Source organism: Panicum virgatum, chromosome 4K (assembly GCF_016808335.1).
Source record: "Panicum virgatum strain AP13 chromosome 4K, P.virgatum_v5, whole genome shotgun sequence".
In the NCBI taxonomy this organism is placed as follows: Eukaryota; Viridiplantae; Streptophyta; class Magnoliopsida; order Poales; family Poaceae; genus Panicum; species Panicum virgatum.
Window position 1 is genome coordinate 5,864,572 of NC_053139.1, and position 132,820 is coordinate 5,997,391.

Consider the following 132,820-nt stretch of genomic DNA (forward strand, 5'->3'; position numbering starts at 1 on the left):
TTAGCCTGACGGTCGCAGGGATGGTTTACGGGTATAGACCATTGGGGTCAGGGCCCGAGGGTTTGTGTGGCCGGGCTGGGGCGTGTCAGCTATGTGGGTACAGTGTACGACCTCTGCAGAGTGTATAATCCATTCGAATGGTCCGTGTCCACGGTATGGACAGGCTACGGTGTAGTCCTGACAACTAGTGAGCTACCTATTGTGGGTTGTGTCGGGAAGAGGTTACATACCATTAGTTGCATTGCTAATGCATTGTGCTCAATGTGCGTCGTGCATGTCATTTCCCGTCTCGTAGGATGAGGTGGAGCTTGCTGAGTACTTTTGTACTCACCCCTGTTGATTTTTCTCCAGAGGATCCTGACTTTGTGCCAGAAGACTACGAGTAGATCGTGTCCGCACCCAAGCTGATCGAGTGGAGCCGTGATGGATGAAGAGCTAGTCCTCCATGCCGTCATGCTAGTCGTTATCCTATGGTTGTTCTGTGTAGCGTTGTGTTGTCACTTCACCCCTCGTGTACGTGTTGAATAAAGTTCTGTATGACTCTGGACTCCACTTGATGTAACATGTATTATGCCGGAGACCTTATTCGGTAATTAATACATGGTTTAGCATTGATCTTCGGGTCGGGGCGCTTCACCTGGGTTGAGGGCCAACTGGCCCAGACGAGGCCCGATAGCTATCCAACGGCCCCCTTATCCACTCGCCTCCCTAACTCCAGTCTCCTCCCCCTCCCTCTCCTATCCCAGATCTCGTCTCCTCCTCTCACGGCCACAGGCAAGCGGGATAGTGGGCCGGCACGCATTGGCGCGGAGGCTGGCGCGGTGCGATGCGCGTGGCGGCAGCAGGCGGCCGGCGCAGCAGCTCCGCCATTGATGGGCTTGGCGGGCTCATGGACGGGATCGTCGAGCTTGCCCATAGATTTTTTTGTTTTGATTTACCGAGACAGACACCAAACCACCTCAAAAAATATGTCATTTATTGTGACTTTAGGTCCGAGGTGGTTGTGGTTGTCTGCCTCGGAAATCCTTTTCTAAGTTTATTGTAGTAGTGTCAAGCGGGTGCATGCAACTATGCAAGCAATGGCAAAGTGCGCATGCAATAAGGGTAACCGATGAAAGGGAAATTGATATCGGTAAAGAGCAGGAGAGACAAAGCTGCATAAGGCCAGTGTCAATGGGAGTTTTATGGAGAGTTTCATGACATTAAATACCATCACTTTTGCTGACATGACAATGAGAGAGAAAGATGGATTTTCATGGGATGTGAGGAGAGTTTCATCACTATGAAATTTATCTGGCACAGTTATCTAGTTCTCAGTCTAGGTAACTGTGGCCATAAAACTTCCATTGAGACTGGTCTAACTCTTTCAGAAAAAATTGCAGATACACGAAGAAACATATAATTTACAAAGCCGCCAGCTGTTCAGATTGGCTAGATAATTGGACATCTTTTTTGACCGTGTGCTACTTAAGTTGATCTTTATTAAACAAAAATGAGAAGAATCGGAAATGAGTGTCTTCCCCTTGCGGTTTCTTGCTTGGTTTCTTCATTCTTATCAGGGCAAGATAGATTTTTCTACCTGAAAAAAAAACATGTGGCACAATCCGGTGTTTGAGCAACTATCTTAGAGTTCATTTGGTCTAGCTTCACCGGCTTGAGTTCCTCCTGACATACTCCCTCCCGTACGTGAAAAGAATGCCATTTTGGATAAAGTTTGAATCAAACATTGAGAATATAAATCATAAATAACCTTTGAGTTATTGAGTTTGAAAAAATGAAAGTCATATGAATATATTTATTTTAAAAAGTACTTTCATAAAAATATACATATATCATTTTTTTATAAAAATAAGAAGTCAAAATTATGCTTTGAAGAATGTGTCACTGTCCTAAACATATTTTATTTTCTATATAGAGAAAATATGCACACTGTAGCAGTACTATGCAACACTGTAGCAAGAAGCAAAGAAGCTCCTTTTCTCTCTCTCGAGCCCATAATGAACTAGAAAGAGAATAATTAAGCTGGTGAATCCAGAAATTGTGGCTCCACCGGCTCAATAGAGAAGCCAGAGCGGCACCAAACGGGACCTAGGTTTATGGCGTCTCAATTAGTACTAGTGATGCTTTGGTTCTCGAATAATTGGCTGGAGTTAGCGATAAGCCAATAGCGACACAGCACTGATGGGTGATTGGCATCATGCTCACCTTAGCAACCACTTCCCCTGTCCCTTAATATCTGTCATTTTCGTTTTCCGAGAAATAATTTTAATTAAATATATATATAAATAATAATATTTATGGTACATAATTAATATCATTAGATAGATGCCAACCTCTGTCTTCATTTGACAATTTTAACCACGGCACAAATCACAAGGCAGTCCTATTTTACACATGTACTAGTGATGAAAATGCCTCTGATTAAAAATTGGGATACGTAGGTGAAGCAGAAAGAATCTGCTTTCTCTATAAGCAGGATTGTTCTCGTTCAAAAAAAGAAAAGCAGAAAGAATCTGCCCATCCATTTGCCTTTCTTAAGGGCAAAGTTGGAAATAATTTTTCAAAAACTGTGTAGTGCCAGGTATTTGTAAAAAGATAAAGTCGTCAAAAATTTTAAGTGCAGTATTTGTGAATGGAGATTGGTATTTGAATCTAATTTTTTTAATAAATTTATTTAGAGATACAAATATTGCACATATTTTCTATAAATCAAGTTAAATTTTTAAGGAAACGATAATTGTAAATTGGGGATAGAGGGTAAAGCGCGGGATATAGGGAGTAGCAAGTGGTAGCAGATCTCTGATTGCGACGTGTCGCCGCTTGTCTCTTCGCGGCGTCCATGGCTGCACGCACCTGCACGAGAGGACAATCTGAATGGCTGCTGTTCCAGGTGGACCTGCACGCCGCCTGCTATGGCGGTTTCCTGAGTGCTCCATGGTGATTGGCGACGCGGCTAGGTCAGCTCGATCGTGACGGGCGGCGGCGCGGCTGGACGAGCGGCGAGTTGTTTATGGTGGATCAGATCGGATACTCCGCAATGGCGGCTGCGGCAGATGGCGGGTGGGTAGATCGAGAGTCGCCATGCGTGAAATGATATCTGAAGATAAAATGGCCATGCAGTTGATTTTTAAAGCCCCTTTTTACTCTCTAGGTTATTAGACATACTTTTAAATCAGTCTCAGTGGGTGTGTCATCGATACTATCAAAACTGAAAATTTGAGAACTGTGTCAGTGTAGTGTCATGGTCTATGACATTTCTCTCACATTTCATAACATTTCATTCTCCTATTTCCTCATACTATTAGTACATGCTAATAAATTTAATGTCTATAATAATTCTATAACACTCCCACTAAAACTGGTCTTAGTATAATAAACCGAGATCTGGATGTCACAGCAGAGTGTGATTAAAATGTACTAGCAAGCTGATCCATTACTGCCTGTTGGTATCACCGACCAAAGGGAAATTGAGATCGGTGAAGAGCAGGAGAAGCAAAATCTGTTCTAGTAGAAAATACTGAAGGTTCAGAAACTGACAAATAACTCTGTCAGTGAATATGCAGGTACACGAAGAAACATGTTTCAGAAGTTGATGTTTAAGAGAGAAATGCGAAGAATCAGAAATGAGTTTCTTCCCTCTTGCGGTTTCTTGCTTGGTTTCTGATCAGGGCAAGATAAATTTTTCTGCCGGGAAAGAACAGAGCAGATGGAACTATCTTATTTAGTTCGCGCTGCATATGAGTGAACTATCTTAGGTTTCTGGCATTATTTTTTCCAGTGATGCTTTGTTTCTGATTATAGCATTGATAATCGAATGATTGGCTGGAGTTAGCGGTAAGTCCATAGCGACACTGCACGGATGGGTGGTTGCCTCATGTCATCACTGACACTGACCCATTTAGAGCAAGACTTAGGCCCCGTTTGGTTGCAGTCTGTAAAAATTTTGAAAAGACATCTTTCTACATTTGAAGTACTAAATATTGACTAATCATAAAAATAATTACAGAACTGGTCTGTAAATCGCGAGACGAATCTAATGAGACTAATTAATCTGTCGTTAGAGGTTATTTACAGTAGCATTACTGTAGCAATTTAGCATCTAATTATAGCCTAATTAGGTTCGTTAGATTCGTCTCGGCATTTACAGATAGCAGTCGCAATGTGTTTTTTATTTCGTTTAGATTTAAGTCTCCATGCAGGTGCCGGAAAAAAATTTTGGAATTTAGAATTACGCAACCAAACACGGGCTTATAATAACGACCGCCCGCCGGCGTTTTGGGCTCCAGCTCACCGAGCTTGACGAGATGGAAGTGGTGGGTCGTTTATTTAATGATCTGCGCCGCTCAGCAGCAACGAGCAACCAATCGGACTCAAGAAATCAGTGGCGGCGGCCCCGCAACTGCCGTATGCCCGCGTTTCGTCGGCGGTCCGCGAGACGCTCGCTGACAGAATCTTTCTCTCCCTCACCTCAGCCTCTACGCTGACGAGGCAGACGAAACGGCGACCATAATATTTGCTCTTACTAAACTCGGATCCTTATAGCAACTAGCAAGTGGAAACAGATCCACTGTGCTGTGGCCGGTGTTTGGTATTGATTAGATGTGATAGAAAAATTCTGCTGGCTGATTGATGACTCCTGTCGATATAGCCCGTGTTCAGTTGCAAAATTCTAAATTTCAAAAACAATTTCCGGCACCTACATGGAGATTTAAATCTAGACGAAATAAAAAATGCATTGCGACTGCTATCTGTAAATGGCGAGACGAATCTAATGAACCTAATTAGGCTGTAATCAGACGCTAAATTGCTACAGTAAACAACCTCTAATGACGGATTAATTAGGCTCATTAGATTCGTCTCGCGATTTACAGACGAGTTCTGTAATTATTTTTGTGATTAGTCTATGTTTAGTACTTCAGATGTAGAAAGATGTCTTTTCAAAATTTTTACATCGCACAACCAAACGGAGCCATAAGAAAAAAAACATTTGACTGGATGCAGCGAAAAAGTGTGTCTGTCACCCGTCACCGTGACTGTGACGGCGCATTTGGCGAGCAGGATGATTCCGCTCGCCGGCCGTCTCCTATGCTGCTGCGCCCCGTATATATAAGCGCCCTTCCGCCCTCCTCTCCTGGCATCCTTGCCAAGCATCTCGCAATCCTAGATAGGCGAAGAGGAGATGACGATCACATCATCCGTCAAGCTCGCCGGCGGCACTCTGTCGGTCTGCGGGAGGACGGTGCTGTCCGGCGTGCCAGCCGCCGTGGCGGCGTCCTCTGCGGCAGCGGCCGGAGCGGTCGACGGGGTCTTCATTGGCGCCGACCTCGCCGAGCCGGCGTCCCGCCACGTCATTTCCCTCGGCACCTTAAGGTTCGGTGCTGTGCTGACACTGGGAACACGAGATTTTTTTTTTGGCCATTTTTTCGATCCATTCCATACTCATCGACTCTGATTTTGGGTTGGGGATGATAATGGCGCAGGGGCGTGCGTTTCATGGCGTGCTTCCGGAGCAAGCTGTGGTGGATGTCGCAGCGGATGGGGGACAAGGGCGGCGATGTCCCGCACGAGACGCAGTTCCTGCTCGTGGAGTCCACGGGCGCCGGTGGCGAGGACGCGGCGGCGGCGGCGTACGTCGTGTTCCTCCCGCTCGTGGAGGGCGCGTTCCGGGCCAGCCTCCAGGGCGGCGCCGGCGAGGCGCTGGAGCTCTGCGTCGAGAGCGGGGACGACGACACGCGCGCGGCGTCCATCGAGCGCGCGCTCTTCGTGGGCGCTGCGGAGTCGGACCCCTTCGCGGCCGTCGCCGGCGCCGTCGCCGCCGCCAGGTCCGCGCTCAAGACGTTCCGGGTCCGCGCCGAGAAGAAGCTCCCGGGCATCGTGGACTACTTTGGGTGGTGCACCTGGGACGCCTTCTACCAGGACGTCACGCAGGAGGGCGTCGAGGCCGGGCTCCGCAGCCTCGTCGCCGGCGGCGCGCCGCCCAAGTTCGTCATCATCGACGACGGCTGGCAGTCCGTCGGCACGGACCAGCCCAGCCCCAGCCCCGACGAACACGCCGGAGAGGCCACGCAGCCGCGCCTGCCCCGGCTCACCGGTATCAGGGAGAACAGCAAGTTCCAGAACGCCGACGACCCGGCCGCCGGCATCAAGGCGGTGGTGCGCGCAGCGAAGGAGGAGTACGGGCTCAAGTACGTCTTCGTCTGGCACGCCATCACCGGCTACTGGGGCGGCGTCCGTCCGGGCGCCGCCGGGATGGAGCGCTACCGCTCCAGCATGCAGTTCCCCAAGATCTCGCCGGGCGTCGCCGAGAACGACCCCGGCATGAGGACCGACTGGATCACCGCCCAGGGGGTCGGCCTGGTGCCCCCCCGCGCCGTGTACCGGTTCTACGACGAGCAGCACGCGTACCTCGCCGCCGCCGGCGTTGACGGCGTCAAGGTGGACGAGCAGTGCATCCTGGAGACGCTCGGCGCCGGCCACGGCGGCCGCGCGCAGCTCACCAGGCAGTACCACCAGGCGCTCGACGCGTCCGTCGCCAAGAACTTCCCCGAGAACGGCATCATCGCGTGCATGAGCCACAACACCGACGCCCTATACTGGTACTGCGTCCGCCAGAACAAATCCCATCCGCGAATTTCGCAGTATTTTTTTCACGGATTTTCTTGACCAATTTGATCGTGGCGTGCTGTGTGTGGAATTGGCAGCTCGAAGCAGACGGCGGTGGTGAGGGCGTCTGATGATTTCTTCCCGAGGGACCCCGTCTCGCACACGATCCACATCGCCGCGGTGGCGTACAACAGCGTGTTCCTCGGCGAGTTCATGCTCCCGGACTGGGACATGTTCCACTCCCTCCACCTGGCCGGCGAGTACCACGGCTCGGCCCGGGCGATCAGCGGCGGCCCCGTCTATGTCAGGTCGCGATCAATTCATCAATCTTCAGAATTGTTCATGCTTATTTTTGCCGAAATTGGGAGCTGAATTCTGCTCTTGGTGACGGATTTGATTGCAGTGATGCCCCCGGGAAGCACGACTTCGAGCTGCTGAAGAAGATCGTCTTGCCGGACGGCTCGGTGCTCCGCGCGCGCCTGCCTGGCCGGCCGACCAAGGACTGCCTGTTCACCGACCCGGCACGCGACGGCGTCAGGTTGCGACGACGATCTGTTCACGTGTGCCAATTGTGCTCTGCTTTGTTTAATTTGTGGTCTCTGAGATTGCTCTTGCCGTGCAGCTTGCTCAAGATATGGAACATGAACAAGTTCACCGGCGTGCTGGGCGTGTACAACTGCCAGGGCGCGGTGTGGAGCTTCGTGGAGAAGAAGACCACGTTCCACCGCACCGGCGCCGGCGCCCTGACCTGCGGCGTCAAAGGCAGCGACGTCCACCTCATCTCCGACGCCGCGACGGACCCGGATCAGTGGAGCGGCGACTGCGCCGTGTACCGCCACGGCAGCGGTGACCTCGCCGTCCTCCCCGACGGCGCGGCGCTGCCCGTCTCCCTCAAGGTCCTCGAGCAAGACATCCTCACCGTGTCGCCGATCAAGGTCAGCACCCAACGCCAAACGTCTCGAGGAATCACCCGTGACCCCCTCCCATTCTGATCGATCTCCATGTCTGATACAAACTGATGGAGCCATGGATCGCGCCATTGCAGGACCTGGCACCCGGGTTCAGGTTCGCCCCGGTCGGGCTGGTCGACATGTTCAACGGCGGCGCGGCGGTGGAAGGCCTGACCTACCACCTCCTCGACGGGGGCAAGCTTGTCGGCGACGGCGGCTCTGCTGCTTGCAGGTCAGAGGAGGCCGTCGGATTGGTGTGCATGGAAGTGCGGGGGCGTGGCAGGTTCGGCTCCTACTCTTCTGTCAGGCCGAGGAGGTGCATGCTGGGCTCGGCTGAGATCGAGTTCTCCTACGACCCTTCGTCCGGGCTGCTGACTCTGCTGCTGGAGGAGATGCCCGGGGAGAGGGTTCACAAGATTGTCGTCGAGTTGTAGACTTGCGGTGCGGTAGCATCACAAATCCAGAGCACCCGCCTTTTTTGTTTTTTTTTGGCCCATCGCGGGAAAGAATTTCACAAATATACTCCTGGGGAAATGTTTTCTGTTTCTATACCCAAGGGGTCGGCGCCACAGCCCACGGCGCCAAGATTTAACGTCTCGGCGCCGTGGCCCATGGCGCCGAGCTGAGCACACCAAATCCACCCAGCACCGCGCTGGCAGCCGACGTGGCCGACCTCGGCGCCGTTCCTTCCTCAGCCGCGCCACTCCATCTCTCTCTCGCGTCGCTCCCCTGCCGCGCCGCCTCAGCCGCCGCCCGCCCTCGGCGTCCACAAGCGCGGCCGGGTCCGGTGGCGTCCCCCCCACTCGCGGGACGCCCTCCTGCGCGGCCCTGCGCGCCCGCCGCCGCGTGGGGGCCGGCCATGGCGGAGGCCCGCCTCTGCTCGCCGGTGTGGTGGCCATCCGCGGGGCGGTGTACGACCGCCTCTGCTCGGCGGTGTGGGGGCCGGCCATCCACGGCCGCCTTCGCCGTCGCCTTCCGCGGCCGCCGTCGCCGTCCGCGGCCGGCGGCGCCGTCCGCAAGGCCCCAGGCGCGTCGCCCCCGCCCACGACCGGTGGGCATAGCGGCCAGCCCGGCTCGGCGCGGCCGGGCACGTAGCCCCCGCCCGCGAGGCCGGGTCCGCCCCCTGCGCGGCGGCCAAGGCCGGCCCGAGCGGGGCGCCTAAGGCCCTGCCCTGCTCGCCGGCTTGGGGGCCGGCCGTGGCGGCGCCGGCCTACTCCCCACTGCCCTGCCCTGCCCCGCGATCCGCAGATCGTCAAGGTTAGACGACAACGGCAATTTAAATATGCATCTTTAGTTCAGGTGTTACAAACTCACAAGTAATTATTTAGCGAATATGCTAGTTTAGTTTAGATGTTACAAATTCGCAAGTAATTAATTAGCTTCAAGTAGAGTAAATTCGGTAGTAAAGTAAATTTGGTAGAGTAATTTCGCTAGTTTAGATGCTAGTTTCTGCTTTGATGTTGGGTTCAGGGACTATAACATTTAGGATCTTAAATAGTACTGCTATTGATGATATACTTTTGTTTGAATTCGGCAATGAATTTTGTTTGAATTGAATTCATCAACTATTTAGGTGGGAATGCGTTGTTGGTACTTTTGAATTGAATTCACCAATGAATTTTGTTTGACATAAATTTCAAATTTATTTGCTAGCTTCTGTAAATTGAGATAATTAGCAAGTCTCCATAACTTTAACAATTTCATTTTTTACATTGCACACGTAATTATTGTCGTCTTGTGCATACAACTAGATGGATAATATAGTAACTGTTTATCATGGGGGAAGTGTCGAGGAAGATGATTTTGGAAATATTAGATTTGTTGGAATGCAAAGGGCCCCTATGTTGTTTGTTGGGAGACCATTGTTTGCAGAGGTGCTTGCAAGGGCTAGTGATCTGATTCATTGCAATTCAAATGACGGTGAAATTAAAGTTGAGGGTACTTCACCATGGTAAATCGGGCTTAACTTATCATAGACGGCTGCTCCCAATAGCATGCCAGGATGATTGGGAGAATTACGTAAATGGTGTCATGAAGAATGAAATTCCATTAATTGATTTGCTTGTGAGCAAGTTGTCACATGATTCAAGCCCTCATATGCATTCTCCTTCCGGGAATAATTGCCATTCACCTCCTCGCGAGTTATCACCTGAAAAAGAGTTTCCTGCACCTCCCGATCCTCCAATAGCAAACCGTTCTGGAAATGTGCAACATATGGTTGTGGTCCCTGATGCAGAATCCGACCCTAATTTCGATGGCATATCTCATGATCCTGCCGCACAATGTCATAATCATGACGATGTAACGCCCGCTCAGGAGATTCCTTTGAGCCAGAATCATCCAAGTAAGTGCAGTGCTCTTTGGCAATGTTCATTCCAATTGATGCTTCCACTATGATCCGAATGTTTTTAACTCACTTAGCCAATACCCTACTTCTTTCTGGCATCAATGCAGGAGACATTGCATATAATATTGCTATTCCTTCTGTTCCTCCAGCAACCAGTACCGGCCGGGCTTCTAACAGTGTGGAAGTTCAAATTGAGGATGATGAGGAGCCTTATGAAACGGCAAGAGCTGTTGATTCTGATGATGACCGCTATGTTGGTACAGCACCATTGACTGAAGAAGAAAGCGAGCTCCTCAGACGATTATGTCCTGACCGTGATCCACTAGTGCCTGAATTCAGCGATCTCAGACATTGCCAAGGTGCATTTGCTAAAGGAAGAGAGGACGAGTTGCTAGAGCCTCATGAGACAGGGGACCGTTCGGAACTTGCAAAGGGTCTTCTATTCAAGGACTTGGCTTCTGTTTGTAAATGGTTACAAGAGTACTCTATGAAACGTAAAAGGCCATTTAGAGTTGTGCATTCTTATGTGAACCGATGTTACACAGTTGTGCATTTTTATGTGAACCGACGTTACACAGTTGATTGTGAGAAGGCTGGTTGCAATTGGCGGGCATGTGCTCGGAAACAGAAACTCACAGGAAAGTTCAAGATCACCAAAGTTGTTGGTCCACACACATGTGCGGAAAATGAATTGCAGCTTAAGCATCGACAGCTGACCTCGACCCTCATAGCCAACAAGTTGTGCCACACATTGAAGTATCAGCCGAATTTGTCGGTTCGGATGATTATAAACTATGTTCAGGATATGTTTGGATACATGATAAAATATGGGAAGGCATGGCGGGCAAAGCAAAGGGCATGGAAGATGATATATGGTGATTGGGAGGAGGGATTTAAGAAATTGTCTGCCTTGTTGAATGCAATGAAAGCCGGAAATCCAGGCATGCATTATGAGTACATCCCAAAACCAAATGCATGGTCGCAGGACAGACGCCAATTTTTCTGGCGTGCATTCTGGTGCTTCCCCCAGACATGGTGAGGACTGCTTAGTACAGATGTGCACCGACGGGATGGATGGCGGTCGGCGTTTCTTCAAATGTCCACGCGCATGGGTAATACTCGGATGTTTTATTTCTTTATCTTCATTGAGACACCTTACATGAAATTCGTTTTGCAGTCTTCCGATGCTCCAGAAAACTGTGGTTTTACTAGGTGGGTCGATCCTGCACCAATTGATTCAGTTCAGGAGTTCATCGAGTACCTCCAGATAAAGATCTTTGATTTAGAATGCATGGTGAACAATTACGAGGAAGTGAGCGAGGCTAACAAAGACGACGAAAATGATGATAGCAGCAATGCGGCCGCTTCACAAGTTGACTCATGCACTATTTCTTACTGCAATTGCCCTTGTCACAGGAAAAAGGGCCCTACGCCTCCGCCACCACCGCCTGCACCACCTGCAATGGGTGGATACTGCGGAGAAAGCTCAACGTAGTTTGCTGTGTGGGGGTACGGCTACTAGAACTACCCTACTGCTAGTGACATGCTGTATCATCGTATTTGTTGTGTTTTCTTAAATTAGCTAAGGCATATTAGGTTAGTTCAGAATCTCTTTACTGTAGTTTGCAACTGGTTCTGCTATGCCATTGCATGTGTGATATGTGTTTAATTACCATTGTATTATGATGTAAACTTGATGGTTCACATTATGTAATGCATTTCTTAGTTCTTATTTCTTACCGTTATATTAATTAAATGTGTGCTTTTTAGTATTCTACTGACATGAAAAACTCCGAAAATATTAAGAACAAGTTCAAAGGTTTCATAGATTCCCGGCTAGAACTGCAAATTAATGGTAAAAGTTACAACACACAGAGTCAAGCTCTCAACTGAAAACATAACCAACTAATTGCAGTGGCATGTGCACGCGACAAGGTAATTTCTTGTTGCATCTAAACCTACCATGCCTTATGGAATGTAAAATGCCGGGATTACATGGTACTACTCTACTGAGTGCACCGAGGATATTTGCCCTTCCTAATTGCTTCGGGCCCGGCTTCCTTCGCACGGCGTGCCCTCTCTCGCTTTCTCTCCCTGCCAGCTTCACGTTCCGCCGCCGCCTTACGATCCACCTTCTCCATCCTCTTGCGGATCTCTTCTTGCTCTTTCTTGCGCTTCTCCTCTTGCTTTTCCTCGTGCTTCATTCGGCGCCAACATTCTGCAGCCCACCTTACTTGTTGTTCCACAAAGTCCTTTGCCTACTGCGACTGCACGGTGTCGAACCACTGCATAAAATCACAAAGAGGCGGAGGAGACTTTGTCCAACAAAAGTTAGAATCATAACTCAATTTTATGTCACAAAGAAAAATATCGTATGTTGTCCTGCTACCTTGGCCCCAGTCTTTGCCGTATCGCTTAGGTGGATCATATTCGTAGTTCTCACACATAAATAATCTCATGCCGTAGTCATCTCCTAAAACCTTAGATTGCATGAACTTGCATAACGAACAGCAGAAGCACATTGGCACATCAATTTCTTCGGGTACGGTGGCTTCACACTTGCTCCACGGAATGTAGGTTGATCCTGACGAAGACATTGGCGCTATAGTGTGGTGCGCCAAATTACGAACAATGATTTCAATAATGCACCTATCATATACCAAATCGATGCGTGAAAATATTGGAGGGGATAGAGGATACCTTGCTCTTGCAAATACGCGGTTCTAATCGGAGTTTCCAAGGCCCAATTTCTCGATTCGGATGGTTTGGTGAGTGGGAGTTGAGAAACTAACCGAGAAGATGGTGAAAGAATGGATGGAACGTCGGAGAAGAAAGGGAGGGGTGTATAAATATTTACACTCGGCGCCAAGATCTATGGCGCCGAGCTCGGCGCCACGGATCTTGGAGCCGAGGTCTAGGTCCACGTCATAAGCCACGTCGACGCTGACGACACGCTGGCAAATAGCTCGGCGCCACAAGACATGGCGCCGAGACGTTAGAGCTCAGTGCCATAGCCCGTGGCGCCGACCCTAGGGTCCGTTGCCAGAAAACGTTTCGCCAGGGGTCTATTTGTGAATTTCTTTCGCAGGAAGGGCCAAAAAGCAAAAAATACGGTCCAGAGCACCCTGTATACTGTGGTAGTGTACTACTCTTCCCGTCATTTTAGAATACAACTGCCGCTTGCTTGACGAAGAGTCAAATAATTTCAAGTTTTACTAAATTTATATAAAATAATATTTATATTTATATTACAAAATAAATATCATTATGTTAATTATGCAATATATTTTTCATATTAAATCTATTTAAAGATACAAATATTAGTAATTGTTTTATGTAAATTTGATCAAATTTAAAATTGTAGGTAATCCAATGCCTGCCATGCCTCCGCACGGCCTTCTGCTTGTTCTCGTTCTCTGCTTGTCTGCCGTCTCACAAAGGGAACTGAATAAATCACACAAACAAGGGGACAGGACAAGCAAGAGCAACGAACTGACTTCGCTTGAGAATTGAGATACAAAGTCCACACTCGCAACCATAAAAAAAATGTCCACACATGCACGCTTATATTATTATTTTTAGATAAAGGAAACATCTTCGGGCTCTGCAACTGATAAAATAGAGTTAAGAGTGCACACACGCTTACATTACTTACATTCCAGGTAGGAAGGAGCTCATGAACCAATCGTGAATTAAAGCAAATGAAATAAAAAAAGAGAGATAACAACAAGCAAGCCGACAACACCACAAGATAATGATGAACAATGCAAGCTAGAGCAGCACAAGAAGGCATCGCATCACTAGCACTTGTCCACCAGCACCTTTTTCTTGAGGCACCAAATGTCGGGCTCCTTGCCTTCCTCCTTGAGCTTCTTCTTCAGCATGCAGAGGCACGGGTCGTCTAGGTCGCAGCAGTCCTTGGTCACCGTCTGGCTCACGGCAACACGAGGAGTCTCGATAGTGCCCTGCCAGAATTCCGGACTCTTTTCGGTCGGTTCGTTACCTGCCAGAATTTACTAAAAATATAATATCGTATCACTATTCTTCGATAGCTTCTCATGCTACCTCCATAGTAACATGTCATATTTAGTACAACCACCGCTCTCTTATAAAAAAATGCGCTACTAATTGCAATATAATTTCGCAAATACATTAAGTACACGACTAATTGTGCTCCAATCTCCTTAATAAATTATCTAACCCTTCTTCCACCACAATTATTTCCATAATCCATTCAACATAGAATATTATTTTGTTAAAAAAATATTGTACTACCATTTTTACGGTTCCTCATGCGATCTCCACAATAACGTGATATATGTTAATATATCTACAACTTTCTTAAAAACATCACATCTATTAATTATCACATGATTTCACAAACTACATTAAGTATCCGACTAATTGTGCTCCGTGCCACCACCCTCCGTAATAAATTATTTTATCTTTTCTTTCACCATAATAAATACAGCAACTAATATCATACATACTATAGTACTTAAATATTAACGTCATGACAATTGAATGCTCAAATCATACCAATTGCAACAGCGGGCTGCAGACCATGACATCTATGCGAAAATAATAGAACAATGGATTCAACTTAACTACGTTGCTTTAAAAAAAATTATACATTTGTCTGTACACAACAACTACATGCATGAACTAAAATCCGCATCAACTACTGTACTAAATGCGGGATACATGTCCACGCGGTAAGGCCGCGTCATTACTACTACAATAGCAACACTATACGTACAATTCGATCATCATTCTTTTATGGCTTCTCATGCTACCTCCACAATAACGCATCATATTTAAATGTAACCACTACTTCCTAAAAAAATGACACCTCTACTAATCGCAACATATTTTCGCAAATACATTAAGTATCGGACTAATTGTGCTCCGCCCTCCCTAATAAACTATCTTATCCCTTCTTTCACAAAAAAAAACATTTCGATACCCAAAATAATATTCAAAGTTTCATACAATACAAATAAAAGTTAAAAATCAGGTGGTTCCTAGATAGTTCCCAATAGTTACATAGTCTTTTAAATTTGCAAAACATAGCTTGCGCTAATACTATCACATGGCATCCACTGGACTAGCTCAAACTGGCGCACCAGCAGTGTGCCCTAGTTTCTAGTGGAATCTATTCTATTCGAGCACGCTGCAGCTCTCTTTTGTATTCAGGGGGAAAAGGAAATGCTCCGCATCCTAGCGAGTGTTGTACTTGTGTTCCATTCCATTTTCAGATAAGGGAATATATTAATCATATTCAGCCTCTATATCGATTGATACATATAACTGTTCGAAAACACAACCACACCACACAACGCGTCCAAAAAACAAAACCAAGTAGAAAAAGAGAGAGACTAAAACGTGCTTAAACACAAGCAATCCGATTACTAAATGGGCATCCATTCGATGCGAAGACTTTCATGGCAAGGCACTCAAGTGCGCGACACCCCTCTAACACCGGTGGCCTTTCCTCTACTTTTTGCAGCAACGCCCAAAGCCGGATCCAATATGTTCCTCTGAACAGCATTTGGAGAGCCGAAGAAACTCGTGCACAGTTAAAAGTACTGTTGTTTCGAGTTAGCCAAATCGCTCATAAGATGGCACATGCTAACACTAAGGCCTGATGCTTGCGTTGTTTCTTCAGCCCATTTAACCAGTGAGTGAACATATGGTTCACATTTAACGGCATAGACAAATTAAAAACAACACTTATCAGTTTCCACACAAATTTAGTGTTTTGGCAATAAAAAAATGTGTTGTATTGTTTTATTAAAATTAAACTCCCTTTCCATCGCCGTCTAGCTAAATTGTCCTCAGTGAGAGTAACTCCCTTTCCATGGGAGTAAGAGAGCAGTAATGGAACAGGACATGCCTTCGAAATTGGACTAACATTTCACAGGTAAGAAAATAAACGCCATCTGAATTTCATCCATTTATAATGTTATTAATCATTGTGTTGATATTCTTCAGTTGTTGGCACCTTACTAACTCGCGTTGTTTCAATTCCTTGTGTTTTGTCCTTCTGAAAATCCATTCTAGCTCCTCTTCAAAAAAAATCCTCTTAAAAAATCCATTCTAGCTATAATTCCGTGCATTCTTGTCGTTATCCTGCAGTGCAGGTGCAAATGGCCCAATCATGACCAGGGTTTTTTTCCCTACTGGTTGGATGAAACCGCCGTCGTCCGGTTCCGGTAAACCGGACCGGTTTGATCGGTAACAAAAAAACCGGCCAAATTCAAATTTCAAACAAAAATGGCAGTTCAATCGGTTTTATTGGTTAGCCGGCCGGTTTGGTCGGTAAACCGCTCCAGTTTGAGGTGTAACCGGTGCGGGGAACAAAAAAACCAATAGTTTTAAAGTGGTTCCCCGGTGTGAAATAAATGAAAATTTTGGCGGAGGGGGTATATTGCCGCCGACGCATCGGGACATTTGGGCCTTAAAGGGCCAGCCTATTTTTTCTTTTTTGGTTTATCTTCAAATGCCCGCAAAATATACTAAATGAACGAATATTTGAAAAAATTTGACACCATCATATTCGTCGCAACTTGAAGTATTTTTAGGATTTTTTTTATTTTTTTGAATTCAAATTTGAAGTTTGAATTTGGGCGGTTTCGAACCGGCCGGTATCGGAACTGGTCCGGACCAGGGTTTTTTTTTCTCCGACCGGTTGGATGAAACCGCCGCCGTCCGGTTTCGGTAAACCGGACCGGTTTGACCGGTAATCGGAAAAAACCGTTCAAATTCAAATTTCAAATAAAAATGGCAGTTCAATCGGTTTCCATTAGTTAGCCGGCCGGTTTGGTCGGTAAACCGCTCCGGTTTGAGGTGTAACCGGTCCGGGGAAAAAAACTGACGGTTTTAAAGTGGTTCCCCGGTGTGAAATAAATTAAAATTTTGGTGGAGGGGGTATATTGCCGCCGGCGCATCAGGCCATTTGGGCGTTAATGGGCCAGGCCATTTTTTCCTTTTTGGTTTAACTTCAAATGCCCGCAAAGTATACTAAATGAACGAATATTTGAAAAAATTTGACACCATCAGATTCGTCGCAACTTGAAGTATTTTTAGAATCTTTTTTGGGAATTTTTTATTTTTTTGAATTCAAATTTGAAGTTTGAATTTGGGCGGTTTTGAACCGACCGGTACCGGAACCAGTTACACCGGTAACCGCGGTTTCCGGACTGATTCCGGTCGAAAAAAAAACCTTGATCATGACTACTTGGATGATGCCATGCATATTGCCACCAAGGATGAATGATCTTGCTGAGCATTTTTCTTTTCAAATGCTACCAAGATCAGTATATAATTTTTTCCGTCTACAATGACCAGATGGCAATACCTAGCTGGGAATGTATCTGGTGAAAACCACAATCTTTGTGAAAACTCATGCAAACTATAACAAAAAAGTCATCTAAATTCATGAAAAAAATCACACATGTAGATGATATGATAATACACAATCTCATAAAATATTCTGTCCAAACTCTACTTCATTTGTGAGATATTAAAATAACAAATTCCTTACAAATTTCAAGAAATTTGTTATTTTTATATCTCACAAATGAAGTTGAGTTTGGACAAGATATTTTACAAGATTGTGTATCATCATATCATCTATATGTGTGATTTTTTTTCTTAAATTTAGATGAATTTTTTTGTCATAATTTGCACGAATTTTCACAAAGATTTAGTTTCCACCAGATATGTTCCCTTCATAGCTAGCCCAGAATGCAACAAATAAAATCTATACACTGCATGGAAAATATACCCCCAAAGAAACATCCTCATCCGTCATCATGCACACTGGCTGGATCATAAAAGTAAAGGAAAATGATCGACGTGCGCATATTATTGAGTCGATCACCATCTTGCCTTAGAACAATTCATTAATTAACTGCAAACAATAATCGTCTGGAGAGGAACACGCACCCCGCACAAATCCATTATTTAAGAGCCCTGAAGAAAACACAGTTGAATGCCTAACACTACTCCATCATGCGTGCACAAACGAAATGGGTGAAACTTTCTACTATCATGTAGTACTTCAATTATTACGCCTTACACTGAATAAATCACACGCACGCGGGAAACATGGCAATGCAAGCAAGGGTAACGAACTGACTTCACTCCATCACTTGAGATACAAAAGTCCATGCTCGCACGCTTACATACATTATATTACATTCCGTGTGCGAAGGAATTAACTCATCAAAGCAAATGAAAAAGGAGAGAACAACAAGCTGCCACCGCACACCAAGATCATGAATCATGATCAACAATGCAAGATCATGATCATGACCACGCGCTATAATAAGGTAGTAGATAGATATTGACAGTTATAGTGTAGCGTTGGAGAGTGCACGGGACCGGACGTTCCGAATAATATTTTTGCAAACAAAGGAGTAATAGCTTGGATCTCTGGAATTTGTCTCCGAATCTCCATGTCTTTTTTTAAGAAAAACCTAAAGTGTACCGTATTTCTATAACTGAATTTATGCCATCTCTACGCCATTTGATATGTATACAGGCCGAAACAAAACCAATTCGAAAATGGCAAAGCGTGCAATCATATGTGTAGCGGTGCCAAATACATGTATAATCCGTTTCCGCCTTGGGATGGCGTAATCCTTGTCGTCCTTTTCGCATTTCCGCGTCGCCTCAGTACAGACGACTTCCCCCACCCCAACTGTCGGGCTGTCGCGCCACTCTTCTCCGCGCGCCCAAAACCGCCGCCCTCCACCCTTCGCGCCAAAAACCAAACCCTAGACCTCCGCGACAATGCCGCCGCCGCCGCCGCCGCCGGTGGCGCGTGAGGTGGCGGAGATCGCCGCGGAACCGGACCACGCTGCGGCGTACGCGTGGCTCCTCCACCTGCAGCGCGGCTGCGCCGACGACCCCTCCGCCGCCGCGGACCTCGCCGCCGAGCTCCCCTCTCCGCTCCTCCCGCTCCTACTCCGCGACGCGGCCGACCCTGACGAGGCCGTCGCGGCCTCCGCGCTCAAGTGCCTCGGCTTCGCGCTCTACCACCCCGTCCTCGTCTCTACCATCTCAGGTGCTAGCACTTCCCTGGGCCCGCATCTCTTCAGTTAAATGCTCAGTGATGGTTGAACACATTTGAATCGGTGAACAGATCGACGGTAAACAAATTCGATCCAGCAAAGTTCACACCGAAATTTGTGCTAGTTGCTCGGTGGGAGGAAGCCTATGATGTGAACATGGAGACAGTGCTTTTCATTGAGAAGTATATTGGCCTTTAGCAGTGTGGTTTAACATAAAAACTCACCCCTTTGCGGCATTGGGTACATGTATCTAGAATAATAGGTCACGCATCTGAACCCACCTGAATGTTTTAGGACCCTATGGGTCTAAACTTTTGCTTTCGATTAGTGCTCTGCAACTAACTGAGCTTCTTTCGTTCTAGAATATTATCGTACGATTTTCTTCGAGATAGCATCATCATTTTGCAATCCAATATCATTGTTTTGATTTTTTATCTGTCAGTGAATCAACCTGACAGATGCTACCGCTATATATCTATGGGGCAAACCCATTTTCTTCTCATACATGTGAGCTGTAGGCACTGCATTTTTGATTTAGTGAGCATAGCGAATAATAGATTTATCTTTTCCTTCAGCGCAGATGGCCCAGGCTGTATTGGATACCTTGGTGCAGCTAATCATGAATACTCGGGTGAAGGTAGATCTGGCCAACCATTTTTCTTTGTCAAGTGCTTAAAGCGCTCAATTTTGATGTGAACAATATGTGTTTGATTTTTTAGTATATGTTTCCCATTCTCTCCTCTTGATTTTGTTATTGCAGTCTGTTTGTAATTTGGGAATCTGGTGCATCTCTGTTCAGCAGTTGGAACCATTGATTATAGAGGATAGAGCAGACCAAGTGGTTACTGCTATTGTTCATGCACTCGACAATCCATTTGGTTCCTTGTCAACAACATTTGAGGGAGCTCAGGTAATTATGCGCATGTAAATTATGTTCTATGTCATTGCATTTTGTGACTAGGATGTTGAACTAGCAATCAAATATCTGCTGTAAAATAACTGCTTTGCAGCATCCATTGTTGAACAACCGTCTTCCTTCACGATGCTTCTAGTTTCATCAGTATTTTCCTCAAATGATGTAAAATCATATTATATGAGTCATATCTGTATGAACTTTCCTCATGTAACATAGACTGCAAGATAACTACTTAATATATACCTTGATCTTTGTTTCTCTTGCTTTCTCGTGGAATATTTTAATATAAATTGGAGTGCTGCCTTTTTGGTGAAGGCTATCATGAAGCTTTCTTGTCAAAGTCGCAAAAGGATGAGGGACCTATCAAGCTTATGGGTTCCACCAATATACCGGAGACTCTTAAGTGCTGATAAACCACAAAGGGACATGGCAGAAAGATGCCTCATTAAAGTGTCATGCATTATCCTACCACCTCAACCGCTTCTTTCCAAGGTAACTGAAAGATTGCTATTACCACAGTTGTATTTAATTCACAATTTGATCTATCTGGTAAGTAATTACTTGTCTGTTGTATGCAAAGTTATTGGATATATGCACACTGTGGCGGAGTTTTGTTTTTCTCTAAACAGAATAATTTTTTGTTAGTGTGTAAGCAACCCAAGTACCTGACCACCTGAGTGCAACTACTTTAATAGTCACTCGAAGGTATAAAGAAATTAGGTAACACTTTGTGATAATCTCGATCAGCTTCATATGGATAAGTCCTAATTCGTACATATTTTCTTGATGTGGCTAGAGTGCTAAGGAAATTCAGCTGAATTGGTTTGACCAATTAGTGACATTAATGTCCTAATATAGTAACCACAGTATAGCTTTGGTAGAGATGAGTAAAATGACACTGAACTAATTTGCCATCAACAACATATCAGTGTTAAGAAGGCTTAACATCATACTCATAGGGCTTGGAGGCTACACAACTATTTCCTCCTTTAGTTTGTAGTATTGAAATTCATGTAATTTATTACTTATAGTCTAAATTGATTATAGAAGGCATGTCCCAACACAAGCTGGAAATTATTATTATTTGATTAATTTAGAAAACGTATACATTGCATAATGTTTGGTTTTATACTAGTGTTTGTATGGCATTTGATATGTGTGAATTGTTTTTCCCATCATGGGCAACGCCCTGATTTCATCAGCAACAAATTACAGATGGGTCCAAGTTTTTTTTGGGGGGGGGGGGGGGGGGTACCTCTTTTGTTTCCTGGATTTGGCTTATTGAATGATTCAGTGCTGTGACCCTGCAACTTTGTATATTCCATCTGTTTTACTTGCTGTAATAATTCAGTTTCGTATGAGCTCATCTGGTGATTATTTTCTCAGTTTAGCTTCTTTTTTATGCTTTCTGTATAGGCTGTAGCTATAGACCTTGAGCGAAAGGTTCTCTGCCGCATGATGAATATGCTTGATGATCCTTCAAAGAAAGTTCAAGCAGTGAGGTCATGGGGATGGATCATATCTTTACTTGGTACATATGCAGTGAATAATAGACCTCTACTTAATAAACTCCTAAAGGTTCCTGAACAGATGTTCATCGATGTAGACACACAAGTCCAGATTGCTACAATGGTAGGTTACACTATTTCTTCCTTTTTCTGATGCACAGTAACTTTTCTAGTAACATGAAGTTCTCTATTGCATTATGATAGTCATTTCGGATCCACAGGTTTCCTGGAGAAATTTGGTAGATGCATTTTTTCCATCTCAGGCTACAGAATCTGTGGGTCAAGAAACTGTGATTGCCCCATCAGAACCCAGAGAACATGCAACTGCTCAGGTGAAAAGGACAAGGTTAATTATGGTGCCTTTATGTCAAGTTCTTTCGAGAAGTCGTAATATTGTTCTGAGCTCTTCTTGTTTGAGTACATGGAATTACCTTCTGCATAGACTCGGTAATTTGATCAACCATTTACCCATACTGGAGGCTGCTTTTGGGCCAATACTCAAAATAATTTTCTCATTTGGAATCAATGATCAGAACAAGCCACTGTGGTCATTTTGCATGAATCTTTTTCATGATTTTAGTTCATCAAAAAGCAGGCACAGAGAGGATTTATGTACTGCAGTGAATCAGAACTTGGTTGCCCAATCTTGTATGCATCTCAAGTCTTTGCTGAGTGCTCAAAATATCAAATGGCTACCATGGGACATTGGTTGCTTTCATTTTCAACTCGACATTCTTGGCACAATTCTGAATCCAGAACTGTTACAGGACATGATTCCTGAAAAGATGCTGATTGTTATGGATTCTGCAACAGAGATATTCAAGTTTCTTGTAGTAGGACTTCGAATTGAACTTAAAGAAAAGCGTTCTTATGAACAAGTCAGGCTTTGCATTACAGATCTCTGCAAGTTTGTAAAGACGAAGTTGTTTCAGGATCATGTAGGAAAGCATAGTGGTAACAAGTGTGCAATGCTACTGGATTTTGGTCTTCAATTTGTGAAAGTTATTGTGGGGGAGTTGGATCATTCTCTTTTAAATTCTGAAAAGATTGAGATATGCTTAGACATCGAATACATGAAGGAGAACCGGTCTGCAGAATGCAGTCCAAAGGTCTCTTTTCCAAGAATCAAACCACTTTCTTACATGGAGATGGTTTCTCCAGCAGTTTATGTGACTGCACTGTCTCTGTCCATGGTAGCTCAGTATACTGGAGAGCTGTCGCATGGAGATACTGAGAAGTTGGCTTTTATTCTCTCTTCATCAGATATCCTGAAGAGTCTTCATGCTGTCGTTTCTTTTATGTATATGCAGATCATGTGTCCGATGTTTAATAGGCAAAGATTAAAATGGTTGATGGTGTGGACCATAGTTGCAAAACACTTGAATGAGAGAATTATCTCTACTTTTGGATCAAGTTCCTACGCTGTGCTCCGTCATTTCTTCTGCTATCCGTTTTTTACTTTTTTATACCCTGGGGGCTTGTCTACTATTTGGAATGCTGAAAATAGCTCATGTGCTCCTGTTGCGCAAGACCTGGAGGTGGAATTAGCCATTGAAGTTTATAAATCCCTCTGTACAAGCTCCTGTAAATCAAAGGCTACATCAAAGGTTTTCTTTGAGGGTTTTTATGACTATTTGGTTGACATTATTGATGAACACATGGCATTGTTCCAAGCCAACGTTCAGCATTGTCCAGAGAAGTTAGAAAATACTGCTATCCTTTCTGCTCTCTGTGAAGTAGTCCTTGGACTCTTAGAGAATGATCAAATCTTAGCATATGCTAACCAAGAGTTGCATGAAACAAATGAAGACTTCATTGGTTGCAGGCAGCCTAGCCTTTTTTTGAGCTGCTTGAACCTTGTTAACAGGTTTGTTGACTTCACTTCTAAACAAATCAGATCTAATATATCATATCTAAAATAACAACAGCCTCAATCTGTTTCAATAATCTCCAAGCATTTCATGATATTGCAGGTTTATGAGGTTTTCAATATTTGGTTTCAAAGCAAATCCAGCTGGACAGCACCAAGTCACAAGCAGGTCATTCAACAGATTTACAAAATTGCAGTCTTGTTTGTTGGTTTTAATAGCAATAAGCTGCTATCAGCTGAGCACTTGAGTTTATATCTCAGTCTATATCTCATTCCTTCTCTTAACGTGGTTTTGCTTCAGGTTTTTTCAATCTTTATCCAATTTTGTTGGGCATGTCAAATTAAATGAAGATATTCTTCTTCTTTTCGAGGTTTGCACATATTTCTAGAATAAAGTACTTATATAGCTCCAAATGTTTCTAGGAGAGTCAGCTTCATTTGACAAGCACATATTCTTTATGCCTAACTGCATGAATACTCCATTTTGTCCTTGCAGATTATTGGAGATCAACTTATTGAGTGGCTCTCTTTATCTTCCACATTGTACTGTGAAATGCAACAAGGAAAAATCATTTACCAGTTTGAGAAACTTTGGCTCAAGATACTCGAGTGTCTGAAGATGAGCCAGCTCATCAGTGATGGCCCCTTTAGTCAGAAGCAGCGACTTCTTCAAGTGGCACTCAATCACCCGCATCATGTCATTTCAGCCGCAACAGCATCAGCATGCAGAGCAGAGGCAAATATCAAGATAAGCCTGCACTCTGGTTGCTTAGGTCCTAAGTTGGATGGATTGTTAATGGATAGAAGAAAGGGTCATAATAGCTCCATCGGTGATGGCAAAGCCATTGCACGTGAAGAAATTGACATCTCGAGCAGGGTTGTATTGCCAACATCGAAGAAAAGAACCAAGCACACAGATAGGGGTGCTGGATCTCTGAAGATCTCTGCGGGTCTGGGGCGGAAAAGGCTGAAGATCATGAAATATCCAACTAAGCCAAAGGAACTCAACAAAAATACAGCTCATATTGGCTGCATTAGCTCTAGGATAGATAACGTCTTCTCACCATGTTGCGTGGAAAGCAAAGAATGTAGGAAACCGGAATTGATACTGGAAATGCTCAAGAGAAAGAAATAACATTTTTAAACTGATTGCTGTCGAAGAAATGTGTTGATAACCGCCATACATTATGATAGTGGTGCACCAAATACGTCGGGAACTTGTTCAGATATAGCTCCACATCGCTAGCTCCTTTTGTTCCCAGTTCATACCGTGTAAATAGTTTTGTGGCGTATTGTATTAAACAAATCCTCAGGTCAATTGGATAACCTGCATTGTTAATAATAACCGTCCGCCAGTAAACGTGCAGACCACTGCCTCACTGCCTCAGATCCGATAGTTGATCGTAGAAAATATGCACAGAACACATGAAGTTTATATATTGTAGCATGATCAACCCCCCTTCCCCCCCCCCCACACACACACACTTATTGCTTTTCCATCCACTGTTGGCAAAGATATCCAAAATGATGACCTCTAATGCTTGGTTTGCCAAACAGACGGTCTCCCTTGATTCCTTGGGCTACAGTAGGGACCAAAATCACACCCAGTATGCTCCCCCCTAAAAATAGCCTTCGTAAAAGAGGTCCCTACTGTTGTACACCAAATAGCCCACATAAGAGTAGTAGCCCCTATCTTTCTGGTTTATGCCAGTTAACCAGTGTCCAAGCATATGAGATATTGACTCACTGCGGTTAACCTAGTAGCTATATGAACAATACGCCAAATAATTTTAGCATGTTGACAATAAAAAAAAGAGGTTCTTAATTGTTTCATTGCAATCACAGAAGCAACATTTTTTACTCCCCTTTTTGCTAAATTATCCTTGGTTAAAATAACGCCTTGGTGGAGGTACCAAATGAAAATCTTGATACTGTAACCAGAACCAAGAATGTAAAAAAGAAAAGAAAAATTAACATGTAAAGCAAAGAAAGCCAGGCAAACAAAATGACCGCGACTGATCAAGATTGTCAAGGCTGCTCAAGATTCAAATAACATTAGGTTGGGAATCCAGCAAATCCTAGTACAATATCACAGAGAAAACAAACTTTGGATAACCAAACAAACTGAACTGAAAATCCACCTCATTTGAAGATGATGGGATTTGTTTAGACACAAGCACCTCAAATAGAGCTGCTGCTCGCGCCACCAGACCTTCAACTCGACACCACAAACTGTTGCGGTCATGCCTCACACTGCCAAGGAGTTGGAAACAACATGTTGTAATCATGTAGTGCAACTTCTGTTAACTCATGCTTTCGCTTGGTTGGGACAAGCTGTGACTACTGTTGATGATGCAGTGCAAGCTCATCGTATTCTTCATCAACATCTATTACAGACAAGCTGTAGATATCCAACTCTTCATCTGTAAGCTGCAACTGTAACTTCTTCTTCAATTGTACCACCAGAGTTGAGAAAGGAATCATGACTTCACCATCAATATTCTATTGTCAAAAGCTTGGAATAGGAGATATCATCACAATAGATATCCACCGCGCCAGATATTACCAATCCATCATCCATCACTGTACTGAATTTATCAGAAATGAAAGTTGATGTCAAAACTTTCTTCAGACTTTGTAAAAACACCAACACAGAGCTCAGTATACACCCTGATTCATCCATGGAGCGACCTCTTGTCGGTCGAAAACCTCAAGAAACCTTGATGATGTTGATGCTCATAGCGGTATTGTCCTCGAGATGGGACAAAAATACTGATAATCACCATCCTCCAATTTTTGGAGCATGTCTTGAGGCCATTTTTCCTTGATGTACTTGCACAAAACTTACTTCTTGTTGTTCATTGATAGATTGAACATGGGCAACAACCTAGGCTGCACCCCACCATTCTTTCCCAATATAGCATCCCATCGAGGTGGGTACACCGGCCCTATCTTAAAAGCTGCCACCGCCTCCCCTTTCTCCCATCCTCATTCTTTCACTGGCATATCTTCCTCCTCTCCTCTCCTCCTCTTGCTTGTGCATCAACCCCTCCTCTTGCAGCCTCCTCTCTCTCTCCTCTTGCAGCCTCCTCTCCCTCTCTTCCTTTGTCTCAATTCGGTGCCTATCCATCTCATGGTCCTCCTGCTTACGCATGTTGTACAGCGTTGCTGCAAGGCTCTCCAATGGTGCGGCGATGTCCACAAGTGTAAACCATCCTCAATCCACCTTGTGGGAAGGCAGAACTCGGATGTCCATGGTTGCAGCGGGAGCCGCAGAAGGCAAGACGAGGTGCTTGACATGGGACGTCACGGTGGTCCCCTGTTCCCCGGGCATCCCCAGATCATGACCACCTCCTTCTGCGCAGAAATTTGAGAATTTGGAACTCAATCTGCACGCCTCACTAAAATTGGCACTCAATTCATAAGCCTTTCAAAATTTAGCTAATGAACTTTAATTTGTCATTTATTTATGACTAGAGTTTGTTAAAATTTGAGGATGTTCATCCAGTGAGTAAAAATTGATTTAGTAATACTATCTGCTGAATGGACTATATCGTAGTAGTGTTGTGAGTTTCAGCTACCAATTATTCTGAGCAACTCGTTGATGCAACGGAAAAATTTAAATTGCAATTTTTTATTTTATAGCTAATACTATTTTTGCTAGAGCGTAGATGAACAAGTCGCATTTAACATGTTCTCGAGCCTCTACACTCTTTATTCACTATAATTTATTATAATACAATATTCATACACTTTTTATGTAGCTACCCTACATGATACAACTACACTACATAACTATAATATCATCATCTCTTAGTTGAGACCTCTTATACCATGGTATGATAAGAGGGGAGGGAAGCATATCTATTTATAGGTGCTTGTGGTGATGTGGTGTTGGTAATGTGGCAGTTTTCAGACTCTTCTTTACAAAATATCTAGTTCTAGAATCTTTTCCATACTTATAAAACTATGTAAAATATTTAATTATAAAGAATTCTTATCTTACTATGAAACATGGCAACTTCTATCTATTGCTATTTCCAAATTCTTTCTCAAGAATGCATTGTTATTTTCAACAGTTTTCCCACCAATACTCCCTTACAGTATAAGGATCTCATATCGAGGACAAACTTGACAACCTCTGACAACCGTGCTTTCGAGCTAGTAACTGTAGCAGAACCGTCCAAATTAAACCGGCTTAAGTACACTAACTATCATCTTAATGGTTAATCAAGTTACCACACACTTAAAACGGTATAATCCGGACGTCTGTCGGGTTAAGGATCGAAAAACACTGGAAGTCTCGCACGAAGACGAACACAGATGATTACAAGCAGATAAAGTTCTCAACTTTAATTTGCAATGCAGAGTTTTACAAACAAGTTTGAATAAAAGTTATTAGAGTTCAACCTGCAGCGGAATCTAAATAAAAGTTTGATTCAAAAACCACGATACTACGAAGCCGTGAGAATGTCACATCGAGCCCACCGGTGTGAATCCTGGTTAGCTCCAACCAGCAACAAATACCTGAAAATAGAATAACAACAAACCCTGAGTATACTCTTACTCAGCAAGACTTACCCGACATGGGTATACTTAGCCCACTATCTAGACATGCAAGCTTTTTGGCTCTGGAGTTTATTTTGCTAGAAAACAACTAATAGTGGATCATTACTTTCAATATTTTAGCTCAAGTTTAATGTACAAATATCAACTAGGTTTGCATAAACATCTAGAGCAAACATGGTATATCACATTATATTTTTCAAGAGTACCATAAACATATCTCATCACATTGCCATTCTCATTCCACTTCTTTACTACGATGTGACAAAGAGATCAAGGCTCTCATAACCGCGAGTCACGGCGAATCGATCTGATTTAACCTTGCAAGGTGGACCTAACTCACACGACACATGCAAACCACACCGAGCCACACGTGTCAGCTGTTCCCATCATTACCACGACATCTGAACTACGCCTGCTAAAACCCAAGTGAAGGGCCCCTCACAGTGAACTCCCGGAGAACCCCGGAGGCAACATCCAATCCAACACCCGCCATCATCCCACGCCCAGCGTAGCAGGACAGAATTCAAAGTATCGTCGTAAAGTGGTACACAGTTTACCGGTTTCGACTACCTCCTATTTCTGGTATGTGGTTAGTACTGTTCAATCCTCGATCAACACTGCCAACAACGGTACGGTCCTCAATCGACATAGGCGGATGCTTACTTTCCATCCATTTCATATCCAAAACCAAAATCATCTTTGCCTGGTGTAACAACTCCGGTGTTTAGCACTGTTTAAACATGCAATTAATGGGAAATGACAAGTTAAATCCCCACCCCCAAATTTTCAATTACTTGAAAACCAGAAATCCGTTAATAGACCGAAAAGTCAACTCTCACACCTTAGCTCAAATGAACTTTTGCCCAAAACAAAAGTTGTAGAGTTTTACAAGATAAACAACTCCCGTATTCAAAGTTTTTCAAGTTACAACATGAAATTTGGAGAAAACCCCGAAAAACAGTGGGTTTAGGGGGTTTTCATTTAAACTTGAATTCGAATTTTTAACTTGCAAACCATTGCACAAATGAATTTTGGCCTGAAAGGAAAGTTGTAGGAAATTGAATTTTGAACAACTTTTGTGTTCAAACTTTTTCGAGTTTCAATTGAAAATTTTGAGTTTGAAACGAGTCAAACCGTTGACCTCTCTCTTTCTCTCTCCCCTCTCTCTCTCCCCCCCTTTCCTCCTCCCTGCGCGCGCGGCAGGGCACTCGAGCACCCGAGCTCGCTGCGTCGCTGCACCGCCATGCTCGCTGCCCGGCCATGAGTGCCTCTCCTGCACGCCCGCCCGCTGACTTTCCCCCTCCCCCGTCCCGTCGAGCCTGCCGCGCTCTGCTCTGTCGACGAGCATGCCGCAAACGATGAGCGCTCGACGACGCGCAGCGACGCTGCCGTGGCGCCCAACGAGCCCAGCCATGCACCTGCCTGAGCTGCTGACCGCGGCCGGCCTTCAATGCCGCGCCACCGACGCCCCAACCCTCCTCGCTGCTGCCCCTGAACCGGCCATTACTTACGCGCGGCGAGCACGCCATCGCGACGCGCACGCGACGAGCTCGCTCTACTACTACGCCCCCTCCTGCCGAGCTCTTCCCCTCCCCATTTGCTTCGCCAAGAGGCGCTCCACCCTCCTCTCCACTCTTCTTCCCTCACAAAGCCGAGCCGTGCCGCCCCAGTGCCAGAACGGCGCCGCCGCCCCACCATTGCCGCCGCTGTTCGAGCTCCACCGTGGAGCCCTAGTCTCCGCCCTTCCTCGGTCCCAACTGAACCCCGAAACGGGCCATCCTAGCCGCCCTGAAGCTCCTCGACCCGGCCGGTCATCCCCGTCGCCGCCGGCGCGCCGCCGTCGCGGACAGAGCCACCAACGGCCGCCGCCCGCCTTGGAACTCCCTGCTCCTCCCCTCCTCGACTCAAATTAACCCCCAAACTTGCTTCCTCGTGGTCCGCTGAACCTCCACGGCAAGCTCCCCGCCGCCCAGAGCCGCTGGAGCGACGCCGCCGCCGTTCGCCACCGCCGGCGAGCCGTTGCTCCACCGCCTACCCCGCTCCCGGCCGCCCCCGACCTCGACAAGGCCACCTCCGAGTAGCTCTCGCCTCCCTCTTGCCTTTCCCCCACTTCCCCTCACCGCCGGCGAGCTCCCTCGCCGGGAAACGCCGCCGCCGCCTCGTCCTCTGTTCCTGGCTCCGGCCAGGGGCTTATGTGCGAGCCCCCAAATCTTTCTAGGGGCCTAGATGCAAGATCTCGTTTTCTTTTCTTTTTGTTTTCAAAAATAGCGAACTTGTAAATTTGTTTAAAAATCGTAGAAAAATGAAAGGTTCTGGAATACTTGAAAATAGATCTACAACTTTTGTTACAAGCACTTTTCCATTTTCTCAATATTTTTTGCTTTATTTAAAACACAAGGAAAATATAGCTTTTTATTAGATCTCAAGTTACATGCATGATCTGTTGGACATTTTTGGTCAGTGTGTTACATGTTAGAATCATAGCCTTGTGTATAAGTTGCATAGTCAGTTATCATGCCTAGCTATAGATTTACTTAGGTCTTGCTTTATGCCTAGGTTAAATAGTTTTATTTATCCAAGTTGTTATGTTATGTTTTATGAGCTTAAACTTTTACAGTTTCTCTATTCAGGTGCATATATTCTTGATAAAAAGTTTGGCAATTTTTAGTTAAGTAAAACTGGTCCAAATAAGTTATGGTGTGAAGAAATGTACTAAATCATGAAAAATAGTTCCTTTGCCTGAAAAAATCTAATATTTTTACTACAGTCTTTAATTAAGCTGGGAACCATTTTTATAAATTTTAAGGCTCAGAATCTTGGTATAACAGTCTGTGGAATTTAGTTTTGATCCATGCAGCTATACATTGTGCTATTTTTCATGCCTTGTGTAATACTTAGTTAAATCTGAAATTTTTACAGAAGACTTAGAATAAGTTTAGGAGCACTCAATAAAAATTGTAGCATCATTACTTGTAGGGTTTGTTCTGTATAAATGAATCTTAATCCTAGCAGTAGCTGTTTAATGTATTTTTAATAATTAATATGCTCAGTGAAAATAGCTAAAAACTTCATGGCAGGTTTTTACTTAAGTAATTGACTCTCCATAAAAATTTCATCTTCAGAAGCTATACCCATCAGCTGTTTGGAATATTCCATGCTTGCACTTGAAAATAACCTTTCTAAAAATAACAAAACCCTCACTTACTTAATAAGAAATAGTTAATCTAGATAATACTCTATAAATGATTGCCCAAGGAGATGTAAAGAAAATATTTTACAACTCTATAGTGAATTAAATTAAGTTTGTGACCATCACCACAACTCACGCATATGCATTCATGTAGATTTGACTACTCTCGCTGACGGTACGTACGAGCTGGTGCCGGAGTCCGAGAGTGAGCAGCGTGAAGCTCAAGTTAATCTAACTGAAATTACTGAAGACCTGAACCAAAGTTTAGAAGAGCCCAAGGCTAGCTCCGCTCAGGAAGGCAAGCCCCGGAGCATGTTCCGTCTATTTTTGAATTTATGCAACTTATTGTTATTCCTATCTACTTGTGCACTTAAGTTTATAGGAATTACTTGGAACCCTAGTTGCATAACCTTAAGTACCTATGTTTGAATACTAGCATGTATAGGTCGCTAGTTGGCTATGCTAATGGTTCGGTAGAAGTCGAGTGATTTCCTGTCACTCGCGAGAATTATAGGAGTTGGATGTTTACTACACACTGCAATATAAGGTTTACGGGCGGGGTTGTTGTACTAGTGAAACCCCGTCTGTTTAGTGAAAATAGATAAGGCCGCGGTGTGTGGTAGTGGTGGTTAAGTGTTTGAACGTACTAACCACATGCCGAGAAATATGGTAATCGGTAAGCTTAAGTACCTGATCGGCCCGGGGAGTGGACTTTTCCCTCACCCTCTTTGAACGTTGTTTCTCATGCGGCCACATGCGGGTGCAAGCGTGGTCACGACCCGGCGTCGACCGTGGCGTGGGGCTCTTGTAGTCGAAGGGGGTGACCCTGATCCACGAGCCGGAAAGAAAGGGGAAATGTTGCGTGGGGACTGGGTTCCCATGCGTGTGCTTAGGTCTGCCTGGCCAGGTTAACAAATTCGATTCGAATCATCCGCCTCTCACGGATATTGGGATTGCTTAACCCTTTTGCCACATAGAGTAAGAAGTGAAACATTGATTATGAGGAAGATGATTGAATGATGAAAAATAATTGTTTTTAACCATGTATGCTATTGGATAGATGCTAGTGTAGAATGGTTAATCGAACTAGAACTTGAAAGCTAAAATCCGAAAATAAGGATTTACTCTTTATTGCTTTTCGGCAAAAACAAACCCCAAGCCAAAAGCCTTGCATGTCTAGTTAGAGGGCTAAGTATATCCTAGTCGGGTAAGCCTTGCTGAGTATTAGTATACTCAGCCTTGCTTGTGGCTCAACTTTGTTTCAGGTGATATGTTTGAAGATCAGATAGCTAGCTTGACTTGGCCGTATACCCTACCCCCTGGTTGGTCGGTGGAGTGGGATTCGACTCCGGCCAACGATGACAACGCCGAGTGATGTCATGTACAGGCTTCATCATGACATCTTGTATCGTCGTTTAGAACTCGCTTTATTTCCGCTGCAGTTGAACTCTGAACTACTTTCGATTTGAACTTCAAGTACCTTTCTGAGATTTCGAACTTGGTTTGTAATAATTAAGTTAAGACTCAGTAATATAATATATTTGTGAAATATTGTACTTCTGGACTCACCTTCGTGTGGGTTGTATGTAAGCTTTGGGTTCGATCGACGCTCAGGTGGATTCTTCGGGACTTTACCCGACAGCCCTGCCGGATTACTCCGTTTGAAGTGCGTGTTAGCCGGGATTATCTTTAGGGTGATGGTTAGCGCACTTGAGCTAGATTAATTTGGGCGGTGCTGCCACAGCTGGCATCAGAGCCGAACAAAGCGCACACCCGAGAGTGCGACTAGATTTCAAAGGTTTTCCTTAAAACTTAGCCACACAATCGCGTTTGGAAAATACGTTGGTTCGCTAAGGATCATGCATAGTACGTAAAGTCCTAGGGAAAATTATGGGAGTTACTAGGTGGCTATCTAACTTATGGGTTATTTATAACTGACTTCCAGCACATTTCTTTCTGTACTTTAAATTCAGTATTTTACATTATGTAACGACGCACCTACGCTAAGGTAAGACGGTAAGGATCCTCAGTCAACTGAGAGAGTTTGACCTTCCCGTCGGTGATGCGAGCCGAACGCTGCCCTCAAGCAGTGGCTTACTTGAGGTGCTGCCAATATACCAACTATTAGTCGGCTATATTGGGAGTAAAGTATACTCAGTCAGCTGAGGGAGTTTGACCTTCCCGTCGGTGATGCGAACCGAACGCTGCGCTCAAGCAGTGGCCTACTTGAGCTGCTGTCAATATACCGATCATTGGTCGATTATATTGGGAGTAAAAGAAACTGTGAATACGCCACCTCGGTAGCGTATGAGCGCTGTCCATGCAGTGTTGGACACATGGAAGCCGCTTCTATAGTGAGCGGTAATGTATGGGGACGCTTTCATGTGTGCTGGCATGAAAGGTTCAATGAATATATATCTGTCAATTTTTTGTAGGTACACTAACCACGATTACGTAAGTTAAGAACGGTTAGAACTCGGCTAAAAATATATATATAGGGAGAGACGTAAATTGTGCCATGCCACCGGTGCTAACCCCGTAAGTCCAAATCTATTTGGCAATTGTTTTCCTTGTGAGGGCGAATAGGTCGTGCATGCATCGTGATCATAAACTGAAAGCCAATTAAAATAGATGTGGGTTAGTTGGGGATATTAAGGTTTGCACATGAGCACGGTTCATTTTCTCTCGATTAAGGTTTATCTAGAAATATGTCATTTCCTGCTATATTCTGGGAGATGAATTTATTTGACATAGTAGATGACTTTATTTGTAGAAGTGCCCGTGGATAATTTTGCTCCAAAACTTGTCTACTAGCTGCTGTTTAAATTTGGGATTTTTTCGACTAGTATACAGTGGGGTACACTAGAAACTTTGACACCCTATTTTCTGTCAGTTTTGAGCACTTCGGTTGCACGAATTTTTAGGACTTACTAGAGATGTTTTCTGCAGATGTGTTCAACACAAAACTTGTGCCAAATTTACTCACCGAGCTTCTGTAAAAATTTGGTAATTTTAGGCTTAGTAGTTTATCCTCAGCACTCATTTTACTAGCTCTCTGGTCACTGAAAATTCTGGGCAGACAGCAAAGGAAAACTCTAAGGATAATACCTTCTTAGGCTCTGACCTAGCTCTTGGGTTGACTAGTAAAGTTGTGCCTGAGAACCTTAGGAATGTTCCAATAAATTTTGAGAATTTTTAGAGCTATGTGCTTTCAGTTATACTCGTTTTCGTGCACTACCCAAAATCTGTTTTAACCATCACTCACTTGTGCACATCTTTTGTACAGATGGCTGCCCCTGCTCTCCTGGTGTTTGATGAGGATGGGCGTGCACACTCCGAGTGCACACACCGGAAGGGTTTTCCCTCCATTCTTTGGGAAGTGATGCGCGATGCCGGATATCCCAGTCCCCCGCGCTATGTGGGCGAGGAGTTCCACGAGATGGGAGTCGCACGCTGTCGCGTGCGCATAACTCATGCTCCCCACCCTTTTCCAGCTCACTGGGCTTCCTTGGAGCTGGAGGTAGTTGGACACCGTCTGGTTGACACTTGGGAAATTGCAGCCATGACAGCACTCAACAAGTTTTGCAAAAAGAATTATACAGCTGTCGCATTAACCCCTATTGGCCTCTTCCCAGCAGAGCAGCCCAATGACCCTAACTGGCTTAGTCGGGTCGGACACACTGGGTACCTTCAGCAGAATAGAGCTGCAGAGACTATCTCCATGTCGGTGAAGTGCATGAATGCACTTTACCACTTGCAGACCTTACAAGCCAAAGCCATGGCCCAGATCATTGGTTCTGCACGGACCAGCCATGAGATAGTGATTGCTAAGAACGAGCAGATCAGGGATCTTGATGCCCATATTGGCCAACTTGAGGGTCTAGTTGAGGAGCGTGATGTTCTCTTGGACGAGAGGGATGCTGACTTTGCACTTCTGGAGCAGCAGTTCACCGCCCAACAGGTTCAGCTAAATAATGCCTTGGATCACATCGAGATGTTGGAGGCTCAGCAGGCCCAGGCCGAGGCCATGGAGGAGGAGCCCCAGGAGGTTCAGGGTATCTCAAGACTTGACACTACGTCTGGAGTGCCCCTGCCACCACTTTTGGGAGCTTACTCACCAGTGAGGAGCGAGTCGTCAGTCAACAACCTTAACGGCTTTTAGATGATGTCTTAAGTAGTCTTTCGCGCATACTCCTCTATAGGGTAGCCTAACTTTTGGACAGTGATGTAATAGGCTAACTAAGAGTTGAGTACTTTGCTTTTGTAATGAGTGCCACTCAGATGTAAAAGTACCTTAATCGCTTAGGTCTTGGCTAAGAATTTGATGGATTGTTGTAATGGTTTGCTTGCAGTTGAATCTATCACTGCAGAAACTTGTCTAAATTTTATCCATGTTTCCTTGCATTTCTGGGCTGTGTGTTGAATACCAAAGTTGTTGTGAATTTCATGACCTGGGTGCTCACAAAATTTCAGCATCATTAGACTTGTATGACAATAGTTATGGCCCGAACATTGTACCACGGTCTGCTGAAAAACAGACTGGGCAGAGAGGCAAAAAAATTGCATTTTCGACCATCTCAACTATCGATTTAGCTTTGGAGTTGAATACCAAAGTTGTAGTATGGTAAATTATCTATCTGCTGTCAAAATTTGGGCGCATTTCGATGAACAAAGTGCAAGTTATGGATTTTTTTGTAACGAACAGCATTGTTGTCTCTGTTGTTATCATACTCATTCCAGTTCTACTTTTCCGCGCTTACCCTTCGGTACATTGGGGATGTCATATATCACCATACTAATGAAAGAATTTGCCGTTCCAGATGGTGGGAGTGACACGTGGCAACCCTGAGGGTTTCGGGAACGCGAATGGTAGCGGATCGCAGCAGCCGCCACCATCGCCACCCAACTTCGCGGAATATCTGGCCGCCCAAACCGAGTTACTCCGTCAACTCGTCCAGGGACAACAACAACAACAACAACAGCAACGGGGTGGACCCAATGTTCATCAACCTCAAGCTGCTGGTTACCCGGAATTCTTGGCAACTCAGCCCCCTCTGTTCAACAAGACAGAAGAGCCACTGGATGCGGATGCTTGGATTCGCACAATCGAGTCCAAGTTTTCACTACTTCTGGTGCCATGCTCAGAGCAAAACAAGGCTCGCTTTGCCGCGCAACAGCTTCGTGGTTCGGCGCGTCTTTGGTGGGATAACTACCTTGGCATGCTCCCAGCTGATCATATTGTCACTTGGGATGAATTCAAGACTACATTCAAGGGTCACCATATTCCAGAAGGACTCATGGAAATGAAGCTAAATGAGTTCCTGGCTCTTACTCAAGGGACACGTATAGTTCTCCAATATGCCCAAGCTTTCAACAATCTCTGTCAGTACGCGGGCTATCATGCTGACACAGATGCTAAGAAGAGTGATCGTTTTCGTAGAGGCTTAAATACCAAGCTCAAGGAACGTCTAAACCCCATTAAGGTCGACACATACAATGAGCTGGTTAATCTAGCACTCACTCAAGAGGACTGTATCATGGCTCACCGTGCTGAGAAAAAGAGGAAAGCGCCAGCTGGACCCTCTAGTGCGCAGCCACATAGGTATCGCATAGTGCAGAATGTTGCACCCCAGATTCCTCAGAAAGCCCCTCAGCAAGGGCGTTGGGTTATCAGACCTCCACTACAGTAGGGTGTTGCACGTTCCCCTGTTCCTCAGTTAACTGGCCCAAGGCCAAATGCTCCACCGCCCGCCCGTCCAAGTGATGGAAATCGTTGCTTCAATTGTGGGAGCTCCACTCATTTCGCCCGTGAGTGCCCGCAACCCAAGCGACAAAACCAGGGCCAAGGCTCTAATCAGAACAACAAGAACAAGGGCAGGAAGCAGACTATTCAGGTCAGGCAAGGGCGCATCAATTTCACCACTCTTACAGAACTTCCCGAGGGCGTACCAGTGATGACGGGTACATTTTCTATCCACAACAAGCCTGCAATTATATTATTTGATTCTGGTGCATCACATAGCTTCATTAATGCAAAATTTGGTGCAAAAGTGGGTTTGGATTTCTGTCATACCAAAGGGTCTTATATGATATCAACACCGGGTGGAAAGGTTGCTTCCAATCAAATCATGAGAAACGTTCCGATCAAATTGGGTAGCAAAACTATCAAAACTGAACTGATCCTTTTGGCACTTGGAGGCATAGATGTGATTTTGGGAATGGATTGGATGAATCGGCATGGAGTGGTCTTAGACATTCCTTCCCGAGCTGTTGAAATCAATTCCCCAACCCATGGAAACACTACTCTCTATTTGCCATTTCAAGAGTGCATGAATTCTTGTGCATTTGCTATGAGTGAATCCAAAGTAGAAGAAATCCCGGTGGTATGCGAGTATGCCGATGTTTTTCTGGATGACTTGCCAGGAATGCCACCAGATAGAGACATTGAATTCATTATTGAGTTGCAGCCAGGCACCGCCCCTATCTCAAAGAGACCATATAGAATGCCACCTAAGGAGTTGGCCGAGTTAAAGATTCAACTTCAAGAACTTCTAGACAAAGGTTTCATTCGCCCTAGTGCATCACCTTGGGGTTGTCCAGCCCTCTTTGTAAAGAAAAAGGATGATAGTTTGAGGTTGTGTGTGGACTACCGACCTCTCAATGCGGTGACAATTAAAAACAAATATCCACTTCCCCGCATTGATGTTCTCTTTGATCAACTAGCTGGAGCTCGAGTTTTCTCAAAGATTGATATTCGCTCTGGCTATCATCAGATCAAGATTCGTCCATGTGATATTCCTAAAACCACCATCTCCACACGATATGGACTCTATGAATATTTAGTCATGTCTTTTGGTCTCACAAATGCGCCTGCCTACTTTATGTATCTCATGAAATCGGTATTCATGCCTGAGCTTGACAAGTTCGTCGTGGTTTTCATTGATGACATCCTTATTTATTCCAAAAATGAGTAAGACCATGCAAAGCACCTGCGCATTGTTCTCCAACGTCTTCGGGACCATCAGCTCTATGCTAAATTTTCCAAGTGTGAATTCTGGCTAGGTAGTGTGAAATTCTTGGGCCACACTATTTCTAGCGAAGGCATAGCGGTGGATACTAGCAAAGTGCAAGAGGTGATGGACTGGAAACCTCCCACCTCCGTTCATCAAATTCGCAGTTTTCTTGGTTTAGCTGGATATTATCGCCGATTCATTCCGGATTTCTCCAGAATTGCTAAGCCGATGACTGAACTGTTGAAGAAAGGAGTAAAATTTGTGTGGAATGAAAAATGTGAAAAGGCTTTCCACACCCTAAGGGAGCAGTTGACTACAGCACCTGTCTTAGCTCAACCCGATAATACCAAGTCCTTTGACGTGTATTGTGACGCGTCGGGTACTGGTCTTGGTTGTGTGCTCATGCAAAACAATAGAGTTATTGCTTATGCGTCACAACTCTTCGACCCCATGAGCAGAATTATCCTACTCATGACCTCGAGTTAGCAGCTGTTATTCATGCCTTAAAGATATGGAGGCATTATCTTATGGGTACTCATTGCAATATCTACACCGATCACAAAAGTCTCTAATATATCTTTACTCAAGCTGACCTAAATATGAGACAAAGACGGTGGCTAGAATTATTCAAAGATTATGATCTTGAGGTGCACTATCACCCAGACAAAAGGCTAATGTTGTAGCGGATGCACTAAGTCGCAAAGCTCATTGCCATTGCCTATCCGTGGAATCCTATTCTGAAACCCTCTGTCATGAGATGAGGAAGCTCCATTTAGAAATGGTTCCCCAAGGCACTTTAAATCACATCTCAGTTGAACCAACTCTTCAGGATCAAATTATTATGGCCCAATTACATGATAAAGGTGTTGGGATCATTAAACAAAAACTCTCTCAAGGAGAAAGGAAGTATAAGTGTTTTCGTCAAGACCATAACGGAAAGTCGTTTAGTTGTTCCGAAAAATCATGATCTTCGGAAGCAAATTCTCGACGAAGCACATCTTTCCAAATTTTCTATTCACCCGGGCAGTACCAAGATGTACCAAGATCTTAGGCAAAATTTCTGGTGGACTAGGATGAAAAGGGAAATTGCTAAATATGTCTCAGAATGTGACACCTGTCAGAGAGTAAAAGCCAGCCATTTGAAAGTAGCCGGTTTACTTCAACCTTTGCCTATTCCATCGTGGAAATGGGAAGACATAAGTATGAACTTCATTGTTGGATTGCCAAACACATCCCAGAAGCACGATTCCATTTGGGTTATCGTGGATAGACTCACCAAGACGGCACATTTCATTCCGGTACATACTACTTACACTGCCAAGAAGTATGCTGAGATCTATCTCGATCGCATTGTTTGCTTGCATGGGGTACCCAAGACAATCATTTCTGATCGTGACACATAGTTCGTTGCACGCTTTTGGGAACAGTTGCAAGCATCTCTTGGGATGAAATTGATTCGAAGCTCAGCTTATCACCCACAAACTGATGGACAAACTGAAAGGGTGAACCAAATCATGGAAGACATGTTGAGAGCTTGTGTCATTCATTATGACAAGAGTTGGGACAAATGTCTAGCTCTAGCGGAGTTCTCATACAATAATAGTTACCAAGAGAGCTTGAAAATGGCACCATTTGAGGCCTTATATGGTCGACGGTGTCGTACCCCTTTGAGCTGGTCGCAAGTTGGAGAACGAGTGGTCTTCGGACCCGATCTCGTAACAGAGGCAGAAGAGAAAGTAAGGGTAATACAAGAGAATCTAAAAGTCGCCCAATCTAGACAAAAGAGTTATTTTGATAAAAGGAGAGACCCTTTACAATTTGAAGTGGGTGATCATGTCTATCTTCGAGTCTTGCCAACCAAGGGTGTGCAGAGATTCGGAGTAAAGGGCAAATTAGCTCCCCGATATGTTGGCCCTTATGAAATCATGGAGATTTGTGGACCCGTGGTCTATAGAGTGCGACTTCCTCCTCGACTTGCAGCAGTACATTATGTTTTCCATGTCTCTCAACTCAAGAAATGTGTCCGAGTTCCCACCGAGATTGTTGAACAAACAGAAATATTGGTAGAACCAGATCTCTCTTATGTCGAGTATCCTATCAAGGTTCTTGCTCAAAAGGAAAGGGTCACTCGAAGAAAAGCAGTTAAAATGTACAAAATTCAATGGAGTCACCATACCGAAGAGGAAGCTACCTGGGAAACTGAAAGCTACCTAAATCAAAATTTCCCCGGTTTTCTGAATACAACTGGAGGTACACCCCCTTTTCCTCGCTTAGCTTGCTTATCTGAATCTCGGGACGAGATTCTTTTAAGGGGGTAGGCTGTAACAACTTCGGTGTTTAGCACTGTTTAACACATGCAATTAATGGGAAATGACAAGTTAAACCCCCCCCCCCCAATTTTCAATTACTTGAAAACCAGAAATCCGTTAATAGACCGAAAAGTCAACTCTCACACCTTAGCTCAAATGAACTTTTGCCCAAAACAAAAGTTGTAGAGTTTTACAAGATAAACAACTCCCGTATTCAAAGTTTTTCAAGTTATAACATGAAATTTGGAGAAAACCCCAAAAAACAGTGGGTTTAGGGGGTTTTCATCCAAACTTGAATTCAAATTTTTAACTTCCAAACCATTGCTCAAATGAATTTTGGCCTGAAAGAAAAGTTGTAGGAAATTGAATTTTGAACAACTTTCATGTTCAAACTTTTTCGAGTTTCAATTGAAAATTTTGAGTTTGAAACGAGTCAAACTGTTGACCTCTCTCTTTCTCTCTCTCTCCCCTTTCCTCCTCCCTGCGCACAAGGCAGGGCACTCGAGCACCCAAGCTCGCTGCGCCGCTGCACCGCTGTGCTCACTGCCCGGCCATGACTGCTTCGCCTGCACGCCCGCCCGCTGACTTTCCCCCTCCCCCGTCCCGTCGAGCCTGCCGCGCTCTGCTCCGTCGACGAGCACACCGCAAACGACGAGCGCTCGACGACGCACCGCGACGCCGCTGTGGCGCCCAACGAGCCCGGCCATGCACCTGCCTGAGCTGCTGACCGCGGCCGGCCTTCAATGCCATGCGCCACCGACGCCCCAACCCTCCTCGTTGTTGCCCCTGACCCAGCAATTACTCCCGCGCGGCGAGCACGCCACCGCGACGCGCACGCTCCGAGCTCGCTCTACTACTACGCCCCCTCCTGCCGAGCTCTTCCCCTCCCCATTTGCTTCGCCAAGAGGCGTTCCACCCTCCTCTCCACTCTTCTTCCCTCACAAAGCCGAGCCGCGCCGCCCCAGTGCCAGAACGGCGCCGCCGCCCCACCATTGCCGCCGCTGTTCGAGCTCCACCGTGGAGCCCTACTCTCTGCCCTTCCTCGGTCCCAACTGAACCCCGGAACGTGCCATCCTCGCTGCCCCAAAGCTCCTCGACCCGGCCGGTCATCCCCATCGCCGCCGGCGCGCCGTCGTCGCGGACAGAGCCACCGCCGGCCGCCGCCCACCGCGGAACACCCTGCTCCGCCCCTCCTCGACTCAAATTAACCCCCAAACTTGCTTCCTCGTGGTCCGCTGAACCTCCACGGCAAGCTCCCCACCGCGCAGAGCCGCTGGAGCGGCGCCGCCGCCGTTCGCCACTGCCGGTGAGCCGATGCTCCGCCGCCGACCCCGCTCCCGGCCGCCCCCGACCTCGACAAGGCCACCTCCGAGTAGCTCTCGCCTCCCTCTTGCCTTTCCCCCACTTCCCCTCGCCGCCGGCGAGCTCCCTTGCCGGGAAACGCCGCCGTCGCTGCCTCCTCTGTTCCTGGCTCCGGCCAGGGGCTTATGTGCGAGCCCCCAAATCTTTCCAGGGGCCTAGATGCAAGATCTCGTTTTCTTTTCTTTTGGTTTTCAAAAACAGCGAACTTGTTAATTCGTTTAAAAATCGTAGAAAAATCAGAAAACTGCCAACTCAACTGTTCTAGAATACTTGCAAAGAGATCTACAACTTTTTTTACATGCACGTTTTTATTTGCTCAATAGTTTTTGCTTTATTTAAAACACAAGGAAAATATAGCTTTTATTAGATCTCATGTTACATGCATGATCTGTTGGCCATTTTTGGTCAGTGTGTTACATGTTAGATTCATAGCCTTGTGTAAAAGTTTCATAGTAAGTTATCATGCCTAGCTATAGATTTACTTAGGTCTTGCTTTAAGCCTAGGTTAAATATTTTTATTTATCCAACTTGTTCTGATATGTTTCATGAGCTGAAACTTTTACAATTTCTCTATATAGATTCATTTATTCTTCATAAAAAGTTTGGAAATTTTTAGTTAAGTCAAACTGGTCCAAATAATTTATGGTGGGAAGAAATGTACTAAATCATGAAAAATAGTTCCTGTACCTGGAAAAATCTAATATTTTTACTACTGTCTTTAATTAAGTTGGGAACCATTTTTATAAATTTTAAGGCTCAGAATCTTGGTATAACAGACTGTGGAATTTAGTTTTGATCCATGCAGCTATACATTGTGCTATTTTTCATGCCTTGTGTATTACTTAGTTAAATCTGAAATTTTTACAGTAGACTTAACATAAGTTGAGGAGCACTCAGTAAAAATTGTAGCATCTTTACTTGTAGGGTTTGTTCTGTATAAATGAATCTTAATCCTAGCAGTAGCTGTTTAATGTATTTTTAATAATTAATATGCTCAATGAAAATAGCTGAAAACTTGATGGCAGGTTTGTAATTAAGTAATTGACTCTCCATAAAAATTTCATCTTCATACGCTATACCCATCAGCTGTTTGGAATATTCCATGCTTGCACTTGAAAATAACCTTTCTAAAAATAACAAAACCCTCACTTACTTAATAAGAAATAGTTAATCTAGATAATACTCTACAAATGATTGCCCAAGGAGATGTAAAGAAAATATTTTACAACTCTATAGTGAATTAAATTAAGTTTGTGACCATCACCACAACTCACGCATATGCATTCATGTAGATTTGACTACTCTCATTGACGGTACGTACGAGCTGGTGCCGGAGTCCGAGAGTGAGCAGCGTGAAGCTCAAGTTAATCTAACTGAAATTACTGAAGACCTGGACCAAAGTTCAGAAGAGCCCAAGGATAGCTCCGCTCAGGAAGGCAAGCCCCGGAGCATGTTCCGTCTATTTTTGAATTTATGCAACTTATTGTTATTCCTATCTACTTGTGCATTTAAGTTTATAGGAACTACTTGGAACCCTAGTTGCATAACCTTAAGTACCTATGTTTGAATACTAGCATGTATAGGTCGCTAGTTGGCTATGCTAATGGTTCGGTAGAAGTCGAGTGATTTCCTGTCACTCGCGAGAATTATAGGAGTTGGATGTTTACTACACACTGCAATATAAGGTATACGGGCGGGGTTGTTGTACTGGTGAAACCCCGTCTGTTTAGTGAAAATGGATAATGCCGCGGTGTGTGGTAGTGGTGGTTAAGCGTTTGAACGTACTAACCACATGCCGAGAAATATGGTAATCGGTAAGCTTAAGTACCTGATCGGCCCGGGGAGTGGACTTTTCCCTCACCCTCTCTGAACGTTGTTTCTCATGCGGCCACATGCGGGTGCAAGCGTGGTCACGACCCGGTGTCGACCGTGGCGTGGGGCTCTTGTAGTCGAAGGGGGTGACCCTAATCCACGAGCCGGAAAGAAAGGGGAAATGTTGCGTGGGGACTGGGTTCTCATGCGTGTGCTTAGGTCTGCCTGGCCATGTTAACAAATTTGATTCGAATCGTCCGCCTCTCACGGATATTGGGACTGCTTAACCCTTTTGCCACATAGAGTAAGAAGTGAAACATTGATTATGAGGAAGATGGTTGAATGATGAAAAATAATTGTTTTTCACCATGTATGCTATTGGATAGATGCTAATGTGGAATGGTTAATCGAACTAGAACTTGAAAGCTAAAATCCGAAAATAAGGACTTACTCTTTATTGCTTTTCGGCAAAAACAAACCCCCAAGCCAAAAGCCTTGCATGTCTAGTTAGAGGGCTACGTATATCCTAGTCGGGTAAGCCTTGCTGAGTATTAGTATACTCAGCCTTGCTTGTGGCTCAATTTTGTTTCAGGTGATATATTTGAAGATCAGATAGCTAGCTTGACTTGGCCATGTACCCTACCCCCTGGTTGGTCGGTGGAGTGGGATTTGACTCCGGCCAACGATGACAATGCCGAGTGATGTCATGTACAGGCTTCATCATGACATATTGTATTGTCGTTTAGAACTCGCTTTATTTCCGCTGCAGTTGAACTCTGAACTACTTTCAATTTGAACTTCAAGTACCTTTCTGAGATTTCGAACTTGGTTTGTAATAATTAAGTTAAGACTCGGTAATGTAATATATTTGTGAAATGTTGTACTCTCTGGACTCACTTTCGTGTGGGTTGTATGTAAGCTTTGGGTTCGATCGACGCTCAGGTGGATTCTTCGGGACTTTACCCGACAGTCCTGCCGGATTACTCCGTTTGAAGTGCGTGTTAGCCGGAATTACCTTTAGGGTGATGGTTAGCGCACTTGAGCCGGATTAATTTGGGCGGTGCTGCCACACCTGGTCTCCATTTCTCTTTCCTCATTGATTCATTCTCAAGCCACGTTGCCATAAGTAACATAAACCTATAGCTCGCGAGTGACAGCAATCACTCGACTTCTACCGAATCCTAGTTAAGCATGACAATACTAATGACACCTGTATACTAGTATAGACTCATAGGTACCTAGGGAGAAACATGCATACTAGGGTTCCATACAACTCCTAAAAACGTAAATGCACAAATACTTAAATAAACATTGAATACTCAAATTAGGGGTTATGCTCCGGGGCTTGCCTGGGAGTAACACTAAGTCAGTGTTAGTGCTAACAAGGCCTTGGGCCCTTCCGACCTTGGACTGGGACTTCGGTTGCTTCAGCTGATCCTTCTCTCTTTAAGATACATTCACTAAACACCGTCTTGTGGTTCGGTTCCGTCAGCACGTGTTTCACGTCCACGCGTTGTACATCTAGTGTACCTAAATGAGATGCAACAATTCGGATGTCTGAAAGTATGGAAGTGCAGTAGACGATACAACAAAAAGAACAAGCAAGGTAGGCACAATGTCACGATTGCATGGGCACGAGCATGATGAAATGGAATGCAATGCGATTAAAGGAAAGACATGACTGTGCAATCATTTATCGAGTGAGCACTGCAAACAAACTCAAAAGGCAAAATGAGTTGGTGCTACAAAATAAGAGTTCACTCAATGTATTTAGCCTGAAGGGTTTCTTACAAAAAGTATTACTAAACTTGTTTAAAAAATCCCTGCAACATTACAAAGCAAGAAAGATTACTAGAGACTTTATTTAACTAACAAGCAAACATAAGCATGAGAGCACACTAAGACCATTTAGCTTAACAAGTTGACCTAAGCAAGGTTTATAAAAAAACCACTAACCTTCTGGTTCTAATTGATTTAACAAGACTTACACATGAGCAAAACAAGTTCTTGAAATTACATACGCAAGAAAACATTTCTTAGCAACAACAATAAAAAGAAAACTATAGTTAGGAACCAAACAAAGGGAAACTTTTACAGTGAAATACACATGCATAGATAAAGCTACTGCATAAATTTTTAAAATTTTTCGACTTCCAGAATTGCAAATATTAAATAAACAAGTTTAAACAAGATTTTTTATGATTAAATCAAAACATCATAAAAGTATTATATAAACAGTAGGTTTAATTTTTTTAAGTACTACATGCCAAAACAAAACTAACCCAACTAGTTTTACATTTTTTTCATTTTTTTACTATTTATTATGCATTTTCAAAGCTTGCAACTACTTAAACTAACATTTAAACTAGAGCAAAAACTATTTAGAAACTGAAGATCAACCTATAAGGAAAGTTGTAGATCTTAGAACAAAGAATCCAACAAATTTTAGTTTGCATTTTTTTATTTTTCCTATGATTTATTATCGATTTTACAAATTCGCTATTTTTTAGGACAAAAGAAAAAGAAAACAAAACTTTGCAGTTGGGCCCCTGAAAAGATTTGGGGACTCGCAATCTGGCCCTTGGCCGGATTGGAAGCAGGGGCGGATGGTGCGGGCCGGATTCCGGCGAGTTCGCTTGTTGGCGGCGAGGGCCCCGGGGTGGAGGAGCTAGAGGAGGTCCGTGCGCACCTGTGGGTGGTCTTGGGGCGCAGGGAGGTGCTCGAAGGTGGTGGCTCGACGGAGCAGGGCGGCCGACGGCGATGGCCGCTCGGCGCGGCGGCGCTCCGGCCAAAGGGGGCGGTGATGGCTGGGCTCAGAAGCTTCACGGGGACGAGGAGGTTCCGTTCCCGGGGTTAATTAGAGCCGGGGAAGGGCGGAACGATGAGCTCGACGGCGAGCTACCCGTGGCGGTGACCATGGCGGCGGCGGGAGGTACTCAGACGGGCGAGGGCGAGCGGGAACAGGCCGAGGAGCTGCAGGACGGCGAGAGGAAACTTGCTAGGGGTTTTGTTGGGGTGAGGAAGAGTGAAGGAGGGGGCTCCGCGTGGAGGTGTCCTCGGCGGCGAGCAATGGCGGGCGGCGGCGTTGTTGAGCAGGGGAGCTCGGCTCTAGGCTTCGGTACGAGAAGTGGAGAAGCGAAAAGCGAATTGGCTCGGAAAGGATGAGGACGGCTTGAACGGCGGCGAGATGGTTTGACGAGGCGACGCGTGGGCACAGACGTCGAGAGCGGTGACGGCGCGGCAGAAGACGGCGGGGTGTGTGTCGCTCGGGGAAACGCCAGAAGGGCTGGTTGAAGCGTCCCCTCATAAGAGAAGACTTAAATGTGATACCAACATCAGTCCGAGGAGGCTGATGACACATTTATTACATCAGATGTTTCATTACCGTACAACTCTTTGCGGTAATGGGCAGAGAAGCGCCACTATCGCGAGGATAACAACCCACACCCACACAATGATATTAATTATAAAAAGGGGGTCATCAGAGTCTTGCGCCATGCGGTATCTCCTGCGGGTGACCCTAATCCACAGGCAAGGCTGGGTGCAGGACGGTACCCCTACTCAGCGTCGTCCAGAATAAAGTCTGGATCTTCTTCTGTAAAAATAAAGGATGGGGTGAGTACAAACGTACTCAGCAAGTCCAACCACACCCACGGAGGGGAATAACAGAATATAATGCACATGGTAATTCAAGGATAAGGTTAAGATTTACTTTGCGGAAAACTAAATTTTATGCAGGGGTTCATTTGAAAGAAAGCATTTCCAAAACCAGTTTTCTTGTACCGAGTAACACGAAGGGTTGATCCACACAGGATCCAAGTTTTAAGCAGCTACCGGACTCCTCATCCGCCGTAGCACACGGCACAACTGCCGGACACATTTCCGAAACAACTCACGCCAACCCATCTCAAAATAAACACTAGTTATGTGACCACACCGTAACTCTCCCAGTACCGTGGGCACGGCTATTCGAATAGGTTTTAACTCTGCAGAGGTGTGCAACTTTACCCACAAGCGGGGTACCACAACTCGATCACCTTAGTGTCGGTGCAGATCCCAACAAAGCCATTACCCACCTTAGCTAGACCTGACTAGCCATCACGGAATGCACCAAGGGGTCATTAACCTATCACAGAGGTTTTAACCGGGGTATAAGTCACACAGAGCTAATCCCTTCTCCTTGATCACCCGTTGCTCTCAGCTCTCCTGATGGCTATCAGACTAACTAGTGGGGTTTATGCTAAGCCGTTGCCCATTCAACGGTCGAGTGGTTTGCATGACAGTGGAGTTAGGTGAGATGACACACCAACTCGGTCCTTAGTTGTGACAAGATGGATATCTCCCTTCCTTGCTCTGCCACACAGGCACGAGCACACCAATCGGCAAATCACACAGAAATGCCATCCATCCCGTCTAAACTCATCTTTCGAAAATTCCACATTTTCCCTTACCACACACACTCACACGTTTTCTTTTTATAAAACAAATTGTACCGAGTTTAAGGTCCTAAGCGTTCTAGCAGCGATTAACGTCCAAACGCATTCAGACATTAATCTAGGTGGTCAAGGCATGGTTATAACAAATCAAGGGGTGGCTATCCAACCGTGTTTTCAGCAGGAAAAACATATGCAATTTTGTAAAACAGGCCAATAGGTTGTGTTTATAAAAACTAGGACAAAAGCATGCATCAAAGGATGGGATTGAACTTGCCGTCTTCGAAGCCTTCCGGGAAGTCCTGCTCGAGGTACTGTCCTTCAGGTTCGGGGTTGCGGAACTGTTCATCGGCGGGCTCTCCTTCGTTCACACCGTGATCTACATCGTATACAAACAAGCACACAATCAAGAAAACGAAATAAAAGTTTTATCGTTGAGCTCGAATCGGAAACAATTAAGATATGGGGATAGAAGTAATATTTTTGGGGGATTTCCTAATGACATGGACAAAACTATGTTATGAGAGGCGTGGTAAAGTTTTAGGTCGATCCGAGGTCGTTTGGCGCATGAAATGATAGGTTATATAAAGGTTTAGGGGTTAAATCAGAGTCCAGGGGCCTATTTGTAATTATCTCTGAACGTGGAAGGGCTTGATCATAATTTCTAGAAATATCCAGGACATACTGAAAAGGTGTAGGGGTTTATTTAAAATTAATTATATATGGTGGAAGGGTTTATTTGCAAAAAGGGAAAACAGGAAGGGTCTTTTTGGAAAAAGGGTTATAAAGGGAGGGGTTCTTTAGTAAATAGAGGAAAGGTGGGGGGGTTTTGGGCAAAAGCCCCTTCTCCTTCCTCTCCCCACTCTGGGAAACAGGGGAGGGGGAGGTGCGACGCCGGCGGTGCCTGAGGCCGGTGGCCTGGGCTCGATGGCGCTTCGGGAGGAGGGGGAAAAGAGAGAGGAGGAGGTGGGGGTCCTATTCCCCTACCTAGCTCGGGCTGGGGTGGAGTAGGGAGGTGGGGCGACGGGAGCGGGCGGCGATGGCCACGGCGGCTCTCGGTGGCGGCGCTGCGGGCAGTGGGACGGCGTTGGTGGTAGCGGCCGGAGTCGTGGGGGCGAGAGCGACGCCGAGGTCCCCTTTTATAGGCAGGGAGAGGTGGTGGCGAGGCGGGGGAGGGAAGGAGCAGGTGGTGGCGGCCGGCGAGCGGCGCGGCGAGCCTTTAATGGCGAAGGCGCAGAGGTGATGGGACGCGAGCTGCAGCAGTGGCGAGCAGACCAGCGGCACTGTGGCTAGGCGATGGGCGGCGTGGCGAGCGCACGTGGGCGGGCCCGGGAGCAGGGGTGAGCGGGACCGGGGCGGCCGGCGTCGAGCTGCAAACGGCGAGCGGCACGGCGGGCGGCGCGCGTCGCGTGGCGCACGCGTGCGTGCGTGCGTGTGCGTGCGTACGGGCGAGCGGCCGCGGCGGCTCGGCGCACTGCATGCGCGCGCGCGTGCGCTCGGGCGGCCAGGGGCGGCGCGACGAGCTGGCCGCTCTGCAGCGCGCGGGAGAGGAGAGGGGGAAGCCGGGCCGGGCTGCGCGTGCGGGTGCGCGTGAGGAGCGGTGTGCGCGCACAGGTGCGCGAACGTGGTCAGGGCGTCGGGCCGGTGTGAGCGCGGGCCGAGCGGCGTTCGTGCGGGAGCGGGGCAGATGAGGGAGAAGGAGAAGGGAGGAGGGAGGAGAAAGAAAAAGAAAAGAGAAAGAGAAAATGGGAAAAGGAAAGGAAAATGGAAAAAAAAAGAAAAAGGAAAAGAGAGAGGGAGATTCGCACCGCGCTGATCGCGGCGTCGATCGCAGGGCCGGTCGACCGCGTTCAGCGGTCGCGTGTGCGCGCTGACGAGGCCACAGGGAAAAGGGGTCGGGGGTGTTGGAGATCGGACATTTGGAACAGAGAAAGATTCCGGGAATTAGGGTTCAGGGTTTTAGGCGGATTTTGAGCTCAACGATGAAAAGTTTTTGGAAAAAATTATTTTAGCGTGTGATTTAATTTTGATAGATTTTCGAGATGTCACACTGGTTTAGGGGCAAACCCAGGGGCAGGGAGGCGGTTTCGGTTGGGGACACGTCACGTGGGGCGGCCAGGTGGCGCCGGCGCCGGCGGGCTGAGCGCAGGGAAAACAAAGGAGGAATGAGAGAGATGAGTCAGTGGCAAAATTGTAATTAGATCAAACTTCAAAATTCATTTTGTAAACTCAATTTTTCTCCTAGTTCAAGGCCTCAAATGAAAAAAAAATTTAAACACCAAACTTGCTTAAAATTTTGAGATCTACAACTTTCGTTTCCAGCACTTTTTCATTTGAAGAATGATTTGAAGGATAAAATTTGAAACTTGAGTGCATTTGAAATTGTCCTACACACTTCGGAATTCACTCTTTTTCTCCCACTTTTGGGTGGCAACTCGAAAATTTTTGAATACGAAAGTTGTTCATCATTCGAAAACCTATAACATTGGTTCTAGGCAAAAGTCCATTTAAGCAAATGTTTGAAATTTATTTTTAAACCTATTTGTTACAATTTGAAATATAAATTTAAACGTTTAAAAACTGTAATTTGAAGAACTCATCATTTCATGTGTTAAAGTACTAACAAACTTTATTGAAAACCTTTACATGATTAATATTAGTACTAATCGTCATGTTAAATATATGATTAACCCTAATTACAGGTGATTAACACCTGGGTGTCACAGTAACCAAATCTATAGATGCTGGACAATTGTGTGGAAGAATTGGCTTGTAACAGATGAACTCCTTCGCCTCTTTGCATGCCTTCTTAATGATTCTCTTGCAGTGCATCTGAAGCTGGATGTGACTAACGAAATTAACGTGGACAGTAGTTACTGGAAGCCTTGTCATGTCAATGAGCAAGCCAAAGTGAGTTCGAGACTCTGCACGAGGTTATTAAAAGTTAGATATGACAAACAAAGTATGGTATATATTCTGTAACAGAACAGTGCAATTGCATTGAATTTGTTGTTGAACAAACTCCAAACCTGTCTCATAGGCACTGCCAGGATGTCTGCTTGCGGTAGTTTGCCACTTCCATTGCATCTGCAGCTGCTGCCTTGGATCTGTAGACACTTGGGCAACCTTTTGATGAGGCTCTTTCGATCGTCCATATGTGGAACCTGTTGCTGCTTGTTGCTTTGATGGGAATGGAAATTAGTTAGGCCATGTGGTTGCCGATTCACCAACAAGTAATTGAGGAAATCAGTGATGAGGGTGGGATTCGATTGGCTACTGATCGAAATGGTGCATAGTCTACTCGCAGTCACAGGATGGGTTGAAATCCAAACAATGCGGTGGTGTAGACGGCCACACGAATAGCACGTACTGCTTGCTTCTCGATCTGCTTGCTTGCCCTACTTGCCCTAACAGGGAGATGTGTAAGACGACGCATGCGATTAGAACAGCATGCATACAAACTGGCCCAAGAGGGAGGGAGGGAAGGAAGCAAAACGGCGGGAAGGCCACGGTGGCTCAACAGTGCAGTGGCATGGTAGTAGCACGGCCGAAGACGGGTCGGCGCCGGAGGACCGCCACGGTGGCTCAACAGTGCAGTGGCATGGTAGTAGCACGACCGAAGACGGGTCAGTGCCGGAGGAAGGTCTTGGGAGAGAGCATCCGTTGCGTTCCGTGATTGCTCTTTCTCTCGATTGGCTGCTAGCTTCTCCCTCGCTCCTTGCCTCTCCTCGTTCGATCTCACGGCCACACGGCGGCCTGCGAACAAACAAGAGAGACGACATGAGATTTGGTGCCAGTAGGCACAAAGACATGGGTGGGATTTCAGATCGAGGAGAGGCCATCGTGCTGCCGTGTCTGGTTTTGCCCCGGCCCTAACCCTGCAAACTGCGTGGGCATCACCTGGGGCTCCCGCCCGCCCGCACAAGCTCGCCAGGAGAGCTCGAGCGGCTTGCTTGCTTTTTCGTATGGCACCGCGCTGCCGTACTTGCTGGATGCTGCTGCACGCTTTGTGTCAGACTGTGTGGCTCGACCGGAGAGTGAGCAATGCAATGCAACTACATTATGCAATCGTGCGCGCGGGTGATTGTGCGTGTGTGATGCTATCCTACGCACACTAGACCCATGAACGATCGACCTCCCATCAATTGGTTCGACCGGGTTTAAAAGCAAGTAACCAGAGTAGTAGTCGTCCATGCTTGCGAGCGCGGTTCATGTTGTTGACACCGGCTGTTGATAATCACCACACACCTTAGCTAGCTAGGCCGCCCCGGCCGGCACGCTCGACCGGTCTCGCAAGCTAGCCAGCTGGCCTCTGGTAGGCTGGCGTACGCCTGCTGCATGTGTCAGCCTGCAAGCTACTCTGATTAGGCATATAAATCTTGGGATTCTCTAAAACAACTTCTCTGATTAGGCATAGCAGGCTGCAACTTACAAAACACTAATACCAACGACAGAAGTCAGATAATATGTAGTAATTGTAGTGATAGATTTTGCTTTTCCAACATTTTATCATAGGTCTCTTTGCATTGTAGTGGAATGCTACCATGTATGAACACTATCTGATCTTAATCTTAAGAGACTCTAAGCTCGTGAAACTGTTTTTATTGAGAAAATAATATCCCTAACCTTAACATCGACTTATGAAGCAATACTAAAGTAGCATGATGTCATTTCTTTTGTGGACTCTATACCCACATTATAACGTGGAGACCTTCACATGGACAACAACACGAAAGACCAACTCTTTATAAGAGAATTCAGCTCTTTATTCACTATAACTTAATACAATACAAAACTCCTACACTCTTTGTGTAGCTACTCTACCATGATACAATACACCACATAACTACAATATCATAATCTCCTATACTTGACATCTTATGCCATGATATGACAAGAGGAGAGGGAAGCACCTCTATTTAGCTCATGGTGATGTGGTGTTGTCATGTGGCAACTTCCACACTCTTCGTTACAAAATATCTAACTCTAGAATCTTTTTCATATTTACAAACTATGTAAAATATCTAATTGTAGATAATTCTTATCGTACTATGAAACATCGTTGCTTTGTAAAATAGATAATTCTTTTCATGTTTACAAAGCAACAAAATTAATTCAAAACACAAAGCAACAAAGATAATTCTTTTCATTTTTACAAACTATGTAAAATATCTAATTGTAGATAATTCAAAATCCAAGTATATTCAATTCTAGTAGGGTGGTGAGCTCTTGTATTTTGAATTAACTTTGTTGCTTTGTGTTTTATAGTAGTTGTGTTTTCCGCCATCTATGAAGACTGTACTTGGATTCTCTAGTTTTCTCATGAGTACGTGACTCACATCGTGTTGATGTTGGTTGAGGACAATTATTTCTTTCTCAATGGAATCAGTAAATTGAGATTTATCTCGAGTAAGTAAGCCTTTCGGATCAAAGATTTGACCATATTGGCCGGACGATGACGCCTGTGGCCTCACCGCCTCCCTTGAGGCGTCTTCGAAGCTGTGTTGGTTGATGATGTCGTCACTTGTGGAATCATTGTCGAGCGTGCTTGGCTTGGCAGTGGTCGTCTACTCTTCTTGAGAGTTTTCGCTTCTTCACTTGCCTTAGCTTCGTTTTGTCTACATCATCTAGTTGCATAGGTCGACATTTGGCGGATGCTTAGTCGCCGTTCTTTGTTTGATCTGGCGGATGTTTTGCCGCCGCCACCTTGCCACCTTTGATTTGTTGTAGACTTTTTGCACCCTTGACGATAATGTATCATTTAGCAGGTTTAGAGATGCGGTCGTGTCTAGGTTTATGGGTTAGTGTGTGTTCCCTCCCCAGTTGGTCTTCTTGTTCTTGTTTGGTGTTAGGATCGTTAGGATCACCTGCCACTAGTTTGGTGGTGTCGTGTAACCGCGCTAATAGACTTTGTATTGATTGTATTGCTTTTCTTTTAGTGAAGTACATTCTGTACACGCAAGAAAAAAGCTTCATCTTCATTTACATACATAAACAGCTATCAGCTACAAACAATTTCAGTTCTCGCAATCACGAAGTGCGAAGCCAAAAATCATTACTACAAATTCAATGTGAAGCCAACCCACAAATCACAGATACGTTCTTCAATAAATCCCACATATTTTCCTGCCTCGTATGTGCTCTCGTAGAAGCCTTGTAGTATCCAACAGAGCCCACTCTAGATGAAACGAAAAAGCCCAACAGCACCTCCAACAGAGCCCACTCTAGATGAAACGAAAAAAAGCCCAACAGAGACCCGACGAAAAAAAAAAACTCAGCCGAACGGACTCGCTTCTCTCTTCCACTCTTCCCCACCCCCGACGCAAGCGAGCGCAACTGACCCGACCCAGACCCAAACTCTACTCCGTTGGCGATGTCGTCATCCGGCACCCCCGCCCCGGCGGCAGCGATGGCCGTGGACGACGCGGAGGACGACCAGCTCGCCTCCATGTCCACGGAGGACATAGTCCGGGCCTCTCGCCTCCTCGACAACGAGATCCGCGTCCTCAAGGTGAGCGAGCCCGGCCTTAGATCGGATTCCCGCGGTCTGCCCCCCCCCCCCCCCCCCCCCCGGGGGGTGTTTCCGAGTTCTCGTCCGGCGTTAGGGTTCGGGTCTGACTCGTGTTGGTTTTGTTTTTGGTGGCACTTAGGACGAGCTGCAGAGGACGAACCTGGAGCTGGAGTCGGTCAAGGAGAAGATTAAGGAGAACAAGGAGAAGATTAAGCTCAACAAGCAGCTGCCGTACCTTGTCGGCAACATCGTTGAGGTAGGATGCGCCGCAGCGCCCTCGGATTTCTTTCCAAATTGTTAGATTAGGTCGCTGTTTATTGTTGTTCATCATCTTAATTTAAGATCATGGAAGTGAACGGGTGAAATGTTTGCTACTGGTCATGTGATTTGCTGTCAAACTTGAACTAACTAATTGAACTGCTTCCGATCTTATTTATTGTGATTGTTCTCAATTTCCCCCTTCTAATTCGTTTCTAGGTCTTTATGTGTAGGTATGCAACAAAACAAATGTTCTGCTTGTTTTCCCTTACAAATTAGTTAGTAGTTTGATTGTACAGTAGAGATTCTTTAATTTTAGTAACCACGTCCTGGTTAGGAATCCTAACATCGAGTTAGGCTTGTATGTGCATAAAGGGCTTCAACACATGTTTCTCTTGCTCTCTTTTACAAATTCAGCCACCTCTAATTAGTTAGGGTAGTTTGTCTGTACAGCAGCGACTATAGAGACCACAATCTGGTTAGAAATCCTAACGTTCAGAAACATTGGACAATGTACTATGATTCACTTCTAATATATGCAGCGTTCAAGTATCTTGTCTTAAATAAACCATGGCTTGGACAATGTACTATGATTCACTTTATTAGCCCATTTGAACGCGCTATAAATTATTTTTATTTGTTTTTTTGGATCTTTGGTATTTGGCTTGCAGATGTGCATCTTTTAATTTGCAATATTTTACCGTATGACCTACTTATTGGTTTTCACCTTTCTCAACTGTTTTAGATCTTGGAAATGAACCCTGAGGATGAAGCTGAGGAGGATGGTGCTAACATTGATTTAGACTCGCAAAGGAAAGGAAAATGTGTTGTTTTGAAGACCTCCACGAGACAAGTGAGCAATCTCTTTTCATCTCATTTCTATCTTTTTCATCGTATTCCCGTTTCTCTTTTACTTGCCTTCATAGAATGTGTGCAGTACACTTTCTAAACTTTGACCACTGATATGTGTAAAAGCGTCAGATTTAAATATGAAAAATATAGTTTATTAAATTCTTCATCAACATTAAAATCTCATTGATTTTTAAACATTTTTTTGCTAACATATATCCAAAGAGGGTAATTGTCAAAGGCATGCGTTCAATACCCTGTATAGAAGATAATTAGTCAATAAATTGGTTGAGTCATGATTACACTACTGCTTTTGATTGGTTCAACTATAAATCTTAACTTACCATGTCTAGTTATGTTGGGATCTAAGACGAACTTGATGTTATGGTTTGGGTGCATGTATGATGCCATTAATATAACTAAATTAATTGAAAAGACATGTTTTAGCAGTCATAATTAATCAGTAAAGTCTTTTCTTCTGTACGAGCTTGCCTTGCAGGTGCGGATTATGTATATTTTTCTTGCTGTTAGCTCCCATTCTTCGATGTCGCTGATTCGATCATGTTTTCAAGTTCATCTTTAAAGCAATGAAGCATTTTCTGAACTGCACTTTTTGTTTGAGTATGGTTTTGAGTTTAAGGAATCAAGCTCACTGATTCAATATCTTTGTTTCATATCTTGATGATTTCAGACTATTTTCCTTCCTGTTGTTGGGTTAGTTGACCCTGACAAGCTTAAGCCTGGTGATCTGGTTGGAGTAAACAAAGATAGCTACCTTATACTGGATACCCTGCCATCAGAGTATGATTCACGAGTGAAGGCAATGGAGGTAGATGAAAAGCCCACCGAGGATTACAATGATATTGGAGGTCTTGAAAAGCAGGTATTTTCTTTATGCATGTTGAAACCTTGTAAGTTTTCTATTTAGTAAATGACAATATCTAGAGCCAATTTGTAGCTTTTTAGTGAAGTTGAGTAGGTGGCATCAGTCCATTCATTAAAAAATGAATAATGTCATGCTTCCACTCATTTGCGTCTCTATTATATCTTCTTCCTTGCATCTAATACAATTGAATATAGATTCAAGAGCTTGTGGAGGCAATTGTGCTGCCCATGACACATAAAGACCGGTTCCAGAGGTTGGGTATTCGTCCTCCAAAAGGAGTTCTTTTGTATGGACCACCAGGAACAGGGAAGACACTCATGGCTCGTGCATGTGCTGCACAGACTAATGCAACTTTTCTTAAGTTAGCTGGTCCACAACTCGTTCAGGTAATTATTTTACTCGGGGAGCTCTGTTTTATCACCCTAGCTACTTGATTTTGCGTTATCATGTTTATAGTTGCTACTTCTAGTTGCGCTTTGTTCATTCCTGCAGTTCTCTCTGCCATAACACCATACAAGTTAATTTTTATGTACATGAATATTTTTGTGATTCCTTCCTTTCTACTCCTGTTTCAGGAAATTCTGTTATTTTGTTGGTTTTAGTTGTCACCTGTGCAACCTTTTGCTTCTGGAACAGTATTCTCTTATGTCAATGTTCTCAGAAGCTAGTTTGCCATGTTTTGTGCCTGTATAAATATTGTTGATTAACTTGTGTAGGTCTATTGTGCTGATGAATGTTTTAGGAAGCATTTTTTTCATAACATAATATTAGTATCTAGGAAAATAAATTTCATTTGTCTGTTATTATGGGGCTTGCACTCCAAAGTTCCTTAACTGGACTTCAGTCAATTAAGTGGGACACTTGGTGAATTAGTTCAGGTTTTTGCATTTAATTTATAATGTATGTATTCTATGGCATTTATGGACCAAAGCTGCATGGTTTAGTGGTTTGAATAAAATGTCAATCTGATTGCATGACTAACTTACCATGCGATCCATCTTTGAAGAGTGACACATGAGATGATTCTTTGCCATCCAGAGTCTGTTTATTTGATCTGTTATCTTAGCATAGTTTCCAGTAGAGTGGTAACAGCATTCTTTTGCTGTTTCAGATGTTTATCGGTGATGGAGCCAAGCTTGTCCGGGATGCATTTCAGCTTGCCAAAGAGAAAGCTCCCTGTATTATATTTATTGATGAGATAGATGCCATTGGTACGAAGCGGTTTGATAGGTATGACTTTATGACAGTCTGTGTTATATTGTTTTATTCGGCTTATGATTCTACCCTTTTTTACTGATATGTACTGAAAACGTTAATACCGTATTCTCATGTTTAAGATTACAGAACTATATTTTTTTGTCACTCAATCTAGTCCACAGCATTCTTATTTTTTTTTGGGGGGGGGGGGGGGGGGGGGGGGGGAGTCTTCTGTAGGATAACAAGATTTTTGTTGTGTGTCACTGCAGTGAAGTTAGCGGTGACAGAGAAGTTCAGCGGACTATGTTGGAATTGCTGAATCAACTAGATGGGTTCAGCAGCGATGAGAGAATAAAGGTCATAGCTGCAACAAATCGTGCTGACATCCTTGACCCTGCTCTGATGCGATCTGGTCGTTTGGACCGAAAGATCGAGTTCCCTCACCCATCTGAAGAAGCAAGAGCTAGAATCTTGCAAGTAGGTCTCCATAACTTATTATTTCTAATTTTCTCAAGTTGGTGCCATCTTATTTTATTGGTTCATGCTCCGACTAATATGTGTGTACGGTTCCCTATAGATTCATTCGAGAAAGATGAATGTAAATCCCGACGTCAACTTTGAAGAGTTGGCTCGCTCAACAGATGACTTCAATGGTGCACAGCTAAAGGCAGTTTGTGTGGAAGCTGGTATGCTTGCCCTAAGGCGGGATGCTACAGAGGTGATTTACTTCCTTCATTTGTATAATTCTGCTATTATACTTGCTTGTTATGAATGTGAAAGCGATATAGTATGGGGCGAAAAAGACACATTCATCAAAGTGGAGGATGATATCTATAGGTTGAAAATAGTTCAATTTTTCTCGGTTTCTTTTCATGATTGTTTGCTGTAATTTCTGAGACTGGTGTCTGCTTGTGCAGGTGACTCACGAGGACTTCAATGAAGGAATTGTACAAGTCCAGGCCAAGAAGAAGTCGAGCTTGAACTACTATGCTTAATAAATTGTATGCTAAATGTTTGTAACTGTACTGTATGGATGATCCAAGATATATTTTTGCGTTTGCTTGGAGATGTGAGTTTTTAACACCATCAGGTCCTTGCTTCAGCCTCTGATGCGCCAGAAAAGTGTAGTTTTAGGGTCTTTGTTTTCCTAGCTAAAATGCATCAATTTGTACCCTCAAGAATCCACGATCCAGCTCGCCCTTACACTGAACGTTGGTGTTAGCCGTTCAGCGTGCTTCGAAGGTGCTTCCGTCCACGGTGTAGCATGGTGGAAGACAGTATTGTCTACTGGCTGACCAGAGATGAGCTCCCCTTGCACCGGAAGCCGCTGCCTGCCCCAACACCGTGCCAGAGGCCCCTAACAGAGGCAGAGAGCGCTACACTCTAGGAGGAACAAGATGCATGCAGATATATCATCATCAGATGAAGCAAAGTTGGTAGTAAAACAAACTTAATCTTCTCATCTAATTTCTTCCAAAGGAAGCATGGTTTACGCCATTGGGAGTTCGATGATCAGCATGTTCCTGCAGCAGGGCTGGCTTCACTAGCAAGGAGTATTTAACTAGGCTTGTTTGGTATGGCTTTGGAGCTGCACTCCACCAACTCCAACTAATTTTCTAGCCAAACACCCTGTCTCCAAAACTATGGAGCACCCCCCAACTCTGAGGCTGTAGTGCAAATGAGCTTGGAGTTTTGGAGTAACTCTTTTACTGCTCCCAAACCCTCAAATATGGACCTAGACATAGAGTTTTGGGTTAATTACCCACCAATACCAACCATTATACAGAAAACCATTGGTTTTCTTTTCTCCCTCCCCTCGCGCCTCCTCTCCTTGGCCGCCACCACTGCCACCTACTGAGCACCCGCAGGCGCCACCTGCGCCCATCCCAAAGGTCGTGGGCGCCCGTGGCCCGCTTCGAAGGCCATTGCCATCGTCGCCATCCCCTCCCTCCCCGCCGGTCGCCGCGGACGCCACATGCGCCCGCCCCGAAGACCACGCCCGCCCACGCCTGCAGCTGTCCTCCCTCCTCTCCACTGCTGTTGTTGTGGTGGCTGTCGTCGGCAAAACCGTTAGAGTAGGCGTGCTGGTGCGAGAAGGACCATTTTTGGCCGTTCTTGCACATGCCCTTGATGATGTAGTGGCAAGCCCACTGCGTCATCATGTTGTTCGCCCGACGAGCCGCAACCCTCGATGGCAAATCGTGTGGTTCGTCGAGGCTGTTTTGGTTCTGCTGCTGCTGCTGCAGAGAGTAGTCGCCCATGGTGGCGGCGGCGGCGTCCATGAGCCTGAATTTCGGACGCACCTTGGGCACCGACGTAGTCTCCGCTGGCTAGTACACGATGCCGAAGGCAGGGACTGCGGGAAAGAAGTGGTGGCACACCCCAGTGGGCACGACCCCGATCTTGTGGTGGTGGTGCGGTGCGGAGTAGCATGCGTAGATGGTAGCGAGTGTGGCCTTGGTGTCGCTGACCTTGGTGTGCACGGTGGCGTCGTTGCCTAGGCGAGCTTCTAGAAGTCCATCATCGCTATGTGTGCAGTAACAGGGAGTCCTACCAGCTTTCTAAGGAAGAAGATACGGATCAAGAGGATGACATGTGGGGCCATGAGTTAGGTAATAATAGGAATCCATCATGAAGACCTCTTTTGGAGCTTGAGTACTCTACTAGACAAACACCCAATATAGACAGCTCCGACTCCACCCAGAGCTAGCTGCAAGAGTTTTAAAATGGAGCAGCTCGAGCCAGAGTTGGAACCATGCCAAAAATGCTAAATTTGTGTGATGAGCAAATCGTGCACAAGGGCTTCTGGCTTGCCCGCTGCATGTGCATGGAGGGCGGCCTATGTAAATGCCCAAATAATACTAGAAGACGAGAAATGGCCATTGCATGATCCCGAGTCTGCCCCCGCGCGCATAGAAGGTTAATTTATTTGTTTCGGTTCTTCCTTTTGCTTCACTCGAGCTGTTTTTATTGTGGAAACATGCACAACTAGATGATGGGCTACTGAAACTATTGATAAGTTAACTTTAACACCTACAGTTGCTATTGACACCATTAAGTCCCTGTACTACTACAAACTGGTGGTATCTAAAAAAAGATAATACAGAAGGCCAGGAGGGAGGCTTTTGAGTTTGTGCAAGGAAAAGCACCTATACTACCTCAGGATAATTCATTGGCTTCAATTAATTTGATTGGTAAGGTTCTGATAGAGGGAGAGGATGCCCAGGAAACCGTCAAATTGTGTTTTGAGCTGAAGCCCTCTAGTCGGGAACAAGTTGTACGAGCTGAGGAAGTCTAGTGATGCTACCTAGTTAGTGGATGAAAACATTGCCTTTGAATATAAAAACACCTACTATGAAAATTTTGACCGCTGTGACAACCTCGTGGTCGAGCTATCAGAGTTTAAGCTGGTCATCGCGATCAATATCTTCATCAAGTTGGACCCCGAATCATCGAGGGCCCTATTTCAACCGGTGGCAAGATGTATTGGCATGATATATTATTTAAATTGGAGTGGCCCTAATATCCACTGAGCTAAGGACCTACACCTATGACAAACTAATACAGTCTAGAGTTACTTAGTGTATTGGCATGATATATTTTTAGTTACTTAGTGTATTGGGTCCTTTTGACGGCATAACCGTCTTTTCACTTCCGGGTGGTAGAGCCTACCAACAGATGAAACTGGTTTCTAACCCAAACCTATGGTGAAGCCCAAACCATTTGTAATCTTGGGTGATAGAGCTAACCTTCGACGGATCACAATTTATACACTAAATTACTATATGGCTTAACTGGAAGACTAGTACTTATAAGAAAAAAAAACTTTATTGTAACACAACACATATTACACAAAAGCATACAACACTCTCTTCTTTAGTGAATAGCCTAGCACTTTACCCTTATCTCTTGCTCTTACCTATCTAGCACTACTTCCTCTCATCTACCATGCTCATGGATGAATACCATGGCAAGACAGAGGGCCTCTATTTATAGGCCAAGGGGATCATGCCATATTTCTAGAGAATTCCAATATTTTTTAATTTTACTTATTACTAATTCTAGAATGCTTTATTGGAAATATCTTTTTCTTACATGGTGGAGAATATTCTAGTAGAATGTTGTACTCTTTTCAACAATATCATTTATGTTCATGGAGCCTACTCCCTCCGTCCACAAAGCCTGTTTGGCTAGCCTTCAAATTTTGTCCCAAAAAGACTGTTCGTTTAGATTGTAGTAAAGTTAATCTAATTAAAGCAATATCAAATATCAAGAACGAATTGCATTGAGAAGGGCATGAAACCAATCAAAAATTAACTTTTCGGGTTCCAATGCATTTGCATTTATTAAAGATCTAGAGAACCAACTAACATCGCGGTTTTCAATCGTAGTAGCTTTAGTTAATTAGAGGTAACATAGTCATTTGCCACTAGTAGTCGTATGTTTGAAGTTTTCTAAACGAACGGTCTTTATGGGACGGAGGGAGTAGCCGGCAATGGGATATGACGAGGAAGATATGCAGTGGTTACCAGAGCTCCACATGTGACCTCTCCTTTTGGAATATCAAGCCTGCTTGGTTGGATGCTAAAATATTGGCATGCTAAAATATTGACATGCTAAAATATGGGCATGCTAAAATATAGGTATGTTAATCAATAGCACTTGGTTAGATGGGCTGCCTTTTGGCCTTCAACCAAATGAGTGCCAAAATTTATAGGTTTGTCAATTATAGGTGAGGCGTGAAGCCGTTAAACAGCTCAGGATCGTTAACAGTACTAAAGAACCTACTAATTAAGAAGCGGAGCTGCTAGCGTTCTGACATCCGATCCGGAGGCGCTAGCGTCAGACGGTATCACGAGAGCAAAAAAAAAAGATCCCCACTGCAACATTGGATGGTGCTGCATGCAACATGACTGATTGCAACATGAGAAATCAGCAGTGAAACATCAGAAGTCAACAGTTACAACATCGAATTATCTCAGAAAATCAATCGTGCAACGTCGCAAAAATGCATTCTGCAACACCTAGCACATCTATAGCACTTACAACATCCAAAAATCTCTAATGCAACAACATGAGGTACCTATTGCAACATCGTATGAAACACTTGCAACATTCTTTTGGAACATCTGAAACGCTTGAAACGTACACTTGCAATACGTAGAAAACCTAGCAAAAGAGGAGCACTGCAAGGGTGGTGGTGGAGGAGGATGGCGAGCTTGGAAGCTCGCCGTCAAGGGACGTGCGACCCCATGCACCTCGCTGGCTTGCTGCCGCCGCAACCACGTCTGTCCCCGGGTCCGCACCTCGCGCGCCCACGTGCCGCCGCCGCATCTGGCCCCGCTAGCATGCATCGTCTCCTCCTGCTGCAGGTTGCGCCGCTCTCGCTCCGGTGAGCCACTCTGCATTAGCTCTTTCACCTCCAGCCGCGCCCTGCCGCCACCTGGATGCACCCCCACGCGTAGCCTCTTCAGCCTCGGCGGAGGAGCTCGAGGGCGGCAGATCCGACGGAGGAGCTGTGGAGGAGGACGCCGTGGTGGGCAGGCCCATGCCCAGGGGGTGTGCGGCCCGTGCGCCTGCACAGGGCCCCCATTTTTTTGGGGCCCCAAAATTTGTAGCATCCCATTAACTCTCTGTATCCTTCTTACTTGGCCGGCCTTAATGCAAATGGTGAAACAGACGCATGCCACGCCCCTGCCCTGCACAAAACAAAAAGGCCCGCAACACTGAGGAGTCCTGACGCCCGCTGCCTGCCAGTTTAGTTGTCGTGCCGTCTTCCTCTAATCCTGTGCCGATTCATCTTCAGTTCTTGTTTTTCACGAGTCACGACACCAAGGGGTGAGCTGTCGAGGCAGATGCCAGACGGCAGGGCAGGCAACACCGTGTCACCGCCGAGGCCATGATCGCGAATTCGCGACGGCGATGCGGTGCAGCAGCCGGCCGGCGGCCCCAGGGCAGGCGGAGAATTCAACAACGGCAGGTCTGCAATTTCAACTCTTCTCGCAATTGACTGGCTTAAGGAGAAGGTAAATAAATATTTCTTTTAATTTCCCAACTGTATTGATATACATATATACTTGTATCATTTGAGTCTTTAATGGATTAATTATAATTTTATTCTTTCATCTTTTATGTTAGAAAACGATCGATTGAAGCCATATTTTTTGTAAATCTATCTAGAAAATATGATTCTGGCAGCCAAAAACATAAGGATGGTTAGTCTAGTAGGCCTCATTTCAAAATTTCGCACAGGGTCCCGATTTATGCCGGCACGGCCCTGGTGGTGGGTGAGGCGCCGCTACCGGGGTGGGGGAAGGAGCTGTTGGGGTAGAGGAGGAGGACACTGTGATGAGCGAGGGAGCAGGCGCATACAATGGAGGGGCATCTCCTTGTGCCTGATAATTAAGCAGTGCTGAACACTCATGAGCAACAACATGAGCTTTGTTTGAACTCTAAACCAGGAAAGAGTTAGCATTCTCCAAATTTCAGTTTAACTTTCAGGGACACAATGTTTTGCTGATCTACACTTAGTGTGCGTTAGACTCCATAACTAGTATATTACCATTTTCTTCAAGCTGCCATCACTCTACTAGATGAAGGCATTGGAGACAGTCTGATCATGACTTATACCATTCAACATCACACTTAAAATTTCTGCTGGTTCAACAAAAATTTTGTTCCTCCGTTGTCTGATGATTCTTCAGCCTCTTGTTGCTTTTCTATGCACTTTTGAATATCAAGGATGAGATTCCCTGAAGTGTGTCCGCTATGAAAAATTCCTATTTTTAGTCTCATTTAATTAGAAACCACTAAGTATTCTAACCTTTTGAATTTTCAATCAAATCTCAAGACAATATGTTTAAGTGAAAAGTTTAGTTTAGATCCTCGAGCTACCACAAAAGTCTAATTTTCAACCTTAAACTACAAAATCAGATAACAGGGCCATCCTTGTTCAAACTGGGCAAATTTGGCCCCTTGGGTTGTTGCAAGGGTGGTTTTTTATTTTGTAAAATTAAAAATATTCAAATTTAAAGTAAAAATTTCATAAGTAATTTATTTTAAATTAGAAAAATATGAAACAACAAACCAGCGCCAACATTTTTTTAAAATGTAACCTATCTATTAGTACTCTACTTACCGGTTATCAATATCCATTTTTTTATAATCTAAGTATTTATTTGCTTGTATATCATTTTTAGATTCAGATAGAGCTCCAGCAAATAGGAGAAGCCGCGGGAGTGAATCAGGATATGTGATCATGGGGCGGGGGAGTGTGGCATAAATAGCAGAGAATAGAAGGGTCATGAGGTTGAAGATGTGCTAGTCAATAATGAACATAAAAATATACTATACAAGCTAACGATAATGTCTATATAAGCATTGTTGATATATTAAACAAGCGACATGAGCACTACAATCATAAAACAAATCATAATACACAAAGAGATACATATAGCGGTACCACATCGATACAAGTCGCTATGGGTCATCGCTATGAAATTATTATTTACTCCCAGTTATTAGTAGGGGTATCACTAAACTTCACCCGCAAATATATTATCTTCAACGATCTAGGTTGTCATGCATTTTATTTGGATACTAGACCATATCCAACACCTAGAACATGTCCATATTCATCATTTGGTCATTAAAGAAATCCTCAAGTTGATCAACGGTCCAAGCCGCTTGAGAGCCCCCATCCTCCTCCATCACTGGAGCCACAGTAGAGTTAGTAGCCCCAATCTGTTGGTCACCAGCCCAAGCGGCCGCTTGGCTGCTGGCGCTGGCCTGGTTGGCGTGGTAAAGGATGGGTGAGTGGACTTGAGCCTGGTTGTTCATTGTGGCGTGCTGGCCGCTAGCACCATAGCGGCTAGGGTTGTAGGCACCTCCACCGAAGTTGAACCCTTCCCGGTTGGAGGTATTATTTTGAGCCCAAGGCTCGGCATCGTAGAGGCCGATGTCGTTGATGCTATAGCGTTGCCTACGAGTAGGATTCTCCAGCCTCCGGAAGTATTTCTGGGCATGGCTAGAGACTTGCAGCGGTGTCCTAGTGGTGACGAAGTACTTAGAGATGTTCTTCCAACTACCACGGCCGTACACTTGCAAACCACGAAGGAATAGCCTGGAATGACACAGGATTTAGGTGAACACGTTTGCCACGGTCCAAAATAGATAAAAAAGAGTAAAATATCACAGCTTGAGTATGCAAGAGGATATAAGAATATCTAGAAAATCAATAACCTGTGCTCCGCCTTGGTCCAAAACCTGGTGTGTGCCCTCTCCATCCGAGGAGTAGGCTGCCTACGCGGCACCTCCTGTGCCATCCTCATAACCCCTATCTCCATTGTCGGATAACCAAGCAGCATGCCCATGTTGTCCATGGTGGAATCCTCAGAAATTTCAAAATTGTTCACAAGATACCTACTCGTTGTCGTGGAATGGTACGAGCCGTCACCGGTGCCGCTTTGCATCATCTCCACCATGAGATCAACATACAAATGGATTACTTGATGCTTCTCCTTCATGGGGAACATTGTCTGGATCTCATTGACAATGTCATTGTGCTTCTTGTTCATGCCACCGGAGACAATGTTGTTGGTATTGAACCTAGCGATGAGTGATCTCGCCATGTTGATCTCCGAGGTACTCCACTCTCCATTGGACATGGTGGAATCCATGGGACGAGTGTTGTGTGCTATGAGAAAATGCTACCGGCTATTATGAACTACAAAGAGGGTTCTTGGGATGGAAAGAATGACAAGCACAAAAGGCAGTTATATAGATCCAGTGGCAAATCTTTTCCTCCTGGCTTCAATTAATTAGAAAATCAAGTTTGATATCAAGTCAAGTAGTGATTGCTTAATAGTAAGGTCAAAGATATCAAGTCATATCTAATATTTTTTTTAAAATATTTTTATGTATGCTATAGATTTCAGGTCATGCATTCCGTTTATGCACGTGTACAAGGTAGAGACTGCAGGCGAGCCGCCGACTGTTGACAAACCGACGGCCTCTATTTGTTTTAGAAAAACCGGCAGCTCTGGCCTGTACCTAAGTAAGTACTGTAAGTATGAATGTGGCTACGCAAGCAACCATGGGTTTGAGAGCAGGAAACCACTAATAATGTGCCTGAGTATCGTCCTTCAACACCGCTACTAAGGTGCCAAAGGGATGCAGCAGGTGCATGTCCTAGAGGGCTAGAGGCATGGTCACACGCGCGTGGTCGTGCATGGCCATACCACCGTACCGTTGCTAGCAACATCCAACATTGTCGCTCAGGCGGCACACAGGATAGCATGCATGGTACTACCACTGCTCGGTTTTTATTCGGGTACTTTTAGTTGACTTCATCTTCAGCAAGTTCCCTCGCACCCCTCTCACGCAGGCAGTCCGGGTTCCATCATCCCTGGGACTGGCACCGGAAGGCACATATGCATCCTTCTTATATGTTGGGTGGTAATGAGACATGACTCTAGTAGTCTTTTCACAGTCTAACATGATTTTTAAATTTTTTTAACTAAAAAATATATAAGATTAGAGCACTGGCCTTAGATTTTCTAGGCTAAAATCTAAGACTCTTTACACCCCTACTTGTACGTTCAATTAAAAAATGACCATGAACTGTTTGAAACCTACAGATGCATATCTTTCTCATGATTTGCATGACACTAAATATACTTTTGTATGATATACATATTTATAGAATCTTTTAAGATATTCTCGAATCAATAAGATTGGGGTTTTTTTTGAGAAGCCGAGTTTTCATTCACTTATAATATTTGGTGATTACAGCCCAAATTATAAGGACACTCTTGAAAGAAATAAAAATTACATTCAAGTCCTTGTGCATTCCCGGTCGTTCTCGCCGCCGGTGGCCGGAGCTCCCAGCTTAATGCCGACCTCCTCCCTGGCGAAGAACAAGATTTTTTTTGGCACCGTCTTGAGTAGCACATCAGAATCGACATGTTGTATAATCGCTGAACGAACCGGCAGACAATCGACAAGCAACGAGGGATCCGACGCCTCAAGAACCTCCAGGAACCCACATCACCGGGCTACAAAGAACCCCCAAGGGGACCAGAACCACCAAAGGTGAGATCAAGCAACCAACCCGACTTGGATTCGTTTTGGTACATAAAACTCCTCCGATGAACAAAGGAGTAACAAACAATCTTCCTCCCGCCTCCGGCAGCCTTTTTGATGGTTGCAAGGCCAGCGGCATCGTGGATGCCATGGACACACCCAGTGCAAAGAAGCACACGGCGTATTCGACCGACAACGCAAATGACAAAGGCAAGAAATATCTCTGTCGTTGCCCAATCGCCTGCATAAGACACCAAAGCACTCTACCCTTCCAACAGCCACCACCATATTGCAGATCCACCACCAAAGACCACAAAGAAAACATGGAGGAAGCAAAGCATCCCCGGCATAGCCCATAGCAGGGAGCACGACATCTCCATTCGAAGCACAAAGAAATGGAGAACAAAAGACCCCATAGAACCATCTCCGATCAACGAACACATAGGCGCCGGAAATTATTTGGGGGAAAGGAAGCCTAACCTCACTTCCTGCTCCCTGCAAAAGACACCATCGTCGACGTCTTCAACGGAGAGCACGAAGAGGAGCAAGTCTCTTATGGCCCTCACCGGAGATGGCGTCTATACCGCCGCCGCCACTGGAGAAACGTAGGAGAGACCGAACCCTAGATGACAACCCGAGCGCCGACACCAGTAGATACAAGCTAGCAGACCAACATCTACAACTATACACATCCCATCCGCCATGGAGCCGGGCACCCCTCCCATCACCGTCGCCCAAAGAGACACCGGAGGGGAGAGGGCCGGTGGATCGACATAGGGAGATCGAGATCGCCTCCGAATCACCCTTTTTCACTGTAGAAAGGGGAAAGGAGATCGAGAGACTTCCCTATCCCAATAAGATTGGATTAAAAAATAGGACCTTTTGCCTCTTAGGTCATCAAAGTCATTACAAAATACGATTATATCTCTACTACTAAAAAGAAGCTAAGGGTTACGTTTTTTTGTCTACATGGTCACCCCCTTGTTTAAGCCGCGAGCTAATCCTGATCGTCCATTTGAATCATGCCGCCTCCCGATCGACCGTCCGTTTGAATCATGCCTCCCGATCGCATGCCCGTCCAGCCGTCCTCCGCAACGCCCGCACACTAGGGCAGATCGCCAATCGTCGTCTTTTGAGATCCTTCACGCCGCCCCTCCTCCGCATCGCCCACCGCGCCCGAACGCCCGAACGCCAGGGCAGATCGTGACTATCTCCGTGCAGCCGCCGCCATCCTCGCGGCTAGAAACATCGCCCACCGTTCCACCGCCGCTCGCGCCGCTATCTCCTCCCCCTCACGCTTGCCCCGCCGCCGTTCTAGCCCCTCGACGTGCTTGCCGCAGACGAGGACGCGGCCGCCTCCAGCCTCCACAGCCCTCCCTCTCTGGCATCGTCTCCGCTCCATACGCCACAGCCGAGGACGCGGTCCCCTCCACCCTCCACGGCCCGGGCCCGATCCCCTTCAATCCCCGCACCAAGCAGGCGCTGGCCCGATCGGCATTACGCGCTGGCCGCCTCGGTCGACGGCCGCTCCGACTGAAACCCTAGGTGATGGCCAGTGGATCCGGCGGCGGTGGTAGCGGCGCTGCCTCTGGAGCTTGGGACTGGCGCGTTGGTGGCCGTGGGCCTCTTTCCCTGCATTCCCCATCTTCGCATTCGAGCACACCTCCTCTCCTACTAGCCAAGGTGACCATTTTCCCCTTCTTTCTTGAATCGAAGCTACATGTTTTTGTGCTTGTGCGTGACAATTGGTCGACTCCGCGGTGGCGCCTCAGCACGAGCGGCCAGCGGACGCTCCGCACAGCTGGTTGATTTTGAGTTAGGAATTTATTGCTTCCTATATGATAATTGATCTGGTGCTGTACACTTGTTTTCCCCAATGAGATGTTGATGTGCAGTTTAACAAATCTATTTTGTTTCTTCCAGGTGATCAGCAAAGTTGGGGCAAGCCTTCTCCGTGACACTAAACCTAGGTCTGAAATGACAGTGAATGGTACTCCTCTCTTGCTTGAGCTCAATCTCTTTTGGAAGAACATTACCATAAGATGATAGAAGCGTTTGCTTCTGCATGTTTGTGTGGCTGAAGTAAGTTCATGTAAGCATATTCTTCTCTCCTTTTCTTTTTGTTCTTTATTAATTCCTTTAGATCTCCAAAACAAGACATGTTAATTATGGTATTAGCAAGTTTCTTTTTTTTTTTGTTACCGGTGCCTTGCGGTTTATCCAATTGGATGTCGATGCTCAATCTAGCAAATTTCAGTATAAAATGTTAGTTGACTTTGATTTTTTAATGCAAATCAAATACTCTATACTCTATACAGCGTGGAGGAGGAGTTCTGGGAGCACTCCGCTGCTCGTGGGATGACACGTGTCTTGTCCTGCGGGAGGGACGCCAGACGCGGTCCGTTGATTTGCTGCATTCACATCCCGTGGATGCGTCGTGTACCACAGCCCTCACGCTTGTCCCACAGCCCTCTGCCGCACCGCCTCGCGCCCGTCTCAGCCACGGTGGGGGCCGCTCGGACTGGGGTCCGCCAGGGTCCCTTGAACTCGGCTCCACGGGCCGCCGCAGCCTCTCGCCCCTCTTCTTTTCGGGTTCGCCTCGCTGCGGTGGAGGTGGTCTAGGGTTTGGGGAGTGCTCCATTTTGCGGTTCTCGGGGGGAGGGGGGTGAGATTCAGTGGAGGAGCCCGCCGGCGGGCTCCGCCGGTGCCGGGAGGCCAGCTCGGACGGCGGCGCAGTGCACCCGCCGCGCTCACGCCCGAGTGCGGATCTTCCACTGCATTTCCTCTCTGCGTCCGGCCCCTGCGGTTCTTCTGTGATTTGTTACTGATGCTTGCGTTCCTCCTTCATGTGCCCCTTCCGTGCGTTCTTCCCTTCGCCGGTGGTGTTGCCTGCGGGCTCTGAAGCGAGTCCGTGCTGCTGGTGAACCTGCTTCAGCCGTTGCTTGTTGCCTGCCTCTGCTGTCTGCGACGGGTTCGTGCTACTGCTTCTCCTCTCCCGTGCTTCATGCTCGCCTCTCCAGAGTATTGCCTGCGAATTTGTGTTTGTGCAAATGTTGGGATTTCCATTGTTTTAACTTTCGGCTGATTTGCTCCCTTGTATAACTACCTGCCCCTGTTCTTTTACTAAAACTCTACCTCTACTATGTCTAGGTGCCGTGCCTGTGGAGCGCATTGTTGTGGGTGACCTCCGACTGCAGTTCGTCAGGTGTGTGTTGTGTTTCATGGAGCTGTGCCTGCTGTTTACTTTTCAGTATATAGATTTAGGATCTTCAGCCCGTTAGATTGCTGCTATCTCTGGCTGTGTGCTGTTTGTGCCTGCTCCTGCACCTGGCCCCTCCTACCCTGCTGTAGTACTGCTTTCTTTGTTCCTGTTTTTGGCCCATGCTGTTTGGTTAACCAGTACACAGATTCAGGATCTTTGCCGCATTAGATTGCTCTTGTGTGTGCCTAGTTACTGTTTGTGCCTGCTTTTGCACATGAGGCCTCCTACCCTGCTGTAGTGATATTTTCTTGGTGCCTGTTTCTTTGGCCTCTCGCATGAGAAGAACTTTCTCTGTAAGTGTTTTGATGGATGTTCCTTGTCCTTCTTGGCGTCGTTGCAGGGAAGATATACCTTCTAGTGCGAGGAATGTGCGTGCTAGGCGTCCTGTGCCAAATTTGGCTGCCTCGCAACGTCGGTGTCGCGAGGAGGCTGCAGCGGCTACTTTAGCTGCTCGTGCCGGAGCTGTTTCTGCTAGAAATGTACGCCAGCGTGTGCCTCTGCCGCGTGTTCCTTTGTGTGGAACAGCAGTTGCTGTTTCAGCTCAAAATCCTGGCTTTGCTGCTTCACGACGTTACGTTGTCGTCTGTGAGTTCAGCTCAGACCACTAAAATTTATCTTACCTATGCTTTTTCCTATATATATGATTTGGGTGGACCTTATCTTTAGGAGACCATTTCTGTCCTCTTGTGTCTGCAACCGCCGCTCGAGAAAATAGGGCCAGGAGAATGTCCAGGAACAAAAACAAGGTCCTGCTCAGAAAAGGTTCACTTTGTTTGGACCGCACTATTTTGTGCTGTTGAAATGATTTGGTGGCCTAAATTTTACCACTCCGGTTCAAACATGCAGCCTGTATCCCTTCTGATACTTTTAGTGAGCCTATTGTTGCATTCACAAAAGAATATGCCAGTCTGCTAAAAGGTGCAGTTCTGATTTCTTCTTTCTCTTTGTTTCCTAGCCGTTTCCTGTGGCTGCACATCTTAGCACCTTACCTTTGTGCTGTAGAGAACTATTCCGGCCGTTCTTACTATGGGGGCCCAGATTACGAGTGCGAGCACTGTAATGCTTTTTTTTGGTACCAAGAGCGCGTAGTTAGTCTGAGTTCCTATGTGCAGAAACACATCGTGTACCATTCTTGCTGCCGTGGTGGTCGTATCTCTCTTCCAAAGCACCGCCCATTCCCTCCTCCGCTGTGTGATTTGATAAAGTTCAATGGAGGTCCAGCATCTAACAATTTCATGAAACTTATTAGGCAGTACAATTCTATGTTTGCCTTTACCTCTTTAGGTGTAGACATTGATAGATCCATAAATACTGGTCGAGGCCCCTACATATTCCAAATCAATGGAGTGGTTCACCACCGTATTGGTTCTTTGATTCCAGAAGAAGGGAATAGACCACAGTATGCGCAGCTGTACATATATGATACTGCAAATGAGGTGCAGAATAGGCTTGCTATCCACTCTTCTAATATAGGCCGTGATTCTGGGCCAGATGCTCAAATTGTTGACTCTCTGATTTCCATGTTCGATCGTTGCAACCCTCTGGTTAAGCAATTTCGCATGGCTAGGGATAGACTTCTTTCTCCTACTGCTCTAGATGTTCGTATCAAGCTTTTTGGATCATCTGATACAAGTGCGGATAGATACAGTCTACCAGCAGTAAATGAATTGGCCGCACTTCTTGTGAGGGATATGTCATCTTCCACACATCCTTTTGATATAGTTCTGGAATCACAGCAAGGAAGGTTCACGCGTGTATCTCCTATACATCTTGCTCTTATGGCATTGCAGTATCCAATTCTGTTTCCTTACGGTGATAAGGGTTACCAGTTGGGAATAAAGTTCAGAGAGGTTTCCGCAGGATGTAGAGGTGCTCGCGACGAAGTGATCATGATGGAGTTTCATTGCTATTACCAGCATTACCGTAGAGGCGAGCCAAACCCAGTACTCTGTTCAGGCCGTCTTTCACAACAGTATGGTGTTAATGCCTACTCATGTGTTAAGGCCAACAGACTTTCTTTCCACTTTTTCAATCAAAAACTACTCCACAGTGAGACGTATCAAGGAATCACTGATGCACTTGGTAGAGGTGCCTCCACGGGTAAGGATGTAGGGGTCAAAATAGTGCTGCCTACTTCTTATCCAGGAAGCAGGCGCAATCTGAATCAGAACTATCATGATTGCTTGGCCATTTCTAGAGTGTATGGTTGTCCCACTTTGTTCACAACTTTCACTTGCAATGCTAACTGGCTAGAGGTTGAAGAGGCATTGAGATGTGAGCCTGGCCAAAAACCTCCTGATGTGCCGATATCACCAGCTTTGTTCACAACTTTCACTTGCAATGCTAACTGGCCAGAGGTTGAAGAGGCATTGAGATGTGAGCCTGGACACCATGTTCGATCGCGCCACTACCACCAGCTTCAAGCCACCCTCTCTTGGTGAAGGTATCAAAAAAGAAACGGTAATCAACATCTTTCATTTGTACCAATCTTGGATGTTCCTCAATTTTGACTAACACACATGTTATCCCTCTGTACATTGCCTGAACAGGTGCTTCTGTGCTTGGATGATAAGAAATCATTTCTCGATCTCTCCAATGATTCTCTTTTCACTTCACCTGTCATCATCAAGCCTGAGGTGCACACCCACTTCCTTTGTTAAGTGTATCCAAAAACAAATCTTCCTCTAATATAATTTCCCTTCTACACTGTCCTGGGTTTTTTTTTTCTACACGTTCTTAGCTATTACCTGTGCAATCTCTCTACCTCTGTTAGTTCTGCGCACAGATCCATTGCACATGTTAAGCAGCACACAAAATACTCATTGAATCCATAGGACTACTGCTTTGTTGCTGGTTCATGCATGACATATTGTGATCATATTGCCTCCAATTGCACACAACACTCTTCCCTAGCACAATTATTTAAGAGAACTGTAGAGACAAGTCTATTTATTTTAGCCTTAAACACTGATACCAAGGAGGAAGCAGTGAAACAAATTTTGTGTATTCCTTCCACAGATACATGAGAGTGTTTATGTTTCTCGACATCTCATCCTGGGCCAAGTTATGGAGAAGCTGAAACTCAAAGTGCACAGCTCAGGCTATGACTCTACCTTCCAACCACTCAACATGGAAACAGCATGGCTGCATGTTGATTTGCCATGCGGAAACAAACCTGGAGCAGATTCAACCACTGTCATCTTCGATGAGCCACAACCTTCTCGCATTGAAGCTGATGAGAGCGCATGCCAGGCAGTCCGCAATTACTATTGCAACGTTAGAGATGTGAGCATCAATGACTTTAGTCATGGCATCCTCAAAATGAAACAACATGAACTGGATGCAAGCAACTTCTTCTGTTCTGCCATGCAAGATAGAGTGGTTCGTCTGGTTCTGGAAAGGGATGCTGCTATCTCTGCTATTGAAAAGCATAGAGAGAACATGAATATCAAGACCTATCCTTTAAGTGAGGCATTCATTAAGAAGAAACAAGACCAGCTCAACAATGATTGCTTCTATGAGATTCTGCAAGACAAGATCAATAAGCTGCTTCAGGATCGTAATGTTCAGAAACAGCGGTACACCAACATGATCAATGACCTGGCCTCTATCTGTGATAGCTTTGGCGATCTGCTGCCAATTCAGAAGGTTCACAGTGATGAGGCCATTTCTGCAGACACAGAGACTAGATTCGTATTCACCGGCAACAAAACCAGTCCATCTCACTCTGATCAGCTTGCTTTGGCTCTCCTCAAGCTCCTTCGTGGTGGGATCATCTATGAGACCAAGCACGCTACCACTCTATTCTGTACGTTACTTGCCTTATGCAATACCATCTATTTATACACCTGCTTAGTATCTCCTCATCTAACTGATCCTCAATTGAACTAAATATCCTTGCAGGAGGAGGCTAGTGTTCTGTCCATTGTATATAGCCACTCGCTGCTGGTACCTCTGTCCTGCAGAAACAGAGACAGCAGCCGCCTCTCCATCTACAGATGGATTCTTTTGCGTGCCACACCATCTACCACGGCTAACTATGGTATATCACTTCTTCTGGTAGCTATGTTTGTCAGATAATAGCACCACAACAGCTAGACCAGTATTCTTTTGGGTGTTAACAGCACCATGGCAACTAGCCACTATTCATTTGGGTGTTCTGCTATGAAACACCGTTGACAACACCAATCCAAACTATGCTTCAGAGGACGACTTTGTGTCGGCTCTACACACAGAGTCCTAGAAACCAGCTTTAGGATCATGCCAAAGTGCCACAGCCGAGTTCCTCGGTCACCTTTTCGGCTGAAGATGGTGCTGAATAGCAGCCTGTTGATTTCTCCTTGCTGGTTTCGCCTTTGTGTGTGTTTAGTCAACAAAAATTGTTGTTGCAGCTGCCGCTCATGGTCTATGTGGTTTGTACTAGCATCCATTGCCTGTACTGCACGACTATGCCTGTTGGATGCAGCTACAAATTCCTGAGCGAACCTGTATCGCAGTAACTAATCTATGTGGTGCCTATGATGCTTCAGGCTGCAACTTAGTTATCAAGACTTTGTGTTGTCCTGTCTATAAATGTTTTTGCTTCGTGCAACCTGCTAACTGACATAAGCCTAAACATTTAAATGCCAGTATGTATGCAATCAGAGATACAATAGTCACACCAATTCTTGAATCTTTGCAACCATTACACTGGGAATATCAACTGCAACAATACTTCATATAGTCCAATATATGGATACGCGTACATGTAGTCTTACATGATAGTACAGGAAACATAGCATACAAAAGCAACTAGGCTCGGCTGCCCGTTCACAGGCATATAGGTGGTAACTGCATCTTCTATTTTGCCAAAAGAACACCCTCACGAACTCAAGTCTCATCCATGAACTCGCTAGCCAGCTCTTGCACCACAGAAGTGCCAGCCCAAACATTCTCCTCGGCAAACACAGCGGCTCCATGAGCAAGCAGACCAATCGAATCCCTCGAGCAACCACCAACAGCGTCAAGAGTGATACTTTCCAGCACCTTCTGAACCATCTCCAAATGATCAAGTGAGTGAGCCCAACCAGAACTAAGAAGCCTATTTTTCGTGCGAAGAATGTCATTCTCCTTTCGGAGACCTTCAGCCTCGCTGAAATTGAAATCATAGACCATGACACCAAAATCGTGTTTTGCTGCAAGAATCAGTGCCTTTGCTGCGCCCTCCTTAGCTCCCTCCTTGGTCCACGATCCATGGCCCGTTGTCTCAAGAAGAGTGTAATCATCAATCGCATCTGGTAAGGGAACAATCACAAAACCGGTCGCCACATAGAGGCCATCAACACTGTTGAAGGAATAGAAAGGCGTGGAACCCTCTAAAGCCTTGACCACTTCACTCAAAATCGCATGAGCAGATACATAGGCAGCAGCACCTCCTCCTACAGCGATACAAGATCACAGCAATTGCTAAAGAAATTAAAGCACAGCATAATACAAATTCAGAGTCAGATTACCGACCCAAATGCCCACTATGCACAGCAGGAACGCTGGCCATCTCCTCACCGTTGTGAGTCTCGGAGGCACACCTCTCCCACTGCTCCGACGCCGAAAAGAAAAAAAGAACAGCCTTCTCCTTTGGTTTGCCGGCACAGGAAAAACCCAACATTATATTAGATCCCTTGCCTTGGCTTTGACGAAACCAAAGGCAGAAACCGACCTTCTTGAAACCGCCTCTGTCCCATGGTCGTCAGCTAACCGACTTGCTTCACACTGTTAAGGGTATTATTGTCTTTGTACTCTAGTCTAGGGTTTGGGCTCTCATGTACTACATATACCCCATTTGGGGATGTTCAATACAGACAAACATTTAGCCATCTTCCTCCTCTCTCATTCTAACATGGTATCATAGCCAAAGGTTTGATCTTCACCGGTCGCCTCCATTGCCGTCTTCCGTGCGCTGCCCCTGGGAGGAGCGAACTCCACTCCCAGGGGCAGCAACCCGAGCACCAAACCCATTTTTTTTCTCGTAGTCGAGTCGCAATCGTCATCCCCGGGTGCAAATCGAGCGCCGCCGGGCCTCGATTTGGCTTCCCCGGGCGCAGATCAAGCGCCGGTCGACGCTTCTCCATCGGGGATCTACCACCGCCGAGCTGCTCCCCTTCCCCGGCCCGCCGCCGAGGAGCCATGCGGCAGCGGTCCTCCTCCGTCTCCCAGACCCCTGTGCCCGGCTCCCGAACCCCCGGCCATCTTCCTCGCCGGCGCACCGTGCCTCCGCCGCGTCTCCACCGCGCCGTCCGCGGCCGTTGCGCCTCTGCAACCGCTGCACCTCCACAGGCCACCGCGCCTCCGCAGGCTGCCGCGCCGTTCGCGCCTCCGCGTCGTGCCCTCCACCGGTTGTAGCGCCCGCGCCTCTGCCGCGCCACCAGGCCTCCCGCACGGCCGGCCGGGGGCCCCGCCTCTGCGTCCCCGTGTCACGAGGCCGCCCGCACTGTGCCGTCGAGCCACCGCTGCAAGGGGCTACGGCGGGATGGATGGGCCCTCTCCTCCAAGAGGAGGAGCCAGATTGGGTGCCTTTACAGAATAAAGTTACATTGTCACTTTTGGCTCAATCTCAGTCGTCCAGATAGCATCCAACGACTACAGCCTGGACTTTACTTTTCAGCCCAATCCAGAAGCACAGACGCTGCAGCTCACCTCCTTTACCCGCCAAAATTGTAGGCAGGCAGCCAGGCCAGCCGCCAGCCTCTCTTTTTAGAACCAATCCTGCAGGTCACAGCTACCAACACTTTGGAAATACAAGTAAAAATACACAGCAGCAGCCAACAGGTACTCTCAAGACTGCAAAATAAATAAATACAAGGGACCATCTATATTATAATTATCAGTAGGCATTTTCTGGTTTGAGAGTTTCAGGTTCAAAGCATAAATACATACAGCAAAAGACCACAGCTAGACCACAAAAGACTATAGTTGGGCCATTTCACTTATACAATTAGGCCACAAAAGACTATATTTGGGTCACAAAAGGCTATAGTTAGCCATATACAAAAGACTATCTAACCATCTTGTTCACGCTAGAACAGATCATGATCTTCAAGAATAGCATCATCATAAGTTGGGGCTGTTAGCAGCTGGGTAACACTATCGAAACTGTCAATAAAATTGCATTCTTGAGGCTCCACACTTGTTCCTTTGCTGCAACCATTCTCTACTTCTACTTGGGGTTGTACTCCACTTTCTTTTTGTTTCTGGCAATGAAAAATTAGTTAATTAGTTTAGGAATGAATTAGAGTAGCATATATGGGCTGCACCCTATAAACATACCTTTCTTCCTTTTTTTGTTGGCTTGTGCTTCCTCTTGTTAAATTTATCGAGCCAAGTTCTTTTTCGCCTTGAATTTTTGGATTTGGCCTCCTTTTTCTTCAACTGTGCAGCGCTAAGCAATTCATCTCCTTGCTAGACATTTGGTTCAGCATTTTCTTGGTCATTGCATGGCTTGCTCATAGTAGAAGCAGATACATTGAGTTTTTCCTCTAGCTGTGTACCAAGGCAATCAAGTGCATTTTCTACCATCAAACAACATTCTGGAGAGTGGGCTACTTTATATGCCAAATTGTGAAATTTATGAGACATGTTCTTGTAGCGAAGTTGAGACTCCAGCTTTGGGTTTGCTATCACATTCCTTCCTTCCTTATCTTGTACACTCCCATTGCGTGCTGCTTTAGTCCATCTCTTTAACACATAATGTGTTGCCAATATCTTTATATTCATCAAATCAAGAACTTTCAGACCATGTGCACACAATATTCTAGTCCTATTAAACATTCCACAGCTACATGAGGCTGTTTGGTTGAGAGGATCACCTATCACTATCCGCTCTTCCTCAAAATGCAAATCACCATGGAATCTCCCAATAGCAATAGCATATTTATTTTCATCTAATAATCTACTACATGCAGCCATGGATCTTTCATATTCACTTTGGAAAGCTTAAAAAATAACTGGAGTGTACACTTCGCTTGCTTGCAGCAACATAGGTGTGTGCATTTGTCTTCTTGGTATTTTCTTTCTTGCCTCAAATTCAAATTCCAATTCCTTAGCTCTTTTGTCTTCCACTGTCCTTTCAAAATGCTTCAAAAAGTGAACAATATCAAAATCTGATTTCAAATGATTCTTCAATGCATTGTTGAAGCTCTCACTTAATTGTGTACTTCTCACTCCCAAACTAAAGACATCTCTCATAAAGCATTCAGCCCATTTTTCTTTAACCTTGTATATACTAACCAAGTTTGTTTATGCACTTTAGTTCTCATAATGTCAAATGCTTCCTGAAATTCTACCTTGTCCTCATAGCCATACATACAAGCACTAAAATCAGATAGAATATGAGATTCTTCATCTTCACCTTCACCTTCGCCTTCTCCTTCTTCTCCTTCCTCTGTACCTCCATCTTGGTCCTTCGCTGAAGATAAATGTTTGACAACATTTTGCATTATGTGAAAGGTGCACAACCCATGATATGATTCAGTAAATACTTTAAGGATAGCCTTTCCCATTGCTGCATCTTGATCCGTAAAGATAGTTCTAGGTTGCTTTCCATTATGTGCAGCTATGAAAGTCTAAAAGAGCCATATAAATGAGTCATCTATTTCATCAAATAGTAGTGCAACACCAAAAACAGTAGTTTCTCTAAACTGATTCAGCCCAAGAAAAACACCAAAAGGCCTATACTCTTTGTTGGTGTCAAAAGTAGTGTCAAATGTAACCACATCACCAAAGTGTGCATAGTCAAGAATCATCTTAGCATCAGCCCAAAATATGTTGGTTATATGCTCCTCACAGTCTAACTACAAAGCATATTGGAATGATGGATTTTCAATAATTTTATCATGAAAATACTTCAACATACTTCCAGCTTGTCCGAAAGCCAAATCCCTCTGTCGTTTGCTTTGCAAATAATTTTTGCGATCACGGCAAGTGTAGCTAAGGTTAAGTGGTCCACCAACTTGACGACTAGCCAACTCATGTGTAGCTTTTGGTCTAATTCTAGAATCATCTGCGGTCTCTATTTCAAAAGCTTGCAGTTCTGAAATTTTTCTCTGCGATGCCACAAGTGTCGAGTTTCTGGCAAGTGAAGAAGGTGATTGTGTTCAAGCACAACATCATTGACTTCATAATTTCTTGCAACTCGATCCAATATAAGACTAATTCGAGCTTTGCAATCAGTCCTTGTTTCAGCTCTAAAGCATTTTGTCGCACGATTTGTTTGCCCTTTCCTTCTAAGGCCCTCGTTGGAACACACAAATCTGCATGAGGTCACCTTACCATCAAAGGGGCTGCCATTTGAGTATCTTTTCCTCACATCAAAGCCTGTGCGACCCCCGTATGCCAACCAAAACTGCCAAGCCTCATCTGCACTTTTGAACCTTAAACCAACTTGAGGAGTTTCCTTGTTCAATTCTGCCATGGCCTTGTACACCACTCACAGTTGTATTTTGTTTTGTGACCCAAACATGAACTAGTTCAATAACACAAATAATTAACAAATAAGAACACATAAAAACCTTGTTGAAGTACAAACAATAATTAACAGCAGAACATATTAAACAAGCTACAACAGCTAATAGTCCTGACATGAAATTCGGCAAAATAATCATTTGTTGCTCATTGGTTCTCAAATCGGATGACATTGAAACATGTGGCTGCATTATATTTTTCATTTTGGTAGATAATTGAGGTGGATTAATAAGCATTCATGCATGCTGGGCACTAAAACAAAAGAAAATTTTTGCGGCCATCTGCATTACAGGGGCTGTGAAGCTCGTACTTGGATATGGCGAGACGCAGGAGAGCTCTTCCACGGTCGGGGTAGGCCGCCTGTTCTCCCGGCCGGCGCGGCCTCCACCTCCCCAGGGAGGCACGGAGGGCGGTGCGGCCGGGCACTGGACGAAGGGCGGCGCAGCCAAGCACTCGAGGAACGGCACGGCAACAAGAAAGACGGCGCAGCAGCACGGCAACGGCAAGGAAGCGGCGCGGCGCGGCAGCGTGGACTCGTCGCGACGGAAGAGGAAGCGCGGACGGCGCGGAGCACGTGGGCGGGAGTTGTGGCGCCGTTCCCGCATCTCTGCTCGCTGAAATCCCATCTATTAGCACTTGCGTGGGTTGGAAAGCGAGTACTAGTTTGGGGAAAGTCACTGTAGCCGTCAGATGGTGGTTGGAGGGTGGAGATCGCACGAAAGTGACAACATAACGTTGCTGAGTAAAGGCACCCAATCTGGCTCTCCAAGAGGATGGATCCGTCCTGCTGCTCCACTCTGCTCTGCTCTGCCTTGCTTTGCCTTGCGCTGCTCTGCTATGCAAAGCACCGGAGCACGTTGTCTACTCTGCTTGCTGCTAATATCTAGTCTTTATTTCCTTGAGGTGTCCATCTGAATCCGCTAATCTTGCTCCTTCAACTCACCTTTGTCATTCGAGTCCACAAAATCTTTGCCAAACAGCTGACTGCTATCTTTTCCTTTGTGGTTGTCCACCTCTTTTGGATAATCACTTTCCAGTTGTCGTCGATGCAACTCTCCCTTTCGGTCTTGTAGCCTCTGACTGCTACTGCAGTTTTGGTTGTCACGGATTTGTGCTGCCATGCCTATCCGGATGCGTGTGGATCTGTCCCCGTCCGGATCTGTGCGGTGATGGCTCGTCCGTTTGCGCCTTGCTGCTCCTTGTCGCCTCCTCCACGAGTCCGCGACTCTTTGACTAAGGCACGTTCATCGTCACGACTCTCTACCTTTGTGCTTCTCTTCGCGCCTTCTCGGCTTGGCAAGGTTTCAAGACTCACATGCCACTGTGACATATTGGAGACTTAGATTTGGATGTTTTCAGTTATCTTAGTGTTGTAAATTTGTAATGTGTCTAAGTCTACTGCTTAGTGTTCTTTCTCTCTTCCAAATGCAATGCAATTGCATATGCTTTGCATTTGAGGGGGGTGTTAAGGGTATTATTGTCTTTGTACTCTAGTCTAGGGTTTGGGCTCTCATGTACTACATATATCCCATTTGGGGATGTTCAATACAGACATTCATTTAGCCATCTTCCTCCTCTCTCATTCTAACACACACAACATCACGCAGGTAACGGTCCAGCCCAGAAACGATATCGCCGCCCAAAACAATTTCGCCGCCCATACAAGCGCAGCTTCCGGCACATGGATTCCGCAATTCCGACTGCGCGCGGAGGAGCGCGCTGCTGTCCTAGTGTTGCATATGAAGGAGGCCATCATGGACCTTCCCCACCTGTGAGAAGCCCTCTCCTGCTGTGAACTCTAGAGTGGCTGCCTCGACAACTTTATTGTCTTAATATCGCTATCCATTTATGCTATAAACTTGTTTTCTTTACCTGAAATGTATCTAGAAAATGTATAAGGATGCTTCAAAACAGCCCTTAAAATGAAAAAGAAATGTAAACTATTTTAATTATCTAACAACTGAAATTGGTACTGTCTTATAACTGAAATCACCTGATCTTGTTTACAGTTAATTTGTGGCTGGTTGTGCTTTGCAGTACCCTAACTTCTTCTAAGGTTATGAAGAAAAACAGCTGGAAAAAAGATTATGTACTTTGTCTAGGAAACAATTAATTTATAAATATAGTTATACTACTGACTGGTCTGTAGTTTGTGACCCGTTATTTTACAAAACTGATTGAGCGAACAAGATTATCGCAATCCACCTCAATGCTAACTCCAGCCTATCCTGTTATTTTACATGACACACAAAACAGGACCTGTAATATCCTCTATTTTTTTCATATGATATTATTGAAAGAATCATGAGACTTGTGCTCTGGACTTAATGTCTGGTATGTTTTCCATGTGATTGTTTTTTAGCATGTCGGACAAGAATACAGGATACTGGAGCAAACCACGTTGGACCCATTCTCTTTTTCCCCCCATCTCATGTGAATATGCTTAGTTAAGTTGAAGTGTCGATGGATCGCAATACATGAGAAAAACACACACACATCTAAATCACATTGCTTTCCAAAATACAATTCAGCTTGGCTCTTATTATTTCCTTCAAAGATAGCATAGTATTTCGATTTTATTAGAAGTGTATGGCATTAATGTATCATTTGTTCAACTGTAATTTTCTCTGGTCATTTATATTATTTCGGGTGGGCTGATGGAGATACAAGATAACACAAAACATCTGAAAACAACACGAATCAAACTCTAACCAGGTCTATCCATACGAGCTTTACATCATCAGGTTAGTCAGGAGGAAGGTGTAAATGATTTGTGTTCTGGATCCTTTGTAAATCCTTAATGGTGGATGTTGCGGTTGTGGATGCATGAAAACTCACATAGTCTGATTCATCAGGTTAGCTGATCATTTATTTTGGTTAGTTACTGGGCATTTGGCAGGCACAGACATACCACTAACATCTGAGATGACAGTCACCCAGTCTGATGCCTTAACTGATGATATGCTTGTTACCTGTCAGGGAGACACTGGCGAAATGCCTTTAGACTATATGGAGAAGCTCTCAATAACGGTGCTGATTGATGGTCTGCTTCAGCGGTAGGGGACCCTTTTGGACTCACGAGGTGCAGTAGCATTGTCCGAATTCAGAACTGATTACTTTGTTGTGCTATTGAATTCAGTTGGGCAATATCGTGGCCTTGATGGCCGTTGTGCACCTGATCTATTTAGGTTTTGTTCCATGCGCTGGTGACAAATAGACGGATAATATTTGCATCACGCTGCAGAGAGAAATGTTTTGGCTACTTGGTGGGTTACAGAAGATCTAAACTTCGGATAGTGTCAGCTTGCTTTTCAATCCATGGAGGCGCATTGACTTATTCTAGCAGTATTGATTTTTGTTGGTAAGTGCTAGCTTCCAGTATAGACATGATATTATTTGATCTTACCCCAGTCTGTATGCTACATTTAGTATTCCTTCTTTGCGATATAGATGTCATTATTTTGTGCTTTGCTAAGGCATAATAGGAATGATATGTTTCTTCTTTGTGCATAACAGAAGAATATATATGATGGGTCAGGCAGTGAATTTTGAAGATGTAGACATGGATCTAACTAGAAGAATGTATATGAAGGATCCTGCAACAATCTATTTAAATATTTTCCCCTGGCAATTTCCTATTGTTAGGGGTAGAGGTTTGAACAAGTGGTACTCTCCACTAGGATAAATAAATTGGGATGAATTGAATGTGCATATTCGATGTGGTATGTGTGATCTTTTGCCAGTTGCTTAGTACGGAATGTTCAGTTTTGCAGCACATTTGAGAAAACAACAGTAGAACTAATATCAAATTTAGATTTTAGTTCCTAACTCTGACTGTTTGCTGACTTGCGGTTCAGATCGCGTCTAGCTTGAAGTAATGACACAATCATTTCTATGTCAACTGACAGGATATTTCTGTTGCATGTATCCTCCTAAACCAATCAGGACCATGGTATGAAGTCCTCTCCTTGATGTAAATTGCAAAAACATAATATTTTTAGTTTGTTCAGTTTCTGTTCCTCCATTCAAGGCTGTAGTCTCCTTTGAGGACACTAAGCCTGCAGTAAGGCTTTCCATGTTTTTTCTATTAATTATGATTGGTTACAAATAACCTTCTTGCTCTGCAGTGCTCCAAATTATTCTATCTTTCTAGGCATGATTCAAGTAATTTGTTAAAATTCTTACTTTTATCAATGCATAATTTAGATCTGCAAAATGTTGGTATTTGTCTATAGTTTAGTTTATATGAGCTGCCTAGCCATCACTGATCTTGCTGGTTGTCTTGTCGCTAGGAGAGTGGAGGCACAGAGAGACACGAAGAGCATTGCATGAGCTGACTAATACTGTGGTGATGATTGAGCATTGCCTAAACAAACACTACCATTGATGCAGGAATGATTGAAATATTATGTGGTATTATAATTTTCTTTCTTTGGAACTTGACAATAGATCAGTTCTAAAAGACTGTTGTGTGCATTGCTAACTGTGTTGGTCTTTCTGTTGACACTCAATCTAAAATCATGATAAGTGTGGTTTTCATTACATTTTAAATTAGTTTGAATGATCTCACATCATGTGCAAAACACATTCTTCTAAATATATTCATTTTCTATGGACAACGTCTGATTTAGATCTTTTGTATGATGTTACGAGATTTGATATTTATTTTTCCCATAGCAACGCACGGGCACGAACCTAGTAGATTATAAATGTCTATAATATCGAATGATCAGATAGATATGGGTACGCCTTTTTTAGGGAAGTATCCGTGACCACAAAGGTTATCTATAGCTCACTTTTTTTTTTGAAAAAAAAAACAAAATGCTTTTGTTTAGTACGAGCATCCCGGCCCAGCGCGCGCTTAACTTGTAAGGCCCAAACAACAAAGCCAACACGAGCGTTTTTTTTTATTTTTATATTTTTCAAAATCATTTTTTACAGAAATATATTTTCGGTTTCATAATTTACAGTTCTGTACCCCTACCGCCCGGTTGCGGGGCGGCCGGCCCTCTGCCGCCCTCCTGCAGGGCGATAGGGACCTAAATGTAAATAAAATTTATTTTTAATCATATTTTGATCCCTGGGGAGCCTGCCGCCCTCCTGCCGGGCGGGGCGGTAGGGCAGGCACCTGAAAATCCAACAATAATAGATCCACAAATATGCACCTAGGATATGCACCTGAAAATTTTCTAGTGGAATACACATGCAAAGAGTAGGCTACCACAAAATTTTTAGGATTTTTAGATAAACAGAACAACAGATACAAAATAAACTAGATTAAACACAATCTAAAATTTTAGCAGGGGCAAAATTGACATTTCACATGCATGAGTATTTTTCCTCTGTAGATCTTGATTTAATAAACCTAACAAAATTTAGTTTGTATTTTTTTATTTTTCTATGATTTTTAATTAAATTTAGAATTTCACTGTTTTGGAAACTAAAAAAAATAAACTTTTGCCTGCCCTACCGCCCCGCCACCGGGCGGCAGGTACCTGCCCTCCGACAAGGGGGCGGCAGGCACCCGCCAAAGACCTCTGCACAAAAAAAATATTTTTATTTACATATAGGTCCCTACCGCCCCTCTGCCGGGCGGCAGGCCCCCTGCCGGGCAGTGGGGTATAGAACTGTAAAATCTAAAACCAAAACTATATTTCTGTAAAAAAATTTTTTTGAAAAATATAAAAATAAAGAAGAGGCGCCAACACGACGTTGATAGCCCGCATGAGGCCTTTCCCAGGGAACTCTTGTGGCACACATCGACGCGCCGCTCCGACACGCCACGACGGCCTCTGACTCTGAGTGCCGGCAAGAAAAACTCTGTTGGCAGCACCGCAGCAGGCGCAGGTGCAACGCGGGCAATGGCGTCGAGCTCGAGCCTGGATTTGGCGATGGCCCCCGGCGTCCTCCTCCACCGCCGCGTGGTCACGCACGCCTCTTTCATCCGGGGAAGGGGAAGGGGCGCGAGCGGGAGGAGCAGCAGCAGCAATCTGGCCCTCTCCGCTTCCTCCTCCAACGGTACCTGCCCCCCCCCCCCCCCACCCCTCCTTCGATCCCTTCTCGTGCTGCAATAGTTTCGAAATTCTGAATTGCCGGTGCGTTTGCTTTAGTCCAGTTCAAGAAATTGGTCTCTCTGAGCTTAAGAACTGATGCGGAGGGTTGAATCTTGGTCAAACACTGTATGTCAGGGTAGATCCTGGTGTTACTAAACTTTTTTTTTATTAGGCTGGTGTTACTGAACTTGGTGTACGCTCTAGGTTGTGCAGGCGTGCGCAAGTGCGTTGTTTGAAGAAATTAAATTTGTGGGTTCTTGATTTCGTTTCTCCACTTACAACTCACTGGAAGTTCAATTTAGTTTTGTCAGCAAGTTCTGTCTGCCTGATACTGAAGTAGCTACAAATAAATTAAGACATTCGTTTGGGGATGAGTCTTATGCAGAGTTAGATAATTTGGGATCATGACTCATGAAGCTGACTATGTATCTCGGAAACTGACTGTTCCAGCATGGCAACATTTGTTACCCTGTGGTGGGAAATGATTGCTGCTGGAGTTCATGGTGCTTAATTTATAAATCAACCACGATGCAGGTGCAGCAGTTCCATCCCTGACAAGTGACTCAGATAAGAAGGGCCCTGTGATCATGGAAATTCCACTGGACAAGATCCGAAGGCCACTGATGCGAACACGTGCCAATGATCCAGCCAAGGTGCAAGAGCTCATGGACAGTATTCGTGTCATTGGCCTCCAAGTACCTGTGGGTATCTATATTAATTTCTTTTCCTCTCAAATTACTTGATCCAGAAGTACAGTTATTGGTTAGTCCTGATCTTGTTAGATAGGATTCTGTTATTGGTTAGTCCTGATCTTGTTAGATAGGATTCTATCAGATTCGAACTCTCTTATTGGGAATTCAGTATCAACAGTAACTCAACTCTGTGCTAATGCATATACCTGTTCCATACTTCCACTTTAGTGAATTCAATGAATCGCAAAGAAAGCTTTGAACACAAACAGAACAGTTTTTCAATTTGCTTAATATTTGGTCGAGTTCTTGATATTATGTCATATTCCCGCGTGGGAGTACCTTTTTTGTTTAAAAGTTGTTGCTCTGGTTTTGTTTAGAAATTTACTACTTTAGATAGCATCTGAGAAGTATGGCAGTTTGTTCCTCATGATCCAGTCAGAGCCGTGCCCATTTATTTCTCATCACAGTTATCTGGGTAAAAAAGGCAGACTTAGTAAAGAATTGCATTATTGATGATGAGCATGTATGCTCTGGTCCACGTAAACTTTTGTTAAACTCACGAAGAGCATAAAAACACCAATTTGATTAGATTGAGCTTTACTAGGATCAGTAAACATCTGGGTCCTGCAGCTGAGCCACATAATGGAGCATGTTGCTGTAGTTCTAGCAGGGGTACATTAGATATTAGTTTACATATCATGCTTCTTGAACTAGTATAAGTTTACATATAATGCTTCTTGAACTAGTATAAGTTCAGTTGGAGCATGCCTAATCTCAGAGTAAACTTTCACAGCATTAGTATTGATGATTTTATGAGGATTCAGACACAAAATCGACATGTAACAAAATGTCGTGTGTTGTTTACTAAGATCTTGATCGCTAAATAGTGAATAAATATCAGTATGAATTTTGACTGATTTTGTAGCTTCCTTTTCAGTTTCTTTCTTTCTTGACGAGCGTAACTTGTTTAAGGTTCTGCCAGCTTAAGAGCTCATAGTTTAGTCAGAATTTTGTTTCACTTATGGGATCATGTCACAACATTCCAAAGGGCTTGTTGATCATCGATATGTGCCATAGGACACTTTGTCATGCCCTGCAATTGTTTGATTTCCGACGCTGTTGGTTTACTTCCCAATGATTCTTACTTGGCTCAATTTCTTGACTAGGGCAGATTGATGTGCTAGAGGTTGATGGAGTCTACTATGGTGTGTAATCCAGACTCCAGATCCAGTTGATCACTCGCCCTCTCATCACTTCTAGATCTATATCCATTTTCCTTGTGCTGAATATGCTCCTGCGTGATCTTCAGGCTTCTCTGGATGCCACCGCTATGAGGCACACCAGCGCCTTGGTCTCCCAACCATCCGCTGCAAAGTCCGTCGAGGGACGAAAGAAACACTTAGGTCAGACCGTCCTCTCCAGCTTGGATTACTCATTGCATATTCGAATTACTTGATGCACTGAACTTCAGTCTGCTCTTTCAGGCACCATATGCGATGAGTTGGATGTTATTGGTGACTGAATCAGCTAGAGAGTGATCTTTGTAACTAGAGCTAAAACAAGACCTTCTGTTCTTTTTCATCATCTGTAATCGTCCATACTTGTAAATGTTACTCAAACAGATTGGTGAATACTAAGTCCGAACTCAACAGCAAGAGGAAATGTTGACTCATGCCGACACCATTCTTTTTCGGATCGGTGGAGCTTCCATTTACATGGAGTAGGATGGCTGGACGAGTAAAACTGAATGCATTGTGATGTTGGATGGATGAGCACCAGCCACTCAGAAGATCATTGTGTTCCAATCTGGAGCTTAATTTTTCAATTCCAAGAACGAAAATGAAGATTCTTGACCTGAGGAAATGTGTGTTTACTTTTTTTTTAGATTACACAGTACAACTAAGACACCCATAAGGCCATAACGCATGCACACTCACACCCCCTACCTCTATGAGCATCTTCGAAGACTGAGCCGGCAAATCCTCGAGATGACAAAGTCACCACAGACGTCTCGCGGGAACGTCGCCTACCACTGAATGCACAACGTCGTTAAATTTCAGAATATTCGCTCTCATGGGAAGTCGAACATAGGACCTCAAGTGCTACCGAGGCTCTTGTAACCACTAGGCTACGGGCCCTTTCGCAAATCTGTGTTTGCTTAATGTCGTTCATCATGCTAGTATAAATATTGCATTTGTCCATGTGGCCCAGAAAAAGGAAAATATTTTTAGCCCAGTATGGTGGGCCGTAATCGCAATCTCGCTATCTTTTGATCCGGCCCAGTTAGCTAACCATTCTTCTCCTCGAAGACGCGCACTGTCCACCCGAGAGGCCGAGATCACCACCAGTCCGCAAAGCGGCTCGCTTTGCTTTAACACGCGCGCACACGAACCAAATGGGACACGCTCCGGAGGAGATGGCGATGGAGTCGGATTCGGCGGCGGTGGAGGAGTGGCGGCGGGAGGAGCGGGATGCGGCTGGGCGCATCCAGAAGATGGAGTTGGAGAAAGAAGCCAGAGACAAGGGGAAAGTCTGGAGAGGAGGCGCTCAAGTAGAGGAGGAGAAGGCGGCAGACGGGGTCAGGGGAGAAGGGTTCAGGTGGGAGGAGGGCGGGGCGATCGGTTGGAAGGGGAGGATGCAGGGGCACCAGAGGCAGCCGGTCGCGGCGGGGCACCGCCCGTTCTGGAGGCCGAGAGGCGGAGGCGTGAGCAGCGGGAGGGGAGGGAGAGGAGGAGGGTTTCAGTTTCATCGCCGCCCTTGGTACGCTCGCCGTTTGATTGCATTGCCCCCGCCTTCTCTTCGGTTTTTTTGCATCGATCTGACTTGTTCTTGCTCGTGTTTCGTTAGGTTTCTCGGTGATTCGTGTAGTTGTGCTTGGTATACAAATCTTTACCGACGAAGTATTTCTTGCCAGTTCTTGGTGGCATTTCTCCTTGATTAACTGCTTCTTAATTCGTTTCGCGTGGATGCGAATATTTTGCGGTTTAGCCGTTTAGTATGATCATTACTGTACATTGTGCCGTGGTGGATTGGTATTATTTTTGGGAATTGTGCTTTGGGCTGTAGGATAGAAATGCTTGTACTCACCCTAGAGATGTTTACAGGTTCCGAAGAAACAATCTTGCTTTAGGTGCACGTGTGATTTTGGATAATTAGGTCTTACTTTTGCTTCTTGGTACGATTATGGAATAGAGAGTAACACCTGGATTCAGGGTCCTGTGGATTGAATCCTACTACAGAAATTGTTTTTGTTGTTATCAAGAATTCAGAATGCTGGATCTGGATGTTTGATTCCAGCTCTACTGGAGACACTATATAGAAGATTACCAATTGTTCTCATGGAGTCCTAGTTGATGTTTAGTGTTCATGATTGCTTTCTTAGAACATTTCTACTTTATGCTTGTTCTGTTAGTATTGTTGAGATACTTGCATGTGTCTAGAAATAGGAGAAGGCTAACTAATTTTTGGTGTCAGCAGCATCGTGCTTTTCTGTTATTAGTTCTGTCATTGTTGGGTGTAGATCTTGATCATTGTTAGCCTGATTGAAAATGCTAGACTACATGTGAGTTCCTGCTGCTAAATCTTCAAAATTAGCTGTAGCTTGTATTCTTTGGATATCATTATATTTTCTGCCGTTTTAATGTTATCTGCAGCACAAAAATCAAATACCTTCAATAAACCTGTATTATACAGTGGTATCATCATTAGCTTGTGGGCGTGTTTGCCGAATGTAATCCATCTCTGAATTTTGTGCTTATAAAGTGTTATTGTCTTTTATTTCATTTTCAAGGAACCTGCAGCACCACAAACTGGACATCTCTAACAAACCTGAAGTATATGGTGGTGCAATTATCATCTGCAATCATTTGACTAAGCGTCAGTTCTTCGAACAGAAACATTTTGCCCTTCCTGGTTATGCTGCAACTTTTATAAAGAAGATCAGAGCTGGTATGCTTCTCTTTCTGTTTGAGCATGAGGAGAGAAAACTCTATGGGGTGTTTGAGGCAACTTCAGATGGAGCATTGAACATTCTTCCAGATTCATGTGCTTCATTGTGTAAGTTTCGACCAGCGCAGGTAAGTATGCTTTTGCTTTTGGCTTCTTCTCATGGTTTTACCAGTTTACTGGTCCATTTTCTTTGGCATGCTCAATTATACATTGCTTCCTATGAATCTTTTCTGTGATTTCATAGTCCTTTTTGTTGCTTTGTTCTGGTTTTATGGTGTGTGAACGTGCTGATAAAGGTTCTTCTATTTTTCATGCTTGCTCTATGAAATTCAGGTTCTTTTCAGAAGAGTTTGGTTTTGTAAGCCCCTAACTGAAGCTGAATTTTCTGATGCCATCAAAGGAAGTTGTCTCCTCCCTCAAAGGTCTTTCTTTGGTATATCATACCAACAGGTTTGCTGTTTCTAATTTATGACGTGATTCAGCTATTGTCCTTAATTGGAACCTCCTTGCTAGTTGCTACTGATTTGAGGATTTTCTCATGCACAGGTTTTGGATCTTGTGGACTTATTTACTTCAAGAATGATCAGGCTTCAGCCCTACCAAAAACCAAAATCAAGAGTTTTACAGGATTACAAAATCTCTCTGGCTCGTACTGGTCGAGAGTTCAGTCATAGCAATGCCTCCTTTAGTCGTTCGTCTTCCATGTTCTGCAAAAACAGGATCTCTTTACCAAATAGGCCCTTCATGTATGCCAAACACAAAGGCAAGCATCCTGCTCATAAACATGAGTCTCCTCTTCAGCCATGGCATAAGCATGCTGTCTTCAAGGCACAAGATATCTTAGAAAAAAGCAAACCAGATGATGCTGATTATATACCACTTGAGCTAGATGGTTGTAACTCTGACAGTGATGCAAATCAGTCAATTTTGGTGGGGACTGTAAGCTTCAATTCAACCATGGAGAGTAACATCAGCTGCGGAAATCAAGTTCCCAAACCATTTAATGGAAAATACAATGAGGATGATAGGTGTTGTCCACCTGGTCTGAACCAAAGGTTCATTTCTGAAAGTGAAATTGGTCAGAACAGTGTGTTTGCGCACATTATTAAAGAGAGCAAATCAGAGTCGCAGGCTGAGGGGTGCAAACGAAAGGCAATCGTTCAGCTTGATGAACTCTCAGATGTCTTACCCCCAACGAGAGCTTGCAGTGTGGCAAAAAGGGTATCATTTAGTTGTGGTGGTAATGGAATTTCTGTTACTTCTGATAAAGCATCACACAGGCTTACACTTTCTGGACTACAACAGAACAGAGAAGCAGTTCTAAAAGGAAGGAAGGAACAGATTGGTTTTTCGCCTGGAGACATTCAAAGCAATGAGAGAGATGCTTCAGCAAAGAGGAGTAAGCTGATGAGGCCATCCTTTGCAGAACGACTTCGGAATCAGCATGCTCAGAGCCGTGCCAGAAATAGCGATTTGCAAGTGACTCAATCAGGTATCAAGTTGACATCCACACTTGTCGCAGATGAGGACTTTTTAGCCCAACAGTGATGAGGTAGTGATATAAGGGCCTAATGACCACAGCATGTTGTACTAACGCCTTTTGCCTCGTGGAATTTCTGGAGATAACCCTATGAGTAGTATATCTTAGGATCCATGCGCTTTTGCCATGCAATGCTCGAGCTGCTGTAAATAGACCGTATTAGCTATCGCATTGTTACCTTCCAGTTGATTGAGTTCAGAACTGAATTCAGTGTTCGGAGCCATAATCTGTAAGGAGATCTTAATATGCTTCTAACTTGTGGTTGGCTAAGATTTTGTGGGCACTCTGCTGATAAGATGCTATCTCCTACATGAATTTTACTTGCAGGCTGTTTCCTGGCATATTCTTTTCAGTGAAATGGATTGTTGCTTTACTCTCATCTGTTCTTGTGATGATGATGAAGATGATGTCCAGACATGGAAAATCCATGGCAGGCTTGTGATGCTCAGATATGAATGCTTTGTTATTTACATGTTGATGTACGTCCACTAGTTAGTGGCGCTACATACTGGCGTTAACCCCATGCAATATTAATCTATTGCAATCGAGATTAGAACTGGGTCCAACTTTCAAAACAGTTTTGAGCTTTGGCACATAGTACTCCACAATGTCATCCAAATGCAAGTTTTAGATTTCACGTGCACGTGCCAAAGTTATTTCCTTATTCATAAACTCTCTCAACAAATACCCATCTGTATACTTGCATCCGAGAAATAATGAAAATTAGTGTTTGTTCACAAACTACTTTTGTGAGAAAGGACCTCTGAGTATTGTTCTACAAACTACTGGGGAAGAAAAAAGAGAAATGTTCAGACATTCTGGCGATGGGCTGACAGTGAACACCAGGAGAAAAAAATAGGGTTAATTTGTTTAGTGTCATTACAATTTTACAAGTTATGAGTTCTACCATTACAATTCACCTATTTAGATTCATGCCATTACAATTCTGAAGTTGTTCGAGTCGTGCCATTTTCTACGTCGTTGATGCTTTTGGGTCCACACACAGGTCATTATATTTTTGTATAGACCAAAATACCCATGGTGTTGCTCTCTCTCCACATTACTGTCTAGTGGGTCCCACATGTCATATCCTTCATCCCACGCTACTGCACCCAGCCTGCAAAGGCGGAGAAAGCCAAATCGAGGCCCGAGGACACTCGATCTGCGCCCGGAGATGACGAATCGAGGCCCGGCGGCGGCCGGAGGTCGATGATGGACGGCGCAACGGCCACCAGGCGGACGGACGGCTCGCCCATGAGATCCGCAGGAACTGCGCAGACGAGATCAGGCGGGGTTGGCTTCGATGGGCAGCTTCTCCCCTCCTGCGATTGGACGGAGCGGAGCCGCGGAGGAGAGCGCCGCCAGCCCGATGGGTGGAGCTGGACAGGCTGCTGCTTCTGCTATGACAGCTACTAAAAACAAATGGGGCTCCTGGTGTCTCGAGCAGCATGCCGCTTCCCATTGATCCAAGGTGGGGTACTGAGGTGGGCTGTAGCGGATTTGCTCTGCCCCTGGAGATTCACCGCCGGGAGGGAGCAGGACCACATCTGCCCGCCGCTTGCGGTCTTGCGTGCGCCACCGGGAGCTCACCCACTGCCACGTCAGGCATCAGGTCGCGTCACATCTCTTGTCCTCCGCAGCGACCTTGCGGTGCTATAGATCGGATGCGCGGGGACGGCGGCCACCGGCCAGCCGGCTGCTGACGGCTTGAGGTCGCTGCTCGCCCCAGCAACGTTCGAGGTCCCCTGCCACTTCTATTGCCGAGGACCATAGTGGGATTGGAGAAGAAAGATATGACATGTGGGACCCGCTAGATAGTAATGTGGGGAGAGAGCAACAACATGAGTATTTTGGTCCATACAAAAATATAACGATCTGTGTGTGGACCCAAAAACATGAAAGACGTAGAAAATGGCAACACTCAGACAATTTTAGAATTGTAATGGCACGAACCTATCTCTAAATAGGTGAATTGTAATGGTAGAACTCAAAATTTGCAAAATTATAAAGGCACCAAACAAATTAAATAAAGGCATGTCCAGCCCAGCCCGAGACCTCGAGACGCTCACGCCCAACGGCCACGCCACCGTCTTCTTCTGCGGTTCTGCTCCAGTTCCCATTTCCGCCGCCGAACACGCACCACGCCGCCGAAGTACGCCGGCAGCCTCGGGCAACCCTGCCCTGCCCTTGCAGTAACTGTCGTCGTCCACCTCCACCCGCGCCCTCTATTGTACTAGGTTGGCGCGGGAACGGAGGACCCGTCCGGACACGGCATTGATCGACTCCTTCCGTTGTTACTTGTGGTAAGGAACCCTAACTTGCGCGGATGAATTTTCCGGGAAGTTCCTTTTTCTGTGGGTTGTTTTGGCTGCTCCGAGAAGCCAAACCCGAAGCTTTCTTCACCCATGGGTTGGTAGCTGATTCTTTTGCTGCGTGGTAGAGTGGCTAGTCTCTGATAATCCAGCCATCCGTGGTTCTGGTCTGGTTCGATAAGCAATAGGCTATTCCCCTTCGTCGGCGAGCGCTGGATTGATCGGTCCAGATTCCAGTCAGAGGACTGAGAACCCTTGGTGCGGGGTTTTTTTTTTTTGCGAAAATGTCGGGGATTTAACTAAACCCCCGGGCACCACGGCAGAAACCCACCCCTGTTAATCGCAGTTCAATTTCGAGTGCTACGAGTTTTCAAGGGATTGTGACCTTGGAATGTAGGTTGAGTTGCTCATCTTATGTAAGATTATGGACCCCAAACAGCAAAGGGAAGGCCAATTGTGTGTATTTTTATGTTTTTTTAAGATTTATCATGCAGTTTTCCTGTTTTCAATTCTAGGTGAAAATGGAAACCAGATCTATGCTGTTGTCAATCGTGTGTGTTCCTTTTCATATTTGAGCTTGGCAGTCCTTGATATACAAATCTTCATTCAATACACAACAACACACAACTGCTGTTAACCTGAGATTGTCTTCTCTTCCACTTGAGTGATATGCTGTTGTTTTATGTATTGGTTGCAATTCTTTTCGTGCAATACCTGCAGCAGCCATGGAAGCATTTGGTCTATTTTCAGCTTGTTTTTTTGGTTGTAATTGCTGATTTGCTTACCCTTTTCATTGTCAATTTACATGTTACCAAGGAACTCAGTGAGTTTTGGAATGGTGAACGCACAGAGTAAGGAATATTCAGCCTTTGGTGGTGCAGTTTTTCTGTGCAGCCATTTGACCAGGAAGGAGTGCTTTAACAAGAAAATCTTTGGCCTCTCTCCTTACTGTGCTGATTTCGTAGAGAAAGTTAAAGCTGGCACAACTTTATTCTTATATGATGTTGAGCAGTGTAAGCTTCATGGGGTTTTTGAAGCAACTTCAGATGGAGCTGTGAACATTATTCCTGATGCATATGGAAGGCGGTATCCTTCTCAGGCATGAATACTTTTGAGACTTGCTAATTATTGTCTTTTAGGTCATCTAATCCAGTGCTTTCATGTATTTTTCAATAAAGTTGTGATATCCCACATCACATGTTTCTCTCTATTTTATGTTTTCAAACTAATTTCATAGCTATCTCATTGTACAATATTGCAAGTAAATCTCATACTGCTCTTCCTGAGATATTATGAAACGTAATAATTTATGTTCATGTTGCATTTCTCTGAATCCACAGATACGTTTCAAAAGGATTTGGTTTTGCAAGCCTTTGATGGAAGGTGAATTTCGAGATGCTGTCCAGAACTATTCTGTAAAAAACAAGTTTAGTTATGGTTTGTCACATCAACAGGTCTGCTCCACAGTCTTCTCATGTTCTGTCAATATGCTTAGCTACTGACCTCACAATGTTACTGTTATACAGGTTGCAAAGCTTCTTCACTTGTTTTCTTCACGGAACAGGTTGCAACTTTGTCAGAATCCAAGATTAAAAGATGACCTCCCAAGGGACCTTGAAACTTCTCTGGTTAAAGTAACTGATGTGCAGTCCAGTCCAAGCAGCAGTTCATGTGGTTCATTCAGAAGCCCCTGTCAAACATGTTCCTCGTCCACTCTGGGTGACAAATTAACTGATTCTGCGTCATTAGTGCACAGAGGACTGCAATCGGACATCTCTGATGTGGCTAAGTCCAAGAGCTCACAACCTACCCTGCACACTGGAGCAGATAAGGCCACGGTCACAATACCTAGCAACCAAGAAGCAATGCATGACAAATCTACTGTTGACTTTATACCACTTCCGCAGGAGGAAGATACTTTAGAAGGTGTTGATGATCTGTTTGGGTTGCTAAAAGATGAGAGCCCCTCTTCTGAATCTAAAGGTAGCAGTGACTCTGAAGACCATACTACTTTCCACCATGTTTGTGTTAGGAAGGAGAAGGAAGATGGATACTACCTGCCAATGTTAAATTCGAAGCTCCGCTCCGACAGTGAAGGGCGAACAAGTGTGTTTTCACGGTTAGTGAAAACACATAAAACTTATATCCAAGGAAAAAGGTCCAAGACCGAAGCATCTCCACCAAGAAGTGCTCAGTCTTTCAATCCTCTTTCTCAGAGGGAAAAAAAGCGGAAGGCACAGCATAGCAAGCCATTTCCATATCATAATGATAAAATACTGTTTATGCCTTCAAGTAATAGGTTGAACAGACTTCCAGCATCTAATCATTCATTTGTCTGGAGAAGATCCACCAAGTATTCTGGGGGGAAACAGAATGAAATTCAGATGTGCGTAGAGCCATTGCTTTGTGAGGATGGAAATAAATGGGATGTGTCTGCCAAACAACCTGTCAGATACAACAGCTGCAAAAAGTCATTTGTTCCTAAAGGTTGCTCAAAGTTGATGGACTCATGTGACAATGAACTAAATATGCCCGCAGTGTTTGCTGGAGAACATGACAGCAGCGAGGTTAATGTTAAAGAAGAAATGAGAACCTCTTCCATGAATGTTAAGCAGCATGCTGACGATTCATATGTTGAAGGAGGGGATCAGGACTTTTACAGTCAGGATGTTGAGGGAACAGGAACGAAGAAGAGTCAAGCAACAGCATCCTTCCCTCAAGAATGTCCAAGTGCCACTGCATTGGTTCCTAAAGGCAGCATGACTTTCGATATGCTTGCAGTATCTGATGAAAATCTTATAGAAAAGGGCATAATTTTATCGTGTAAGGATGCACATAGTCAGTTAGCTAGACCATATTTTGAAACCAAGGTGCTCCTTGAAGATGAACAACAACAAAGCTTTCAAGGTTCCTTTGAATATGTTGAAGAAATCACAAGTGATCCATCATTGATTCTTGACAGTTCTACAGTCATGGACATGTTGGGCAAGCATGGTTTTGGAGATACAAAGACTTCATTGAAAGACGAAATGCAGAGCCATGTGGCTGCTGGTCATTTGGGAACGGAAACATCCCTCCAACAGAAAGAAACTCAAAGCATTAGGAGCTGCCACGGAGTGGTTAATGATGATAAAATATTGCTCATGGGACAATTTGAAACCATGGATATCTTGCCCAACCATGATGAAGATTGTGAAAACAAGAAGAGTTTGCCTTCTGATAGAAGTGGTAGGCTTGTTACCTCTTGTAACCTTGAAACTGAAATGCCCCTGCTGCAGAAACAAACCACAAATATTCAGAGCTGTTCTGAAGTAGTTCATGATTATGAAGTGTTGGTTCCAGAAATCTCTAAAGTGATGTTTCCCAAGTTTGACGCAGACTCTGGAAACAAGGGTACACGAATGGGTTCTGGTTATCCAGGAGAGGTATGCCATCTTGTTAAAAGCTGTCAAGAAGCTGTGCCTAGTGATGCTGCACCAGTTCTTGAAGGCTGTTGGCCTCTTATTAACTTCCCAGTGTTCCATGGAGACAGTGCAAAAAAGATTATCTTATTGGATGAAACTTCAGAGCATCTGTCTACTGATCATCAAGGTACTGTTATGCTTTCTCAGGTCGAACATTACCACAGCAGCTGTGGTGATACTTCATCTGTTCTGGAATATTCCACTGTGGACACAAGTGCTGAGGATGGAAATAGTGAACACAAGAACTCGTTTGATCAGAAAGATGATCAAAGTCTGTATTTGGTGACTGATTCGAAAGATCACAGAAACACTGCCAACACTTCCTCATCTGACGGAAGTCGCAGTTGCGGACCTACTGATGATCAGGAATGCAGCAAACGCATGCTGCCTAAAGAGGAGCAACACCAAAATTTCCAAGGCAGCTCTAATCCTCAGGACTCGTTTGCAGTCTTATCTGAAGGCTGTGAAAGCAAGAGCGGGATATCAGTTGATAGTACATCTCTCCATCTGGTTGCTGGTCTTCTGGGAACGAGCTCGGAGTCCAGAACAAGTTTCATCAATGACTCCTCAAATGGACCTGCTAGGACTTTCAGTACCTCTGCTTTCAGTGCTGAAAATGCGGACCACACCGCCAATGGAGCGGGAGCCTATGCAGAGCCGCCCATACTTCAGCATGATCCTGGGGAGCATCTGTGACTGTCGCTCTGCATGCACAACCTGTGGGCTGCGGCCCAGCTTGAGAGGAGTTTATCCCAGAGCATTGGCAATATGCAGTGAACTGCCCTCTGTTGTTAGAATGTTACTAGAACCGTTGTCTGTTGTTAAGATTGTTATCATCCCTAGCAGATCGTAAATTCGAACCACGGGAAGTTGTAAGAAGAATAGTGAACCTGGTGTTGTGTTGTAGCTGTTGTTTACTTGTTTACTATTACTATTCCGAACCTATGTTTGTAATGTAGACAGTGAAGACCGAATTATCTCTAAAATCGTAATTGCCAGATGTGTATCCGTGTGTGTACGGAAAATATGGAAACGACTCTTCTAATGCTTGATTGCCCATATTGTTATGTTTGGAACAGACCATGTTGATCCCTGATGGGGAAGATGGCGGTGCCATGCGTGATCAGTGATCACCTTGTCTGGGTCCTGCTGTCGATTGGCAACCCAACAACACACACCATCGTCTAATCCGGTGTCCTGTCCCCTGCTGGGCTGCCGGTCGACGATGTGCGCGCACGGTGCGTCGTCGTGCGTGCTCGCCTTCGCTGCTGGGCGCGCCAGTTCGTTCGTCCCTGTCTGCGCGGCGGGCGCCAGGTCGGGGCAGGGAGCCCCGTGCTGGGTGCCGGGGGCGTGGCCGACGCCGAGCACGAGGAGGCGCGCGCTGGGTGGTGGATGGGCAATGGTTGCCATGGCCTGGCTCACCGTGCTCTCGTGAGCCCGCGGGTAGGGTGGTGCAGCGCGCCGAGCGCCCGCGCGACCCGAGGGGAGTTTGATGGGAGCTCGTGGTGGTCGTGCCACGGCATGTGCGCCGCGCCGCGGCAACGTGGGGTGGCCGGGTGGGGGTCAGGGAGTTGCGACCCGGGCAGGCGGGCACGCAGGGGTTTGTCTATTTATCGCCCAGGTGCTCCTCCACCTCCCTAGCTCCGGCAGTCCGGCACCTCCTAAATTTCAAAAAAAAAAAAAAGGCTCCGGCACCTCCGCTGTCCCGCCGCCGTCAGAGTTCCATTCGTCCACCGTAGTCTACCTGTCAGGTTAAACTAAATCATTCTACGACATGCCACATTCTGGCACCAGCTCCCCTTGGTTGAAAGGCTATGACACTGATAGATGCGGCTGGGGCTTCAAAAAAAAAACATGACAGCTTCATGTGTATGTCAACTTGTCCAATTCAAGCATATTACATCAGATTTTAGCATTTAGCCATAATATAGACGTAACTGAATTCATGTACAGACACAAGAATAGCCGCAAGGGCAAATAAACACAACCCAGGCGCGCGCAGCTACGCCATAGCAAGACCCTGCGAGATGCAGTCTTATGTGAAGTTTACATCTTTAATTGAGTTTTTCACAATTGACACCATCACTATTACACAATCTGGAGCTTTCCTCTACATCAAAACCAACTGCAACAGTACTGCGATAGCTGCTCCCAAGGAATGGAGACATAATCACACAAACAGGCACACCATACCCTAGCGTATACAAGTTGGTAAGGTGAAACCATGGCACACGAAGACAAGCGCGACATATACTATTACCAGAAGGAGAAGTATCAACGCAGCCCTGCGGGAACAGAGATAGAACACGTTTATTGCAAGCAAGAGAGCTCAAATAGCAGTCAAGGAAACATCATAGCATCATACTAAGAGTCTAGGACTTTCACATATAATCATTGTTAAAAAGTGGAAGGTTATGCAGAATGCTGCTTGCCGCGACAAAGGAGTGAATGTCATCAAGTACATGGCTACACATGGCTACATGCATCCCACACCTAAAAGTTGAGGATTAACTAGAGTATACAACCAACAACAGGCCCCAAAGTGCCAGCCATATTTTTTGTGCTACTAGTATATCGACATTTTTTATCATGTACCATCTTATCAGTGGAAAAAAAAGCAAATTTCTTTCATTCCACCTTCTATCAACATCATTGATGTAATTTCTTCTGTTTGTAATGGCCAGAAGATAATCCTATGTGTCAATCTCTGTTACTCATACTACTATGACAGATCCAACAATGGATCGTGCTGATGCCCTACATATATGCTCACTATTTGTTGCTGATGACACAATATAATACCAATATCAATAAAAGCTGCATATAGATCTACAGCATTAGATCATGCTGGGAACTGCTTGGTCGATTATTTTTTAACAAAATTGCAGCTGAGGTGGATATCAATAAAGTAAATAAACACAGTTGAGCTAGTACATGGAGGATGCAAAAAATCAGTGGGAAGCTCATAAACCAGAACCAGACATAGCATTCATGAGGCAAAAAGGAAAGGAAAATCAGTATGCAAGATTATAATAGCATGGCAATTTTAGTTAGCCAGAATATACATACGTGAGTTTGACATTTCTCCACCAAACGGTGTTTCTGAAGCGCCGAGCTTGTCTTCTGAATCGAACAGTATTTCCTTGCATATTTGCGGTCTTGTCAACCAGCAGCTCCAAACGGTCACCTCTTTCAAGGACTTTGTCAATGTTATCAATCATAACACTACGAACCTGCAAGAAAATAATAAACAGTAAATATCCATTTTGAACTGTTAGAAGCTTCCTTGGCAACATGCTAGATAAACAGGAATTTTTATGGTTTGATTTAAAACAAGTATCTGGGAACAAGCAGTTCCACAAAGGTGGCCGTTCAAGCACTTTATGCATCAGCATGTCCACTTCTAGTTTATAAGATTAGTATCACAGCATAGATTCAAATTAGTTTTCAGAATATGCTTTCTTCCATACATGACAACCTTCATAGCCAAAACAACAGAAAAAAGGGTGCATTACCTGATTGATTTCACCTCTCATGCGGTTTATTCTATCTGTGTTAGGGTCATTTGAATAGTAGTCCATTTGCTGGCTAAGAACCCTTGAGAATTCATCATTCATTGCATACGCAAGAGCAGTCAGCGCAGCGCGGCCATATGTTTTGACAAATCTTCCATGAATGTCTTCCAAAAATGCAAAGGGTATCCGTCCTGTGGCAAAACGGGAGAAATAGCACGAATAAGCTATTGTTAAGCATTTCGCAACAGAAACATATAGCCGGCCACGACAATACCAAACTAGGCACAAAATTCTAGCAGATTTATTTCCAAAAAAAAAATCTAGTAGTAGATACTTAGTGCCAAAGATGTGTTAGTACAGCAGTACAAATCAGACATTGTTGAACGTCATACTGCAAGGCGTAAAGTCAACTGGGTTGCTGTACAAATCAAAATTCTAGCACACCAAATTTGCTCTTAGTTTGAATGTATTTGTTCTTCAAAAAAAAAGTTTGAATCTATTCGGAGCCAAGAGGCAGCTACAATGAGAATTACTAGTATACTAGTAACTAGCACTTCCTGCAACAACGAATGAGTCTGATCCCAAAAGTCAACAGCCGCAAAGCAAAACCAGAGCAGCCAACCCAGAAGAACTCCCCCAAAAAAGCTGAAACTATGCCCCGGCCCATCCATTCTCAGACGCCATTTGGCTCGCTATAGCTGAATCCAATCGCTACTCCTCAGTTTGTCCCGATCTACCACCAATCCCCTGAGGTCACCCCTGCTAGTGAACAGACCAGATGGACGCGAGACGACAAAACCCCGAATTACTCCCCCCCCCCCCCCCCCCCCTCCCGGATCTCCGCTACCCCGCCCGCCTATGGCGCCCGCCCACGTGATCCCCACAGCCACCCACCCCGCGGGAGGATCCCAGTCGAGTTCGAAACAGCCTCGGCGCGCGACTCGACGCCGAGGAGGAAACAGAGCAGGGGTGGTGCGGGAGGCGCTTACTCCCGGCGGCGTCGTCGGCCATGCAGAGCGCGGTGATGCCGTCGGTGCGCTTGGCGTGGAAGACGTAGCGGTCCTGCGTGTAGGAGACGTGGCTGTCGGCGCCGCCGCCGGGGAGGCGCTCGAGGACCTGGCGCGCGACGGCGCCCGCGTTGGTGGCCGCGGCGCTGTGCTCCGCCAGCACCACCGTGCCGCGCGCCACCAGCGCGTACTGGATCGCCATCCCCGCGCCCGCCACTCCTCCCCCTGGGGTGGGCAGGGTTAAAAAAATCGCTCGGAACCGGACCGGTTACCGCGGTTACCGGTCTAACCGGTCCGGCCCGGTTCCGGTTCCGGGCGGTTCAAATCGGGGCAAAATTCAAATTTTAAATTTGAATTCCAGGAAATGAAAAAATCCCAAAAAATTCATAAAAATACTTCAAGTTGCGAGGAATGTAATGGTGTCAAAATTTTTGAAATATTCATTCATTTGATATATTTTGGGGGCATTTGAATTAAAAAAAAAAAACAGGCGGCCCATTAAGGCCCACCGGCCCGTCACCGACACATAAGGCGCCACACCCCCAGAACCTTCAGACCTGCGCCCCCCACCCCATTTCCGCCTCCCTCTCCCTCCAGGCGGCGCCAGGAAGCCCGACCGCCGGTGACCGCCGGCCAACCGCTCGGTTAGCGCGGCTAGCCGGGCGGCAGAACCGTTTAGCCGGCCCCGGCCCGGATCTAACCGGCCGCGCCGGTTAACCGGCCGGGCGCAGCGGTAAGCCGGCCGGAATCGTCGGTAAGCCGGCCTGGGAGGTAGGTAAGCCGTTTGTTTTTTTTCCCTTTGAGTTGATTTGCATGTATTAGATGATTTGTTTTAGGATTTAGATGTATGATCTAGGTGTAGTTAGGATTTAGGTAAGATTTAAGTGTATGACGTAAGGATTTAGGTAGAATTGAATATTAAGGTGCATATATGTTTTTAGGATTTAGGTTGATTTAGGATTTATGTGATTGATATGTCTTTGTTGTCCATTTATGCAGATAGACAATGTCAGGTAGAGATAAAGATATTGTATGGGAACATGGTGAAAATTTTTATCCCGGATGGCGGTGCAAGTATTGTAATACGCAGAAAGCAGGAGGTGGTGCGACTAGATTGAAATAACATTTGGCTCACCGCGGGGCGGAGGTGGTCCATTGCAGGAATGTGCCACCAGATGTGCGGGAGTATTTTCAGCGTGACATTGAGAAGGCTAGGAAGGCAACTGCTGAACGGGCTCGAGAGAGGTTGCGACGGGAGAAGGCTGCAGCGGAGGGAAACTATCCCGGTGAAGAAGAAGATGAGGAGACTCAGCTGCAGCGTGCCTTGGACCAATCGAGAGCGGAAGCAGTGTACCGACGGGGGGTGGAACAGAGAGGAGGTGTATACGAGCATGGAGGGGATAGTGGTTCGACGAGGGGGAATCCTTTGCAGAGGATGTTGCGTAGGGCAACTTCACAGAGGGAGAGTCCTGCGGTGGAGGATTATAACGTGGCATCCGGTGGGAGAAGAGGAATGACCCAACAAAGAATTGATACAGGCTCCTGGACGCAGAAGGGTAGGAATGCAAAGGAAGCTATTGGTAAAGCTTGGTCAAAGTTTTTTCCATTTTGCGGGAGTACCTGGAAGATAGGCTGACAATCCTTACTTTGTCAGCGCGGTCAGGGAGACACAGAAGTGGGGTATGTTTTCTTTCATTCGTATGACACCTATGAGCTTACATTTCTGTATCTCATGATTTTCATATATTTGCAGGTGAAGGTATCGCATCACCAACTGGACGGGATATTGATGGCAAGTACCTTGATCAGAACGAGCAAGACTTGAAGACGAGGTACGTAAAGTTTCGGAAAGACTGGCCCTTATTTGGCGTCACGTTGATGTGTGATTCATGGACTGGGCCGACGAGGATGAGTGTCATCAACTTTTTGATATACTGCAATGGAGTCATGTGGTTCCACAAGTCTATTGATGCGAGTGGAAGAACTCAATATAGCACATATTTGCTTAGGGTAGGCCCTAAACATGTCCCATTCACTTTGAGTATATTTTGAAACTTACTAAAAAATCCTACCTATTTTGACAGGAGATTCGAAAGGTGGTGGGCGAGATTGGACCGGAGAATGTCGTGCATATAGTCACCGATAATGGCTCGAATTACAAGAAAGCTTGCAAGGCACTAGGAGAGGTGTATGAACACATTCTTTGGACACCTTGTCTAGCACACACCGTCAATTTGATGTTGAAGGATATAGCTCGAAGGCCCGAACATTCTGGTACGATCAAGCAATGCAAGCGAATTTCTAATTGGTTACACAATCATGGTCAGTTGAATACAATGATGAGGAACGCAATCGGTGGTGAGTTGGTCAAGTGGAATGCCACTCGATTTGGAACCAATTACATGTTCTTAGAGAGCATCTATCGGAAACGTGATCGTTTCATGCAGTGGATGGCATCTACTGAGTTTTTACAAAGCAAATGGGCAGATACCGAAGATGGTCGATTTACTCATTCCAGGTTTTCAAATTTGGAGTGGTGGGACGGATTGAAATATGTCATCGACACAGTTCAAGCAATATACAAGATCCTTCGCTTCACTGATCAGGACAAGCGGCCCAACATGTGCGAAGTCGTGATGTCGTACCAGAATACGAGACAGGAGCTGCAATCTTTCTTTGGAAATAATGTTTCCACTCGGGACGAGTATCTTAAGGTTATGGACGATAGGATGCGTGACCTTTTCATAGGCACGTATGTGGGTCCAGGTAAAACTATACGAGTCATCTATTTTGGAACTCTATGAAACTTATGCTTATTTGAAGTGATTTATATTTTGCAGCTGCTGTCCTAAATCCGAGGTATTCATACACGATGGAACCAACTCAAGAAATGTTTCGTGGACTCAAGGATACATTTGAGCGCATGACGGATGTCCAGAGCGCCGTGCAGGCATTGCAGGAGCTTGAGGTGTTTCGGCAGAAGGTTGGCGAGTTTGGCAGTGAAATGGCAATGAGAATGGCGATGGATCCAAAGACATCCCCATGTAAGAGTTACTCCGTAACATATTGTTGTTTTCTCTATATTTGAATATATTGCTTACATACTTGGTTGCACATACAGCGTCCTGGTGGATGATGTTCGGATCAAGCAATCCAAAGCTGCAGTATCTTGCCATGCGGCTTGTTTCACAATGTTGTTCGTCCAGTGGATGCGAGCGCAACTGGAGTACTTTTGACTTGCTGCATACAAAAGTTCGCAATCGATTGTCGCACAAGAAACTTAACAAGCTGGTCTATGTCAACTACAACCTTCGTCTGTGACTAGAGGAGGTCTCCGGCCCACCGATACATGAAGAAGGTGATTTTATCGACCAGCTGGCCCATCTTTCATTTTATGATGAGAATAATCCGGTGCGGGAATGGATGGAATATGGTCGATCTAACCGCGCTCCAGTTCTGGACGAGGATGATGATGACGGAGACGTCCCTCTCCCGTCTCATATTGTCAGGGATCAAATAAACCTCTCAGATCTACGTGACACTATGGGGGATGCTTGCATCAGCGATTGGGCACGTAGACATGTGGGTGACACTCACCTAGGGAAGAGGAAATTCCAGAGGGGGCATACGAAGGGTGACTCGAAGCGTCAAAAACAAAAAGGAAAAGCAACAGCAAATTCAGTGAACAGCGACACGTCCACAGATGATGGCGATGGTGAGCGTAGTCCACCGTATCAAGAGACTGGGGATAGCAGCTCCGCTGGTGATGGTGACGGTAGTGACGGTGCAGATGCTGCTGCTGCTGGTGGTGGTGGTAGTGGTGGTGGTATTCTCATTCGTTTCACAGGTATACATTGCACCTATATATGCACACCTGTTTCTGATTATGAGTACTAATTATTATATATGGTTAATTGCAGGGGAGACTCAGTTCACACATGCTACACAGAACCCCGATCATGGAGCACCGGAATCGCCGAGGAGAACGGTTGGACCGACGGACAACGATATTCCACAGTACTCTTCTTCCTCCTATAGCGATTCCAGGCACTCTTTTCACTATCCCATACCTGACATCAGCATGGAGCCACAGACGAGATGGGTGTACGAATGGGAAGACCCCCATTTTTACACTATGTTAGTTCAGGAATGGGAGACAACATCGGCGTGGACAGGGCAATCTTGGCAAGACTACAAGGCTGAACTGCTTAGAGTGCGAGGTTTGAATGTGATGTCCATCGCCGAATACCAAATGGCGTCCAGAATGGGGGTCTTCCCATTCTTACGTTGAACTATTATTAATGTGTATCAGTGACTACTGTATTTGTAGGCACGATTAGGACTATGGTATTTGTATGCACGCACATTAATATTGTATATCTCTGCATAATTATAAATTGTTACTTTGGTGTGGTATTTTACATTAATATATGCATAGTTCATAACAAAATTTCCTTTTATTTCACACCACAGAACCAATTTAAAACTGTCGGTTTATTTTGTTCAAAGGCCGGTAACCGGTGCAACCGGTCCGGTTTTACCAACAAACCGGCCGGCTAACCGGTACTAACCGTTACAACGGGAACGTTTGAATTTGGTTTTGAATTTGGCCGGCCGGAACCGGTAACCGGTCCAACTGGTCCGGTTAGCCGGAACTGGAGGCCGGCGGTTCGGTTGAATCGGTCGGATAAAAAAACCTTGGGGGTGGCCGGCCTCGCCTCCTCTCGTCTGCCGTGTGGACTCGGGGGAGAGGAGGGGGAGGGGGGAGGAGGAAAAGGGGAGGACAGGTTGGGCTCGGCTGGGCCGAGATGGAGACGGAGGACACGCCGAGCTGGCTGGCTGGCTGCCTATTGGGTGTGGGACTGTGGGGTCGGGACGGGATCCCTTCGTTTAATTGGCGGTGGGTCCAGGCCGGCTGCTGGGTGGGTTGGTTGGTTGGCCGGTTGGGCCTATAGTTGGCCAATGGGCCGGCCCGGCACGGCACGGCCCGGGCCCGACTTAGGCCCGGCCCGATTAGGCCCGGCACGATTGGCCCGTTAATTATTCGTGCCGTGCCGGGCCGGCCCACGTGCCGAAGGTCTGGGCCCGGGCACGGCACGAAGGCCCATTTACCGTGCCGGGCCGGCCCGATTAACACGCTGGCACGGCGTGCCGCCGCCGTCCTGCCGATTCCGCCGCCGGCCATGCCTCGCCGGCGTCGACGCCATCCCCTTGCCGCACGTGCGGCCTTGCCTCGCCGCCGTCTCCAGCCCGTGCGGCCGCCGCCGCGCCGCCGTCCCCAGCTCGCGCAGCCGTTGCCTCGCCGCCGTCCGCAGCTCGTTCGGTCTCCGCCCCGCCGGCGTCCTAGCGCGCACGGCCGCCGCCTCGCCACCGTCCGCAGCCCGGGCTGCCGCCGCCTCGCCGCCGTCTCGAGCGCGCGGAGCCGCCTTGCCGCCGCCCCCATCCATGCCGCGGGAAAGGGAGACGAGGTGCGGACGCCGGACGAGAGTAGAGCAAGCCGGCCGCCGCGGGGAAAGGAGGGAGGTGCGGGTGGCGCGCTGCTGTTGCGGGGAAGGGAAGGAGGTGCGAGCGCCGGGCGGCCGAGCGCCGCGGGGAGGGAAGGGGTGGCGCAGGCGCCGGCGCGCCGCCGCCGCGGGGGAGGTAGGGAGAGGGAGGGGTGAGGAGAGAGGAGAGAGGTGTGGAGTTAGGGTTTGGTGATGTATATATTCATGGGCTATTGGGCTGGAGTGGTAGAGATTTCTATTGATGGGCCAGATTTGGGAGGTGGGGAGTTAGCAGGTTTTATTCGTGCCGGGCCGGGCCGGCCCACGTGCTTGAGGCGCGGCCCAGGCACGGCACGACGCCCGTGCCGGGCCGGCCCGGGCCCGATTGACTTCGTGTCGGGCCGGGCCTTGTATCGGGCCCAAATCTCGTGCTTTGGGCCGGCCCACGGGCCTCGGGCCTAATGGCCAACTATGGTTGGGCCGGCTCGGTGAATCGGTGATGACGGGAGCGACCGTTGCTTCCAGAACGGGGTCGGGGTCCGGCTCGGGCTCGTTTTCGTTGAACAAGGTTCGGGTCTTTTTTCTGCTAAAAAAAGAGATTCGGGTCTCTTTTTTTAAAAAAAAAAGGAAAAGAGCGCTCTTTATTACTCAGAGCCAGCAGCGGCCATTCCTCTCTCATTGCTTCCCTTGGTGTCCGGGCGTGGTTACACCACCTGACCAGGGCATGCATGCTTGACTACGCCACAGATTTTTGCGTATGCTAGAGATCTCAATGCCTCTCCGCCTCTTCTTATTTTCCTGAGTTGCAGGCCCTCATTGGCTACTTTACACCCAAAAAAATGAGAACTTTGTGTGGTAGGGGAATTTGCCAAAAGGCCTTCCAAGTTGGGCTTCCATGCCGGTGTCTAGAGGACATCTGACGTGTTCCAGCTTCCTCACCTTGGATATCTTTGGCCAGCTTGTACGCACTCTTCACTGAATAACCACCTGAGTTTTCATGTTGCCAAGCAATGAAGTCATCTGTCTTAATTCGACAGTGGGAGCTTTAGTGCGAATATCTGGTCTGCATCATGGCATCATACGGCCAGAAGTACTTATGAACAAGATCGATCCGCCCTCCATATCATTCTCTCCAGGTCGATCAGCTGTGACACCCACTTGAGCCGGCACGCCCGCCTGCTCCTGCCCGGCCGACGCGACCAGTCTCTTGGCAGCCATGGCTCCCTCCAAATACGTACCTTCTCTCCTGAACCGATCCTCTGACAATCTGACATACTCCTTTCTTAACCAGCTCTAATCCATGCACTATTGCTCTCCATGTGGGGAATTGATCGATTAGCAGGTAAAGCTGTGTTGAGTAAGTTGCCATTTGGGTAACATTTGGCAAGCAAAACTCGAGCACAAAGGCTCCGAGGGCGGTCAACCAGCCTCCAGGCCTGCCTGCCGAGCAATGCCTGGTTGAACAGCTTGAGATCATGGAAGCCCAACACTCCTTCGCCTCTGGCCCTGGTGAAGCTTTGCCAAGGGATCCGATGTGTTTCCCTTTAATTTTCCCGACCAGCTGCCCCACCAGAACTGCCTGATGCGATGCTCCAAAGCATTATGTAGTGAAGTTGGCAGCAGGAAAACACTCATCACATACACCGGGATTGCCTGTGCTACCGACTTGATCAGAACCTCCTTCCCTGCAGCTGACAAAAACCGCTCATCCCATGCACTGCACCTTTTGGTTAAACGCTCAGTTAAAGCCTGAAAACTTTTCAGCTTTGAAACGCCCTTCTGGCGTTGGTAGCCAAAGGTATTTTGCCTCAAAAGCAACAGAATGCACGCTCAATTCTCTTCACAGCATGTCTTTGATATATTCTCCTTGGTTCTCATTGCACAGAACTGAACATTTTTCAAAATTAATCAGCTGTCCTGTGGCCCTGCAGTACCGGCCAAGAGCCTCTCTCACCCATTTAGCTTGTTCTTCTGAAGCCCGGAAGAACAACAAACTGTCGTCAGCAAAACAGCAGACTGGTGATCTTTGGAGTTTGACGACATACTTTTATTCCCTCCAAAGCTCGGTCCGTAACACCTCGCTGCAAAACTTTGGACAGGTCGTCAGCTACAAAAAGGAGGCGATAGCGGATCACCTTGGCATAAACCATGAGTTGGTTGGAACGTGTCCAAAGGGACACCATTGAAATGAACTGTATAGCGTATTAGCATACGGTGACACAGGTCATGATCCACTGTACCCAAGTACGATGAAAGCCCAGTTTCACAAGAACTTGTTCTTGGTAATTCCAATCGACACGGTCATAAGCCTCGGCAAGATCCAGCTTGAAAGCGCAGAAATTGTTCTTGTCTGTGTTGCCCTACTAAATGGCACGTAAACACAAAAGCAATTAAAATATTGTCAGCGATCAAGCGTCCAGGTACAAATACACTTTGATTTTCAGAAACAAGCTCGTCTAGGAGGGGTCTCAACCTATTTACCAGACATTTGGAAACCACTTTATAAATAACATTGCATAAACTTATTGGCCTGTATTTTGTCAGACGCTCAGGACGAGCCACTTTTGGAATTAGCACAATAGCTGTATCGTTGACCCCCTCAGGCATACGTCCTTCTGCAAAGAAAACCGCGACTGCCGCCACCACATCATCTTTCATGATGGAGAATGTTCATCTGAGTATCTGACATTCTGAAGCGCTCCGACCCAAGGATCGAGGCTAAACCATATATTAATAACCGAAGTAAGTTCCCGGTATAATACATGTTACATCAAGTGGAGTCTAAAGTCATACAGAGTTTTATTCAACACGTACATGAGGAGTAAAGTGACAATACTAAGCTACCGCAAATAACCATAGGATAACGATTAGCATAACGTCATGCAAGACTAGCTCTTCGTCCATCACGGCTCCACTCGATCAGCTTGGGTGCGGACACGATCTACTCGTAATCTTCAGGCACAAAGTCAAGATCCTCTGAAAAAATAATCAACAAGAGTTGAGTATGAAAGTACTCAGCAAGTCCCACCTCACCCTTACAGGGAGGGAGTTACAGATTAATATGCAAAGGTCCATTAATCAACCAGAATAAATAACAAATGTAGTATTAAAGGAAACCCAAACAGTCATCCATCTCATAGGCTAGGTGGCTCAACTAGTTGAGATGTCCACACCGTAACCTGTCCAAACCGAGGACACAGACCATTCGAATGGATTTTACACTCTGTAGAGGTTGTACGCTTTACCCACACGTACTTCACCGTCCAGAGACGGCTCCGTCATAGCCGACACCCAGCCGTGGCTCAACCCCGACTAGTCGCCCACAAACCCCCGGGTCTGGACCAATCCAGGTCTCACCCCAAAAACATATCCACCTCGGACGACTACCAAGTTAGCCAGTGGGATTAGACTAAGGTTACCCGTACAAGCTCATGTGGTCGTACTGAAGGTAGGTTAAGTGAGATGGCACCACAACACTCGGTCCTTAAGGCTCATCAGGGCAGCCAACAACCATAACCAACCAAACCCGAGATGTCACCACGACAGAGCTCGGTCGCAAGTCTACCACCACGGTAGCGCATGCACCAACACATTACACACTGCCCTGGTCTCATTCCCATTCCAATTTCATCAATTAACAAGGTCCGATAATATGCCAGTCTGACAGTAAATCAATATGCAACATGGCTTCAATCAATGGTTTCTCTCATACCCTCAGTGTATCATCTCATGCAATCCCTAAGTCTAGCAAATTTTATATTTAACCTTACTTAGGATCAATCATGTTCAACGTAAGGGATTGATGAGACTTGGCTTCGCTTTCGTATGCATCGGCGGCGGCGGCTTTCCGGTCTCCCGGCTCCTCCGGGTTCTCCTCTGGAATCGATTCTACTTCATCGTACCCAAACAAGCAAAGCACATATATCAATACATTATACAAATATAGTTTTATTTGATAGAGTTTGATTTTAGATGAATTTAGGAAAAAGAATCAATTGAATCAGAGGTTGCATGGATGAGATATTGTAGTTATAATATTGGTGTTTAATTAATTCCGAAAATAGATAAATTAAAAAATGAAAGGGGCTGCACGTGGTTGACGCTGGCTGCTTGCTGGGCCGGTGGATTTTTTTGACGTGGGCTGGCTTGATAAAAATAAAAGGGAAGAAGTTACAGGAAGAAGAAACAGAGAGGTCGTCACTTTCCTCTGCTCTTCCATGGTTGGGGGCACGAGCTCTCTGAGCTCTGCCGAAGCGGCGCACCCGGCCACCGTTCTCAAATTCGAGGGCATGAGAAGAGAGAGGAGAGTGAGGGGATTCCATTTTTGGTGACTCCGGGCATAGGAGAGGGCTGGACGGTGGTCGGCCACGTGCGGCCATTGTTGCGGCCATGGCAGCTCGTGGGGAGCTCTGCTCGAGCAGGGAGAGGGAAGGGCATGGCTTGGGGCATGTTTAGGAGGGTATGGAGGTGCTCACCTCGAGAGGAATCGGACCAAGATGGCCTGGGCGAGGAGATCGACGATGCTCTGTTCTTCGGCTGGAGGAAGAACAAGGGCTCGGTCTGTGGCTGGTGTGCACGGCGACGAGCGGCGGATGGTGCGAGTGCAGCACCCGGCTCAATTTATAGGCGACCAAAGGCGGTTCGTGGTGAGAAAAATCTCGGCCGGTGAACTGCGCGCGGCGACGACGGCACAGCGATGTCGTGGAGTTCCGAGGCTGGCAGGATGGTTCAACCTGCAGTGGGGCACGGCTCAGGCGTGGATTTCGGAGGGCATCGTCGAGCAGCGCGAGCGACGAGGGCGGGCAGGCCGGCGAGCAAGGCTGCAGCGGAGTGGGGGCACGGCGTTGGTCGGCACGGCGTGGTGCCGGGTGCAGCATGCGGTCCCGTCGCGGGCCCATGTCGTCGAGCGTGCTTCGTGTGGGAGACAGTCAAGCGTAGTTTACAAGCAAGCTTAGGAGACAAATAAGCCTAGTTTGTGAGCTCGTACGTAGAGTGGACTCAGCAGCAGCTCGAGCATGTGCGTACTGCAAGGATTGCTTAGCAATTTAATTATATAATATCTCATATAAAGATAGTATTATTATATTATTTTGCGTTGCCTGTTTAATCATAAAATAAGTTTTATTTTAGTAATAAAAATAGGGATGTTACACATTCCATGCTTATCGCCTGGTAGCTTTTTGAGATTGCTATTGAACATGAACGCCTAATTTGTTAGCAAGCATCAGAGGGATGAGTGTCCTTTTTTTAAACCCAAGCAAAGTATAGTTAGCGGGGAACATATCTGGTGGAAACTAAATTTTCGTAAAAACTCGTGCAAACCATGACAAAAAAATCATCTAAATTCATTAAAAAAATCACACATGTAGATGATATGATAAACACAATCTTATAAAATATCTTGTCCAAACTCGACTTTGTTTGTGAGATATAAAAATAACAAATTTCTAACAAATCATCTAGACTGCTTGTCCGCTTGAAATTTGTTATTTTTATATCTCACAAATGAAGTTGAGTTTGTACAGGATATTTTACAAGATTGTGTATCATCATATCATCTACATGTGTGTTTTTTTGTGAATTTAGATGACCCTTTTGCCATAGTTTGCACGAATTTTTACGAAGGGCGTGGTTTCCACCAGATACGTTTCCTAGCTAGCGTTGTCAAAAGTGGAAACTGCACAATGCTACATTCTGGTAACTGACTCTTACAGAATGTCAGACAACCTGATCATGAATATGAACATTGCTGAGATGTTTACAATAAACATTTTTGAAGCACATATCTCTAATATGCTAAGCTTCAGATTGAACCAAAATGCGTTGTTAATCCTATAGTCAATTTGTGTGAACTGTTAAGGTTCAAAATATGGACACTGAAATGACGACCTTGATACAAAAAGAGCCAGATCAAGGTGGTGCATGTGCAAGCGTAAGAGAATATTGCGACAATCTTTTAGCTCGCAGTATTCTGCTCAAACGCGGATTTGGAATTTGTGCCAAAAGTGTTCTTTTTTCCGTAGAGCCATTTTGCGCTGTGCTTGATATTCAGACAATCACCAGCATACAGTCATTGTCTCATTGACCACCATTGCTTAATCACCACCTGTATTATGCATTCACTAAAAATAAAATGAATGTAGCTCCGCCCCTGCTTTCCACGACGCTGAATATACATTGCTCGGGTTAAAAAAAACCCATCCTTCTGATGCTTGCTAACAAATTAAGCGTTTCATGTTCAATGGAATGCCAGATACTCAGCTGAACATGCTCCATCGGACGGTTAAGGATACTCATCACAGAAATGCTGAATTGAGACCACAGAATTAGCGGGCAGCATTGTCAGACAGAAGCTCTCCGTGACATTTCTCCTCTTCCAGCTGATCGTTATACCCTTGAACCCCACACTGCGAAATTGCGTCTGCCTGACGAGGACGGCGATGCGGTTCTAGCCGGCGGCCGCGGTCATCCCACAGAGCTGGCCGGCCACCTGGCCATCTCCCTGCCCGGCCGCCCGGGCCCATAGACGCTTTCCTGCCCAGACCAGAGCGCGTCATCAGAGCGGCTTTTGATGATGATGAAGAAGAAGCGGCGAGGTCTCTGGTCTCCCTCCATCAGGTCCCAGCTCTGAGCTCGAGAGGCGCTGCCGGGCTGCGTCTTATTCCCGCCGTCCAGCCTCCGGCGGAGGTGCCGCCCTGCCTCAGCTTCCGTCCCGCGCTCCTTGTATGTCTGGTAGGGAGGAGGACTAGGACGGAGGACCCAGTCAACCGTTGACGCTCAATCTACGACCGATCTCGGCCGCACGTAGTCGATCCAATGTCCAGAAGGGACCCCAGGGGTGGACGGTATTTGAAATACCGTCCACCCCCGGTCGGAGTTTCGGGCGCCGTCCACCCCGGCCGTCGGGCTTGTCGCAAGGACGCGCCGGCTCCGCTACATGCCGTGGCGGATGGCTCGCCGGAGCGCCGCTTCCCGCGTCCCGAGTGTCAGTTGATCTCCTCCATCCATGCTTCTTAGGTCACACGCTTCAACCAGGGAAGAGGAGCCGTACCATGGCGGGCGGCAAGCACGGAGAGGGCGGGCGATGTTCCGACCGAGGAGCGCCGCCTCTGCCCTCTGCAGCATGGCGTGGCTCGCTCGCCGGAACGCGTCGCGTCCGTTTAGTAGCTTCCTCCTGCCCCTAAGCCCCTTCCTGGGGTTCGATTCCATGGAGCCCTTGCTTGCGCCGACAGAATTAAACAGTCCTAAGGTCGGTGTCACCCTCTCCGTCCAAGGCGGCTCGCTAGAGCGCCGCCTCGTTCCGGTCTTCCGGATACGCGGACACTGCCACCACCGCCAGATGTCGCCGACGATGCCTCCACCACCCGCATGACGCCGGTCTCGCGCAAGATCACATCGAGCCCGGGGGACACGCCAGCCCGTCCGGCGTCCGCTCCCACGCACGCCTGGCGGCAGAGGCAGCCTCCGTTCCGAGAACGGCTTTACTCCGCTGGCCACGCGTCATGCTGATAGTTTCACAGCAGCTCGCCCTGACACGCGCAACGCCGGTGGGGACGAGGAGATGGCCGGCCGCGGCTTCTCTAGATGCAGCCTCGCCGCGACGCCAGTCACCCATCCCCTATGCCACAATCGTAGTTCTCAGCACTATGCATAAAGGGCGAAAGGGATGAGATCCATCAACGCCCAGGACACGGCGGCGCTACGGCGAGCCAGGGCGTGCCGCGGAGGCGGCGTCCTCGCGGCCACTAGGGGCGGACGGCGCCTGAAACACCTACCGTCCACCCCTGGGTCCCTGCTAGTCATTGGATGGACCATGTGCGGTTCAGATTGGTCGCAGATCGCAGGTCAACAGTTGACTGGACGGATCGTCCCCATCATGCAAGCCCAGGGCGGGAGCAGGGGCAGGGTGGCGCCCACGCTGAAGGGTGGGCGGGGAGAATGCGACGCAGCGCATCGGCGTTGCTCAGCTCGAAGATGGGAGCCGATGCAGAGGGAGAACCGGCAGCTTCTTCGGCAACAAGACCGCGTGCACCGGTCTGGGCCGAGCGTCCATGGCCCCGGCCGCCCAGACAGGGAGACGGCCGGCTTCTGGTTCTGGACCGCGTGCACCGATGGCGCCGGCTCAAGTTCGCGCACGGCGAGGAGGACGCCGGTGAGACGGTGGCCGCGTCCCGCCCGTAGCCTGATGTCGCCGCGCTCGCCGGGTGCTGGCGAAGCGCGAAAGAAATGGCTTCCGTCCCTGCCTCCCTGGACGTGGACGGGAGCCCGTCCAGGTCTTCCTCCTTGCGCTCACGGACAATCCCAATGCGCAAGCGCTCTGGCGATTCACGACCTGCAATAGGTGGCCAGCCGGCAGCCGCCGGAGTTGGGCAGGACCGTCGGGTAGATCGAGCACCAATCACGCGCTGCTTGCTGTTCGCCGAGCCACGCCGTGCACCGTGCTGCAGAGGCGGCGCTCCTCGCGACAACCAGGGTCGGAACACCCCGCCTTCTTCGCGTTCGCCGCCCGCCGGCCATGGTACCTCTCCTCTTCCCTAGTTGAAGCGTGTGACCTATGCAGCATGGATGGAACCATGGACGAGATAAACTGACGCTCGGGACATGGGGGCGGTGCTCCGGCGAGCCCGTATGCAGCGGAGCCGGCGCGTCCTTGCGGCAAGCCGACAACCGGGGGCGGACGGCACCCAAAACACCGACCTGGGGTGGACGGGGTCCCTTCTGGACGTTGGATCGACCACGTGCGGCCGAGATTGGTCGTAGACTAAACGTCAACGGTTGACTGGGTCCTCCGTCCTCGTCCTCCCTACCAGACAAGCGCGGGACGGGACGGGAGCCGAGGCAGGGCGCCACCACCGCCGGAGGCTGGACGGCGGGAATGCGATGCAGCCCGGCGGCGCTGCTCGAGCTCGGAGCTGGGAGCTGAATCAGCTGATAAGGGGAGACCTCGCCGCTTCTTCTTTATTCGATTTCTTCTTGCCCTTCAGGATGCTTTCTGGTGGAAAAAATTTGTGTTGCGGTCACCTTCCTTCAGCCGTGACACTCGTGACCTTTGTAGCCAGAGCATCTCCTCTCTGTATAATAGTTCATTCATCTCACGAACCACACCCTTAATCGCCACCTCATCAGTCATCAGTTCCTGCAGCCTGCAACTCAGCCAGCAGTGAGCGTAGCAATTCAAGTTTCTTACATACTGAACCAAACTTCTCTGAACTCCATTGCTTTAGGGAGCGCATCGCCCCTTTAAGGGCAGTGTTTACCGTCCCTAGATCGCCCCTGGTTGTTTCCTGCGCCCATTCTTGCTGAATGCAGTCATCCAGCGATGCTTCCCGCTCCCACATGATTTCGTAGTAGTCCTGAGTCTTGCGCCTAGACCCGTGCTCCTCCAGCATCACTTGCAGGTTGCAGCAGAAGGGGACAATGATCTGAACAAGGAGATGTTAGATGGGAAATACCAGCATTAGAAAAGCGATCAATCCATTATTGCTGAGTAGCCACCCCCTGTCTAATCTAACTTTCACATTACGATTCCTAGGTTTTTTTATTATCGTAGGTCCATGGCAACCCCGTGAAGCCTAAATCATGCAGCTCGCACTCTTCTGAGATGTCTCTAAAACATTCCATCTGCCTTTCTGCCCTTTTTGTTTCCGAAAAATGCTCAAATTGCCACATAGTTTCGTTAAAATCACCCAAAACCACCCATGGAAGCGGCGACCGATTTTTGAGCCGCTGGAGAATTTCCCAAGTGCGGTGCCTATCCTCCACTCTAGGTTCGCCATAAATAAAAGTAGCTCTCCAAGGAGGAGAGTTTGGATTCTCTTAAAGTGAGACATCAATATAGCGATCATTCATCGATAAAAGATTAACAATAATAGACTCATCCCAAAACAAAAGCTGTGCCACCTCTTTTTACCATGACTGACTACTGCTACGTAGTGATCCGATCGACGGATCTTTGCATCAACAAAGTAGGGCGGGGAACGACCTGCGCGGCCGCCGTGACCTGAGCTGTCACCGCCGCAAGAAAAATGGTGAAGAAAGAACAGGGGTAGCGGACGGAGAGGAGTAAGCCACGAAAGGGAAGCGTACATGGGTCCTGGACTTGTCTGTGCCTCAATAAGGCATAGGTATGGTCGGGCCCAAATGATACTCGCGGAAAACTAAATTTAAACGTTTAGATACTTTAAAATCCGTGCAAACTTCATGAAAGGCATCTATATATGCATGAACGCCAGCTGGATATTTGACCCTGCCAATCGTGTAACAATAATATAATTGTTCGTGTTCATCTCACACTACTACAAAAACTGATTAACTGAGGCGCTTTGAAAAGATCTCGGAGGCGGGCAAGTCAAAAAATCGCCTCGGTTATTGCCCGGCATTAATCGAAACTGTCATTTTTCATTAACCGAGGTGGTTAAAAAAACCGCCTCGTAAAATAGATTAACCGAGGCGATTACTACTATCCGTCTCGGTTAATCATTTATGGAGGCGGACATGTATAAGACGTCCACCTCCAAAAATTAGGCCCAGCCCATAGCCCATTCAGCCCACTAACACCTGCAACGTATAAAACCAAAATCAAACCCTAAACACTTCAATTCTTTCCTCACACCCGTAGCCCCCCTCCCTCTCTTCCCTCCCCCCTCTCTCTTCCCTCCCCCCTCTCTCTCTCCTCTCCCTCCTCACTCACACGGCTCCCAGCATCCCACGCCGAGAGTGCCGCCTCCCTCCCCATCTCTCTCTCCTCCCTCCTATGGCAGAACCGCCTAAATTATCCCGGCTTAAGTGCGCAGGCCATCACCATAAAGACAACATCAGCTCAAACGCACTTCAAACGGAACAATTCTTGGTCTGTCGGGTAACGTCCCGATACAACCACCGGTTCTCGGATCGAACAAGCATACCCCGCACGAAGGCGAGTCCAGAGATATTGCAACCACAATTTTACAACACAGGCAAAGTAATGATTACAAACCAGTTCAAACCATTATTACAAAGCCAACTTAAGTAAAACAGTTATACAAGCCATAAGTGTAAAGGGGTCAGGGTTTAAACAGCGGAAGATAAAACATGACGGCTACAACACGTCGCAAAAAGGGTACCAGGCTAGCCCAAGCATGGTATCACTCGTCAAGGTCATTGCCGGTCGAAGACGTATCCCATTCTACGGACCAACCAGGAGGCAAAGAGCAAGGGTAGGTCAAGCTAGCGATCTGATCCTCAAAACTCATACCTGAAAGAGAGTTCAACAGCAAGTCTGAGTATTCTAATACTCAGCAAGACTTAACCACCAACGGGTATAAGTAGCCCACTTTAGCTAGACTATGCAAGGTTTTTGTGAGGCTCTGGTTTTCCTTTGCTGAAAAGCAATAAAGAGTATGTCCTTACTTTCAAGTTTTAGCTTTCAAGATTCTAGTTGATTAACCATTCTATGTAAGCAGCTACTATTCAACCATGGTAGAAAACTAAGCAAACATCAAGATTGATAAATAATATTGTTGCTCTTATTACTCTGTGTGGCAAAGAGATCAAGCAGTCTCATTTCATCGTGAGAGGCGGACGATCCTGAATCGAAATTCAACCTTGCAAGGATAACCTAGCACACACGTTTGGAACACCGTCGGGTCATTCCCAAATAACCGTTGACCTTTCTTTCCGGCTTGTGGATAGGAACACTCTCCCCGACTACATGGCTCCAAGGTCCACCCTTCTACGAGGTCCACCCTTGTCCCTTGAAGTCGCAGTGTTGCGCAACATAAAAATAAAACCTATCCCTAAGAGAGAGTGTCAGGTATATCCACTCCCCGGTCCAATTGTCTACTAGGCTTGCCGCGTACCATATTGACGGCATGTGGCTAGTACTTTCAAAGACTTAACCAACGCTACCACACACCGCGACCTTAGCAAGTTCATTAACACAGATGGGGTCTCACATGAAGTTATGATATCGATCACAACCCCGTCCGTCGTCCTTATATTGTTAACAGAAAGTAAACAGGCAATTCCTATAAAGCTCGCGAGGGACAGGCAATCACTCGACTTTTACCGGTCCTATAAGCTTAGCAAGTAGTCGAACTCAAGTCTAGTGTCCAGTACATAGGTTCCTAGGGTCATGCATCTAGGGTTTCAATTCAAATCCTAAGAACTGTAAATGCACAAGTAAGTATACATCAAATGATATTAATTTGAAATATAGGTTATGTCCGGGGCTTGCCTTCTCGATAGTTGCTAACTATTTCAGCCATAGGCTCTTCCGAACTTTGGTTCGGGGCTTCAGTTAGTTCAGCAGTGTTTACTTGAGCTTCGAGATCACCTCCGTCAGACTCCGGGATCAGCTTGTACGTCCCGTCCGATAAGGCAGTCGTGTCTACATGTAATGCAAGAACAGTATTATAAGCACACATGGGCAATCGTTTATAGAGTAGTTAAATAACAAATCTAACTACACAAGGCATCATGATCAACAGCACAAAAGAAGTTGACTAACTTCATAAACAAGTGGGGGTGGTTTTCTTATAACAAACAAAACATAGTTTGCTAACAAAACAACTACTCATAGTACAAATAGTAATAAATTCTGCCAAAATTACACTAAACAGAAAATGAACAAAGCAATCTACCCTGTAAAAATCATGCCAAGACATGTAGCCATTTAATCACAACAAATCATTCATGCAGGCAACACATAGAACAAACTTGAATTATACAGGTCAAATTAGAATAAAGAAGAACCTCAAAATTTAACAGGAGGTTGATACAGAAATGAACTAACTACAGTGAATTTTTCAAGATTTTATCTACAAATAAATAAATATGAGAAAATAAACAAAACAGACAACAGATTAGAAAGATTTATTTTTAGCTCTTGATCTAGCCATGAACTGAAGCTCAAACTTCCTGGACAAGCTAAGATACTCCAGATGAACACTCAAGAATAAAATCAGGCTTTATCAAGAACAGAAACTATTTATCAAAAATAAAGTCTATTAAACAAGGATTAAATCAAAGGAAAAGGTACACATAAGAACTGAGCACGACATTTTTATAGAAACACCAAATAAATATGAGTAAACCACCATAAAAATTTCATGGCAAGATCAGGCTTCACACAGTAGATAAGAAAAAGATAAAATCAGCCAATATTTATGCACTAGTAACACAAATCAAAGTCTACAGCAAAAACTTGCAACTAAAGCCTAACATATTATGGTTCTACTGCATAGAGTTATTCAAGAGGATTCCAAAACATCCAGATTTGCTATTTTACGAATTTTCCACGAATTGATATTGAATTTCAAAGATCACAGCAAACTAATACAAACAAGTCCTTAGTGCACTATTCACATGAGTCTAGGCCTATTCAAATAACACCCTGAAGTTTTGTTTCTTCCACCCCGAGGTCCCTGGGCCGGGTCAGAGAGAGGGGGCGGCGGTTGACCGGCCAAATCCCGGCGAGGGGCTCACCGGCGGCGAGGGGTGGGTTGGGGAAAACGGAGAGGAAGTCGAGGCGGTTCTCGGGATGCGCTTGGGTCGCGAAATGAGGGCGAGAAGAGTTCGGTCCACGGCGAGTGGCGGCCGGTGGAGCTCGGAGCACGGCGGCGGGGTGGCTCCGGTGGGTTTCGGGCGAGGGGAGATGGTCTGGGAGTTGCGCGAGGGCGAGGCGGTGCTTGCTAGGGGGTCAGAGCGGGCGGAGGAGCGGCGGTGAGGCGGCTCCGCAGCGGGGGTGAGCTCGTCGGGGTTCAAGCGGGGCGGCGGCGGCGTTCTGCGGTGTGAGAGCGAGGAGAGGGCAAAAGAACGAATGGAATCGACTTCTGGGGTTTGTGTAGTGCTCAGGCACTCGCTAGAAGAGGCCGGCGGCTTCTGTAGCTGGCTCTCCACCGCGACGGCGAGGTGGCGGCCGTCGGGGCGGTTCTGGAAGCGGCGGGGCGCGTGGCACGGCCGGGAAGCTCCAGCGCGAGGCACCAGGCGGGGGAGGAGCTCCGGGGCGACGCGTGGGTGACAGCGCGAGGCGAAGTAATGGCCGGGATGGCCGGGAAAGCGTTCCCCGGCGCCGGCGGGGGCGCTGTCGGTGGGCGGCGGCGCGAAACAGAGCAGGGGGGTGGAGGTGGAAGACAAGGGCAGTTTTGCAATTTCCAAAAATTCCAGGGACCCCACTGTAAAACAGCGATAACTTTTAAAATAGGGCTCAAATGAAAAAGTGCCCAACATGAAAGTTGTTCAACTTTTCAAGATCTATAACTTTGATGTTGTGCAAAAATTTATTTGACCAAAGATTCAAGAGCTAAAATTAAAAACATAGAAAGGAATTTGAATTCTAAGAATTTTGTCTTTTTCAAAGCAATTTCACTTCAAATGTAGACTTACAAGCAAAATTGGATGCCATGCAATAAATGCACTGAAATTTTGCAAAAACACCCTCCATAAAAGCTATATTCAGAAATAACTAAAGAAAGGACCTTGCATAAAATCATAATTACACATATAGCCTTTTATAATTACAAAAAGATCATTTTTAAGCAAATCAAGCACATGATGCATAGCAAACATACATAATTACTGTGTAGACACCTATTTAATTACTGTGCAGACACCCGGGGTGTTACAGCCTTCCCCCCTAAAAAGAATCTCATCCCGAGATTACAGGAAGAAAAGGATGCAAAGACTTGGTACCTGGATTGGTTCTAAGAAAGTCGGGAAAGTTTCGTTGGAGAAAATTTTCAGTCTCCCAAGTAGCTTCTTCTACAGTATGCTGATTCCACTGGATTTTGTACATTTTAACTTTCTCTCTTCTAGTACTTCTTTCTTTGGTGTCAAGAATCTTGACTGGATACTCCTTATAAGATAGATCGGATTCAATCTCGATATCCTATGGTTCAAGGATCTCAGTAGGTACCCTGGTACACTTCCGGAGTTGTGATACATGAAAGACATCATGAATGGCAGCCAACTGAGATGGAAGACGAAGTCGGTAGGCAACGGGTCCACAAGTTTCTATAATTTCAAATGGTCCGATGTATCGGGGTGCTAATTTCCCTTTTACGCCAAAGCGTTGAACACCTTTAGTAGGAGATACTCGCAAATATAAGAAGTCCCCTACCTCAAATTGTAAAGGATCTCTTCTTTTGTCTGCATAACTTTTCTGTCTTGATTGAGCCGCTTTAAGATTAACCTAGATAACTTTGACTTTCTCCTCTGCCTCAGAGACTAAATCTGGCCCAAAAATTTTGCGTTCTCCAGCTTGTGACCAATTCAAAGGAGTTCGACACCTTCGACCGTATAATGCTTCAAATGGTGCCATTTGCAAGCTGGATTGATAACTGTTATTATATGAAAACTCTGCCAGTGCTAGGCACTTAACCCAGTTCTTGCCATATTGAATAGTACATGCCCTCAACATGTCTTCAAGGATTTGATTGATGCGTTCAGTTTGCCCATCTGTTTGTGGATGATATGCTGAACTACGAATTAGTTTTGTTCCAAGGGATTCTTGCATTTGCTCCCAGAAACGTGCAATAAACTGAGGCCCACGATCAGAAATAATTGTCTTAGGAATTCCATGCAAACGAACAATCTGATCGAGATAAATTTCTGCATATCTCTTGGCAGAATAAGTTGTGTGTACGGGAATAAAATGAGCGGTCTTGGTGAGTCTATCAACGATTACCCAAACAGAATCATGCTTATGAGGAGTAATGGGTAGGCCAACGATAAAATCCATACTGATGTCCTCCCACTTCCAGGATGGAATGGGTAAAGGTTGGAGAGTACCAGCTACTTTCAAGTGACTAGCCTTAACTCTTTGACAAACATCACATTCAGACACATATCTGGCGATCTCTCTTTTCATTCGAGTCCACCAGAAATTTTGTTTAAGATCGTGGTACATCTTGGTACCACCAGGATGAATCGAAAACTTTGATAGATGTGCTTCATCAAGGATTTGCTTTCTAAGCTGATGATCCTTGGGTACAACCAGTCGAGATTCAAACCATAGAACTCCTCTATGATCCACTTGGAAACATTTGTACTTTGCTTCTCCTTGTGATAACTTTTCTTTGATGATCTTGATACCTTCATCATGTAATTGTGCCATGATGATGCTATCATGAAGTGTAGGCTCAAGGGATATATGGTTCAAACTTCCTTGAGGTACCATTTCTAGGTTTAACTTCATCATTTCCTGGCATAGAGTTTCATTGAATGGTTCTACAGATAGACAATGGCATTGTGACTTGCGGCTGAGTGCATCCGCAACCACATTAGCCTTTCCTGGATGATAGTGCACTTCTAGATCATAATCCTTTATCAACTCTAGCCAGCGCCTCTGTCTCATGTTGAGATCAGCTTGAGTGAAAATATATTTGAGGCTCTTATGGTCAGTGTAAATATTACAGTGTGTTCCCATAAGATGATGTCTCCAAATCTTAAGAGCGTGAATGACAGCTGCTAACTCCAGATCATGTGTTGGATAATTCTTTTCATGATTCCGGAGAGCTCTTGATGCATAAGCAATAACCCGGTTATCTTGCATAAGCACACAACCAAGTCCCGTACCAGAAGCATCACAATAGACATCAAAAGGTTTGGTACTGTCCGGTGTAGCCAATACTGGAGCAGTAGTTAATCGTGCTTTGAGAGTTTGGAAGGCTTCTTCACACTTATCATTCCAAACAAATTTCACTCCCTTCTTTAATAACTCAGTCATAGGCTTGGCTATTCTAGAGAAATCAGTAATGAATCGACGATAATATCCAGCTAAACCAAGAAAACTGCGAATTTGATGAACTGAAATAGGAGATTCCCAATCCATCACTTCTTGTACTTTAGTTGGATCAACAGATATACCATCACTGGAGATAGTGTGGCCTAAGAATTTCACACTGTCCAACCAAAAGTCACACTTGGAGAATTTGGCATAAAGATGGTGATCTCGTAATCGTTGAAGAACAATACGCAAATGCTCAGCATGATCTTCTTCATTCTTGGAGTAGATCAAAATATCGTCAATGAATACCACGACGAATTTATCCAGCTCCGGCATGAAGACTGAATTCATCAAGTACATAAAATATGCTGGGGCGTTGGTAAGACCAAAAGACATAACCAGGTATTGATATAGTCCATATCTGGTAGAGAAAGCAGTCTTTGGAATATCACAAGGCTTGATCTTTATTTGATGGTAGCCAGAATGAAGATCAATCTTAGAGAAAACCTTAGCTCCAGCAAACTGATCAAACAGAATATCAATGCGGGGAAGAGGATATTTGTTTTTAATAGTGACCGCATTGAGTGGTCGATAATCAACACATAGCCTCAAGCTGTTGTCCTTCTTCTTCACAAACAGGGCTGGACATCCCCAGGGTGAAGAACTTGGACGTATAAATCCCTTGTCAAGAAGGTCTTGGAGTTGGACTTTCAATTCTGCTAACTCATTTGGAGGCATTCGGTACGACCTCTTAGATATAGGGGCGGTACCGGGTTGAAGCTCAGTAACAAACTCAATATCTCTATCAGGGGGCATTCCAGGCAAATCATCTGGAAATACATCCGTGTACTCCCACACAATAGGGATATCTTCAAGTTTAATTTCTTTTGTGGTATAGGCACAAGAGTTGAAGCACTCTTGTTGTGGTAGATAGAGTATGGTGGCTCCTTGATGTGGTGGATCTATCTCGATAGCTCGGGAAGAGATATCTAACAGTACTTTATGCTTAGTCATCCAATCCATACCCAAAATAACATCCATGCCTTCTAAATTCAACAAAATCAAATCTGTCTTTATCACTTTACTACCCAACTTAAGGGGTACATGTGTAGTGATTTGATTGGAAGCTATCTTCCCACTAGGAGTTGTTATCATAAAAGATCTCTTAGTATGACAAAAGTCCAATCCTATTCTGGCTCCAAATTTGGCACTTATAAAACTATGCGTTGCACCAGAATCAAATAATATGACTGCGGGTTTATTGTGGATAGAGAAAGTACCCGTCATTACTGGTGCTCCTTCTGGAAGGTCTGCAAGAGTAGTGAAGTTAACTCGCCCTTGCCGGACTTGCACCATTTGCCTCTTGCATTTGCCCTTGTTGTTGTTCTGGTTGGAGTTTTGCCCTGGATTATTCCTTCTGGGTAGCGGACAATTCTTGGCAAAGTGAGAAATACTGCCGCAGTTGAAACATCGATTATTACCATTCCCACTATTAAACTGTGGGGCACTCGACCTTGGGCTAAATTGCTGCTGCTGCTGCTGTTGCTGTTGCTGAGGCACTGAAGGTCTGAATCCTCCTTGCTGCTGAGGCGGCCTAAAGACAAACCTGCCCACTGGGGCATTTCTTTGCGGAGGCCTGGGTGGAGTATTCTACACTAGACGATACCTCGATGGCTGGGCACTCGAGCGTCCTGTGGGTGCCTTCCGCTTCTTCTCAGCACGATGGGCAGCAATACAGTCCCCATGTGTAATGGCCAGGTTGACCAGCTCATTATAAGTGTTGGGCTGAACAAGGTTCAGGCGTTCCTTGAGCTTGGTAGTGAGGCCACGACGGAAACGATCACGTTTCTTGGCATCCGTATCAGCATGATGGCCCGCATACTGGCACAGATGATTGAAGGTCTGTGCATATTGTAGAATAGTGCGGGTTCCCTAATCTAGAGCCAAGAACTCATTCAACTTTCTTTCAATTAGTCCCTCAGGAATATGATGTGATCTGAAGGCAGTTCTGAATTCCTCCCAAGATATAATATGTTCAGCAGGCTGCATTGCACAATAATTATCCCACCATATACGTGCAGGACCACGAAGTTGCTGAGCGGCAAAGTGGGCCTTGTTTGCATCAACACACGGTACTGCTAACAAAGCAAACTTGGAATTGATTGTACGGAGCCAAGCATCGGCGTCCAATGGGTCATCAGCTTTGCTGAAAAGCGGAGGTTGGGTACCAAAGAATTCCTGGTAACCCGCTGGTTGTGCCTCACGCCCTCCATACTGTTGGCGTGGCTGATTTTGTTGCCCTTGGACTAGCTGGCGAAGCAATTCGGTTTGCATGGCCATTAACTCGGCCAGATTCGACGGGGGTGGCGGTGGCTGCTGAGATCCACTGCCAGCTTCACAACCAAAGCCATCGGGCGTTCCACGAGTATGACCTACCATCTGTAATTATGGAAGACATCCATTAGATACATATTTCTTGCTTCCAAAATCAATGGTACATGCAATGATCATACATTGGATATCAAAATAAAATCAGCAGAATTTAACTAAATGCGGTGTAGCACAATATGCATAACACATATTTGTGCAACCCATAATACTCAGAATAGGTCAGCTGTCAGATAGCTTCATGCTCCACCGTTTTGGATACTTAATGCTGAGAGCAAAAGGGTAAAGAAGATAATCTAGCAATTCATTCTTTATCGCTATGTGCTATACTGCTAATCAACGGAGATCATAGAAGTGATTGGACTAAAAATTTAGTCTCACAAATTCAATAGGCTAAATTTGATGAGCACCCATGCCACAAAACTTGCAACATCTTTAGTATTCATCAAACAGCCTAGAAATGTACAAACGAAGAGAATTGGTAAACAGGAAGATCATGATTTCCAAACTGGTAGCCGCTACTTATATTACATCCAATGTAGCATTTTTCTTGCAACCTAATATCACTCACCCTTACCACATATAATACAACAAGTGGTACTCCTCCCTAGGGCTATTTTACAACATCTCTTCCCTATGTACATAAGCTACAACAAGAGAAAACACGAACTATCTAGGACTAGTCTAAGGCGCCTAGAAGTCGTCGAGGTTGCCCACAGATGAGGCACTGCCAGAAGAAGAGTCATCCGGCTGAGGGTTAGGCTCAGCAAGTGCGTGCTCTGAATCTAAATCAGATACTCCCTCAATCTCCTCTGGGTCCTCTTCTGCTGCTGCAGGCTCGGCTGGGGCATCTAGTTGCTCCTGGAGCATACCAACATGTGTTAAAGCATCAGCCCAATCTGCTTGAAGCTCATTTACCTGCCCCTGAAGAAAACCAATAACTATGTTGCGCTGCTCTATCTCAGCACCATGCTCCATAGCCTGATGCTCAAACTGTGCAATGGCCAGATCTTTCCCAGCAACGGCATCCTGAAGTCCCTGAATCTGAGTATCCCTCAAACGAAGGCCTCGCTGAAAACTCTGGGCCAAGTCTATCACCTGGTCCAAGTGTCGCTGCTGGAGTATCTGGTAGTGAGACTGAGTATTCATATATCTGACTACTGCCTCAATAGTCTCATCCGCTACATCTCCAATTAAGTGCCCGAAGTGTGTGACCCTGAACAGCCACTCTGCATTGCCAGCACTGACTGCTGGAAACAAACCGATAGGGTATGCAGCTACCTCCTAGGGATGGTGCTCACAAAAGTAGTAATTGCTTTGAGAGCTGCTGTCTCAAAAGCATCAACAAGTCAGTACCCAATCACCTCAATCTCAATCGGTGGCCACTCCAAGGTGGGGTGCTGAGAAATGGTCATTGTAACTCTGTTCTTCTTAATTCCCTCCTCAGAAAACTAGCGTCCCGTGTACTGGGGTGGATCTGGGTAGTGAAAGATACGAAGTGAATCCCAAAGAATCCTTGGGAAACCCTCCCAGTACAGACAGTCGGTATGAGCATTCCCCTCCTCATCCCAAAAGATCTGGGAACAAGTCGCCATCTGAATCAAAAAGGATTCAAATGTGAGTAATACAATTTTCTCAAGACTTCTCAAATAAAGCTTTAAGAAGACTGCGGTAAAACAAATGTGATTCTAATTCACAAGATGATATGGTTCCAAACTCAGAAAATAATAAACCACAATCGGTACTGGTTCATCATTTGAGATTCAAAGGAATGAAAAGATCCTTATAACAACAAGATGGGGCTTAGAATGAACATATGACTCGAAACCACCTTTTTCAACCAAGAATATCTAAGTATTGCAATAAACATGCTCTCTAAATTCAAAATTAACTTACTTATGGCTTAAGCACACTAACACTTATCTATGAGGATTCATACTAGAAATTCCTTAAAAAGATCATGTAACAACTTCAAAGACTAGGAATCAATTAGAACATCAACCAAATATGCATGCACATCCTGACCATCCTCACAAGATAAACAATTGCCAACTATTGTTGGGCTTACGTGGTTAGCACGGTGGCATACATAAATACGGCTCTTCCTATATAACTAGTCGATACACTCTAACTGTTCTTAACTTATCAAATCGCGGTTAGTGTACCTGCAGAAGATTGGTAGAACATATATATATCCAATGAACCTTTCATGCCAGCACTCATGAAAGCGTCCCAAACATTACCGCTCACTATAGAAGCGGCAGCCATACAATTCCCGCCGTATGGCCAACGTTATCATACGCTACTTAGAGGCGTATTCACAAGTTCCTTTACTCCCAATATAGTCGACCGAGGTCGGTATATTGGCAGCAGCTCAAGTAGGTCACTGCTTGAGCGCAGCGTTCGGTTCGCATCGCCGACGGGAAGGTCAGACTCCCTCAGCTGACTGAGCACACTTTACTTCCAATATAGTCAACTAATCGTCGATATATTGGAAGCACCTCAAGTAAGCCACTGCTTGAGGGCAGCGTTCGGCTCGCATCACCGACGGGAAGGTCAGACTCCCTCAGCTGACTGAGGATCCTTACCTTCTTACCTCAACGTAGGTGCGTCGTTACAAGAATTAAGAGTTGCTTGTGAGTATGGTTTAACAAAATGTAAAGTGCTGGAAGTCAGATAACGTAAACCATACATAAATAGCCACCTAGTAATTCCCGTAAATTCCCTGGGACTTTACGTTCTATGCACAACCCTTAACGAATCCAACGTAGTTTTCCGAAACCCTTTGTTGTTCCAATTTTATACGAAAAATGATTTTTAAGGTTCCAACACCTCTGGTGTACTATTGAAGAGCTCTGATACCAGCTGTGGCAGAACCGCCTAAATTATCCCGGCTTAAGTGCGCAGGCCATCACCATAAAGACAACATCAGCTCAAACGCACTTCAAACGGAACAATTCTTGGTGTGTCGGGTAACATCCCGATACAACCACCGGTTCTCGGATCGAACAAGCATACCCCGCACGAAGGCGAGTCCAGAGATATTGCAACCACAATTTTACAACACAGGCAAAGTAATGATTACAAACCAGTTCAAACCATTATTACAAAGCCAACTTAAGTAAAACAGTTATACAAGCCATAAGTGTAAAGGGGTCAGGGTTTAAACAGCGGAAGATAAAACATGACGGCTACAACACATCGCAAAAAGGGTACCAGGCTAGCCCAAGCATGGTTTCACTCGTCAAGGTCATTGCCGGTCGAAGACGTATCCCATTCTACGGACCAGCCAGGAGGCAAAGAGTAAGGGTAGGTCAAGCTAGCGATCTGATCCTCAAAACTCATACCTGAAAGAGAGTTCAACAGCAAGTCTGAGTATTCTAATACTCAGCAAGACTTAACCGCCAACGGGTATAAGTAGCCCATTTTAGCTAGACTATGCAAGGTTTTTGTGAGGCTCTGGTTTTCCTTTGCTGAAAAGCAATAAAGAGTATGTCCTTACTTTCAAGTTTTAGCTTTCAAGATTCTAGTTGATTAACCATTCTATGTAAGCAGCTACTATTTGGGTGGAGCGGCTCTGGAATGGCGAGGCGCGTGGCATGGCCGGGGAGCTCCAGCGCGAGGCAACAGGCGGGGGAGGAGCTCCGGGGCGACGAGTGGGTGACAGTGCGAGGTGAAGTAATGGCCGGGATGGCCGGGAAAGCTTTCCCCGGCGCCGGCGGGGGCGCTGTCGGTGGGCGGCGGCGCGAAACAGAGCAGGGGGGTGGAGGTGGAAGACAAGGGCAGTTTTGCAATTTCCAAAAATTCCAGGGACCCCACTGTAAAACAGCGATAACTTTTAAAATAGGGCTCAAATGAAAAAGTGCCCAACATGAAAGTTGTTCAACTTTTCAAGATCTATAACTTTGATGTTGTGCAAAAATTTATTTGACCAAATATTCAAGAGCTAAAATTAAAAACATAGAAAGGGATTTGAATTCTAAGAATTTTGTCTTTTTCAAAGCAATTTCACTTCAAATGTAGACTTACAAGCAAAATTGGATGCCATGCAATAAATCCACTGAAATTTTGCAAAAACACCCTCCATAAAAGCTATATTCAGAAATAACTAAAGAAAGGACCTTGCATAAAATCATAATTACACATATAGCCTTTTATAATTACAAAAAGATCCTTTTTAAGCAAATCAAGCACATGATGCATAGCAAACATACATAATTACTGTGCAGACACCTATTTAATTACTGTGCAGACACCCGAGGTGTTACACCTCCCTCCTCCCTCCCACGGCTCCCACACCGAGAGCGCCGCCTCCCTCCTCCCTCACACGGCGGCGGCGCCGGATCTGCGACGGCGGGGCGGCCGGATCCGCGGCGCCGGCCTGCAGCTCACGACTCCCCTCCGGCGGGGTCGCCGGATCTGCGGCGGCAGCAGCAGCTCGTGGGCGGGCTCAGCGCGGAGCTCGGCGGCGGGCTCCGGATCCGGCCGCAGCGTGACGCAGCGGCGGCCACGAGCTCGGCGGCGGGCTCGGCGCGCGGCCAGGGAGCTGGATCCGGCCGCAGCGTGATGCAGTTGCGGCCACGAGCTCGGCGGCGGGCTCGGCGCGCAGCTAGGGAGCCGGATCCGGCCACGGCGCGACACGACGCAGCGGTGGCTACGAGCTCGACGGCGGGCTCGGCGCGCGGACAGGGAGCCGCATCCGGCGGCGGACAGTGGCAGCGGCACGGCAGGGGAGGCGGGAACCGGCGGGGACAAGGTCAGAGACGAGCGTGGCGGCAGCCGGCGGCCGGCGCAGCAACTCCCCCCTCGATGGGCTTGGCGGGCCCGTGGACGGGCTCGTCGGGCTTGCCAATTTTTTTTGTTTTTTTATTTACCGAGGCGGGCACCAAACCGCCTCGGTAAATATGACATTTACTGTGACGATTGTTTCGAGGCGGTTGTGGTTGACCGCCTCGGAAAACCTATTCCAACCGCCTCGAAAAATGAATTTTGTAGTAGTGTCACAGGCTCGCGCTCTCGTGGACGACCTTTTTTCGTAATGGCCGTCATTTGAACACATCGGGCTCATTAGCTTAATGGCTTAATTTGGCGATCCTTTCTCAACCCACGGCCCGATCGAAACAACACCGGTAGTCCCACACGATGGTGGGCGCAGATGGTACAAGCACGACTCATTACTTGAAAATACAAGAGTGATCACGATATGAAAC

General features: G+C 45.9%; 11 protein-coding genes across 30 annotated transcripts; 9 read left to right on the forward strand and 2 right to left on the reverse strand.

Moving 5' to 3' along the window:
* Nucleotides 1-5,117: 5,117 nt before the first annotated feature.
* LOC120702765 (probable galactinol--sucrose galactosyltransferase 6) lies at nucleotides 5,118-13,146 on the forward strand. The gene is made up of 7 exons (XM_039986687.1): nucleotides 5,118-5,370; nucleotides 5,481-6,596; nucleotides 6,702-6,911; nucleotides 7,007-7,141; nucleotides 7,226-7,538; nucleotides 7,649-8,012; nucleotides 13,015-13,146. The coding sequence occupies exons 1-6, from the start codon at nucleotides 5,180-5,182 to the stop codon at nucleotides 7,985-7,987; spliced, it is 2,304 nt and encodes a 767-aa protein (XP_039842621.1). The 5' UTR covers nucleotides 5,118-5,179; the 3' UTR covers nucleotides 7,988-8,012; nucleotides 13,015-13,146.
* LOC120702766 lies at nucleotides 8,740-11,000 on the forward strand. The gene is made up of 2 exons (XM_039986688.1): nucleotides 8,740-9,897; nucleotides 10,008-11,000. The coding sequence occupies exons 1-2, from the start codon at nucleotides 9,468-9,470 to the stop codon at nucleotides 10,937-10,939; spliced, it is 1,362 nt and encodes a 453-aa protein (XP_039842622.1). The 5' UTR covers nucleotides 8,740-9,467; the 3' UTR covers nucleotides 10,940-11,000.
* A 5,483-nt stretch (nucleotides 13,147-18,629) lies between the features above and the next one.
* On the forward strand, nucleotides 18,630-24,423 carry LOC120702767. The gene is made up of 9 exons (XM_039986689.1): nucleotides 18,630-18,973; nucleotides 19,556-19,617; nucleotides 19,741-19,890; nucleotides 20,212-20,388; nucleotides 21,313-21,528; nucleotides 21,626-23,271; nucleotides 23,378-23,443; nucleotides 23,576-23,645; nucleotides 23,771-24,423. Exons 1-9 carry the CDS (start codon nucleotides 18,700-18,702, stop codon nucleotides 24,407-24,409), a joined length of 3,300 nt encoding a protein of 1,099 aa, XP_039842623.1. The 5' UTR covers nucleotides 18,630-18,699; the 3' UTR covers nucleotides 24,410-24,423.
* Nucleotides 24,424-54,259: 29,836 nt separating this feature from the next.
* LOC120702768 (26S proteasome regulatory subunit 6A homolog) lies at nucleotides 54,260-58,765 on the forward strand. The gene is made up of 9 exons (XM_039986690.1): nucleotides 54,260-54,473; nucleotides 54,613-54,729; nucleotides 55,477-55,584; nucleotides 56,272-56,463; nucleotides 56,661-56,852; nucleotides 57,578-57,696; nucleotides 57,933-58,140; nucleotides 58,241-58,381; nucleotides 58,581-58,765. The coding sequence occupies exons 1-9, from the start codon at nucleotides 54,336-54,338 to the stop codon at nucleotides 58,656-58,658; spliced, it is 1,293 nt and encodes a 430-aa protein (XP_039842624.1). The 5' UTR covers nucleotides 54,260-54,335; the 3' UTR covers nucleotides 58,659-58,765.
* A 6,515-nt stretch (nucleotides 58,766-65,280) lies between these two features.
* LOC120701811 lies at nucleotides 65,281-66,341 on the reverse strand. The gene is made up of 2 exons (XM_039985625.1): nucleotides 65,905-66,341; nucleotides 65,281-65,785 (listed from the first exon to the last, which is right to left on the reverse strand). The coding sequence occupies exons 1-2, from the start codon at nucleotides 66,339-66,341 to the stop codon at nucleotides 65,281-65,283; spliced, it is 942 nt and encodes a 313-aa protein (XP_039841559.1).
* Nucleotides 66,342-68,841: 2,500 nt separating this feature from the next.
* Nucleotides 68,842-85,116, forward strand: LOC120702769. Of its 18 annotated transcripts, none has more exons than XM_039986698.1 (13): nucleotides 68,842-69,429; nucleotides 69,670-69,838; nucleotides 70,897-70,951; nucleotides 73,364-73,468; nucleotides 73,558-73,644; nucleotides 74,027-74,816; nucleotides 74,912-75,007; nucleotides 75,043-75,050; nucleotides 82,111-83,585; nucleotides 83,692-83,864; nucleotides 84,020-84,225; nucleotides 84,361-84,455; nucleotides 84,796-85,047. In XM_039986698.1, coding segments are annotated over exons 4-7 (948 nt in total). In that variant the 5' UTR covers nucleotides 68,842-69,429; nucleotides 69,670-69,838; nucleotides 70,897-70,951; nucleotides 73,364-73,399; the 3' UTR covers nucleotides 74,914-75,007; nucleotides 75,043-75,050; nucleotides 82,111-83,585; nucleotides 83,692-83,864; nucleotides 84,020-84,225; nucleotides 84,361-84,455; nucleotides 84,796-85,047. The 18 variants fall into 18 exon arrangements, with proteins under 18 accessions (XP_039842632.1, XP_039842630.1, XP_039842634.1 ...); XM_039986696.1 differs by having other exon boundaries at nucleotides 84,412-84,455; XM_039986700.1 differs by lacking the exon at nucleotides 84,020-84,225 and having other exon boundaries at nucleotides 84,412-84,455; nucleotides 84,796-85,116.
* Nucleotides 85,117-86,229: 1,113 nt separating this feature from the next.
* LOC120702774 (sulfiredoxin, chloroplastic/mitochondrial-like) lies at nucleotides 86,230-88,958 on the forward strand. The gene is made up of 5 exons (XM_039986714.1): nucleotides 86,230-86,521; nucleotides 87,091-87,257; nucleotides 88,420-88,453; nucleotides 88,558-88,651; nucleotides 88,733-88,958. The coding sequence occupies exons 1-5, from the start codon at nucleotides 86,365-86,367 to the stop codon at nucleotides 88,746-88,748; spliced, it is 468 nt and encodes a 155-aa protein (XP_039842648.1). The 5' UTR covers nucleotides 86,230-86,364; the 3' UTR covers nucleotides 88,749-88,958.
* Nucleotides 88,959-89,580: 622 nt separating this feature from the next.
* Nucleotides 89,581-93,062, forward strand: LOC120702772. Its single transcript, XM_039986713.1, has 4 exons — nucleotides 89,581-90,008; nucleotides 91,039-91,324; nucleotides 91,530-91,646; nucleotides 91,743-93,062. Exons 1-4 carry the CDS (start codon nucleotides 89,644-89,646, stop codon nucleotides 92,742-92,744), a joined length of 1,770 nt encoding a protein of 589 aa, XP_039842647.1. The 5' UTR covers nucleotides 89,581-89,643; the 3' UTR covers nucleotides 92,745-93,062.
* Nucleotides 93,063-94,786: 1,724 nt separating this feature from the next.
* On the forward strand, nucleotides 94,787-99,539 carry LOC120702771. 3 transcript variants are annotated; one of them, XM_039986712.1, is made up of 5 exons: nucleotides 94,800-94,888; nucleotides 94,974-95,039; nucleotides 95,865-96,147; nucleotides 96,389-96,502; nucleotides 96,575-99,539. In XM_039986712.1, the coding sequence occupies exons 3-5, from the start codon at nucleotides 95,884-95,886 to the stop codon at nucleotides 99,206-99,208; spliced, it is 3,012 nt and encodes a 1,003-aa protein (XP_039842646.1). In that variant the 5' UTR covers nucleotides 94,800-94,888; nucleotides 94,974-95,039; nucleotides 95,865-95,883; the 3' UTR covers nucleotides 99,209-99,539. The 3 variants fall into 3 exon arrangements, with proteins under 3 accessions (XP_039842645.1, XP_039842646.1, XP_039842644.1); XM_039986711.1 differs by having other exon boundaries at nucleotides 94,787-95,039; XM_039986710.1 differs by lacking the exons at nucleotides 94,800-94,888; nucleotides 94,974-95,039 and having other exon boundaries at nucleotides 95,049-96,147.
* An 841-nt stretch (nucleotides 99,540-100,380) lies between these two features.
* Nucleotides 100,381-107,867, reverse strand: LOC120702775 (vesicle-associated membrane protein 711-like). Its single transcript, XM_039986715.1, has 5 exons — nucleotides 107,743-107,867; nucleotides 103,017-103,268; nucleotides 102,028-102,218; nucleotides 101,582-101,745; nucleotides 100,381-100,797 (listed from the first exon to the last, which is right to left on the reverse strand). The coding sequence occupies exons 2-5, from the start codon at nucleotides 103,234-103,236 to the stop codon at nucleotides 100,707-100,709; spliced, it is 666 nt and encodes a 221-aa protein (XP_039842649.1). The 5' UTR covers nucleotides 103,237-103,268; nucleotides 107,743-107,867; the 3' UTR covers nucleotides 100,381-100,706.
* LOC120701812 lies at nucleotides 104,097-106,841 on the forward strand. Its single transcript, XM_039985627.1, has 4 exons — nucleotides 104,097-104,108; nucleotides 105,119-105,800; nucleotides 105,875-106,078; nucleotides 106,156-106,841. Exons 1-4 carry the CDS (start codon nucleotides 104,097-104,099, stop codon nucleotides 106,353-106,355), a joined length of 1,098 nt encoding a protein of 365 aa, XP_039841561.1. The 3' UTR covers nucleotides 106,356-106,841.
* Nucleotides 107,868-132,820: the final 24,953 nt, after the last annotated feature.

Coding starts and splice junctions, on each gene's coding strand:
- LOC120701811 (XM_039985625.1), bottom strand. CDS start 66,341: ATGGATTCCACCATGTCCAATGGAGAGTGGAGTACCTCGGAGATCAAC. Junction 65,786..65,904: donor TGGACCAAGGCGGAGCACAG/GTTATTGATTTT, acceptor GTGTCATTCCAG/GCTATTCCTTCGTGGTTTGC.
- LOC120702765 (XM_039986687.1), top strand. CDS start 5,180: ATGACGATCACATCATCCGTCAAGCTCGCCGGCGGCACTCTGTCGGTC. Junction 5,371..5,480: donor ATTTCCCTCGGCACCTTAAG/GTTCGGTGCTGT, acceptor ATAATGGCGCAG/GGGCGTGCGTTTCATGGCGT. Junction 6,912..7,006: donor GGCGGCCCCGTCTATGTCAG/GTCGCGATCAAT, acceptor ATTTGATTGCAG/TGATGCCCCCGGGAAGCACG.
- LOC120702775 (XM_039986715.1), bottom strand. CDS start 103,236: ATGGCGATCCAGTACGCGCTGGTGGCGCGCGGCACGGTGGTGCTGGCG. Junction 102,219..103,016: donor GGCCGACGACGCCGCCGGGA/GTAAGCGCCTCC, acceptor GTTTTGCCACAG/GACGGATACCCTTTGCATTT. Junction 101,746..102,027: donor TGAGAGGTGAAATCAATCAG/GTAATGCACCCT, acceptor ATTTTCTTGCAG/GTTCGTAGTGTTATGATTGA.
- LOC120702772 (XM_039986713.1), top strand. CDS start 89,644: ATGGGACACGCTCCGGAGGAGATGGCGATGGAGTCGGATTCGGCGGCG. Junction 90,009..91,038: donor CAGTTTCATCGCCGCCCTTG/GTACGCTCGCCG, acceptor TTCATTTTCAAG/GAACCTGCAGCACCACAAAC. Junction 91,647..91,742: donor TTGGTATATCATACCAACAG/GTTTGCTGTTTC, acceptor TCTCATGCACAG/GTTTTGGATCTTGTGGACTT.
- LOC120702768 (XM_039986690.1), top strand. CDS start 54,336: ATGTCGTCATCCGGCACCCCCGCCCCGGCGGCAGCGATGGCCGTGGAC. Junction 55,585..56,271: donor TGAAGACCTCCACGAGACAA/GTGAGCAATCTC, acceptor TGATGATTTCAG/ACTATTTTCCTTCCTGTTGT. Junction 58,382..58,580: donor TAAGGCGGGATGCTACAGAG/GTGATTTACTTC, acceptor CTGCTTGTGCAG/GTGACTCACGAGGACTTCAA.
- LOC120702766 (XM_039986688.1), top strand. CDS start 9,468: ATGACGGTGAAATTAAAGTTGAGGGTACTTCACCATGGTAAATCGGGC. Junction 9,898..10,007: donor TTTGAGCCAGAATCATCCAA/GTAAGTGCAGTG, acceptor GCATCAATGCAG/GAGACATTGCATATAATATT.
- LOC120702767 (XM_039986689.1), top strand. CDS start 18,700: ATGCCGCCGCCGCCGCCGCCGCCGGTGGCGCGTGAGGTGGCGGAGATC. Junction 18,974..19,555: donor CCTCGTCTCTACCATCTCAG/GTGCTAGCACTT, acceptor CTTTTCCTTCAG/CGCAGATGGCCCAGGCTGTA. Junction 23,272..23,377: donor TGCTTGAACCTTGTTAACAG/GTTTGTTGACTT, acceptor ATGATATTGCAG/GTTTATGAGGTTTTCAATAT.
- LOC120701812 (XM_039985627.1), top strand. Junction 105,801..105,874: donor AGGCACGTATGTGGGTCCAG/GTAAAACTATAC, acceptor TATATTTTGCAG/CTGCTGTCCTAAATCCGAGG. Junction 106,079..106,155: donor GGATCCAAAGACATCCCCAT/GTAAGAGTTACT, acceptor TTGCACATACAG/CGTCCTGGTGGATGATGTTC.
- LOC120702771 (XM_039986710.1), top strand. CDS start 95,854: ATGTTACCAAGGAACTCAGTGAGTTTTGGAATGGTGAACGCACAGAGT. Junction 96,148..96,388: donor GAAGGCGGTATCCTTCTCAG/GCATGAATACTT, acceptor CTGAATCCACAG/ATACGTTTCAAAAGGATTTG. Junction 96,503..96,574: donor ATGGTTTGTCACATCAACAG/GTCTGCTCCACA, acceptor ACTGTTATACAG/GTTGCAAAGCTTCTTCACTT.
- LOC120702774 (XM_039986714.1), top strand. CDS start 86,365: ATGGCGTCGAGCTCGAGCCTGGATTTGGCGATGGCCCCCGGCGTCCTC. Junction 87,258..88,419: donor TCATTGGCCTCCAAGTACCT/GTGGGTATCTAT, acceptor TGACTAGGGCAG/ATTGATGTGCTAGAGGTTGA. Junction 88,454..88,557: donor GGTTGATGGAGTCTACTATG/GTGTGTAATCCA, acceptor CGTGATCTTCAG/GCTTCTCTGGATGCCACCGC.
- LOC120702769 (XM_039986700.1), top strand. CDS start 73,400: ATGTTCGATCGCGCCACTACCACCAGCTTCAAGCCACCCTCTCTTGGT. Junction 73,469..73,557: donor AAGGTATCAAAAAAGAAACG/GTAATCAACATC, acceptor TTGCCTGAACAG/GTGCTTCTGTGCTTGGATGA. Junction 73,645..74,026: donor CTGTCATCATCAAGCCTGAG/GTGCACACCCAC, acceptor TTCCTTCCACAG/ATACATGAGAGTGTTTATGT.